This window comes from Aythya fuligula, chromosome 1, assembly GCF_009819795.1.
Source record: "Aythya fuligula isolate bAytFul2 chromosome 1, bAytFul2.pri, whole genome shotgun sequence".
Classification (NCBI taxonomy): domain Eukaryota; kingdom Metazoa; phylum Chordata; class Aves; order Anseriformes; family Anatidae; genus Aythya; species Aythya fuligula.
This window is the reverse complement of record NC_045559.1, coordinates 63311292-63424813: the sequence shown is the minus strand read 5'-3', so window position 1 is coordinate 63424813 and position 113522 is coordinate 63311292. Positions and strand designations below refer to the sequence as shown.

The 113522-nt window shown below is 39.9% G+C and overlaps 2 protein-coding genes across 5 annotated transcripts; both read right to left on the bottom strand.

Moving 5' to 3' along the window:
- Positions 1-3859: 3859 nt before the first annotated feature.
- IPO8 (importin 8) lies at positions 3860-61507 on the bottom strand. The gene is made up of 25 exons (XM_032185050.1): positions 61334-61507; positions 53536-53617; positions 51223-51379; positions 48843-49001; positions 48235-48391; positions 47506-47595; positions 46593-46687; positions 45873-45957; positions 43200-43334; positions 42284-42383; positions 40562-40638; positions 39571-39687; positions 36303-36392; positions 35530-35695; positions 34766-34926; positions 26958-27083; positions 25039-25105; positions 24310-24435; positions 23721-23818; positions 22555-22650; positions 21069-21289; positions 13373-13578; positions 11661-11894; positions 10897-11013; positions 3860-10201 (listed from the first exon to the last, which is right to left on the bottom strand). Exons 1-25 carry the CDS (start codon positions 61415-61417, stop codon positions 10104-10106), a joined length of 3144 nt encoding a protein of 1047 aa, XP_032040941.1. The 5' UTR covers positions 61418-61507; the 3' UTR covers positions 3860-10103.
- Positions 61508-69207: 7700 nt separating this feature from the next.
- CAPRIN2 (caprin family member 2) lies at positions 69208-106598 on the bottom strand. Of its 4 annotated transcripts, none has more exons than XM_032189118.1 (20): positions 106544-106596; positions 105824-106063; positions 103925-103987; positions 100232-100318; positions 98126-98364; positions 96645-96727; positions 95421-95582; positions 94900-94943; positions 92713-93549; positions 87604-87735; positions 87341-87428; positions 86645-86700; positions 85908-86009; positions 84159-84269; positions 83337-83489; positions 80279-80462; positions 77865-78050; positions 76561-76661; positions 71608-71674; positions 69208-70131 (listed from the first exon to the last, which is right to left on the bottom strand). In XM_032189118.1, exons 2-20 carry the CDS (start codon positions 105992-105994, stop codon positions 69563-69565), a joined length of 3435 nt encoding a protein of 1144 aa, XP_032045009.1. In that variant the 5' UTR covers positions 105995-106063; positions 106544-106596; the 3' UTR covers positions 69208-69562. The 4 variants fall into 4 exon arrangements, with proteins under 4 accessions (XP_032045009.1, XP_032044990.1, XP_032045001.1 ...); XM_032189099.1 differs by having other exon boundaries at positions 105824-106086; positions 106544-106595; XM_032189110.1 differs by having other exon boundaries at positions 77865-78047; positions 105824-106086; positions 106544-106595.
- Positions 106599-113522: the final 6924 nt, after the last annotated feature.

Sequence of the window (113522 nt, the reverse complement as noted above, 5' to 3'; positions counted from 1 at the left end):
CTCTTTGTATCTTTAAAGATCATATCCACAGGGGTTTGTTTTGTTTCTTCCCCTATTTGTCTTTAACCAAAAATGGAACAGTATAAAAAAAAGAGTAATTTTGCACAATACTATTTTCTTACATTGTGAAAAAGGAACCATTCAGGAAAGGATGAAATGCTTTCCAGTGCTTTCACAGGGCTTTGGAAATTCATTAAATTACAAACTGTTAGTGTCCTGTTAGGCAATCTCCTGCAGCAGAATAAATCTTGGACTCAGGCCTCCATAATACAAGTGACCTTGGATGAAAGCCACAAAAATGGCAGCAAAATAAACTAGCGTATGTCCTTTGACATTATGTTTAAGTAGCTGGTGCTTTTTTTTTTTTTTTTCCTGCAGCAGTACTGGCAAAAAGTAAAATATGGAGGTAAAAGTCAACTGCAACTCCCTTCCCGTATGCAAAATGAAATAATTATTTTTTTCTTTCTCCAAAATCAGGAGCAGAGCAAGAATATTGAGCTATAAACTACTTGGCGTTTATAAACAAAACAATTCTATTTTTCCTGCCATTGTTAAGCTAGGATCTGTTTGCCTCATGGTTTTTCTATCTTCCCCAACCTGCGATAGCTACAGAATTTCATTCAATCAGGCCCCAATTCAGTAATCAGGCACTGAAACACTTGCTCAAGATTTGCATAAAAACCCTTGACACAATAGTGTACAGAAGCACATTAGTAAGAGAATCGAGTGATTAATAATCTATGCTCTGTGGCAATAACTATTGGCAACAAATCTGCCTTCATTTCCGCAGTTCTTCCTAATTCAGTACTTCCCAGTCACACACCACAGGCACCCCTAAGAGCAGCACATGTGAGAGGGGGAAGAGGTGTGCACGTGAGAGGAGGTTGTGCATGTGAATGCATGTGAGAGGAGGGATCCAGAATCACAGCTGAGTGGGAATATTTCTTTGTTTACAAGAAGCAGAAGCTGAAGATCCAAGGCAAGATCCTCATGTCCCGGAAAACCACTGTATCCTACAGCTACACGACGGATAGAAAAGTGAGGGGGTAACAAAGTCTAGCCAGAGCAGACAGGAGATAAATACAAGCACTCTTCCCCCATCCCTCTGTAAGGGGGAGCAAGGCATGATTTGCAACCACAAGCAGACGCTGCTTCAGTTGTGCAGTGGCAGTGGTTTTTCAGTATGCGTGTTTTATTTGAAGAATATCAATCATTCAGTAATAGAAAATCCCATTAAACAATCAGATATGCCCTTGCAACAGTCAGGAGGAAGAAACCACAAAAACTGAGGCAGCCTGAGACTGCAGAACTCCTTCTGGAGAGAACAGCCTTTGGCAACCAGAAACGTCCTTTGGTTCCTCCAGCCAGGTGGCTCAAACACCCCTGGGTTCTGAAACCAGCCGTACTTAAAGAGGAGCACAGTGGCAATCTCTTTACCTTTGTCTTCCTGGACACTTACCTGTATGAAATCAGCAATCCTTTTGATCAATGAAGCTACGGATAAATATTCTGTAATTGAACGTCACAAGTAGCGACTCTTCCTTGGGGCAATTTCCATGCTTGCTTTTCCAGTGAAATCAGTGTCTGGGGGGCTTCTTGGGCATGGACTCTCTCTTGGCTAGCCTGTTTGTTTTTTCCCCTCACAATGATGAAGGCAGATCCCATCAGTCTTTCTTCAAAACAATCGTACAGATTAACCTAATCATGCTGCTTACCCTAACTGCATTGATTCTTGTTTGGCAAAATTCAGCAATCACGGTCCGTGCTGTACTGAAGAACCAGACTCCATGTAGCTGTTTAATCTCAGATTTGAGTGGTCTGCACATAGAAATGATAGCTGCTTCCGATCAGTGCACAGTCAGACACATTATGGTGCGGTTTCGTTCAACCCCCTGCGCCCTCCAGAAACACACTTACGGCAGGAGGAAAACATAAGACAGGGTTTGCCTTCTCCACACCCACAAAGCCCTTCCAGAACACAGCCACAGCTGCTACTGAGGTGCAGATGTCAGCCCCACAGCTGTGGTCAGATGCCTACGTTTACACAGCCATTTAGCCCCACTCCTGCACTCTGCACAACCTCTTGAGGCAGAGTCAGGTGCGAGGCATGTTGTACTAAAAAGGGCTGTATGGATTATTTATAATTAACTGAGCAGGGAGACTTGGAAGCTGCAGGCATCCTTATAGTTGTTGCTGCTGCATGCTCTGTTCTACAAGGTGCTGAGAGATAAAAGGCCAGGAACTTCAATAATAAAGAAAACAACCATTATTCATATACTGATATGACCTTCCCAGACTGCATTTTTTTATTCTGAATTTCATTTGTACGACTATTATAGAGGCTTTTTCTGATGTGCACACAAATCCACGTAGCTTGAACTCTTCCAGAAAAAGCATAAATTCAGTTGGAAACTGCATGGGAATGGTTAAAGTCCCATCAATTTAATCAAAAAGGTAATTAAATTGTTTAAATTATGCATTTAACATACCTGATACCAAGAGAAAGCAAACATCGATCAACTTTCATCCTTACTGGGGACTAACTAAAAGAAATTACCATTTTAAAGGATTTGGAATTAGTATTCAGCTTAAGAATTCAACTTCATCTAAAAGATCGACGCGGTCAGAGGGCAGGAGGAGGCAGGAGAGCCATGTATTTACTTCAGTGAAAAATACACTCTTTCAGAGTCTGCTAGAAGTGGCAATCACAGCCTACACCTTCACAGCTAATGCCGCGTGTTTGTTAATACCTGCAGAGAGGCCACAAGCTTCCCAACAGCCTGAGAGGTGGTATAGATGATACCACAGGTCACCTGAAGTTCTACTCCCACGTGATTAGGTTCCCCTCAAAGCCTCAAGAGGAACTGACAATCAGCATGTCATTCACCACCCAGCTGAGAACCATTTTTCTGCAGGAGAGCTCATGACACCAAGAAACCCACACAAGATAACAATGAAACAATGCCACTGCTAGACAGGTTAAAACTGCAGCTCACTCGAGCTCACTGGTACTAAGCAATTTCATAAATGAAGTATGTTCTGGCAGAGCTTCTCCGGAAGGTATTAACCGTGGTACAAACACTAAGACCTAGCAAATGCCTTGGGTGAAATCCTGCCTCCATAAGAGCCAATGGTAAAACTCCCAGGCACTTTTACAGAACCAGAATGTTTCTCTCTTGCCAGCTGCAACACACTGCTATGACTTTGGGCAAACTACACTAACTCAGCCTCTCCATGACGATTATGCACCACTAACCACTGCTCTCAGAGATACTGTGGAGGAATTGCAAAAGTGCCCTGTATAGAGAAGGGCAAGCATTACCAAACAGCACAATCTAACGAACAGGCTACTGTAGGAACTCACCGTGATGGAAATATTCCGCTGATAAAAATATCAGGCTCACAGTTTCACGCAGGATTAATCTCTTGTTCTGTGAAGTTTTGGTACAAACTGTCTGCTTTGTGAATTCCACACACAGAAGACTGGTCCAAGCTCTGGTGCCGGAACACAAGATCACTATCTTCACTGCTCTGACATTTTTGGAAATTGTATTGGGACGATCCATAATGATCTCATCTACACCAAACATCAGTTACGTTCGTTTGCACGCAAACCATTCACATGAAGAGTGGACTTTGCAAGTCTGAGATTAACAAACACAAACTGCTACACAAATGCACATTAACTCTGGATAACAAGCACATTTGTTTAAAATTAATTCTGGGGTGTTCTTGTAAATAAGTTTTATGGCTGTATGAAGAGAGGCTATAAACTGAGATTGGGCTCCTTGGTAGGTGGCATGTTACATTTTTTTAAGAAATATTATTCCTCCCATATAAATGCACAACAGATGTAACATTTGACCTAAGCAATAAGATTTATTACTATTTTTAAAGCAAATTCAGCACAGCTTACGAGAACACTGTACAGAATTCTTCAAGTTAGAAAGAGATTCTTCTCGTCATCAATGCGTGTTTTGCATTTGTCAATTCTTGCCCTCAAAGCCAACCCACAGCGTAGTATTTTAGGTTTCTTACAAAGGTAATGATCCTGCAATCCAACCTGAAAACGTTACACAGAGTGGTCTCCCTCTAGTCATTGCAGTCATGGGCTCATATCTTTGCATTTAATTATCAAAAGAAATCTGCATGGCCTCTTTGGTCTCCTTTTGATCCAAAAAAATATTTCAGGTGATTTATGTTAAGCATATTACCAGCAGCACATGCAATTCAAAGCTGTTTTCACACAAAGTTTGGCTATGACAAAAAACATTACAGCCATGATCAAAGAACAGAATCTCACTTATATTGTTTAATATTAATTTCTTTACCTCATGCACTTTTGTATAAATATTTATTGTTTCACATTTTCTCCAGAGGCCATAGTTCTTCCATTTTCTAAAAATAACCTGCTTATGTACAGTCTTGTCCTTTCAAAGCACTGTTCTTCTTCCTCTGAGGTCCATTGCCAAGATCTCTGTTCGCAGAAAATAGTGAGAGAGGGATACGTGCAGCTTTACTTACACAAACATGTTGAAAAAAATGAGGAAAATTTCTTGGAGAATCACCTTGAATAGTAAACAGTCCTGTGAAATACCGATAGGCCTCCACATCAAGCAGTAATTCTGCATTTTGAGCGAGGGCAAAAAAAATGAAACGTAACAGAACATATTAAAATCTCATTTCAAGAAAACACTAATTTTTGTTGCTCAGCAGCTTCAAGTGGTAAATCATTTGCCAGATTTTGCACTTCATGTTATATAATATAATCCAGGATGGGCCAGTAGGCAACTTCTGACCAACCCTCTCCATTTGCCTCAGGTGAACCCCAGAGCTGATAAAGTTCTGTTCACATTGGAGAAATCAATCCATCTGAAATTACACCTCCCACCCCACCACGCACACAACCAAGCAGTTAAAGCTGCGAGCCTCTGTACAGCCTGTGAAGAGAATCCTAGCATTAACTTACCACTTTCACCTCATTTTTTTTCCTGATACGAACAACTACCCATTTGTAATCAAGATTGCTTTCAGATCCTGAGTTCACAGCACTGCACCAAACCTGGGGCTGCCCAAGAAGTCAAGCGCATTCTTATCTCTAGAGAAAGGCATAGAACAAAGTTGTTGAACGCTCTTCTAGAAGATCCAGATAAAATCAGGAACAGTGCAGGATCATATCAAATGCATCAACTCCATTTAAATGGATGCTTTCCAGATTCCTACATCATCACAATTGCATATGCCTGCAGATTCTCTTTGAAGTGCTGTTCCCCAAAATTCATTAGTCAAGGAATAGTTGGTCGGTTAGCTCCCTTGACATAGTGATTTGGTAGGAGGTATGTTGATAATTTTTAAGAAAAGTTGTAATCCCACTGAGTGTCTCCCACTGGTGATTGCACATCAGCCAAGACAAGATGTTCCCAGACTTTTCAAAGGGATGCATCTTTTCTCTGCTAAAGAAAATCCCACAAAATCTTTATGTCATATTAACAGTTGTCAGATTCAGGTTACTGACGTCTGGACAGATGTTGCATATTTTAAAGTACCTCGGCGCATTCAAATTGAGTAATGTGATTAGATCTGCAGAGCAGAGAAGTTTCTACCTGTCTAGTGCACAAGCACTGCTTTAGTTCTCATTCATTTTACACTGTTGTTTTATTTTTTGTTTTATGGGATGGGGCTTTTTTTGTTTATTTGTTTACAGAAGTACCAGCAGTGGAAGAGATGTCAAAATAAAGCAGCTTGGCCTGTTCATACATCCCCTTTATGATATGGTTTTATGCTAAGACTTTCTGCTACCTGGCACAGTGTCTGGCTTCCTCTAGCAAACTCAGAATATCCATCTTTACTGTATCCCATCCGTTTGGGTTAAGATACAACAACTGAGAGAAGAAGAGTGCTATTTTCACTCACGCTGTCAAGACACTGGTAGCCATACCTGCTGTATGCTTTGCTGCGGTGAGGGAAACGTGATTCTCTGTCCAGCTGCAAAGATGCAAAGACTCAGACTTGAGTAACATCCTCACTCAGAGATGGAGATCCTTGAGGAGCTCACATATCAAAAGATTGACTATGGCATGTTTAAGAACTAGGACTGAGCACCCCAGTTATACAGTGTATTTTTGCTTACCTTTTGAGCAAATTTAAGTACAAGGTGCAGGGATTTCAAGTACTATTTTTGGATCTACCCATTTGAAGTAATAAATCACAGAAAGGTTCTTCTCAAACTGCAGACACAAGCGAAGGGGTTTTGTAGTTCTGCATCACCTGCACATGTTAAATGAGACTTTCTTCTATAGAAGAAAATGCAATGGATAGGCTCCACTGCTTCAGGAACAATGGGATTTAACAAATTCTGTTTAAGCTTTATTTTTTCAGATATTCTGAATACCCCCGAAATACCTAGTAACAGTCACTGGCAAAGGTAACGAAAGGAGGGAAGAAAAAAGACTAAGAAATATTCTAGAAGCAAAGGACAGTTAATCATTCATGTTGTCTACGATTCCTTTGGCTTACAAGTCTCAAGATAGACTCTTGCTTTACAGAAAAAAAAAAAAAAAAAAAAAGGTCACCTACTGTCCTACCTTCTTTCCTCAGTGTATGAATCCAGAGTCACATGCTGCCTGCTGGACTTCATAGCCAAATGGCATATCCTAAAGCATTTCATTTCACGTCTCCTTGACACCCTGCAGACACCCTTTCCCCTTAAAAGGAAGAATCTCACAATATCATTTTGTGTAACATTCTTTACATATTTTGAATTCAATCCCAAAGCACATCTACTTCAAACTGTGTGCGTAAAGGGTTTTGTTTTTTTTGCTTGTTTTTTTTAAGATTTTTTTCTTAGCTTGATATTCTGTTCTCTTCCAAGAGCTGGCCATATTGTTGAAATATTTTGCTTTGTTACAAAAGCAAAACAAATACTTCAATTTTGAAAGAAAGAGAGTAAAAAGAAGCAGCCAAAACATGTGCTCATCCTTATTTTCCTCTTATGAGTGACCAAACAGTATATGCGATTCAACACCCAGCATGGGTTAATTTAATCTAGAAAATAAACTTATCATTTAAGCTAACATTTGATACGATTTTAACCAACACCATGCTAATTTCATATGTAAAGCCCTCATGGTGCCCATGAGTCACCTTCACACTTTAGGAACATGGGCATGGGGTACCACAGGTCACCGGTTATCAGTCTTTGTTTTATTTTACAATACTTTCACGATTCTCTGTACTTCCAGTGGCAAATACATCGTGCTTGGACAGCCAGTGCTGGTATGTGATATCCCATGATTACCTCGGCCTCAAAGTCAGACAGTAATCCATGTTTGTGTTACTCTCCTTTTAATGCAGTACAAAGCTGGACACAACTCAGAAAGAAATCCCTAAAATCCATTACCTATTTATGATCATGTACAAACGGATATTTATCATGTTAAAAGAGAACCATATGTTAAAGTAGAGGCTAGAGCCCAATAAATCTTTTTGGATGGAATCCCTTTTCAAAAAAAAAGAAATGAAATAATTAACATTTGCTTTTGCCAGTAGAAACATTTGCTCATGAATCTCCTGGGAAGGGAAGGGCATTTAACCTTTTTACATGCCATCCCCTCAGATATCTCTGACTCCCACTGCAAAGCAGACAACAAAGATTCCCGACTCCATGCTGCTGATTAAACCCCTTGTAAGAAACATCTGGATGAAATTTTCTTGGCAGTTGACTTGAAAAGTATAGAAGCAGCAGAACCAGGGAGCAGCCACAGTTCAGCTGAGCAACACAGAAATGATGCTATGCAAAAGCAGATTTTTCCTTGAACACATTACCTCTTAAATATTAACTTGTGATTGTGCAAGCAACCTTATTAGCAGAAGAAAAATAAATCTCCCTTCTACTCTGTATGCCAGTGTACAGGAGGAAAATGAGTTTTGAGAGAAATCCCACTCAATCTTTTTTTTTTCCTTAATAAAATAATAGAAATCTTAAACATTTTACCTGACTAATACTTAACCTCAATTATCAGAGAAGTCATTCATATCCTTAAACTTCAAAAAAAAATTTATTAAATTTTTTTATTTCAAAACTTCTACAGCTTCCCAGAAACTCACCAACTAACTGGATGTAATACCTTCCTGCCATTTCAGTGAACACATCCCCAGGCCTAAATGAGCAAAAGTGACCTATGATTTTCATGGCCTCTCTGCCCTCTGCTACTCGATCTGTGAGAAAATGTCCAATGCAGTATTTTTCATTCTTGAAAATACAATCCGTGGAATTCTCCCAGTTTCCCGTATGAACAACCAGAGCTAAAAGTGGGAAATTTTCACCATTGCTACTATGTGAATCAGAGCAGTGAAAAACCTGCATGAATCAATTTGACTCTGCATCTGCTGTGGGAAAAAAAAAAGAAAAAAAAAAAAGCAGCAGCAGTGCTGGAGTGAGTCCCACACAAAGGTACAGGAACAAGAAAAATGGTGGGGAACCTTCTGCCCCATGACTGCAAGACTGAGAAAGGTCCAGGGTATGGGGCAAGGAATAGGCAGCAACACTATGGCCTCTTCCAGATGCCAAGGCACAGAGAGCTTCGGATTTATCAGACTGAATTATAATTTCTCTAACACTTTAAAAAAAAAAAAGCGTTTTAGGACACTGAAGGGGCCAGTAATTTGTAGTTATCTACAATCCTTGAAAATCTGATAGGGCATAGGAAGGGCTTTGATTTTCCAGCTGTGGCACTGCTCTGAAGAAATATATAATCCGTATGTGCTTAAAACTGCTTGGTAAATATTTTTACGTCTTAAAGAAATTAACACAGAGACAAAATCTGGACTAAATGTTTTATGTCCAATTCAAACTTCACATTCTGAAGCACCCCAACTTATTTTGGCTACATCACTGAGATCCCAAGAGATCTAGAGAAGGGGCACCTATTCAAATTAGTATTGCTATCAGTTTCTCATAACGGTAAGTCTCTCACTAAACGAGCATATGCACAAAAAAACTGTTATATATATGTTCCAATTTATGAGAAACAAGTCTTTGAAATTCAGGAAAAAAATTCTGTTGGATAACAAAATTTCAGTATGGAACAAGAACAGCCAAATGGAATGCAGACCAGAAATTCAGTCACCAAAGTGTAACAGTAAGAAGAAACAAGTTCAGAGCTGTTTTTCTTCTATCAAGATAAATAAAATATTGTGAATATTTTGTACCACTTTATTCAGTACTACCACTGGAATGGTAATGAATGAATAAAAACAGAAAAGCGGGTTATAGGAACCCAAGTAAAATCCAATATTCATCAAAAATAGTGGAAATAAAAAGCTGTCATGTAGAACATCTACATCTGAAGGCCATGCCACTTGTGCAGGCAGGAGGTAACGTCAATATAGATCTAGGATATATTCACCTGCCACATGTGCCATCGTAACTCAAGTGAGTTGATTTCATGGCTAAGAGAAATAATTTAAGACTACTACATCAAGGGAAAATCTGCAATTTTGTTAAGACACTCTGACACAACCAGTGTATGCTTTGCAACTCCAGCAGACACTTCCCTGTACACATTTGGTCTGCACCAAATAGGGAAGATGAGATAATATTCTGGATCCAGCAATATGTATGCAGCCAACAAACAATTAAACCATGTAGTAGAAAGCAGATGACAGGAAAACATGGAACCAAGGCTTACAGTGTATCAAGAAATGTCCTTACACTTAAAAAAATTATAATGCACTCCAAAATCCATTTGTTCAGGCAATCCATGTACAACAGAAGGCACTGTTATCCATATGAATCTATCAATTCTGCACAGCAAAAACCTGAGAAGTGCAACTCAATTAGATGCAGCCTGGCCGCTCCCAGTCATTCACGTTCCTTGAGGACAAACATTTCCTTTTCAGTCCATCAAACTATAAAAACACCACAAGAATTTGTACATTACAGTAGCTGGTTAGAAAAAGCATTCTGGTGGGGGAAGCACACTGCTACATTTCAGAAAACCTTCAGCAGCATTGAATTACCCTCCCCTATCACTCAGAAGTCATGATGGTTTTAAGAAAAAGTAATGATGAAACCCTTCCCATTGACCTTTGTAGCTGATCCTTCAGTTTCCACCAGGAGTACTTCCAGCAAAGTTAAATGCTGTGATCAGTCCTTTGTTGTCAAATGTGTAGCCACTTTGTTGTTCTATTGTCTTAGTCTCTAGAATTCAAAGAAGGGAAAAGATATGAAAAATAGCTTGCAGAAAACACTTCTGCCAGAGATAATACCATAACACCATTCAGCTAAGAAAGCAAAGTTGTAGAAAAAACTCTCGTTCCCTATGTGCAGCAACAGTAATAAATCACACCAGTATTTTCTTTAAACGAGTAAGCACAACACACCTCTACAACAGAATGGAGAAATTAATCCTCTACAGAACAATTGTATGCTACACTATTCCGCTCGCCTCTTGATTAAATGTGAATTTATTTTCCATGATGCCAGTGTCCTAAATGCCCAAAACCTCACACCATCTGTGAAGGCAATGTTAGCAGTCCAACACATAATGCTGTTAGACACATAATGATCTATAGTAATTTCCATCAGATGACTGGCTGACATCTAGATATTGCCTTAATTTGCTCTTCATTTCAAATGTCAGGTTGTGCAAAACCAGTTCAAAGCTTGCTCAAACAGCAGCATATGTCAGTGAGAGGGCAATTAATTATAATAACAGTAATCTGAATAACACACTTCTAGGCAAGCAATAATACAGCACAATATCCTGCTCACGCTTTTCAGGCCTCTTGTAAGACTTATGTTAATTAGCACAGAGATTTATTCCCTGTTGTTACAGATTAGATGTGGTTCCAACATCCCTGAATAAATAAAGTGGCCCCGGAGAAGTGACTTACCTGCAGCATTTCGCCGGTGTTCTGCTAATGTATAAATTTCCTGCAGCTGTTTCTTCTGATCCTCACTCAGCGGAGCTGTCAGTGAATGGTACCAGGCAGCATCTCGGCTCTGCACCGCTATCAGAACAGGAATGCATGGAAAGTGATTATCAGCTTACAATCCAAGTTAATTTTAGATAAACAAAATTAAATCCCTGGTTTGGATAAAACAAACAAACAAACAGATTTTGCACTGCAAAACAGATTCAGAATTCCTGTCAGTTTCTTGGTGCAGAATCCCCCCCTGTAACCAATCCTTTGGGAGAACTTCCTTACATCCTCTGCTTTCTGAAACAGGAAGTTAACAGCGTGGCCAATTATTCATGGACAACAATGAAGTGAATCTTTTAACAGAATATTCAGATCAAAACTAAAAGCAACAGGATTAGTCAAACAGGAAAGGGAGAAAACATTTTTTCCACTATGATTTTAACATCTAGAAAGTGACAAACATTTTTATATATAGGAGTCCCTCTAGTGACCAACTCTCACTTATTTGGGCTGTGGTTGAAAAGCTCTGAAAGAAAACATGAAGACTACTAATCTCTGGCTGTATTTGGTGCCATCTGTTTTTTGTGGTACCTGTAAGCCAGAAAATCTTAGGACTAACATTAGAAAACATTTCCAGTTTAAATAAATTATTACTCATAACAAAGAAAAAGGCTTTTCCTAATGATGACCATAACCATCTCCAAACTACTTCATAGCATTCTGTCCACACATACCTAGAAGTGCTTGTGTAAAGAACTGGTATTCATCAACACCATTTTCAAGGTCAAGAGGTGTGCTGAATCCTTCAAGAGCAGTCTCTTCCAATGCATCTTCATCCCAGTCATCATCGTCATCGTCATCCTCCTCTTCTTCTCCACCTCCACTGCCGCCGCCACCACCTCCACCGTGGTTCTCTTGCATTGCCTGGCTCACTTCATTTGTCTCCTCCTCATCACTTGGTATCTCTTCTGCAAAAGCATTATTGTGTTTTGTAAAACAAACATTTAAAAGTATTTGGAAAAAATGGCTTTCAAATTAAGAATAATGAATCAATCTAATTTCTGGTTGAAAAGATGATCCTCTGTTAACATCCTTCCCTCAAGAACTCAGAAGAACTGGGAAAATGAAGCTATTAAAATGTTTTCTACACTCAAGATCAGTTAAGTTTTTGTTTCTAAGAACACCTGGGGAACGTGAAGCTTTTTTCTTCTTTCATATACGCTATCATTGCATAATTATAGGATCCAAAAATTTTGAGCAAATTTGTCTTGCACAAAGTGTCCCATCACTATGCTTTTTAAATTATGAACAAAAAGACTGGGCACAGGCTTCTCAAATTGACACAAAACAAACAGAAAAACAGGTGTACGCCTAACGTCTGTCTGCTGTTCTTCAGAGTGTTCCTTTATTTGAAGGAAGTTAAAATATCATATTTTGCTTAGTTTTACCTTCCACTCTGTTTATGAAACAACGATTATAACCTGAATTAAATGCAATTCCAACAGGCAATTCTGAACATTGCTATTTCTCACTTAAGGAAAAATATTTTTGACTCTTAACTGAGATTTTTTTTTTTTTAATCCCCTCCAGTTCCAAACCTTCAAACCTTCAGCTCTTTCTGCGTTAGCAGGATAAAAAGAATGAAGTGACTGTATCTGTAACAAGCAGGACTGACTCACAGGACAGATATTTTAAAGTTATTGTGCTGATTCCATAGCATACTCCTATGCATTGAAGAAAATTCTCTAAATACATTACAGAACAACTGTGTGAAATTTTAATGGATTACATACTCTGCTTAGACCCCTTCTAATTTTCAGGTCTCAAACCATCTATTTCCTCTTCCCAGTCAAGGAACAGCCACACGTATCTGCCTACAACACTGTACAAAATTCACTCCCTACAGTTCCCACTGCAACGTATTCTTCAGATTTTTCTCTCTTCTGCCAGCCACAGCAATAAGAAGTCTTTCTACTCCAGGATCCTTATCTGCCTCAAATTCCACTTTGAAAATCACTGCATGCCATTTTCTATTTGGACAAAGATGACTTGCAAGGATTTCCTTTAAATTTCACTAGAATAGGTCTTTAAAATAGCTGGGTACTAGGAACAGCTTCTTTCCAGGAATCAAGAATAAAGGCAGTGGAGTCATGGAAAACACCTGCTGCTTACGGAGAAGATGGAGTACATTCACAAGGGTGGACTTGCAAGTTTTATTGTTACTTCCTCACAAAAATTACCCTTTCACAAAGTATTACCTATTATACATTGCAACACTTTGATTACATTTTGGGAGTAAAAATCAATTCCTAAGGTGATCTTTCAAGCACCCAATAAGCCTAGCTATTTTCAGAGGACTAATGAGTCTTAGAAATGAACTGCAATTTCTTACCCCCTTTAAATTAAATCCAGACAAAATCCACAATGTGAAAAGGGGAGATTTTACCATTATCTTCTGCAACGTGTTTGTCATCTTTAGCATGGTCCTCATGTTCTGTGAGTTCTCGCGAGGCGCACACTTGTTTTAAGCCCAGGAAGAGGAGGAGGATTGAAGGGACGATCTGAGCAGCCACAGCATCCACTGCAGGCGGACGGTTCTGCAATTCCATTAAGATGCTCAGTCCTATTATACACATCTTTCTGTCATGGAGTCTAAAACAACACACAATTATTAGACAGAAAAACGTATTTTCACTGCAGTAATATGTAGAGAGCATCAAAGTCCTGGTGCTTGACATGGCAGAACACGATATTTAAAGTCTATGTTCTACGATCCTAAACACGCATTTCTTTTGTTCTGAATGTGAGTTTCCCATTGGAAAGTACTTGTCCAAAACCAACTAAGTATATTTCAAGCAATGACCAAATTCCTGGAACAACTGTTTCTGATTACCAAATGCAAAGTTTGTAATGCTAAAAAAAACAGTTTAATAATTATGTAGAATGTCTTGTCTTTAATAAGCATTATCGTCATTTAATAGAGTGGAAAATTAATTTCCCTTGGCTCTAGATAGGAGTACTGTGGCAGTCACTGAAATTAGAGAAAATACTATTAGTAAAGAATAATGACAATCAGAAACACACTGAATTGCAGGGTGCTTTTATGGAGTGCCACAGGGCTAGCTGTATTTAAGCATGTTTTTTAAGAGTTCATGTTTTTTAAGAGTCCATCAGAATGGCTGTAACACACATTCCATTTCCAACACTAACTTGAGGCACATTGCTAACTCCAGTGAAAGCAGGGAAATAACTGTACATCAAGAACAGCAAGCAGTACACTTAAACAGGAAATGAGTAGACTTCCAGGAAAAACAACAAATTATACGTAATTAAGGGAAATAAAAACATGGAATTAACATCAGAAAGATTTTTGTGTGCTCCCAGCCTAGGAAACTAGGTAAGAACCTATGCTCTTATATGCACTTCCAGAAATTGAAATTATTGGCAATTGATACAGGGAAAAATCTTGAACTGCTTCTACAGAAAGTCTTTTGTCCTTCTATACTGGAAACACTAGTAGTATTCAGCTTTTCTCTAACGTTAACAATATTTTTCGATCTAGGGCTGGAGAAGAGCTCATTTTGTATGAACTATTCAATTTGACGCTGGCATTTTCTGTCCAAATTTTCTTCAGGGCAAGTAGCTCCAGCAAGAAGTTTCAGCAAGACCTACAGAAACAAAGTAAATCTCTAGAGCTGGCTACTGTGCAGGCTCTTCTCTCCCTGCGGCTGTGCATCAGGTGATCCCACACAGTCTTTTATCTATGCGGTAGCGTGGCATTACTAGCACAGCTGCAGCAGGGATACACACCAAAGCTATTCTCTTTCAGCATTTTTTAATATTTCCAACTGGGAGAAAACGTCCATCCCCCAGATTCTCAGTAGATAATTCTCTTACAGAACTGGTTTTACTTTAGAATGAAGAGGATGCAAGTTGAGCGAGAAGAAACTAACAAGATGTGCACCAGTGATTACAATAAAACATACAGGAGAACAGCCAGTTTAACCCATCACTTCAAAAATTAATATAGTAATATAATTTTAAAAATAATTACAATTTTGTTACCAAAGATCCTATATACTATGCTACTAAACCACAATATTCTTCAAGTAATACAAGTGATCACGTCTTACAGCTTCCTGAACTCTGTATGTTTAAACGAGGCCGTGGATCTGGAGGGATTTCATTATAGCTCCTACTTCGTTAGTTGTGTTAGGACTTAGCCAAGTGATTCCATTCTCAGAGTAGTTGACAAGAACAATAAATTCAAGACAGCCATGCCTAACATTATGATCACAGAAGACTGTCCAAGAAAAATGAAGTCAGCTAGCACAGCAAATGACGTGCTGGCACGTTGTGTTTGGCTGCTCCATTACACGTGTTGAAAAATGTACCAAAATGCAAGTGGGCAGAGTGTCCTTCCATCACTGCAAACTGCCACACTTCCTTTTCAGAAGGAACTGGACACAAAAGAGGGCATACAAATTAACCAAGAGTCAGTGGAACAGAGTCTGCTTTCGCCTTCATTACGTGAAAAAAAATTAAACACCCTTAATCCTACCAGTTTATCTGTCCTGAAAACAAGCCCATCACCATTTGTTCACACAGTGAAGCATAAATTCTACCTACAGATGATGCCACCTATGAATTGAGCACTGCTTTTGGAGGAAGAGTTGTTCCTGCATGAACAAAAGGAAACAACTTTACCCTGTCTATCTACCAGCACCTTCACGTAGGCTTGACCAAAGCTCTATAATCCATGCCCAATACTTCCAACCTGCATCTTGACATGGAGAAGCCATGAAATTTCTATAGGCCCATGATGTATAATGCAACAATTTCAGTGTAGGTGCAATGGGGTCATTAATGACACTTGGTACTACCTTTTATTATAGAGTTGAAAAAGCTGCTGTTATATAAGGCCAACTGCAAAATGTAACACAAAAATAATGAAAAAGTACAGCAATTAGTGGCTTTGCTTCATATTGAATTATCTTTTATGGACAGCAAATGAAAATGGAAGACCCGGGCATTGTTATCTAGAAGGAAATCGTTGTTAGGAAGTAGCCCAAATAGCCAAAAAGCACAGTATATTTGTCATGGTTCATTTTCAAGCATCTGTGAGAGAAGCCGTAAGAATGAGCACAAGCCCTTGGAATACACATGTTATCAGAAGGCCCAGCAGGACAGCAGAAATCCAGCATCAAGCTATCTTTAGCGAAGCTGGGCCAGAAGAAAGCTTGTTTCTTCCACCTGTCAGCACAAACAGCAGGACAAGCCTGAAGTTCAGCACTCAATGCCACAGCTCTACCAAACACCAACAGGACTGAACAAAGAAAACAAGAATTTTACCTCATTTACATATTTTTGTAATGGCAACAACTGGTTTCAGGACTATTCCCTTGTTATCAAAAGGCTCGTTATTTCAGCACTCTCCTGTCTGCACAAAGCTGCCTGGACACAATTCTCCTTCCTGCTTTGTCCTTCGAGATCTTTACTTATCTGCTCAGCAGCACACAATAGTCCTCCCCAGCAATCACGCACTCTGCTTGCTTCCTCAAAGGCATACAAAGTCAGTCTCACATGGCAGTGCAATGCACAACTTCTAGGCAAGGCTGTTTCTAACACGCTCTGTGTTCTTCACAATCCGCAGGACTTTTTGTAGCTAATACACTCCTTCCAACACGAGATAAAAAGTCTTAAGAATCTTTTGTATCTTAAACCAGGTTGAAAGCATTTCAAAGGAAAATGGCTAAGCCTTTCCTTTATTGGTGTGCTGTGCTCCTTTTAGGTTAGGATCAAGTTGCTTTCTATTATACTAATCCACTTCCTGGACAAACTGCAAATAATTGGCCATTTCCTTCTAGTTGCAAAGTTGAAACCAACCTAGTTTTCCCATATAAGATTAGGATTTTATATACTAGGATTTCTAACTATTTACTCTCCTATCAAATAAATCTCCTCCAAGTCTAAAAAACTCTGCCCCCACCCCACCCCCTTTTTTTTAAGCAAGATACATTTTCCTTCCACCCCAATTGCCACAGAAGAAATTTTAGCGGCAGAGTAAGAATAAGTCACACAAAGTCTCACCCAAATTTCAGGCTGTCAGAGGGAAGGTATAACGCAGCAAGGAACAAATGTCTCTACAAATACTTTTTTTTTCAGTCCCTTACCCTTATTCAGTTTGAAGTAATTGCAGAAAACATGTTTAGAAATAAATAAATACAGCATACCGTGCTGTATGGGCACACACCCACAGATGTGCAATCCACCATGACATACTGGATTTACGCAGCCTTGCAGTGAGTTCTGAGCTCTCCTTGCCTTGATTATTTTTAACGTTCCAAATTTCTAAACAGTTTTAAATAGTTTCCGTATTTTTAATAACAGGGAAGAACAGCTACTTACTGTACCCCAGCCACTTCCCCCCTCCTCCTCTCCCCTCGCAAGATGTATTATTCCCCTGGATTTCATTCCAGGAGTTCACAAGTACTGCTGAAGAAATACTGCATTCTTTTGGCAAACACTGTTGGCTCCAGCATAAGAACATACCAGCACACCACCCCCTGCCTCTCAGCCCTTCTGGCAGAGCAGGATCTCTGGGCACTAGGACTTCAGAGGAGCAGAAGGGCAGAGGGACATGAGATTTATGTGGTGGAAGTAGCTTGAACAGCCACTGTCACTAGCCCAGCACAGACCGTCTGCAGGGCTAACGAAGAAACGGCAGGAGATTCACACCTGGAGGTGGATCTCCTCCGTTCTTCTCCAGTTTCTCCGGGATCTGCGAGCACACCAACTGACTCCAATTTAGACCTAAAACTGCCTCTTGCTGGAAAGCCATCTAACTCTGAACTGAAGCAGCACTGAGCGACAGCAGGTGAGAAGAACGGCACAAATCGGGGCACCCACTGGTGTCTTTGCTGACGAAAAGAAATCTGCAGAAGTGGGCCCAAGGAAGGATAGCAAAGAAGCCAGATTTTGTTTCCAACTGTCTTTTCCTGTTCATTTAAGGCCTCTTCAGATGACGACCCTTACTAAAATGAAATGGTCTTCTTGAAGCAGTCCTGTCCTTCTGAGGAAGGAAGGAAAGGGAGGAAGTCATTTAAAACGTATCACAGTGCCTGACAAGCAGTACTACAGCAAAAGCCCTGTGCCTGGAAGCCACATACTGAGGAGACAACAGTGGAAAAAAAAAAGCAATTTTTAGATTTAAGCAACATTACAGTTATTTATTTCACTGCTCACAGCAGCACATCAAAGAGAGACGTTTTAATCTTCAGCTGCTGTTCAAGTGCATAGCCCGAGCAGAATCTAGCCTGATGATCTCTGTTTCATTTTCATAGGCTTTGTCAACTTTTGTCTCAGCTCTGAAAAAGAACTTAGTCGAGCAGTAGTTGCAGAAGCTGATGCTTTTTGAAAAGCAACACAAAAGAACTGAAAGTTAAGCTGTAGCTTACAGAAGTACTCGAGGTTGGATCCTATTCAGGTCGGCAGCATTTTTCTCCTTTGGATCTGACTAGTTTCTAACTGAATGCTCCAGGATGAACTGTTTAAGGCTATAAATCTCTTTCACTTTTTATTTCTTCTAAAAAGAATGACAAGTTTACCACCTATAGGGAATATGTTCTTTTATACTGCCTCTGCATGCTTTCAGCATTTGATATGCAATAGAAAAAAATGACAGCACAAAGAGCTGAATATCAAGAACTTTTCTTCAGCCATAAAAAATTAGTACATGGATATCCTGATACTAAAACTTTCATTCTTTTCTAAACTCTGTAGAAACTAAAATAATTTAAAAATTAACAGTAGTATTACCACAAGATGTGGGAGAGGCAAACTTCAAGGTGCCATTTTTCAGCCACTGGGACTCCAAAAGAAATGAGGGACACTGAGTACTTTATGCCTACTTTGTCACTAACTCAAGTAACCCCTCTAAATGGTAATGTGTCTATATTTATGTTAATATGTAATATAGGGTGTGCTGTAGACATTTCCTATACATATCAGGTAGAAAAGGTCAGAATGCTTGTGATTATAAACTGGATTTTGTTATAATGAAGAAGAGATTTTTTCCCCACACACACAATTATCTGTTTAATGTATTAGAACAGAACAGTTGGAAGTCCATTCAGTTGGAACATCCCTACAAAGGTCATCCAGTTTAACTCCCTGACCACTTCAGGGCTAACCAAAAGTTACAGCATATTAATGAGGGCATTGTCCAAATGCCTCTTGAAGGCTGCCAGGTATTTTTATTTTTAAATCTTTAAAGAGAGACTGCTATGGTAATAACATCAAATACAGGCAGGAATGGGAATCTGCACAGAGCCTACATATATGAAAGAAGGAAATTTCTCTTGCACCTCCACGTGGTTTTTATTTTAATAAAACAGATAGAATTAACATGCAGACCAGAAATAAGGTAGTTTGTGCTGCAAGTCTGCAAACTTGAGGGTCTTTTCCAACCTGAATGATTCTATGATTTTAAACTGATGCCCTTTCATCCTAATCCTGCTAAACTGTGTAATTAGGACAGAAGAACAGTTTTTATCACGTACATTTGGTATGGGTTTTAAAAATACTACAGAGGACATGCTGAGAGCAAACCCTACATACACTAGGTGGTCACTGATTAACTAAGTAATTATTTTATTGCAGTTATTAAAAAATTTACGCAGTGCTACAATGCACCACACAATATAAATACAGGATGAACAATAAGGCAATAATGCAGCTATACCAAGATGGCATATAATTCTGCTCAAAAAAGGTAAACTCAAACAAGAACTGCCATGAAGAAAAGCTACATGGATGATTGGGGAGTGCAGAAAGCATCTTATAAGACTAACTTTAATGACTAACTTCTTTAGAATTAGAAAAAACAAGACTGTACCAAAAAACAGGTAGAAAAAGAATGACAACCTGAAGATAAGGTATGCATCTATGGGTCAGGAGCTGCCTGCCTCGGTCCTCTGCTCATTTTTTGCATGACTCCTAGCACACTGATACTTCACTTTGTCTGTTGGCACATATTATGCACAGAGAAGATAGAATTCTATCTGTACATCTGGAGTCAGAAGTCATGCCTTCAGTGACAAAATTAATAGCAGGAAGGTGAGCAGTAGCTGTTAACTACATCTGACTGTCTGCTTTGCCCTTAAGTGGATTTGAATCTCACAGCCAGACACCACATCTCAGCTGAGAGGCAAGCACTGGCTGTTTTGCACTGAACTCCACATCCCCACAGCATCAAGTGCATACTTTGTTATGTGATGACAGGCTCTGTCCACTTTCATTTACCTTCATTTATAAACGCTCAGCTTCTGCCTTAGTGCACACTAGTGTAGTGTACATGCATGTTACAGGCAGGTCTGAATGAAGTTTAAGTTAAGGAGTACATCAGTAGCATACTGGTAAATAAGCAACACTGATCATGAACAACTGGTGGAGATTAAAATTAAAGTATGGGATTCATTGGACTGAACAATATTTTTTTAACATTAAACAGAGCAGTTAAACACTTTATAAAATATAGAACAGAAAATATGTACACGTATCTGAGGAAAAAAGTTAACACCTCCCTGAAATCCCACTGGTCAGCTCCAAGTATTACCCTCAGTGCAAACTGTTCCATCTCTTGGATAAGAAAAGAGTTTGAAATGGAAAGGAATAATTCAATTGGAAGGGACTTTCAACGATCAACTTGTCCAACTAGCCAGTCACTTCAGGGCTAACCAAAAGTTAAAGCAATTTAGCAAGAGAATTATCTAAACATCCTGAACAGACATGCACAGAGTGTCAACCAGCTTGTTAGGAAGCCTGTTACGGTGTTTGACCACCAACTGGGTAAAGATATTTTTCATAATATCTAGTCTGAATTTCTGCTAATAAATAAGATATGTATTGTACTCTTGTACTGTTGCAACACAGAAGACTCAGCATATAGCTCAGCAGACCGAGAAAAATTAAATATACATAGGACACCCTTATTAGTATCACTGCAATTAGACGTGGTGTGGATTATGGTCGTACGGAATAATTAAGGAATAAAATCACTTGCTTCAACATGACTAGGGATACAATTAGAAGTGAAAAAGCCAAAAGCAGGGACTTTTGAAAGACAAAAAGACAATACTTGCCCAAGAAAACAGTCTGTGTCATTCATCCACTGGTTTATGAACTGTGCAGTGATGGGCTCAGGATTGTGTGGAAACCTGATGTTCTCTAAGGTGTGCAGAAGTAGGTCAGGATTATAGTAGAGTGCAGCTATGGCAACCTGCAGACACATGGTACGAAGTTCACTTGTTTTAACTCCTCTTGTTAACCTCTCCAGAACAGCCTCCACAAAGAGCGGAATACACTGGGCATAGAATGAAGAAAAAAAGCAAGTATTACACATATTGCCACATTATACACAGGTTTAAAACACATTTATCAGAACTGATCTCCGGAGCTAACTGAAGTCCAGGTATATCCTAAGAATACATTAGATTAATATAAAAGCATTTTAAGCCTCTGCCTACATGCTTACAAATCTTCCCCAAAACAACTATTCTATGAGCTAAAATTTGCCAATGTTATTTTCAGCATAGAGGAGAATATTTGGAGCTATCTGGGCAGAATTTGTTTTGGTGTGAATAAAAGGTTTTGAAAAGAACTCAGGGACTTTCTTATCTTTGAATAAAGATACCCAACAACTTAACGAACAGGGATTAAAAACTGAGAGGACCTAAATCTGCAAGAAAAAAAGGTTTTGCTAATAAATGTAAAGTGATAAATTTCTGTACGAAGTTTGCAATGAGTGAGTTTATTCAGCTAAAAGTATGCACGTATTTCTACACAATGAAATAAACATCTACATATATTTCAATACCCGGGTTTATGCTTTATATTAATTTGGAAAGCATTATGAATGTTTCAGTATATTATGAGTTTCAGTTCAGAGTGCGACTATTTTAATTCCCAGAGTTGTGGTGCTCATTTCAGCCTTCCACCACACCCTTATTTCAATGTAAATGCATATAATTCACTTTAATCCCTTCCAGATTACTTTTCAAAATAAAATCTGGAAGGGAATACTTTTATCTTCAATTACTTCAGATTTACAATGGTAAAGTTATATTGTTTTTTGTGAAATTAACTGAAAATTAATCATTGAAGTCCACGAATTGCACTGCACAACACTTCAAACATGCTATGGCAAAGTAATGTAGAGGCTGGAGTATTATGTAAAATGTGAGACCAGAATTTAGCTTTTAATATGGGGGGAAAAAGAAAAAAGAGGAAAAAAAAATCACAATCTGCAGATGTGTTGTATACAATTACAGAAAATTGCAATTATGGTTTTCCTGCCAATCACAATCTAGCTACACTTAAGTTTTTCATTCACAAGTACATTGTGTAGTTCAAAAAGGACCAAGTTCATAAAAAGGACAAGGCTTCAAGAAAAAAATATGTCAATAGCTGTGTTCATGTAATTACTCTCTCAACCACAATTCTGTATTTCTCCCCATTCCTACATTTTACATCTCCCCCCAAGTTCTCCAATTCCAATTGCTTTTCTCATGAATCACAAACATAGCATTGGAAACCTGTACAAGAGAAAACCTGTTACGTGTGTATCACCTGGTCAATACCCCGTCCTTTGCACTGAAGAACAATTACTTCTAGGAGTTTGGCTGCGTGGCACTCTGCATCTTCTCCTGCATCTCCTGTTAATACCTAACAATCAAAAAGGCAATTTAATTTATCAGTATTAATCATTGTCAACAATGAAAGCAAGTGCTCTTGTACCTGCATACATCAAAACTCTACATGGCATATATATATATATAAATAAAACATATACACATTTTCATATATATATGTAAATACATTCATGCAGTATTTTCTGATGAATTAAGAAAGATAAAAAAAAATTATCTCTACAGGATATAAATCAGGATAGGTGACTAACAATGAATCTAAAAATTCAGGAGAAATTGCTATTGTTCTTTATTAATGTTAGTATCCTCTATACGTCCTTTATCACGTTCCCTTTTTCAAAGGTAATGTTACTTGCAAGAATCATTGATGTTTTCCACATCCTGTTTCCATTTTCTGACTTCAATTCTAATAAACACTGGCAGATTAACAGCCTGGCAAAGTGAGGTCCTATCTCTAGGCTAGTTTCAGATTAAAAACGAGATGTATGTAATCACTCTATGTACACGCACATATGCACGAAACTGACTGTTTCTTCTCAGTATGTTTCAACCCTACAGCTAGTGTCAATCAAACTTGACAAAGAAGTAGAATTCACAAACACATTAAATCCTTGTAAGTCTTTTAAAAATAAGCAAGTAGATAGATTCCTAATACTTAATAATGCCCCAAATCAGACAAATGCTTTATTATATGTGGGAGAACCTGTATAAAGGAAACCGGAAAATGTGGGAAGAACTTCAAATGAGTTTGCACCTTAGCTGAGAACTAAAGAACCCAATCACAAGATATACAACCCAAGGAAATAAGGCTTCATTAATTCCTCTGCTTACCAAAATAGCTGTTCATAGAAGAGAGTCAAGGCAAACAACAGCACAGCAACTTTTTCCCACACATTTGTGCACAGTTTTTTTAAAAAAAGTATGTCACTTGAAAGTGTGAAGGTGCTATGACTACTTGGAACTGAGATGATACCAAACTTCATTTCATTCTGAAATGACTGGCTACCACCTGGCATGTTCAGGTCACTTTTAATCTGATTATTAGGTACCCGTGATAAGCGTAACAGTAAGAATCAGAATACTTACCTTTTTACACATAGCATAAATGATTTCTAAATGCTTTGGATTAGACAGTAAAGTATCGGTGTCAATGGTCACATAATTATGCAAGAGAGGCATCATGTCTGCAGAAGAGAGAGAAAAAGAGAAAAAAATGCGAACTAATCCTTAGAAGTGCTAGCCAGTGAGGCTGTAGTCCTGTAATGGGATTCATTAGCACAGATTCTTGGACATGGTTAGAAATTGAAACTTTGCAAGGTCTACTTTAGCGGAATTCTTCATAAAGTGCACCATGCACAACGCATTCTCAGGAGAAGAAACAGAACAGAACAACGGTTTAATTTAGGAATTTGTAGTTTCCCATTAACTTTGTATATTTCAACTTTCTTGGAGTTCAGGACCTCCAACGGTAACTGATCATACTGACAGATTTGAACATGCCTCTCTAGCTAAATACGCTCCTGTTATACTCCCACACTAAACAGATGGTCAGGGCATGACTAAAGTACACAATCATTTTATACCAAAACACTAAATGGAAGTGACCTTTGTAAGGTGGGCTCTGGAGATGAATTCCCAAACAGTTGAAACATCAAGAGAATAGAAGTTGCGATACCTGCAAAGTATTCAAAGCAATCCTGCTGGAAAACCTCATACAGAACACCTAAAAGCTGCCACATTTGAGGTGAAATCATCTGGCATGTCAAGCTGTATGCCAGGGAAAGAATTTCTTCATAAAACTCTGGAAAGGAGAAACAAATTTGTAAAAAAAAATCTTTAAAAAAGATTGCTTGCAAATATATTGAAATCTGCATCTCAAGCCCTGAGTCATATAACACCTAGAAGACAGTAATTACTAATTATTTAAAGATGAATAAAAATAATACAAGACTCTTTTGAGCCTTAGTTTAAGCCTACAGTTGCAACAATATACATTGCTTTTTATTATATGCTTTTTATTATAAACACACACTAGAAAAATGCATTATCTGTGCATTGAAGGCATTGCTTCTAATGACTTACTACAAAATATTTTTACTTTCTCAGACTTTTTTTTTTGTTTCTTAAAAGGCCTTAGCACAAAGCTGTGTAGTTGTTTAATGCACGAAACGGATAAAGAAATAATTTAATTGCACACCAAGTCCATAAAATAGTAATTGCAGATTTTGTCCTTTAACACAGAGCTGTAACTATAAGGAAAACTGAATCCTCTGAATTTTTAAAGAAGCAAAAAAACAACAAAAGATGAAGTTCTGTCCAGGAAGACAGTATTGGTTGTAACAATTAAAGAATTTTCCATGCAAAAACCTGTAATGTTTTTCTGAAAATTAGCTCCAAGAGATACCTATAACATGTTTCTGCAAAACAAGGCCAATGATCTGTAAACAGATGCTCTCCAGCTGTTGAGTTATCTGAAATAAAAAAACAAAGTTTATTTTAAAATTTAGTAGGACAGTAATTTGATCAATGTACTTGATTAATTCAGTTTAAGTTCTTCAAAACAAAAAAGGTTTTTTATCACTTTTTAAATTCTGATTTAATGATCACAAAATTGTGAAATAGGGTCTCACTGATTTAAGTACCCAAATTTTCAATAAACAGTATTGCTTTTTAAAACATGCCACTTGCAGCATTTTTGTTTATTTTAAAAAATCTTATTCGAGAGTTATTCTGCAGATCCTATAAAAAACTGTTTCTGTCATCCTTTCTGGATATAAAGTAAATGCTAACAGGTGATGCTAACACTGTACTCCAAGTCTTTGAGGTATGGCCTCAGTCCAAAATCTCTGAAATAAAATGGGTTGAAAGAAAGGAAGAAAGAGGAGATGCTTTTGCTTAAGATCTACAAAGAGCTTCCCAAAACTGGCCCAGCAAGAGGACCACGTGTAGAATTTAGGAGGATACAACTGTGCTAAAGTCAGACAAAACCTGCTGTGTGGCTGGCTATTTATTATTGGGGTGAGCAAGTGAGAGGATAATTTATTCAGCCTTGCGATGTTGGACAGAGAGATTACATTTATTAAGGAAACCAAGCTACAAGGAGACTTATATGGCCACATTGCAAGTCTAAGTGAAACCAACAAATAAAGGCATTTCATGTTATTGCCACTGGTCATTAATTAAACTCAAAATCTTGCAGGATGTCAGGTTTCCTGGGTTTCTTCCAGCAAAGGGCTTAAGTATGTGATCACAGATTCATCCATGTACCTTCAGGCAGAACATTCAGACACATGGCTTAACAATGATCATCCCCTAAACTCTACATAGTTAATGGTGAAAAGGAAAGGAATTTCTAAGGAATTTTCAGCCTTGCATATCATTTATATATCGTTTATATCACTTCTAAAATCACATAAGATTCAGAGATGAAGAGCATTCTGCACAGTATTTTAGTTTGTGCTTCACATAACTGAAAAACAAGCTGCTAAATTTATATCCAAAATACGCCAAGCCCCAAGGGTAAAACCTGAAGATCTACTTCAGATTAGTTAAACTGAACATCAAGAGTGATAACAGATTTCATGTTAGTTTTCAAAAGATGTAAGGGGTTCTTGTAAAGGAATGAAAGATGTTTTCAAATTCAAACGAGCACAATGGTCATGTAGGAAAATACTATGAAGCTTATAATTTTAGAATACATTAATTAGAATATTAAGATTTCACTTTTGCAATGAAACCTTATCATTGTAAATCAGAAGGAAGCTATCTAGGACAAAGCATTTTTGTGCTTTATGTCAGCTCAGCTCAAAGTTACTGACAGACTTTGTCCCTTTTGTCAGTCACTGAACTCCTTCCTACCTCAGCCAGCTCAGGTGCTATGAGCGGAAAGAATTATGTTGCAGGGGAAATATGTTGCATTACAACAGAAAGACCAGTTCCTAGGAATTCTATCCAAGAAACTGCTAGGTAAACAACAAAATGAGTCACCATTACAAAAAGTCACACTTATGTAATATATTACTCCTCAAAATCTATTTTAATAGCCTGGAGTAATTGTCCAATGAAGTGATCACCAGAGTAAGGGCGAAAGATTTTACCCTCATGATATAAATACCCTACAAATTTAAGAGCTAAATTAAGAAAACATAAAAGTAAACTGGGCTTTAAATTCAGATTTGTCAGAGGTCACTTGGTACTAATTCATCATCCTGCTATAGTAAATACACATTCACGTCCATCAAGTGATGCAACACACGCATAGAACTGCTTGTCATCATGAAGGGAAGGCGTGAGGGAAAGCAGATGTATGTAAGAAAATCTCACCTCCTTGTGATCTTCCACAACTGTCAGGATAGTGTCAATTGTGTGCAAGATGCCCATGGCCATAACTGTTTTGTCCTCCACTTCCTCATATTCCTCACTCTGAAGTACTTTACCAAATATTTCAGCCTATTACAAAAAAAAAATAAAATTTCATGCAAAACCAAGATAGCTAGTGCAAAACCAGCAATGCCCTATCTGTGAGAGCCATCTTTGATGAAAAATATGCTACTTAGTTTTGAAAGTTTGGAGGTCTTTTGTCGTGGTTTAACCCAGCTGGCAGCTAAATACCACGCAGCCGTTCGCTCACCCTCCCCCCTCCCTCTCTGGGACGGGGGAGAGAAATGGAAAGTGAAGCCCGTGAGTTGAGATAAAGACAGTTTAATAAGACAGGAAAATAATAATAACAAAATAATAATAACAATAATGTTACAATGGTGATAATAGGAAAGTAATAATAATATGTACAAACAAGTGATGCCCAATGCAATTGCTCACCACCCGCTGACCGATGCCCAGCCTAACCCCGAGCAGTCCGGCCCCCTCCCCCTGGCTAGCCACCCCTATAATATGGTTTAGCCTGACGTCAGATGCTATGGAATACCCCTTTGGCTAGTTTGGGTCACCTGTCCTGGGTCTGTCCCCTCCCAGCTCTTACTGCACCCCCAGCCTGCCTGTTGGCAGGACAGAGCGAAAGGCTGAGATGTCCTTGGCTTGGTGGAAGCACTGCTCTGCAACAATTAAAGCATCGGGGTGTTATCAGCACTCTTCTCATCCTAAGCCAAAACACAGCATTCCACCAGCTACTAGGAAGAAAATTAATTCTGTTCTAACTGAAACCAGGACATCTATCCACCCCTTATTCCATACCATTTATGTCATGCTCAGGTTACACTCTTTTCCATACATTCTAATTAGTCACCTACAGTAGTCATGGTAGTGATAACATACAGTCTTATATAGTAATTAACATGATACAATTCAATTCATGGGCTATTCTCACCTAGTATTAAATCCCCTTGAGGTACACCCCGGACCTCTCCGTTCTTTTGCATCACCCACCAAGTGTATCCAGGTCCCTGAGCAAAAGCAATTCCACGAATGGGCTTGCCTTTTCCTGAGGCAGGAGTAGCCCAGACTGTTTTACCCAGCATATTTCTTACATGCACTACAGGAACTTTATCCCCATCTGCAGTACGTAACAGGTTGGATTGGGCAGGTCCAGCTCGGTTGGCAGATCCCCTAGTATTGACTAACCAGGTGGCCTTTGCCAAATGCGTATCCCAATTTTTGAATGTCCCAGCGCCCATTGCTTTCAATGTAGTCTTTCACAGTCCTTTGTATCGTTCAACTTTCCCGGAGGCTGGTGCATGATAGGGGGGATGTGATACACCCACTCAATACCATGCTCTTTGGCCCAAGTGTCTATAAGGTTGTTTCGGAAATGAGTCCCATTGTCTGACTCTATTCTTTCTGGGGTGCCATGTTGCCTTGGACTTGCTTTTCAAGGCCCAGAATAGTGTTCGGGGCGGTGGCATGAGGCACAGGATATGTTTCCAGCCATCCGGTGCTTGCTTCCACCATTGGAAGTACATGGCGCTTGCCGTTGCGAGTTTGAGGGAGTGTGATGTAATCAATCTGCTAGGCCTCTCCATATTTATATTTCAGCCATTGTCCTCCATACCAAAGAGGCTTTGACCATTTGGCTTGCTTGATTGCAGCACATGTTTCACAGTCATGAATAACCTGTGCTACAGCGTCCATGGTCAGGTCCACCCCTCGATCACGGGCCCATCTGTACGTTGCATCTCTACCTTGATGGCCTGAGGTGTCATGGGCCCATCGGGCTATAAATAATTCGCCTTTATGCTGCCAATCCAGGTCCACCTGAGCTACTTCAATCTTAGCAGCCTGATCCACCTGCTGGTTGTTTTGATGTTCTTCAGTAGCCCGATTCTTGGGCACATGAGCATCTACGTGACGTACTTTCACAGCCAGGTTCTCTACCCGAGCAGCAATATCTTGGCACAGTGCAGCAGCCCAGCTGGGTTTGCCCCTGCGCTGCCAGTTGTTTTGCTTCCATTGCTGTAACCATCCCCACAGGGCATTTGCTACCGTCCACGAATCAGTGTAGAGATAAAGAACAGGCCATTTTTCTCGTTCAGCAATGTCTAAAGCCAGCTGAATGGCCTTCACTTCTGCAAACTGACTCGATTCACCTTCTCCCTCAGCAGCTTCTGCAACTCGTTGTGTAGGACTCCATACAGCAGCCTTCCATCTCCGATGCTTCCCCACAATACGACAGGACCCATCAGTGAACAGGGCATATTTCTTTTCATTCTCTGGTAACTGGTTGTACAGTGGGGCTTCTTCAGCACGACCCACCTCCTCCTCGGATGATATCCCAAAGTATTTGCCTTCTGGCCAGTCCATAATCACTTCCAAGATTCCTGGGCGACTGGGGTTTCCTATTCGAGCCCGCTGAGTAATCAGTGCAACCCACTTGCTCCATGTAGCATCAGTTGCATGATGTGTAGAGGAGACCCTTCCTCTGAACATCCAGCCTAGTACTGGCAATCGGGGTGCTAGGAGGAGCTGCGCTTCAGTACCGACCACCTCCGAAGCAGATCAAACTCCTTCATATGCTGCCAATATCTCCTTTTCAGTTGGAGTATAGCGGGCCTCAGATCCTCTGTATCCCCGACTCCAAAACCCCAGGGGCCGACCTCGAGTTTCCCCAGGTTCTTTCTGCCAGAGGCTCCAGGTGGGGCCGTTCTCCCCGGCTGCAGTGTAGAGCACATTCTTTACATCTGGTCCTGTTCGAACCAGTCCAAGGGCTACTGCATGGACTATTTCCTGCTTGATTTGTTCAAAGGCTTGTCGTTGCTCAGGGCCCCATTCAAACTCATTCTTCTTACGGGTTACTTGGTAGAGCGGATTTACAATCAGACTGTAATTTGGGATGTGCATTCTCCAAAACCCCACAACACCTAGGAAAGTCTGTGTTTCTTTTTTGTTAGTTGGTGGAGACATAGCTGTTATTTTGTTGATCACATCCATTGGGATTTGACGACGTCCATCTTGCCATTTTATTCCTAAAAACTGGATCTCTCGTGCAGGTCCTTTGACTTTATTTTGTTTTATGGCAAAACCGGCTTTCAGAAGGATTTGGACTATTTTCTTCCCTTTCTCGAAAACTTCCTCTGCTGTGTCACCCCACACAATAATGTCATCGATGTACTGCAGGTGTTCAGGAGCTTCCCCCTGCTCTAGTGCAGACTGGATCAGCCCATGGCAAATGGTAGGGCTGTGTTTCCACCCCTGGGGCAGCCTATTCCAAGTATATTGGACTCCCCTCCAAGTGAAGGCAAATTGTGGCCTGCACTCTGCTGCTAGAGGGATGGAGAAAAATGCATTAGCGGTATCAATTGTGGCGTACCACTTGGCTGCCTTCGATTCAAGTTCGTACTGAAGTTCCAGCATGTCCGGCACTGCAGCACTCAGTGGTGGTGTCACTTCGTTCAGGCCACGATAGTCCACTGTTAGTCTCCACTCGCCATTAGACTTTCGCACTGGCCATATGGGACTATTGAAAGGTGAATGAGTCTTGCTGATCACTCCTTGGCTCTCCAATTGACGAATTAGCTTATGGATGGGAATCAGGGAGTCTCGGTTAGTGCGATATTGCCGCCGGTGCACAGTTGTGGTAGCGATTGGCACTTGCTGTTCTTCGACCCTCAGCAACCCCACAACAGAGGGGTCCTCTGAGAGACCAGGCAAGGTAGATAATTGTTTAATGCCCTCTGTCTCTAAGGCAGCTATACCAAAAGCCCACCGGAACCCTTTTGGGTCCTTGCAATACCCTCTTCTAAGATAGTCTATGCCAAGGATACATGGAGCATCCGGGCCAGTGACAATGCGGTGCTTTTCCCACTCATTCCCAGTCAGACTCACTTCAGCCTCCAATACAGTCAACTGCTGAGATCCGCCTGTCACTCCACAAATATAGATGGGCTCTGGTCCTTTATATCTCGATGGCATTATAGTACATTGTGCACCGGTGTCTACTAAAGCCTTATACTTCTGTGCGTCTGACGTGCCAGGCCATCGAATCCACACAGTCCAATAAACTCGATTGTCCCTTTCCTCCCCCTGGCTGGAGGCAGGGCTCCCCTAATCCTGGTCAGAATCTTCTTCATTTCTGTGTTTGAAGGACTGTCTGCTGGAAGTTGGAGCAGCAAACTTTTCAGAGAATCCCTTTTTCTTGATTGTTTTCTTTTGCAACTCACGTACCCGTGCCTCTAGGGTCGCAGTAGATTTTCCATCCCATTTTCTCATGTCCTCTCCATGGTCTCATAAGTAAAACCACAAGGTGGCACGGGGTGAGTACCCACCATATCGTCTTCCTTGTGTGGATGAACGCCTACCCCTGATAGCTGAGACACTGCTCTGTACAGGTACGGAGGAGAATAATCTCTCTTCAAGTTGGTGAACCTTTTCAGAAAGTTTCTCCACAGTGTTCTCTTTTGGTCGGTGGACACTGGTTGGTTCAGGTGGGGATGAAGATAGATTCTCTTTAAGTTGGTGGAACTCTTCAGAAAGTTTCTCCACAGCTGAGACGCAGGCCTGTAAGGAAGAGGAGAGACTTTCTTCGTACTGCCGGAGTTGTTTAGCCACTTCATCCACTGTGGGTTCCTCATCCTCTTTCCAGGCCATTATTGCCAATGAGCTGGCATATGATGATGGTGCACTCCGTACAAACTTCCACCACATGGGTCGTGTACACCTGACTTCATCTGGATCTTTGGATGTTTGTCTGAGGTCTGGATCCTCATAAATCACTTCCCGTACGGCTAATTCCCTCAGGTACTGGATTCCCTTCTCCATAGTGGTCCACTTGCCTGGTAGACATAAAAGTTCTTCCTTGAAGGGATACCTTTCCCTCACAGCTGAGAGGAGACGCCTCCAGAGGCTGTGAGATTGTGCTCCATCTGCAATTGCTTTGTCAATGCCTGTGTCTCTAGCAAGGGATCCCAGTCGCTTGGCTTCCCTGCCGTCTAATTCCACACAATTGGCTCCAGAGTCCCAGCATCGGAGCAGCCCGGTGACAAGCTGCTCACCTATACAGCGACCAAAATCTTTTCGCACATCTCGTAACTCACGCTCGTTTAGGCTTCGGGTAGTTACTGTTGATTTTTCGGCATCCTCATCTTCCTCCTCCTGAACCCTTGATGGCCCAGCGTCGTCGTCGTCTCCGTCGTCTCTATACCTAGATTTGGTAGAAGACTCTCTGCGTTCTAAACGACCTGAATCTCTATACCATTTTTTCACCTTCTCTACAGGGGCAGCTTGCACTGCTACTGCTCGTTTCTCTGACCTTGTTACAGGGTCTGCCACAGAGGTTGGAATACCCTCTGCAGGGTCGACTTGCACTGCTACAGCTCGTTTCTCTGACCTTGTTACAGGGTCTGCCACAGGGGTTGGAATACCCTCTGCAGGGTCAACTTGCACTGCTACAGCTCTTTTCTCTGACCCAGCCACAGGAGCTGGAGCGGCTGCAGGAGCTGGAGCAGCTGCAGGAACCGGAGCTGGAGTGGCTGCAGGAACTGGAGTTGGAGCAGTTGCAGGAGCTGGGACTGGAGTAGCAGCAGGAGCTGGGACTGGAGCGGCTGCAGGAGCTGGGACTGGAGCGGCTGCAGGAGCTGGGACTGGAGCGGCTGCAGGAGCTGGGACTGGAGCGGCTGCAGGAGCTGGGACTGGAGCGGCTGCAGGAGCTGGGGCTGGAGCGGCTGCAGGAGCTGGGGCTGGAGCGGCTGCAGGAGCTGGAGCTGGAGCAGCTTCAGGAGCTGGGACTGGAGCAGTTGCAGGAGCTGGAGCTGGAGCGGCTGCAGGAGCTGGGACTGGAGCGGCTGCAGGAGCTGGGATTGGAGCGGCTGCAGAGTCCACCGTAGGGGTCACAGTGGCCGTTGGATCTGTCACAAGGCTTGGAGTGGCCGCAGGGTCTGTCACTAAGTTGATAGCAGTATCAATGGCAGCTCGATAGGCATGAGCCAGGCCCCAGCATGTTACAATGATTTGTGTTACTTTGGAACTGCCAGAATCATGACACCTTTTTCTCAAGCATTCTGCCAGTTTTTGAGGATTTTGCAGTTGTTCAGGGGTGAATTTCCAACACACTGGGGGTGCCAACTGCTCTAGATGCCTGCCCATATCCTCCCATACTCCCTGCCACCCACAACTATACTGCCTCCGGGCAGATCTCCGGATGAGCTTCCTAAGTAGTTGTTTAACTTTAAGCAGAACCTGAAGTGCATTCAGGAGGCAGAACAACAAGACTATGCTGGTCTGAGTATCCCAAGGATATTCAATATCTTGGAGAGCTATTGTAGCAAGCACGGAGGGTAAGAGGGTGGTGAAGGAGGAAGGCATAGTGATCCAGGAGGATACAGGGGTGGTGAAGGAGAAAGGGAGAGTAATCAAGTAAGAAAAAATATCTTCCCCTTTCCCCTCCACAGATTGACTCCCTAATGGAAAAAAACAATAGGTATAATTGCTAATAGTTTCCAAGATACAGTTTCCAAAATACAGAGTCGACGATGTTACTGAGTACAAATACCAAGTTAGAGTCATGACCAGATAGCTCATCGTCTCATAAGCCATTGCTACAACACTCAGTACCATAATGATCTGAAACCAGGGCCCGGAGAGGATAAACAACATGACAGAGAGCAAATACGGAAAATAATGTACTATAATACTCAATTTGGAAAACAGGCGCAGCAGAGTTGAGATTAAAGCAATCAGCATTATGACAAGTGACTATTAAGCAGGTCTAATACTTACACCAATTTTAGTTTAACACACTCTGGTCAGATCTGCCGTTATCTCAACCTTTCGAGCCCCACGTTGGGCGCCAAAAAGACTGTCGTGGTTTAACCCGGCTGGCAGCTAAACACCACGCAGCCGTTCGCTCACCCTCCCCCCTCCCTCTCTGGGACGGGGGAGAGAAATGGAAAGTGAAGCCCGTGAGTTGAGATAAAGACAGTTTAATAAGACAGGAAAATAATAATAACAAAATAATAATAACAATAATAACAATAATGTTACAATGGTGATAATAGGAAAGTAATAATAATATGTACAAACAAGTGATGCACAATGCAATTGCTCACCACCCGCTGACCGATGCCCAGCCTAACCCCGAGCAGTCCGGCCCCCCTCCCCCGGCTAGCCACCCCTATGTATTGTTTAGCCTGACGTCAGATGCTATGGAATACCCCTTTGGCTAGTTTGGGTCACCTGTCCTGGGTCTGTCCCCTCCCAGCTCTTACTGCACCCCCAGCCTGCCTGTTGGCAGGACAGAGCGAAAGGCTGAGATGTCCTTGGCTTGGTATAAGCACTGCTCTGCAACAATTAAACCATCGGGGTGTTATCAGCACTCTTCTCATCCTAAGCCAAAACACAGCATTCCACCAGCTACTAGGAAGAAAATTAATTCTGTTCTAACTGAAACCAGGACATCTTTCTAGGCTTTTTTTTTTTTTTTGTGAAGTCTGGTTATGTTAAGACATTTGAAATGTTAAATAGTCAGAGCTTGACTCATTAACATCATGGACAAAATTCAGTATCTCAGAAAAGCTTAAAGGTTTTAAAGATGCTTCAGATGGAAAAAAATACAGTATTATGAATACTATAGATGAATTCTGTAGGGACTATTTTAAACAGTGTGCACTTCAAATAAAGTTCCTAAAATATTTAACAAACCACATATGTGCTTGTGACTGGCCTGTGATTTTAATACTGTCTCTTACCAGGTGTTGTGTCATGTCAACAGCAATGGTAGCTACTTCCTGGCTGTATTCACAGATCATCTTCTGGATTACATTAGTAAGATCATCATTTTCTGTCTCTCTAACAATGTGCAAGAGCTCTTGCATAACTGGCCTTACATATGGCTTCACATATTCCTTGGCTGAAAAAAAATAATATTGAAATTAGGTGGAATTAACTATCCTTGAACATAAAGACATAATAGCTGAAAACTACTAGTTAACTGGCTACTCTTACATGAAATATTTTTTAAAAGTTTAATTCACATATACATGCACAAAAAAACCTACCCACGACACTTTTACAGCCTGTAAGTAATAGACTAAGTAAATAAAATGTACATTCACCACCATGTCATTCATCTCAGTAAAGAAAAGCCATTTACAAAAAATACATGTATCCACTGTTTTAGGGGAATACATGCCCTCATACATGGGTGGAATTAATCCTTAAGCATACACACTATTTCTCTTCATTAAACAAAAACAAAGACAGATTATTTACTTTTTTAAATGAAAAATGTTGATACTGACTCTTGTGCAAGAAACGTTCCATAAAACTTGAAGTCAGAATCTGCAATGTATACAGTATCTAATGAGTGAGTGAAGCTGTCAAAAGGTGATAAAGTATTCTGAAATCTGTCATTAAATGGCAGAAATGTTCAGATAAATCTGTGCAAACCTCCTCATCTCTACCAATAAATAAATAAATCAGTATATACAACTGATGAATCACTGTAGCATACCTTGCTCCTGATTGCTTATTAACATCTGAAGAGCTATAGCAGCTTCTACTTTAACAGGCATTTCCTTATCATCAATCAGGCTCTTCTTTGCCAACTCTACTGCATTCCTCAAGTTCAGCTCATTGTGAAACTTCAAAGCACTGAATGAATGAAGTACCCAACAGGACTGCATGAAAAAAAAGAAAAAAAAAGCAACTTAGGGCTATTTTTTTTCTTGATTACAGTGTGTTCATGCAATAACATGTGACACAGTTTTTGCACTCAAGAGTTTTGTATTTTCCTTCCTCAAACTCCAATAAATCCAGTATGCACATAATCGGTATTCACAGTTTTGGTCCTCCTGAGGACAAAAAAAAATCAGAAAAGAATTTGAAGAAAATTAACTGTTTGTTTATGACTCATAAGGACAATTGAATTTTGTTCACACTACATTCAAAGTCTCATTACCTACTCTGTGGAAATCCTACCTATTCTTCACAGCTGTCCAACACCTCTAGTTATTGAGATCTGCTAATGAAAAATGGTCACAACCACTGTTCAGATTCTCCTGTCTGACTGAGGTAGTAAACAATAATGTAACAGATCTTTCATCAATTCATTTAAGTGACAAACCATTTTTAAAATAAAAATGCTGAAAAATTACTGTACAAGATAGTTATTACAAATTCTACTATGTATTTGCTTTATTTCTTTCATTGACACTCAGAACGAAGTTAAACTGCGAAGGAAAGAATCATGCCAAATACTGAAATTGATATAATTGGTGAACTTACTCTAGCTCTGAGGTACCCCAGGTTTGACATGAACAAAGGAAATACATGGTTCTGTAACATCAGCTCCATTTGATCCTTGAATACAGTCTTCTGTTGGTGAAAATAAAAATTAATTTTTGAGACCATTCATTTTATTTATTCCATTTTAGCTAGCAATCCATTTTAACTATCTTGAAGTCCATGGAAAAATGCAATTATTTGTCCAAGTAATACAGATATACTCTGTCTCATGAAGAGATCTGAATCTTGTGTCTGGAACTGAGCAAACCCAATGAGCGTTGCAAGCTCAAAGCCATTTTAGTAAAAAAAAAAAAAAAAAAAAAAAAAAAATCATACATATAATATTCAACTCTACCCTATTGTTTACAATATACCTGATTTTTATTTATTTATTTATGTATTTATTTATTTATTTTACCTATACCTGGTATATACCTATATAGGTATATTTACTTATACCTGGAATTTTCTTTGTTTCTAAAACACTAGGTCCAGCTGACTTGTATTCCTAAAAATTAGTTAGGATAAAGAACCGTGTACCCCCTCCACCCCCTCCTGAGTCTTCCTGCAAAGAAGTACACACATAGCCTAAGATAAATGAAAGCTTAGCATGAAATAGATTTGAGTATCAAATGACCTGTCATTACTATAAACATTAAAGCTGATTCTTTTACATGCTCACAACTCACATCATTTTATATGTTTACTAATGTTGCTAATAATGTTGTTATCAATGGAAAAAGTAAGTATTTTGTGAAAGAAATCTCTTTGGCAGGAGAGGGATATTCAATTATTCTTCAATATTCCAAATTTGACGAATCAAAAGACATTTACAGAAAGCCAGAACCACCAGCACAGACACTGGGGTCTTTCCTACGACCTATAGTCTCAGCAGATGAGAAAAGATCTATGCTGGGGACTGTGTTACGACCTAAAGGAATGGTTGAGTGGCTAAGGTGAGAAGTGAGGAAAGGGAACATACAATACAAAATATATCTTAACTGATCAGACTCCTACTTCACTAATCCATTCATCATTTTTCCCCACATAGTTTCCCAAACCTTCAGAGAGGCAGATGAAGAACTAAGGAGAGTAAAAAAACACAGAGAAGGGAAAACACAGGTGTACACAGGTCAGAGGCTTGCATGCTCTGAACTGGAGTGCCTGTGGACAGATCCATGTGGGTAAGTCAGGGTCATCGTGTCTATGAGCTACTTACAATCTATATCTCAGTCAACTCATCAGCCAGAAGACACTTACAAATCAAGTGTTTTATGCAGAAACAGTTTGTGGAATTCTTCCATCTGCTAAATGCCAAACACAAGACATTCAGAGTAGAGAGGAGACTGCAGTGTTTGGGGATTACTACTCTTTTATAAAATATGTTGTAACTTTAAGTTTCATGACTGAAAATTTCAAATACCAGCAGTATAGTGGAATAAATCCTTTATTTTCCTCAGAACAGAGATAAATGAAACCCCCTTCAATATGAAAGGTTTTCCACAGCACAGAGAATATCCTCCTCTTTCACTGTGATATTCCAACATGAGGAAGAGTGTTTATAATCCACTGTATCTACAAAAATTTTGCAAAAGTTATTGATGTTTCAGGATTTTGGATCAGACAGGTGTATGTTGGCAAAATGTTCCTTGCAACATGAATCATAGAACTACAGATTCATTTAGGTTAGAAAATACTCTTAAAGATTGTCAGGTCCAACCGTCACCTAATGCTATCAAGTCCACCACCTAACCATGTACCCAAGCACCACAGTCACACATTTCTTTAATATCTGCAGGGATGGGGATTCTACCACTTCCCTGGGCAACCTGTTCCAATGCCTAACAACCCTTTCTCTGAAGAAATTCTTCGTGATATCCAACCTAAACCTCCCAAAGCACAACTTGAGGCCATTTCCTCATATCCTATCGCTTGACACCTGAGAAAAGAGATCGACTCCCACATCCCCACAGCCTCCTTTCAGGTACTTGTAGAGAGCAACAAGGTCTCCCTTCAGCCTCCTGTTCTCCAGACTGAACAGCCTCAATTCCCTCAGCCACTCCTTGAAGCTCTGATTTTCTAGGCCCTTCACCAGCTTTGTTGCTCTCTTCTCTGAAGATGTTCCAACAACTCAATAACCTTCTTGCAATGAGGGGCCCAAAACTGAAGACAGTATTTGAGGTGCGGTCTCACTAGTGGCGAGTACAGAGGGACAGTAACTTCCCTACCCCTGCTGGCCACATTATATCAGATGCAGGCCAGGATGCCGCTGGCATTCTCAAGCACTTATTTAGCCAGTTGCTGACCAGCACCTCCAGATCCTTTTTTTTGCTGGGTAACTTTGGAGCCACTCATCTGCAAGCATCTACTGTTGCATGTGGTTGTTATGACCCAAGTGCAGCACCCAGCATTCAGCCTCATTGAATGCAAGGCTATGAATGAAGAAACATCCTGCACAGAGAGACAACTCACATAAAATAAATTTTTGCATACTCGGAAAGGAAGCCTCCAGCACAAGACCCCCATTTTCATTCTAAAAGTTGTAACTTTTTGGCAGTTAGTCTTGACATGGAGAGAGGGCAAGGAGTACTTGGACTCCAAGGTCTACCAAAATGTAAGGGAAACCGTAACTACAATATTAGCAACATTGTGGGTTAAATGTGCATTCAAATTCGGGAGAAAAACCTCAAATTGTAAAGATACTGTGTATAAAACATGGAGGAAGGATAGAAACCCTGTACTCTTTGCACTTATTTGCAAAACTCCCAACGGGCTGATGAGATGAGACTTAGAGTAATGTATTTTAGGGTCTAAAGGCTATAAAGCTAGACGAAACATTCTTACATGTTAAGTAAACATTTTTCTGGAACCAGCAGAAGCCCACAATAGTGCAAGCTGTTCGGGATTTCGATGAAGAATCATAAGCAACGTTACTGGTGGAACGTATACTTGTTTTTTTTAAAGCCCTTCCATTTTACTAGTAAAGCATGAGAGGAACAAGGGATGGTGCAGCAGCAAACAAGCAGAGCTTTGGAGAAACTTGAGAACAAAAATCAGAATAAGATGGGAACATAAAAAAAAAGGAAAGAATGTCAATATTTTTAAAGAAACAAACCCTAAGATTATCGCACAGTGCAATCTCTCCACTGACTTCATTAATGTGGTTATGAACTAACCATACTTTAATAAGCTAACATATTCCATTGGAAAAGGGAGTTCATAATAAGAATTATAAATATAAACCTATTTGACTTCCTTACCCACTTACCTTCAGTAAAATATCTGCTAGGGATCCTATAACATGCAAAGCTCCATCTTTTTTCCTTGGATCAATGTTTGGCTCTGTCAGAATCTGGTAGCAATATGCCATCATTTTTGGTAATACCTTCACAAGACAAAAAACAATCTCCTTTTGTCAGTGAGGTATATAAATCAAATTATTTCAATAGCATCGTTGAAGTTTAAAGAAGTCATGACTTTTACAAGAAGAAATCTTATCCTGACCAAAGTAACTGGAAGGTACTGTAGTACTATATGTAGCATCTTTCCATATTTAAAATTTAGAAGCTTCATGTTCCAGCTTTTCACCCAAACTTGGCAAAATAGTTTATCTGAAATGTCATATTAGTAATTGCAAATAAGGTATTTTTGTTGTTTTGACGCAAATCAAAAAAGGCAAGGAGAAAAGAGACTCAAACAGTATTTCATAGTTGTTTTAGCAAACATGCATGCTTTCCAGGGCTAGGTTGAATCCTTTTTTTTTTTTTTTTTTTTTTTTTTTTTTTGCTTATATCAGTGTTAAGTATAGAAAGAAAAGCATCCACAGAAAAGTTATGCCCTTATTTAAAGAGCAGCTGTATGAAATTAATTTCATTCTTCCTGATTTCATCGTTGTCAACAGGATTTTAAGTTGCATCAGTGAAAATTAACGAGGATCAGATTCACTTTTCCTCCTGCTACAATTTGAGAAGCTCTGAACAGCCATGACAGAGGCTTGAGAAAAGTATCACTACGTCTATTCTCTGACTCAGTTTTTATCTAGCAGGCTAATTTTACATCTACAAGAGGAAATAATTTATTTTTTATTAATACATATTTTAATTCTCCCCAAATTCATAGCACTCAGCCAGGAAAGAGTTCGATTATGTATCAGCAAGTAGATTTTTCAAGATTAGCTTCTTGTACCACCTTCAATTTTAAGTGAAAATAACATTTTAAAGAAAACTTCAAATAAAAATTAAAAAACACTAGTGCCATACCTCTTTTCTCTTCTTTGCTGCTGTATAAAGAAGATTCTGTGCTGCTGTTGTAGTGGATGCATAATCTTCAAATACATCTAACAATAAAAAGAAATAAACTCACTTTCTGAATACAATATAATTAAATTTTGATAAAGTGGCTTGAGTTTGCGGGACACAAAACTACTCATGGCTGTCTTCACTTCATGGTTAAAGAGTCAGACCCAAGCTCATGTCACCTATAAAGGCCTTTACTTCTTGCCTTCCTAGTCTACTAAGCACTCATCACTCTCTTTATTAAGAATGCATTATTTATTCATTAATTCTTTTGAGACCATGTGTTTAAGAGATGAGAAATTCTGTGCCTTTTTTTTTTTTTTTTTTTAAATTAAAACCACTATAGGAAGAACAACAATGCATTCCAGTGCCATCTGCATACCATATGTACATAATTTTGACTTGATTTTATTAAAACCTCATGGGAACTCTGAATGTAAAAAATACTTGGATCTGGGAGTAGTTTTAAATCTGCTGAAAGTTGAAGCTTTTTAACTTCTTCCATTACAAGTAAACCTCTTTTAATCATATTGAAAATATAATTTATGTATTGAAAAAAAATAATCTGTGCTGCCAAACATGTTCTAATCCAAACATCCCTACGCAGATTTAATTAAATAAAAGGTCTAGAAAAGTAATCTTAAAACGTGGTTGAAATTACACATTAACTTTCCTGAGATTTTAAAGATAAATCATGATTAAGAAATACTACCAGACTACTGGAATTCTTGTTCCAAATCCAAATGCTTCTCACAAAATTTAAAGTAAATGTACTTTCATGCTTTTATTTTCCTACCTTCCACAATACAATTCAAATCTGTATTTAACTCTCAGTCACAGATTTAAAAAGGCTTCACTGCTTACAAAGAAAGAACTGAATTTAGATACCAAAAATCAGCTACATATCTTTACCCCAGTGATCAGCGCTATATCATGATCCATTTTCTATATAATAACTTTTTTTGTGTATTTTATTTTTTAAAGTATTCTAGGATCTTTTATATTCTGTTCTTACATATGCTAACCAGAAGGCAACTAATTAAAAATTTCCAAATGATAGATGTCTCTGTGGTGCCTGGCTTACTGGAATTTTCCAGCTAAAATTGCTATATTTTTAAAGCAATGAGGTAACTCTTTTAATACGAATTATTTAGTCCAAGATTTTTCACTAAGTATTTTGAAAGAACACTTGTATCTAATTGTTTTACAATTTAGTGATAACAATTGGCAAGAGATAGGGAAAACATGAACAATTTTCAGTAAAGAAAGAGCAAGTCAGGCCTCTTCTGGTCAAAGTGTGAGCTGCAAGAACTTGCAGACAGCTGTTAACATCTCCCATTCAGGATTCTGAAACTGGCATTAAAAGGTGAGCAAGCCAATCTGTTGGGCTGCACTGAGCAAAACTGAAGTAGAAGAAGATGTGTTATGAATGTCAAGTGAATGTGTCAAATGAGTGTCAAGAACGTCAAGTGAACTAGTTTAAGAGCACCAGCCAAATGGCTAGAACTCATTTGATCTGCCTTCCTCTTAGTTACAGATTCATGAGATTTAAGAAAAAAAATCTCTTCTTCCTACTGTTCAGGACACTGGTGAAGACAAAAATATTACAGTGGCCGTGGTATATTTGGGACTATGGTGTACAATTGTGATGAAAGCAGAAAATAAATTCTAACTAAAAACAGTTACCAAATTTCATGCGGATATATTCATATGGATCCTCTTGCCAGAGCTCTTCATCCTCGTCTTTGTAGCACATTAGGGAGAATATCACCTCTTCTGTTATACTCTAATATTAGAGGAGTAAAATACACATAAGTACATAGAAAATCAAATTGTAGTATAGCTTCCCTCCATTGTGCACTAGCTTAATAGAACTATTTTTTCGAAGAGTAAAATTATCTTACTCTTTTATTTTGGTTAACAGAAATAAACTTGCAATACACATACTTTCCTTTTGCAGCAGACATAAGACAGAAGTAATTATATAATCCAGCTTTATAATAATCCAGCACCACACAAAATGTACTTCAGGACATAGTCTGTGAATAGCAGAACACTTCTACAGAAGGCTCGCACCAGTGCAACATCTAGTAAGAGACTGTGTTTCAGCATCCTTCCCATAACATTCATAAGATTAACTGACTACAGCAGTGTAGCTTACAACATGAAAAAAAGTATGAAAATCACTTTTCACTTGTTTTTACATATATTTACAAAACACGCTCTTAAAACAGAGTTCAGTTCCTCATAGCTGATGTTCTCTTTGGTGACTGTCTTTGCACTGCAATCAATTATTAATTTCCAAACTTATAGTCATTTCTCAACGTTAATAACAAATAAAAGCCAGAACATTAGGACTTCCTGGCAGAATTCAGCAAAATAAAGAACTTATGGAACAATATCTTTAATTGAGTTCACAATATCTGCAATAGAAGTTAGTCATAATACTGTGAAAAACAACCACATTAGTGTAGGATGCTGTTTTTTCATCGAGGTTGATCACTGCATGAAAGATTTATGAAACATTTAAAACTGAAAAAAAAAACATATACTTATCACCCTGACGACATGCAGTGCTTATGACTGTATTTCATGCACTGACCTGTATGTGTGGCTTCATTTGCTTCCATGTTACAGAGTGTATCACCCCTTGGTTCAGGTAGTTTAACGTCTGCTGAAGAACACGTGGTGCAACATAGTCTTTTTGTCTATATTGGTCTAAGATTCTTAAGAGAACCTAAAGAAATAACAAATTGATATTTTTAAACGAAGACAGAAAATTAGCCCTCACGCAGAGCATCTTTTCAGTGAATTCCAGCATGGACAGAATAGTTTTATATCAGAAGTTCTAGTGTTAGTAATTGCTGTAAGGCCTTTTACTCAAAAGTCAGAAATCATTTAAACGTTAAGGACCTGAGCATGCAAGCATTTATGTACATTTTGCCACTAGACTAGATCACTATACATGTATGTCATCACCTGTGATTGTAAACCAAAGACATACTTCAGTATTCACAGACTCACAGTTTACACAGGCCTCAGCAAAATTTGGAATAGATACAGTAAAGGAACAGTGAGATTTTCAAACTTTTTTGTTTGGCTTCGAATGGTGTCTGTGTTCATTTGTAACAGACAGGCCCCTGAAGAAAACATATGACTTTAGAAGAGTGATAAGAACAGAAATACTAAACCAAAAAAAAGAAAATTAGGTTAACACCTAAATCAGTTAATCGGAAGAGATGCAAAAACCTTAACTTCAATTGCCCGTTGTAACTCTCAGATAGTAATAGTATGCTACATGATACAAACTCTATTACACAATGCTTCTTTGTTATAAAGACTTGATCTACTAAGAAAAACTTACAGTACAAAGCCACTAATCTGCACTAATAGCATATGAACAACTGAATGTTAGTAAGCGTAAAGACTTGGCACATACATGAATAACAATAAAAATCAAGCAAAATGCACTACAAAATATTTGAATCATGTTTTCAGAAGGACAACTCTACTTCAGAATTCTTTACAACAACAACAACATTACAATAAATCTTATTTTGAACGCAATTCCTTCCCTTAAGGGTACTAGGTCTGACGTAGTCTTTTTTACAATAATCTCCTTGGGCAAAGATTGTCCATATTTCATACGAACTCTAGCAACAAGAACAACTAGAACAACTGATAAATAAGTAACAAAAGCTTAGTAATGTCATATTCACAATAGCATTCATACTAACTATGCAGTGAAATGTGGCAAATCAGCATTTATGGAAGAGAAATGAAAGAAATGTGCAGATCTTCTAGACCATTTATCTTCCAAGCTAGACGGTTCTCTGCTACATTTCCTAGTCTTTCATCAGACATAAGCTTTAACTATCGCAAATGACAGCTGCCCATGGAAGGCTATTTCTCCACTCAGAAATTAATCATCGCAAAGAGCTCAGAATTTATATTAGATTGCTTCCCCCACCTTTTTATTTAATATTTGCAGTCTCACCAAAGCCATCCTTTAGTTCTTATCACTCACATATTTACACAGCGTTGATACACTGATGGATAAACTGTTTGTTTATTTCGCTGGTTTTGTTTGTTCTTTTGTCAAACTGGATTGAGAGAAGTCATTTTGTTTTACAGACAATCCTTGTATTTTGAAAGCTAGTTTAAATCTGACTTGATTATCAAGCATAGTCAACATGGGTTCATAAGGGGAAAACCTTGCCTTGGTAATCTGATCTCCTTCTATGATGAAGTCAACCTTTTGGTGGATAAAAAGGTGGTGGTGGATGTAGTCTTTCTGGATTTTTGTAAGGTTTTTGATACCTCATCTTTTGGAGGTTTCTTCCAACCTTAAAGATTCTATGGTTCTATGAGCAGGAGAGTGTACTGAGTGTCCAAAAGCCTGGACACTCAAGAGATTTAGTTGAAAATTTGAAAGCCTGGGAAATACCACCCCCAGTCATACAGTATATAGCAGGGTGGATGAGAAACTGGAAGAGCTGTACCAGAAACTTCTGATCTTGTGAACCGCTATGCTCGGGCTTCCAAGCACCCAATTGCTATACCCATTCCACCAAACCAGGGAGAAGTCTGGAAGCCCACGTTCCCAGATGCCCACTATTAAGCTGGCAAAAAATTGCAAAACCTCTGACAGGAACTGCCTCTCTTCTGTGCAACTTTACCAAAACTGAACTGTCTCCAGAAAGCCACATTAAATATAAATGCTAAGCATTCCCCAACAAAACAGTTTTCTTGTGAACTGTGAATTTATGCCCTGTTTTCATAAAATATGCTTACCGTGTATAAAGTAATTTCTATTGCTATTCTCCAGACACCTTCTAATCTGATTACATCTTCCTAACATAAAATAGGACAGGCTCTAGTGTTCCTAAGATGTCTGCTGCAAAATCACTTTCTAAAGACTGATCTGAAAATACATCCCTTTGTGATGTGAAACCCATGCATCATTTCTTTTCTCTCAGTTACACAGAGAATATTTATACATGATGATAACACTGTTTTATAAGCACTCACCTTTTATGAAAGTTTTCCTGCAGGGTTTTTTCTGAATTGCTGAAAATTTGTGTTATTATACCTCAGTAAAGTATGGGACTAAGACGAGTTCTAAAGAATTTCACAATCACTACAATGAAAAATTGGCCTGATTCTGCTCAGTTTTGTTTCCCAAACTTTGTTGTGAACACACTGCTTATTGAAAAGTAATACCTTCGCATTCAGCCAGAATGATCTAATTCAGAAACAAATGAATTGTGCTTACCTGTTGTATGCCCACAGCATACGTTTTTAAAAAAAACTCTGAGAATTCAAAGTATTCTTTCGTTACATTTCCCGGACTTCCATACCTTTAAAACAAAGAGAAGACAGATATTTACATCCTGAAGAGTATTCTGTGTCAAGGAAACACAGTACTTTCTACAACACCAAGGACTCTGAGTAGCCTCCCATCCCCAACAAATCCTTTTCCACAGATACCCTACTAAGTCATTATTTCCTCACTTAATGTTTCCTCATATAATGCCTCACTTCCCTTTTCTTTTCTTAGATTCTCAGATGGTACAATATTATAGTCAAGTAAATATAGAAGCATTTTTGTCATAAGCTCTACAACTTCCATGTTTTTGGACTTCTTTTCAAATCTTTCTCTGTCTTCTTATTCAAGAATACACGCAGTTGTAGCTGAATGCAGTAAAAAACAGTATCTGTCTATCTATCTATATTATACACACACATATATATATATATGTATGTATACACTTTTTCTGGCTAGTTTCCTGCTGGCTTAGAAAGCCAAATTATCTCACTAAAACCTCAAACCATTGGATGTGTCAGTGCAAGGTGAAGAACAGCAGCAGAAACATCTCTTTGGTGAACACGTTAAATCAATTGCTAAAATCAACTCCACTGTCTTGTCTAACAGTACTATAAGCAATGTTAACAAGATTTGTAAACCCAACTGAGTTTTTAATTAGTCTGTTACCGTTCAAAAAGACGAGCTACAATATGTAATGCCCACTTCTTGCATTTCCACCACACCAACTCTGGTCTATCATCTTCATCAATTTGCAAAGTCTCCTATAAATAAATACATGTATTAGCTCTGTGTAGTGTTGAGAGAAAAATAATGTTTTACACATTCCTTACCCAGTAAGCTAATACAAAGTCACAGCATTGACTAAAGCTTTTGTTCTGTTAACAGTTATATAATATTCAGAAACTTAAAAATACCTTATTTGGCCAATATAAACTGTGTATGTGCAATAACTGTATTATACCTGTACTTCAATTTTCAAAATTACGCACGTTTAAAAAAATTAAGCTCTCATATATACTTGGATAACACAGTAGTGTGCACTTTTGCTTAAAAATTAAGCAAAATTAACACTGCTGCTCCAAATTTATATAACCTAACCATATTTTTTAATAGTTTTTGCATTGCAACGTTACACTTGTGAAATAAATATCAAAAAATTTTAGAAATGCTAGTTGTTGTACAGACACACGTGCACACACACATATTTAGTTACTTTTTTCATCTTTTCTTCATAAGATGTGGAAGACGGAAGAAAGAAAAAGAGAAACGGAAACAAATGATAGATTCGTGATGAGCTTTTTCTTCTTGAGATAAAATGGCTAAAATATTTGGAAGCTTCCAAAATATCCTAGACTGGAATTCACATATTAATACTACCTCAGACAGCAAAACTCTGATAGCTTACACGACTCTCCTGCATTTCTGTCAGAACAACACCTATTTTAAGGATAAGAATCTCAAATAGATGAGATGACATATTAAAAAAAAAGAAAAAAGACCACTGAGAAAATCTTTATGCTGACTGTTCCTCAAATGCCAACACACAAATACCAGAGGTCTTTACACTACTAAACCTTACAGGAGGCACGTTTCTATCAATGATGGTACGGAAGACCTCCATCCACTGGGTCATAGTCTGGTTATTCACCAACTGGAGTGGCAATGCGTACTAAAATAAGGAAAAAGAAAAAAACAACAACAACATGGTCATTAGATACTGTTTGTTTGTCTTTTTTCTTGAAGAAGGCAGAAGACATTTCTACAGTTGTTATACTCCCAGGAAGATGAGGTTCTAAGTAAAATTTAAATTAGGTTAGGTATCATTACTACTAAAACCTTCTTGGTATCATTGACAGAGAAACTTCTGATTGGACACTATTTGAGGAAAGTTCCTTGGCTTGAGAACTTGCTAATTCTTTTTGTTTCCTCCTGTTCTTCAAAATAGTCCAACTGAGTTTTACAGACCACAACAGAAGCTAAACAGCACAATTGAGATACTCAAATAGTTCATATCAGATTATGCACAACTTTACATAGAAATATTTCTCCAACAAGCTTACATACAGGATGCACAGAAGTACCTAGGTTCATAAAAATATGTAATCCTGGGGATCACATGACTAGTTTTTAAGTAGACAAATCTACCTAATGTGATTATAAAAATCACATTTTTATAAGAGCTATTTATTGAACATGACATTTCACATACTAATTGGTATTTTTACTCAATGACACCCATGAGTGCACCGAAGGGGATTGCTTTGCCCAGCAATGGAAAAATTGTAGTGTCCTGTACACAGATGCCAACCTGAACGAGAGCATAGAAGATTTTTAAGATTTGTTTCTGAAGAAGTACAGAGTAATGGGAGTTATCAGGCAGAAGCTGGATCATTTGCTGCTGAATCCGGGGCAAAAATATTTGCATTGCTGCTATGAGGGGATCTCGCTCCTCTGCTTTTTTGTATCTGCAAAGGAAACAAAAATGTGGGTCAAGGATCTACACAAGACCTAATGCCTTCTCCTCACCAGCAATTTAAGTACTGTGACAGAGGGTACTGTACTATGACATCAAAGTATAAAATAATTTATATTCATATTTCCAGCATTTGGGGAATCTTCAAACAAAAGAAGCTATAAGCATCTAAGTTTTTCCACAGATGGGTTAAATCAGATCAAAAGTACAAAGCCTCACAAATACAAATTATTGCTGAAATCTCTGCTTTCGATTCACTGATGATATAAAGATGATGAATAGTTTTCAATTATTTACAGCAAAGGAAGCATACGACAATTATTAATTCTCATCCTCTAGCTGAATTCCTTGTAGAACTGCCAGTGCTCTTAAGAAGGTCATTCTCAGTAATCAACTGAGAACAAAAGTACTGAGACCTTGTTTACTTCTGGATTTCAACTTACTCGTAAGTCTTCACCAGCTGATAGAGGCACAGGAGGCTCCCGAGCCAACTCCCACTGTTCTGAGACTGCAAGTAGTAGCCTATCTTGTCCACTACAGCTGTCCAGTGGCCAGGAAAGTCATGTTTAATGATAGTGCGGAGGCACATTGTCAGCTGGGCTCTATAGCAGGAGAGAAAAAGAAACACCTTAGAAAGTAAATAAGGTCATGGCACAGTCCTTAATATTACAGGACAGATCCCAAATTTTGGTTTAATGGCTACAATATGCATATTGCGTCATAACTTTCATATATATTTTGGTAACGCTGAAATAGTTCTGGAAGATGATAGAAGAAAAGCAAGAAAAAAAAACTCATAGTATTTAAGGAAAAAGCTAATTTCAGAATATTTTAACTACTTTTCTCTGCTCCTCCTCACTCTCCACAGCCATCAGACAATATTTGAAAGCAATTAACTGGTCATGAAACCAGCTAGCTTTGTGTTTTGAAAACAAGTGGTTATACTTCTAAATACTTACAAGGTTGAAAGCAACCACAAAAGAAGAAATTTGTACATTTTTATTAAACAAAACTAGTTTGTGTTCTGATACAAGCCAGAGGGACCTCATCAAATAATAATTTTCCTGGTATCTTCCCAAGCAGCACTTCACAACCTCTGAAGCATATTGCAGAGCAAATGAAGTAAAACGTTGTATCATTCCTCTCCCTCCACACAGCCTTTGAAGCCACTCACAATGGTGTGGCAAGACAGGATTGTTAGCTGACTGATGCGAGGTGTGACTAAAAAGGTTGAGCAGCACTAAACTAGAAACTGTAATTGCTCTTAGCTCTGCTAAGGAACGAAAGAAAAAGCCTGCAGTAAATATTGTTTCTTTTATATTTGGTGCTCCTTGCAGTCCAATACATAAGGAGCCACCATCACCAAGTAGTTCAATAAGGGGCTCTCAACCCTTTGATGTTTTGACCTTTGTACAAACTTACCTTCCCCCTCAAGCCCTTGGAGCTTGTCCTTGCTGCTGATTTGGTTCCTTCTCCTCCCTTACTCTCACAAGCAAACAGTGAAAAACACCAGTATCATAGCATCAGACTAGTTCCAGTTTTCTTTGACATTTTTAACCTTTGACAAATTTACAAGTTCTTAGTCAGTATTTAGAAACCCTCTGTGTTATTTGAGGTGTTTTTCTGAGGAGTTTCAACAGTCCTTTTAGATGTACGTGGCCATTGTAATGACAAGATATTTTGAATATCATGTTATGAAAAGATGCCTGAACTAGTTTCAAAAAAACAACAACAACAAAAAAAAACCTCCTCAAAGCTCCATTATTTTGTGCTCTTTTGTATAAACCTAGCCTTGCTAATTACAACACGATGAGGTGGGAAACTACATGCCCTTACTACACTATCACAGAAACAACATAAGCTTCCTTATGCTGTGGCACAACTCTAGAGAGGAGCTCTCTGAGGGGGGATTCTAATCACCTAAGTCAGAGACTTAGAAAATCTGAACTGGAAACAGTGCTTTAGTTCATTCTCTTGTATTGGTGCAGGATACAAGATACTAGGATACCTGTCAAGTGTTTGTCTAATCAGTTCATCAAGGTACCCACTGAGAGCAATGCTAGAGCAACCTAATGTATTCCAGTCTTTGTTTGTTTGTTTTAATCAAATGTTTTCCCTAACCATAATTTCAATCTATAGTCAATCACTCCTCTTCTTGGTAGGATGACTGGCCAAAAAGACATCCTTGGGTACCTAGCCAGTTGAAAGAAGGAGGAGAGGAAGAATTTCATCTGTTTTTCAAAGATGCACATCTCTATACGCTACAGCCTAACCTACTCTTACCAGATTAATTTTAATTAAAGCCATGAATCATCACAGACTCTAATAAATCTGAGAAACTTACTTATTCTTCCAGGAAAAATAGAACTTTTTTTTTTCATTCTTTTAACATCTTACAACCAAGAATAACAAATCACATTTAAATGCTGGAATGACGCACAAAAATTGAAAAAGTAACTGAGAAAAGAGGTATTAGGAAAAATGGATTTTGAGCAGTATTTCCCTCAAGAGATAATTCAGTATTACAGACAGCCCTCTGTAATATCTGCCCTGAATCAGCCATATAGACAGGCTGTCACTACAGCAAGTTTTAGAAGATGCTTTAAACTACACTGTAAGAGAATAAATCACATCAGAGTGCTCTTAGCCAGGTAAATACATTTCTGAGAAACAAGTGCACACACATATGGTAAAACTGATTATTATCACATTTTCAAAAGAAGTACTCACTTCATTTCCCAAGAAATTGAGATTCTCACACATCTGGACTGGTAGATCTGAAAACCTGAGTTACTGATATATCTCTACATAGCAGAAAAATACCTCACTAAGTCAGGAGAGCGAATTATTCCTTCCACAATGTTATCACGAATTTGCTGACGATCATTTTCATGAATGTTGAATGGAAATACTGCTTCTCCAGGAGGTGGTTCGCGGTCTGGCCAGTACTGTGTCACCATGTTCTTCAGGTAAATGGCAGCTACAAATAAGCCATGTGAAAAGAATAATTTAAATTTAATTCTGAAGTATCCCCACGTTACTCTGTGCTCAATATGTAGTACAGTTGAAAGTACAACAAAGAGCAGAAAGGACAACTGAAAACCCCCTGCATGGGTTTGTAACAATTTTAAGCACTAAGCACAGGTGAAACAGAAAACCATGTTTATATATACATATATTTTATCATAACAGACAAGACTAGGCTCAAGTGTCTGGTCCTAAGCTGAGCAGGATAGTATTTCAGGCAACTCCTGTTGGAGTACGTTCTTTACTACAACAGTCTTGCGTATGGGCATAATACGCTATCACTCTAAACAAGCAAACATCATCTTATCTTCATTTTTACTCATCTCTAAAATAACAATTCAGGCTCAGTAAGGGAAGTTTTGGAAGGCTCGTGTAAACAAATCATTGTGCATGCAGAGAGAATCCTCTGCTTGGGGAAATGCCCAGTATGAAACTGGCATATGGCCTACCTTCTATTCAGACAGAAATGTGTGTTGTGAATTCCCTAAGCTTTATCTCACTACTAGGATTTCCAATAATCCCTTAGAATTGTTCCCTTCTGTCTCACATGGAAAAACATGAAAAATAAAAGTTAATCTTCCACTGGAAATAAGCAGCATTTATGCCTCAGTATTGAAATGCCTGTAGGCATTCTTCAGAAAACACAGGAAATGTGGTGTAAGACATTAAAGTAATGTTCTTAATAGACTCTTATCCCTTTATTATTTAGGTTGATTACTGACTAGGGTTTTAAAGTATAAATAAGATATTCTTGGGTACAATTTTTTTGTCATAACAAGTTACGAAGTAGGAAAGCATGCAGTTTGTAAAGTATTTTATAGGAACAAGAGGAAAAACAATTATTTGACTGTTAAACCCCAGGATGTTCAAATATAAAGCAGGTCCAGAAAGACTAAAGACAATTTACTTTGTCCATAGATCTTAAGAGTGTACAAATTCTTGGCTTTTTACAAGATTTCAGGGAAATCAGTTGATTTAAAAACTAAATTCAAATGTTGTTCCAGAATGGAGATATAGAATAGAAAACAACAACAACAAAAAAAAACCTCTCCATACTTGTGTTTTTTGTTGTTTTGGTTTTTGTTTTTTTTCCCTGAATGATAATAAAATGAGAGATTAATTTATGAAAATGACCTTATGGTGCCTAGATTAAGCATCAAACTTCACCATAGAATGGTTTAACAATGCCATTCAAAGTTGGATTATCTTTGAAAATATACACGCCAGCATGACAAACAGCATATGTCAGCATGCCTCAACACACTCAGGGGATTAACAGGATCTGTACAAAAAAACAAAACACCACCGTGCTTAAATGGGAAATGCTGTTCCATAGGATAGAAACAGAGCAGTGAATGAAACAGTATTCATCAATTTATTGAAAAAGCTGAATAATTTATGAATAAAAAAAAAAAAAAGAAAAAAGAAAACATCGTATAGGAGTAGTTAAAATAGATTATGAGAATTTAGAAACGGATCTTACACAAATGTATACCCTGTTAACTGCATCACCGCACCCAAAATTACATATACAGTTAAGCAATCCCTGTAGACAGGCTCAGACTACAGATTTTTAACTTACCAGTAACATGACCTTCCTTCACATTTATTTTTGTGAGTGGACACCATAGATACCAAATAAGCATATGTGGCTACCTTTGACCTACAAACTGTTTTCATTTTCAGAAACTTTGACTTTTCAAGGAAAAGGGATTCAAATAGAGAAACACTACTACTCTTTTTTGTTTGAATACCTTCATGTCTTGGCTTCAATCTCTCTTCACCACCAGAAGAAAGAATATCTAAGGCTCCCCGGGTACTCAGTTTTGAGCAAAAGTCATTGATACTGAAAGAGAATATTCCAGCATTCCAGTAGGGATCACTATAAACACAGGGAAGCCAAAGTAGGACTCAACTCTATACCCATGCTTTTATCTGATCTTCACATAGGAAAAAGGTGGCAAAGACTGAAAGGTTTCCCTACTGAACCTTTCCATCTCCATGTTGAGAACAAACATGAACTTTCTTACTTTCCAGCAGCTCAATACTCTGTTGAAATAACAGACTGACTTTCTATTGAAAGAAAACGAAACAAGGATTTTATCTCACCTGCTTGACGCACCGGAAATTCAACTTGATCTGATACTATGATTTGCAGCAGACTTGGAGCAAAATTGATGATCTTATAGGACTGAAATACATATAAAACACAGTTAGCAAGTCACTATGTTTAAAGAAGAATGTATTACCAAAAGCTGAATAAGAATCAAAGCCAAGGTTTTTGTAGAAATCTTTGACTCTCCTCATGAAGTACGAAAGGTTTTAGCACATGGATTTACCCAAATCAGCGGTGTTCTACAGAATTACTTTAAAAAGCTGAGCAAATAATGGCACATGGGAGGAATAAGTAATGTGACAAGGCTCTCTAACAGAGATTAGTGATAATGAATATTTAAATCATTCTGAGAATCACTATACATCTAGTGAATTATTTAACTTAGCCTCGTAAGTCAAACAAGCCATGTATATTTTAACAGACTAGATGCATAGTGCATCATAACAGAAAAATACCAACTGGGGATAAACGGTGGAACAACCATTTTTAATTAAAATCAAGTGTAGACAGATAACATTCCAAAACCCACAGCTTTCCTGGGAACTTTTCAAACACTACATCAGCCACGCAGCTGAAAAAAATTTCAAAGAGAAAACAATGCTCACTGAACTTCTGAGCAAAGCACGTCAGATTTAAAAGATGGGAAAATCTGATAGCATTATACTGCTGTCATTCAACAGGGGTCCTCCAACGTGAAGAATCGTTGATTCAGCGTGCCGCAGTTACCGCTAAGCCTTGGCAACATCAGTAGTTACTCGTGGGTCAGATCTTTCGTCACTCAGATCCACGTTTGATGTTCAAAGAGAGATGTTTCTTGGGGGCTAGATGACAGACAATTTCTTATTTTACCTTTTATAGTATCTCTTTCCCACCAGATTATGTCTGGCAGTCCTGTGGTTATTTCCAGAGCAGTGCTTTCAGTGCAAGTATACTACGTCCTCCCAGAAACTTTGCCTCATTTGAAAGCTGTGAAGTAAGTGGTATGTTCTGCAGTGCAAGCACCCAGTTGCTTGATCTAACATTTCCATAATGAGGTAAAACTACAGTGCTTTCATGATGCTGAAGTGTGACAGCAGCAGCACAATCAACAGTTTTGCCAAATCACTTAACTTTGTGGCCCTCGTTTAACTCATTGTAATTGTAGCGTAATTCTAACCCACTCTGTGTTCAGAGCCTCACTGGATGTTTACAGAGCAATCTGAGCTCTCAGATAAAAGCAGTTATGGCAAGTCAGAAGCATACTCTCCCGTAGTTGCCTTCTCTGAAGACTTTAATTACCCACAAGCAATGCTCAAAGTAAAGCAAAAGCTGTTAGCAGGCAGCACTGGAGCTGCATTTATCTACAGGCACGCTGAAACGCCAACTTTTGAAGCCAACTGGTTGAAGCACACCAGATTCCCAAAATCACCTTTCGTATCAAGTGCACCGGAGGCCAAAGGCTGGCCTCCAGCTGCCTGCAGACAGCCCCTCGCAGCTCCGGGGCGTGGGGCCAAGGGAGGCTGCAGGGATGTGAGGAGGGCACAAGGCCTCACTCAGGCACCGAAAACCAAGAACGTGTGCGAGCCCTGAGAGGCTTTTTGCCTCTAAATAGTGCCAATATGTGGTCCTCAGAGGGAGCCTACGTGCAGCTTGTACCACTAAAAATACACTGGCTAGGAATGCAGCCTTCTGGGGGGTTGTTTTGTCGTCGTTGCTGCATTTTCTGGCAGTCGTCCCACCGGTATCACGTTTGGGATGGACGCGGCGATAGCAGCGCACATTATTTCTCTTTTCCTGCGCAAACAGCTTGTGCTGAATTTACACTGAAGTCGCAGCGACTCCGGGAAGCTTTATTGGTACCACTTGTGCTGGCACACCAGCGCTAGCCTTGAAAGGCTGCCAGGATATCCACAAATAGGGGCATTTGGCCCGCGCGGCGAGCGGCCTGCAGCGCCGGGCGTGCCACGAGGCGCGTTGGGTCTCTGAGGAGGCCCCGCTCCCGCCCGCACACCGCTGGGGGCTTCCTGCCACCCAAAATATTGACACCCCCCAGAGAGCACAGCGTCCAGTCCCCACCAAATCCTCCTGCTCCATACCGTTACCTTTATATCACCACTATTAAAAGCGCTCTGGTTTCCTCACGGCACCCCACAATTCACATTTTTACACAGCTTCATTTTCACCATCAGAGACATGGAGATGTTAGAGACGAACAGAGACTATGTGTGTCCCTTTTAGGAACAAGGCACCTGCTTGTGTTACGTCTGTGAGGCTCAAATACCACGCTGCTCACTTGGGCAGCAGCAAAGCGGTCAGGGAAACAACGCTCTGCTTGCAGTTTGGCGAACAGAGGCCTTTTGAAAAAGCCGCACGCAGCAACATTTTTCCTATACCAGCACATTCCCATTGGTTTCGTTGTCGTGCTAATTGTGATCTTGGGATTGATCCTTTCACTCCCTCGCTCTGGAAAACCATCCAGCGGCCCCTGGAAGCAGCAGGTGAAGCTGCAGGAGCTCTGTGCAGAGCCGCTGCCAGCGGGTGCTGTGCAGATGGAAGGAGGCGATGAGGAGTCCACAGGGCTGGACGGGTTCAGCAAGGCACTTGTGAAAGCAGCACATGAACTTTTACAAACTGAGTAAAGTAAAAGGAAGGTTTTCAAAAGTAAACTTTCACCAAATACAAAGAACAACGATTATTTTAAAGCTGTGTAAAACATACTGACAGCCCTTGCATTAATCACAGGTCAGGGCATCTATACTAAGAAAAAACAAACCCACCCCCATTTAATTTCCATTGGGATTAATTTCCACTGGGACACAACCGTGCAAAGCTAGCAGCTTAACCAGAAGAGGCATACAGCGAAGCACTGCTTAGGACAGAGCTGGGTAAATTTCCAACAGTGACCAACTCCTCACTCCACCTGTGCCCACTGTCTGGGGACCTGCACCTACAGCTGCACATCTGCCTGCCCCGTTTGTCCCTTCTCCTTTAGCCTAACATGCATTTCTTCCCCAGCTCAGCCTCAAACCATCACAGAAAGCATCCTTTCCTGCCTATTTCCTTGTCCCGTTGGGTAGGTGTAGAAGACAGCCAAGAGAGCCTCAGAGAAGCCACTGACAAACAGCAAGATGAACACTGTTACATTCACAGAACCAGAATACAAGGAGAGATCAGCAGGAAAAATGCATTAAAATTTCCCCAGATGGACCCTACTGAAGCAAGTACTCTTCACACCTAGCTTTCACGTGGGGTCCCAGGTTACCACGCATTACATGTAACTGAACTTACTACACTAAGCATCACCCGTATCTCGCTTGCTGTCACATTTAAAGCCCGCAGCAAGCAATTACTCCTTAGCCACATTTTTCAGCAATCTTCCTGCTGCAGTGAGAGCAGCCGGAGTGGCTGAGTGCAGAGTGGCATGGGAAGGTATTTCTTCCTCTGCAGAACAACACGGGGATGCTCTGAAACAACAGACATGGAAAAAACAAGCCTTCCCTCGGGTTCTGCACAGCAAGCCATCCTTCTCCACCAACGTCAAACAGCACATCCTTCTCAGCACCTCTGAATGCAAGTACGGCACAAAATAATTGCTTTTCATCCCTTCAGCTGAGAAATCAAGGCACTACATCTTTGTTTGCAAAGATGAACACACAGAAAAAAAATGTATCTTGAATACATATGCAATTAACTGCTTGCAAAGATTATTTTAAGGCCTCCACACATTTGATTTGAATGCTCAGTTATCTAAGCTTTATTTTTTGTCTGCTCTGTACTTAAAATGCGTTACTTAGAAACTCCATCAGTATTTGTCACACTTGGGCATATTTTTGCTGTTGCTAATAGTACTTTCTCCCTCTCTCTCTCTTTTTTTTTTTTTTTTTATGCTGGCAGTCACAGGTTGTTAAAACAAACTAGAACTTCAAAAGCCACTTTCTTCTTTCCTTGCCTACATGCAAAGCCCTCGTTTAGGGAGGGGAAAACACAGTGTTCTGCACACGAAGTGAAAATAAACGTGTACAAGAACACCTACCCGAGCTGCTTTCCTCCGCTGGTCCCGCTGCCAAATTCATCCAGGGTCAACCTCACGCCACCTTCCACAGAAAGGCTCATGCCTTCATGCAAGTCAGCTTCCTCATCAAATTGCTCCTCAATAAAAATACCTGAGATTCCTCCCTCGATAACACGGTGCTCAATGCCAACTGCCTTAAGATCCCTGCATACTTTGACAGCCAACTCACCAAAGATAGGGAAGAAATGAAAGGAAGCCTGACATTACTCTTCTGCTTTTGGGCAATCTTCTCACACTTCTCTCTCTTCTCCCTGCACTGCTTCTCAGTTCCTGTCAAAGCCAAATACTGCAACTCTTTCTCAGTATTTAAACATGCACTTGTATGCCTGCAGTTTTATTCATGTTGTCCATTTTGTCACAGGCTAAAGAAATGCATTATAGCAAGTTGAGCCAATTAAGATTACCATATAAGAATTTTCCTGGTGATCCTATATGAACAGGAATCAGTCGGAGATGATACTGCATGCTCATATAATCAGACAGTAACATCCCACAACATAGAGTCACAGAAGGGTTTGGGTTGGAAGGGACCTTACAGACCTTTTAGCTGCAACCCCCCTGCCATGGGCAGGGACACCTCCCACCAGCCCAGGCTGCCCAAAGCCCCATCCAGCCTGGCCTTGAGCGCCTCCAGGGATGGGGCAGCCACAGCTTCTCTGAGCAGCCTGTGCCAGGGCCTCACCGCCCTCAATAGGGAAGAATTTCTTCCTAATACCTAATCTAAATGTACCCTCTTTGAGTTTAAAGCCAATCCCCCTTGTCCTATCACTACACTCCCTGACCAAGAGTCCCTCCTCAGCTTTCCTGCAGGCCCCCTTTAGGTACTAGAAGGCCGCTGTACCAAGAACTGGCACATGAAAGCAGTCTTTAGTCATTTAAAAAACGTCACTGAAGTCCATTAGACAGACCTAAAAAGAACAAGAGCAAAAACAGATATAAAAAAAATCTCATTACAAACAAGAGGGTGTGTAGAAATTGAGTATCCTCCTTTGGTGTGAAAATTGACTGTTCTAATAAATACAGTGAGATTGAACAGCATGATCCTAAAGTGCAGGCCAATTATGCCATGACAGAGCTGAAGGAAAAAAAATGGGGAAAAAAAAAAAAAAAAGAGGGAGCTGGAGAGATGTGTACACTAAGAGAAATAACAGGTTAACAGGGAAGTGACAGTAGGTACGTGATAGACATGACTGACCTGGCAGGAAATTACTGCTCCAGTTTATCCAGAATCACATTTGAGACCAATCTCACACTTAGATTTGCGCTCAGGGCACCGAGACAAATGAAGTTTGTTGATGACTCAGAAGTAGCATACATCAATAGAGAAGAAAGATCAGAAAAATCCTACAAAGAACTGAATTATCTTTACAACTGCTGCAACAAAAATGCAATGGAGCAATAGGACAAAGTACACAGCCATGCACTAAGGCATAATAGGAATTTCTCCTAAAAGCTTGAGGCTTGTTAGTGAGGAATAACCATGGGATAAAAGGGCCTTGGTATATGACATGATAAGAGAGATGTTAAGTGTTGAACATTAAGATAATTGTAGCTTTAGGATGTATAAAATGAGGTATTAATGGCATCGAGCGTGAGACTTTCTGGCACGCTGCAAACACAGATGACCAGATTACACAAGAAAGATTACTTCAAAGAGAAGTACAGAGAGGAGCTGTGCTCTCTTGTTATTAGATTTCAAAAATCCAGTTTTATGATAAGACAGTGGGAATATAGCTTGTTGAGGCAAAGGAAAACAAGCTGGTAGGGATCAGCCTCTGACAGATATGTCAGAGTAGGTACCAAGAAACCTGCTCTAGTTAAGAACCAACATTGGCACAAATTGATCTTAAATGGGCCATGAATTAGTTTAGGCTGGAAACCGACATTTGTTTCCAGCTGCTGGAGGAAGAAAGCTCACAAACAGCCTTCCAGTAAAAATAATAAAGGCAAAACAAAAAAAAAAGGAACTTTTAAATGTAGCCTTGATTTCATTTCTAAATGCAATTAGAATCCAGAAGGCAGAGAGCAACTTCATTGATTTAGCTCTGTCTTTATACAGGTGCATGAACATACAGAAGAGAAAGAAGCATTTTCAGGCATTCCAGGACTTTTGACAGGTACTCAAGTTTTCATTCATTTTAACCCCATTCTGCACATAACTGAATTACAGAGCCAGGACTATTAGGAGATGGCTGCTAAAGGACTCTCTCTCAGTACAAGCAATGAAACATCTCCACTGAGACACTATTTTGGTGGAACAGTAACAAAAGGGTTTCAACTCAGGGGAAACTCCAGTCACTACCTTGATTCAAGCTCAAAAGCAAACGCACGCTGTGGACAGGGCAGCACAGAAGATGTTTTACTTCAATACCCTTTAGCGTTTATCAGGAGCAGCATCACCTTACAGCACAGAATGAAGGTGACCCCTGTTCTCTTTGGACAAACATTGTGTTACTACTTCAAGTGCTTTTTGTTGGAGGGGGGCTTTTTGGTTGGCTGGTTGGGTCGTTTCTTTGCTAGAACAAGAGAAAAGCTCGGCCAGCATCTGGATTCCCATACACGCAGGAACACAGCTACGTGTCGGCACTGTCATTATGTACGTGGAAGCCTGACACGTCGCTTTGAACTCTTGCTTCAAAAGCACTGGAAGGTTTCAAGATGCCAAAGTCAGCAGCATTCCTCAGGTGCACTTTTGTTCCACTCCTCCAAGAGTGGTATCAACCCCAGCACCGCATTGGTACGCTTTATCGGTCGCATACATCACGCTTCGCTTGGTGACAGGAAGCCTGTGCAGCAACAGGCACATCTTAATTTCAGGACTTATTGTAACAGAAGAGATGAAATGTGTCAGCTATTTTAAATAAAAAATCTGTACTTTGACCCATTCTTGATAAACCCTGGAAGTAAAACCTGGGTGTTGCATGAGAACTGTTATTTGTCACTTGTAATTGAAAGGTTTTATGGATCAAAACCTCCAAACACTTTCTAACTTTTGATGAGCTTCATGGTGTGCAATATCGACGGCAAAGGGGCAGCATTGGGAGCAGGACCCCGGCAGGCAGAGAGCTGCTCCTTTGTCCTCCCTCTGCCAGTCACGCAGAGGTTTATTCCCCTGCTTTTGATCCCCACGCAACAGGCTGCTGCCAGACATTAACTCCCCTGTCAATCCTTCCCCGTAGGGATAAAAGTAAGCGCCGAGGGATTTTTACAGCAACTCCACCAGGCGAGTAGCAGAGAAGTTTTCACAATTTTACCTAGCTGCGGGCACGAGCGCTCCCAACACCCGCTGACCAGCTAACCGAGCTGCCCGAGGGCTGCGGGGAGGGCTTGGAGCTGCCCAAACCCTCACCTCAGCCGCCCAAACCCCGGACCCAGCCGCCCCCCGTTGTCCTTCTGAGGCATCTCGCGGGGGGCACCCCTCACCCAAACCCACCCCCACCGCCTCCGGGGGGCTCCCCCTTTCCCCCCAAGCCGGGCCAGCCCCCGGGGGGCAGCGTCTGGGACGCGGGGAGCCGAGAAGAGCCCCCGGGGCTGGCCCCGGCCGCCGAGGAGGGGGCGCCCCTGACCCCCTCCCCCCCCCCCAATATCCCCTCAGCCCCCTCAGCCCCTGCCCCTGGCGGTGGGGCCGGGCGGCCCCGTGCGGAGCGGCGGCCGGGGGGCGGGCCGGGGCCGGGGCCGGGGCCGTGCCGCCCGGTACCGGGCCGAGCCGCCCGCCCCTCCCCTCCCCTCCCCTCCCTCACCTGGTTGAGCTCGTTCTCGGCCGCGATGCGCAGCTTGGGGTCTATGGTGCCCTTGAGCGCCTGGATGATCCTGTTGGGGTCCATGTTGGCCCGCCGCAAGCTCGCTCGCTCGCGTCCCCCCCCCCCGCGGCCCCTTTCTCCGCGGGCGGGAGGAGGGAGCGGGGCCGCCGCCGCCGCCGCCCCCCCCGCACCGCGACCGCGACCGCGACCGAGCTGGCGTCCCCCGCCCCCCGCCGCCGCTCACAGCCATTCACCGGTTTGCGACAGCTGGGCATCGGGAAGCGGGCGCTGCTTTACGGCCGCCGCGCCGCCTTCTGGCTTCGCGCGGGGAGGGCGCCGCCATGTTGTTGTACGGACGGGAGCCAGATGGGGCAGCCCGCAGCAGGGCACGCAGGGGGCCGCCATGTTGCGGTACGGTCCCCGCAGGGGCTGCAAAACAAAGCAGTGGTTGAAAAGAGCCAGATGCTAGGGCAACTACAAGATCCTGGCACAGCAGCACATAGTAGACAGCCTTAAGAGCACAATTTGACAGCATGTCATTTGTTCGCTGCAATTACAGCATGAAATGCCGTTTCTCATGACTGCTCCTTGATAAAGAAAGAAGTACATCCCTCAACTGGGGAAGCACTGCCTGACCCACACTAAAAAACATTCTAGACGGTGGTGAACACACAGGAGAACTGGTTTAAGTAGGGATACCAATATCTAACAATGTTTATTTTATGGTTGTCAAATCACTTTTATTGCCCCTAAATAACTTAAGTTCTGAACTAGTTACAAGGAAAATGCTGAAACATCTGATACTATAAGGATTTCAAAGGAAAAAAAAAAAAAAAAAAGTTTCTTAATATATCTGCCTAGAATCAAAGAAGAAGCTACCTGTAAGAATGAGTTACACCAAGGAAGCATTCATACAATCAGATGCTGCTCTTATGATACTCTTCACGTGAAGTGGTGTAGAACACCTGATCGGTGTTGCTCAAGAACTTTCTGTTCTCCAGTAACGCATCTAACAAGAAATTGTAGGTACTTTCATCCTTCTCATTTCTTCTTCGAAGCAGGGGAAAGTGTGATCAGTAATTATAAAATATATCACACAAAACCAATGTGATTGTAAAAAATATGTATTATTAACTATGGGAATTTTTCATCATTTTGGCATTTTGTTTAAGATAGTAAATAAGACTACTACAATGAAAACTGCCCCTTTTAAAGATTTTGAATTATTTATCACATTAAAAAACAAAATAAAACAAAACAAAAACCTAGAATGTTACAGCTCTACTTCCTTTTCCAAAATAGGCATGTTATGAATAGTTTAAAAGTAGTTCTGATTTATTCTGTTTCTATGTATTCATCCATGGTACAAAAACTTAAATGTGTAAAGGACTCCAGTCTTGTGGAGCTGGTAATGTAAAACATACCAATGAACAAAATATACTCAAACGTTATTATAACATTCTCTGAAAATATTTTTCAGATTTTTTTTACGCTTACTGCTCATAAGCTATTTAAAACTGAACACTTTACCACACAACATTCAATAGGAAAAAAAAAAAAAAAAAAAAAAAAAAAAAGACTTTACACCTAAGATTTCACCTTTTAGACACAGGTTTTGTGCCCACAGCCATCAATGAGGCAATGCCCCAAGCCTCTAAATCAAGTGACATCCAGTTCAATACTGCTTGGTTCCTTTGTAATATGTCAGCAGTGATTTAGTTGCAGATACTATTGTTGCAAACACTGTCATCTACCTGTGCACTGAATTTGATGTATGCCTGATACTTCTTTCTGCAAAACATGAACCATAAAGCAAGTGGCAGTTGTTCTAAAAAGGATGTTATTAGTTGAAATGTTCTTAGATAACATTAAGAACTTCAGAGAGCAAGTACCATCTTATATAAATCAAGAACTTAATTTCCTTTTACAATAATGTAGCCCATCAAGTTGATCAATGGAAGCCAGTAGATGTCTTTTTTATTATTATTTTAGTAGAGCTTTCAGTACTGTCTCTCACAGCATCCTTCTGGACAAAATGTCCAGCATACAGCTAACAAGTAGATAATACAATGAGTGAACAATTGACTGATGGATCGGGATCAAAGGGTTCTAGTAAATTGGGTTACATCAGGCTGGTGTCCAGTTGCTAGTGGGATTCCCCCAGGCTCCATTTTAGGACCAGTTCTCTTTAATGCTTTTATAAATGATCTGGATGCAGGACTCATATGCATACTAAGTAAGTTTACAGATGACACTAAATTGAGAGGAACTGTTGACTCCTTTCCTTGAGTGTGGAGAGGCCTTGCAGAGAGATCGTGGCAGACTGGAGGGCCAGGCAGTCACCAAGTGCATGAAATTTAAACATGAGCAAGTGCCAGGTTCTGCGCTTGGGAAGGGGCAACGCTGGCTGTATGTATGCGCTGGGGGCTGAGAGGCTGGAGAGCAGCCCTGCAGTAAGGAATCTGCCAGCAGTGTGCCCTGGCAGCCAGGAGGGCCAAACGTTCCCTGGGTGCATCAGGCTCAGCACTGGTTGAGGGAAGGGATTGTCCCGCTCTGCTCTGCGCTGGTGCGGCCTCACCTCGAGTACAGTCTGGGGCACCACAATATAAGGGCATTAAACTATTGGAGAGTGTCCAAAGGAGGGCAACAAAGATGGTGAAGGGTGTAGAGGACAAGACATATGAGGAGCAGCTGAGGTCCCTTGGTTTGCTCAGCCCAGAGCAGAGCAGGCTGAGGGGAGGCCTCATGGCACCTGCAGCTCCCTCACAAGGGGAGCAGAGGGGCAGGCGCTGAGCTCTGCTCTCTGGGGACAGCGACAGGACCTGAGGGAACGGCATGGAGCTGGGACAGGAGAGGGTCAGGCTGGGGGTTAGGGAAAGGGTCTGCACCCAGAGGGTGGTCGGGCACTGGGACAGGCTGCCCAGTGCAATGGTCACGGCACCGAGCTTCCAGAGTTCAAGAAGCATGTGGACAGCGCTCTCAGACACAGTCTGTTTTTTGGGTGGTCCTGTAGCCAGGAATTGGACACAATTTTTCTTGTGGTTCCCATCCAACACCAGATAGTCTGTGACTCTATGAACTCATGTGCCTTTTTACTATCGCAAAGAAACTGTTAATATTTTGTGTTTCATCTACTTCAAAATAATGGATCTGGAACTGGGTTACAATGATTAAAAAACATTCTAGTTTTGCTACTCTGAAAAATTTAGGAACCTGAGTTCAGATTCTGAGACTTTCTTGGCAACTACTTAACACTTGCTGAGAGAAGACCCAATGCAAAAAAGGCAAGGAATATGCAAAGAAATTAAAACCGAATAAATGAAATTCATGTTGCACCAGTATGCAAATACGGGGGGGGGGGGGTGTGAATAAAAGGCTGGTGAAGAGATAAGAGAAAGCAAATATCTTTAAAGCTCCAAAACTTTTTTAGGTGCACTGCAACAGCAGTTCCATGAAGAATTTTTATATCAAGCAATCGTATTTTGAAACTCAGTTGATGAAACCAAAGATTTTTAAAATAACACAAGTTTGATCACAGGGGAAATCAGAGTAAGTTCCAGACAGAGTAGCTAAAAAGATAACTGAAGTTCAAGAGTGTTGGGAGATGGAAAGGTAGAAAAGCCTTACATATTATCAGTTACCTAGAATTAACCCTTTGACATCTGGTTCTTACGAAATGCAGGTAGCATTTTAGGTGAATGGTATGTGTAATGGACTTTCCACTGGCATACAAGAACTGACACCTTATCAGGCTGAGCACATTCTTTAGGAAAACATCTGGTTGTAAATTGTAGTTAATAAGAGATACTCACGGAAAAGTATGAGAAAGGAGACAACAGTCCTTCATCTGATGTGCTGCAAGCGAAAAGCAACCCATTGTTCAATGCTCAATCCATTGTTCATTTACTTCATTGTAGTGAACTAACGACAAAGCAATTAGACCTGTACCTGGCATAAAGCTTTCATTCCAAATCAGCTACAGTCCTTATTCACATAAGACTAAAACCGTACAAAAAACTGTCTGAACTAGTACTCTCCAGCCAAATTAATACTTCACAACCTATTTTTTTTTTTCCAAATACAACAACACATGGAGATATTCAGTCAGCAGATACAAATTTATGAACTTTTTCATTAATAGAACTGTTTATAGTCAGGAGGCAATACATCCAAGTTGACCAGAGACCTGTGAACAAGCACGTAGTAGAGTTAATGGTCTGGTTATATACAGTACAAGACCATTTCTCCAGTTAGAATAGACTTCATACCTCACACATATAATATTTATTCTCTCAAAATACGTGTATAGATTAGATAAAGGATGATCTGCAGCAGATAAATGTATGCCAGGCCTCCAGATATAAAGCTTCGATCAGAAGTCACGTCCCAAATCAGTCTCCCCCACTGCTCTGTCAGAGCACCTATAGGTAATTTACAGCAGTCAGGGATGAAAGGTAAGTAAACTGAACCAGCACAGCAAAAACAGTGAAATTATCTGTACCACCACTGTAGCATACAGTATAGAGGGTTCCTTAGCTGCAAGGAGTTAGTCATGAAAATTCTGGGAGATCATTCATATTTCTCTCACTTCCATAACCTGGAAAAAACACACCGTCACAAGTCTGTTAGTACTTTGAAAACATTAAACAATTCTCCTATTTTACAGTAGTTTCAGTATTTTACTGAAATACCCAAAAGGAAACAGGGAAATCCACTCAGTCCAAGTTAAAGCCTAATGTTAATTCCTCATCTTGAATAGTACAGCTAATCTGCAGGAGACTACAGAAAATAACTAAACTGGATAGAATTTAGGTGGTATGAGATTTGCATAGGAAAAATGAGAATGGAAAATTGAAGAACCATGATCTCCCTTTTAACTATATAAAGATGATAATGAGGTCTAATTAAGGCACGTTACTTTCTGTAACAATTCAAGCAACTTAACAACTAAAGGAAAAATGTATTGGTATACATAGTTTTTACATGAAGTCTGTATCACACCCATATTGTGTTATCTCAAATATTTTCAAGTTACGAAGCTCACCTCTTAAACTCTTCATCCAGAAGTAGAATTTTGGATCTAGGTCTTTAGTCTGGACATACTCAGACTAAAACTGTGTCAGTTGGTAAATAATGCACTGAAACACTCTGAAGTATTTTGAGAAGTTTCAAAACAGGTACGTAACCTAGAAACATAAAGAACGATGACTGAGGTATCAGTCTACCAATGTTAATATAACATTAGGTGAAATCAGATGAAGTCACATTACTAGGTATTTTGAAGACTGGAATAGCAATTTTCTGTCAGTGATTTTCGGCTGAGACAGCTACTGGCCTGAAAAACAAGATTGCTTTGCTTGATCTTTTGCAGCTTTTTATACATGTATAGCCTTAGTACTTCACAGCTTGTCTAAACACCACTTTGTAACAGTACCATTCAATTGTAGCTCTTCTGGAACAGAAATTAGCTGGAGTTGCGTTCACTGCTGACTGGAAACAGTGAAAAGCAGTACCCACTTAGGGAGGTAGGTACTGCACGGGAGTCCTATAAGATGAAAGTAAGATGAACTTCAAGTTAATGTACGGCAAGATAATTTTGTCCAAGTAGTGTTTTTTGTGATTTTTTTTTAGGACTGATAAAGACATTATAAAGTAACTGGCATTGTAGAGATTGTGATTCAAGCTGATACAGCTTACAAAGTTATGAAGTCTTGTAAAGCCACCCATTGTGACTTATGGTCCCATTTACAACCAGGAAAGGTATAATGATTATACTCCATGTTTCATATCTTTACACTTTTTGCTGTGACTGTGTACTCCTTTAGTTAGGAATTGTAAAATGTCATATATACACAAGTGGATAACCTGTTTTGAAGTTGAGATGTTTACTTCAGATCTTAAACACGCAAGCTAGAGATAGACAAAAGCTTTGCTAGATCTATTGGTAAGAAATAAGGTTAGAGTTGAACAAAGGATCACAACATGGGCCAAAAACGCAGTTGTCAAGACTGATTAAACCAGAGCATTAGAAAGCAGTACATGTTCCATGTAGTCACAGTAACCATGTCTGAGGTTGGTAAAGGTTATTAGCAAAGCTTATAAGCACTGATAGCTTATTCTTAAAGGTAAGAAATCCATAGTATAAGCGCGTAAAGCCAACTATGATAAACTACATGCCAAATGAAGAGCTAGTGCTAAGGCACTAGTGCAGCTGTAGTGCAAGGGATATCCTGCTATAAGCACAATCGGGCTCTTTTTTTCCATTAGTCCCTAAAACAACATGGGAAGAGGACTGGGACAGTGCATAAGCTATCTAAAAATTCAGAGCTGCAACTCTGTTAAACAAGCGATGAAGTCTGACTGCAGATGCATAGCTATTGCAAGCTGAAATTTATCCTAGCACTTCAGCTTTATCTATCACGCATTCTCAGTAAGAAAGAAGGAGAATTGCCAAACTTGGAAGGGAATAAGCACTAAATATCTTCTGTACTCTTGCCACTGATCCTCCACTGAGAAAGTCCACTAAGAATGTTCTGTAAAATCAAAATACAAACTTATTATTCAACAGTTAAGTCTTTACATTTCTTACATCAGTTTTCAAAAAAGCTGGGTTCCTTACAGCTTTATCTCAAACCTCCCAGAACCTGCCATGGAAAAAGAAAACAAGACTGAGTAGAATCAGTAAAATCATCCCCTAAATAATTCTATATGGAAAAAAAAAAACAAACTTGGAATAAAATCAAGATCCTCCTGCCAGTAATTTCATGAAGTCATGTCAAACAACTTGTTTTGGCATTGTGGTAGTAGGGAAGAATGGTTTAAAGTTGGAAGTTTTGAAATCAGTCACTGAGAATCAGTGTTATACCAGGGTCTGGAGTATTTAGAAGTTGGAGTATGTAAAAGTAACTGACAGAATATAAAGCAGTTAGATGAACTGCTAAGTACTTCTAGTTCACCCTTACATGTAGGAGTCCTTTCCACTAGCTCCCTTACTAGTGAACCTTGATAAAATACTTCCTACTGCTTTAACTGAAGCTATTGAAGCTTTCAGAAGTATAAAGAGGCAGTGATCTGCAGTTTTCTTACAGGTTCCAAGTTCCACTTGAAGCATGAGAAATGCTTTATATTTGATATGCAGTTTAGATGAGAGTTAGATGAGAGCATTTTTCATAGTACTTCAGTTTTTAGACTATAAGACTGGTCATATGCCCCCCTTCAGCTCCAAGAAGGGTTTCATAAATGATTCCTAGCATTTATATTCAGGTTTGATGTAAGATAAATTTAAGATGCAGAGAGCACGCTTCAACTACAAATACCAACTTCCTCAGCAGTTGTCTGAAAGGAAAGAATCAGCTTGAAACATAAGTTAAATTCTCCTGTGAGAGAGAAGCTCCACAGTTGGGCTTCATAAGAATCAGTTTTAGCTCTAAGATATTACATCTGAATGAGCAAGCTCATCAGCAAACGTTTTGAGGTTTAAGAATTTCAGCCACCTATTTCAGTAATGAAAATTGTAGTGACAAATCAAGCTGTTTACAGAATATGACTTTAAAGCAGTCCAATAAAGCATGCAGTGTTTCATTTCTGATTTCTTGATCTTTCAGACAAGAAAGCAGGTATGTAACTAAATATGTAATCAAATCTGGAATTAATTTTCAACAGGGAAACACTTAAACTGCAAACAAGAATCAAACAGGTAATCCCATTTAAATTCTAGTTTACCTTGAATTATGAAAACTGAAAGACCTAGGTAGTATAACTGAAGCCTGAAGACCTGTATAGTATACTTGAAGACTATATAGTACAAGAACATGCAAGTAATTAGGAATTAGTTTGATAGTTGAACATTTTTAAAATAAAGACCACTAGCAAGATTAATACTAAAATGCATATTAACTTGTTTTATTGAGGCACAACAAGGCATTGTGAATAGCCCATACTTGAGGCAATCAATAGTGTAGTAAGCTGGACATTAATACAGTTTAGGGTAAGTGCAAACAATATACATTCACAGCTTTACTAGCAAGGCTACATCACAACTGATAAAGTGCCAAATTAGTGCTGATTCAGTACCCCAAATCCACGATTTCACCTTGCACAACATGACCATCATTCCCCCAATAATGGAACCACATATCTTCTATAAAGTCAATAGTAAGTGCAAAGCTAGTCCCACCCCCCCCTCCACCAAGGTGTTTGGAGCAGCTTTTGTAAACATTGCACTGGATTTTAGTCCTGATAAAGGAGGTATCCCGAAAAGGTAGAGTATTTCCAGCTACTTCCATAGATGGCTCCCCGATGCAGACGTAACCAGATCTGATCCCCCTGGAACAGCTGCAGGACTGCATGATTACTAGCAGTCTCATGATCAGGAGCCCCATCATTTGCATATGCTGACACTAGGACCTCTTCATTCTTCATGAGATTCACGTATAGGGGAACATTTACAGCCAGCTTCAGCATGTGGAAGATGAAGACGTAAGTACCATTCACTGGACAATTAAATCTACCAAGCTGGATGTCAAAAGTTTCTCCAAGGTTGTTCAGCAGCAGGTCAAACACAATTGGCTGGTCTAGAGTTCCAGGGGCCAAGTTGGATGTTCTGGCTGCAGAGAAGGCAACTCTCATCTGCTGCGGGAGGGGGTAGACGTGCACTGGTAGTATGGTGGCAGCTTGGCTTGTCACTGGCATATCGACAGGGGTGATGCTGCGGGAGTCTCCCTGCCCAGAGTCTCCACTGTTAAAGGTTTCGTTGTCTCGTTCTGGACTGCTCACCTGAGAAGAATCACTCCACCCTGCTGTTAAAGATCATTAGCAAAAATAAATAAGTATTATAACAGAGTACCCTAAAACCTGCAGGCCTATTTCTCAGCAGCAAGTGTAAGGGTTTTGCAACACTTGCCTTTTAGCAGATTGACAAAGAACACCAACAAGAACATAACTTGGAAGTTGTTTCACATTGATCACACTTGTGCTCAGCAGGATGGACCATAGGTCAACATGAACAATGACTGTTCATACGTTAAGTAGGAGAGAGCAGTAGTTTGCAATAATTACCTGTAGTATTTGCCACACATTACCTATATACTAGCTAGTATATACATATACTAGCTTCTGAGCTGATAAAAAGCAAGTTTTGGAAGAACCCAGCAGGATTAGCAAGAGCCCAACAGTCATTTAGTCACCTTCAAGACCTTAACTTACACCTCAAGTCACCTCAGTACTTTTTGAGTTGTATTCTTAATAGGTCATATCAACTTGTGATGCTAAGATATTACAAGTCTGAAAGACTACATTTGCTTTTAAGATTTCTGTATCCTGCTCCCCAGAGTAGAGACATTTGTTCAGATATCCAAGTTAGGACCTAGTTTCAGTCTAGAATGAAAAATATTGATCTGAGAAATTTAAAGCAGTTACCATCAAGCTAAGCCTTTGCTGCTTCTACAGGAAATGAACACCTTAAGATATCTGATAAGGCCAAGTAAAAGTTGTTAGTGATACCTTAACACTAACAGGTACATATGTCAACTGTTAAGTCAACACACACTTAGTTCTCCCCTCATAGAAGAGCCACTTTATCCTAAACAGTTGTTACAATACGCAAGATTTCCCTTTGTTCTTCGAAAACAGTCACTGTTACAGTCACTGTTCTCACTTTTCACTTACAGTACCAAGTCCAACTTCTCCCAGCACAAACAGTAAAATTAAATCTAGTTTACAGTTTTCTCAAAATGCATACTATGCACTACCTGTTTAAATGCAAGCATGGATCTCTTTACACCATACTTCAGTGGTAGAATATAAATTCAAGCTGTATTCCACCCAAAAAAACTTCTCCATATTAAGTTAGTTTTGTTTTTTTTTTTTTTTCTCCACATTGTACCTGGGACCTGGTAACTTACTCAGAATCATGAAAGTTTCTTGATTTGAGAAAGACTCCTACAACCAAAGGAAGATGCCAAATAGAACAGTGGTACCATTTTGCCTGTATTTCCAAGTCAACTTATGAAGAAAGTTCAGTAGGGTACTATTATAACAGAGAATTTTGACATTTGGCATAGAAAGCACCAAATTGAAAGTGGTGAAGTCAACTCTGCTGCTATGCAATGCTGACTATTCAAGAGCAGTACTTAAGCTTCCATCTAGCTCGGTGAATTTATACCAAGCTTGCTCTTCCATGACAGTGATAGTACACTTTCTCACTCTTCACGGTAACACTCCACTTTAGCAACACATACACTCACACCCCACTGGGAACCTGATGTTAGCCTTACCTCTTGAATTTGCTCGAGGACCACTAGTTATCCCACCTCGTTTATAGCACTGCTGGTAGTTAACATCCTAAAAAATACAGAAGTATTAGTAAAATGGCTATGAGTAAGTCTGAAAACAGAGAGGGCTACCAATAAAAGTGCAAGTATTTTACCTGCATTTTATGTGAGCTCTAGACTAGACAATGACAGGGTTCAGAATTGAGGTGTAGGTTAACAGCCTTATTTACTTATTTATGGAAAATTTACTTTTATAATAGCTTATATGAAGTTAAAAAGCTACTTAGATGCGAGTTCTAGCAAATTAGCTTCTGTACTGTACACAGTTCACTTCATTGTGCATAACCTTAAATCTCAGGGCTGTTATAAGTACAAGTCTATACAGAAGAACATATTTCAAAGCTGAACAGGCACGCCCTGCCCCATGATCGACCAGGGAAGTTTTAAAAACAATGCAGCCCTGACTCAAAAACTGACAGTTTAACAGCTTAAACATAAACTTCAGGTTCAGATTAAGTCACTTGTCCTAATCATATTTTGAACTACAAAAGACTAAATGTATATTGCAATACTACACAGGAAATTTACTGGAAGAGCACATTAAAATTGCACAGGCTTGAAGATGTCTATTAGAAAAATGAGTTCTCATACAGATAGTAAAGTACATCGTTGTATATAATTTATCTAATACTATTTCTCTAAGACTGCCTTTAGACTGTGCTTCAGATACCACCACCCCAAATAAGCAACTTATCCCCATCCAGACATTAGTGCAGATGGGTCATACTATGTTTCAGGTTTTCTTGAGATAGTATAGCTAGTTCCAAGCTGTTCTACTGCCCTGTACAAGTTGGGTTATTCTAGCCAATATATGCCTCTTAAAACTGAAGTCTTGTTATTAACATACATGTGGGAAGCAAGACAGATCTTGCAACTGTTTAAGAAATCTACTCATCTGGCTGCATAAGGTAAAAGACCAAGATGCCTGAAGTCAATGAAAGCTTGGATATCTTAGATACCAGGATGGCACAAAGGCAGCAACATTCTAGTACTTGAGGTAGCGGAGCTTTTATTTCGCTAAGGTGATCTTGTTTGCACCAATGGACTTCTCTGAAATACTAGTTCACATTTGACACATACGGATGTAAGCTCTTCAATGTAATAGTAGAACATTGTATTTTTCAGGTAAGAACTTTGATTTTACTATGTAAAGGGAAATAATAAACATACAGTCCCTTCAGGCATTAAGGTCTAGTACATATTCCATTGCTTACAAGCTGTCTTTAAGCAAAGGATGATCCAGTTATTATACCAAAGATTAGTAGGACTGTAACAGCAGTATTCACTGCTTGTTACTAGTCCCTTATAAGAAACAGTGGAATACTAGTAAGCATTGGAAGAGTCATTACACTTATACACAGTTTCTACCCATACAAAAGGATCAGTTCATGTTCAAAACAGTGCAGTACAAAAACATCTAGTCTGCTCTGATGAAAAGTGGAAACCACCACACTGTTTACAAGACTAAGGGCTTGGGAAGTCTATGGTTAAGCTTCAAAATACCCTACAGCCAACCAGGGCTTCTAGAAGTCCACTAGAAATCCACTGGTGTTACAACCCAAAGACTTTGGGGCCTAAAGTTAAGGCTGCATCATTATATTAGCAGTTGCTGTACCAGATGTTCCAGGTTGCCCAAAGAATCACCTCCACTGAAAGCTTGTGTAATGTATATATTACATCAAAAGGCTATCCTTAAGAAAAGCAGTTTAGATAACCAAGTTAAAGCTTGAAAGCAGTAGTCAGGAGAGCTGCACACAGTTGTGATCAAGTCTAGTACACTAAAAATTACAGTCAACTGGAGCAGTCTAAGCTAATAGGCACTTCAAAAGGTTAAGATGTAGTTCACAGATACCCTCATCTACAAGAACATTACAAGTAGAACTTATCCAACAACTTCACAAAATTATCATTAGAAATAGTTCCATTATGCTACAAATCTCATCTTAGAATAAATTAAGTCACATGAAAGTGTGCTTGTATTTTAGAGGACTTTCATTGCTGATACCAATCCTTTTGTCAAGTAGCTTGTTCATTATTAGTTATGAAAGTACTGGTTTGATAGTCCTGGTAGACCAGGACTACAAACTCTTAATTTTTCTTTTAATGTGAAGTCTCAGAAACCCACACCAGTACATGCATGTTATCACAGTTTTATGTAAAAAAACAAACACATTACTATTTGACATAAAGTGATGATTATGTTTGTCTGAAGCACTAATAGATATCACTTGCAACAGGAGTCAATAACTTGCCACTCATGTATGGTGTGATAGCAACAGTAGGACTCCGTGGGAATCTGGAAGCCCAACTAGCATCTAAAACCACCAAGATGCAGAAAAAAGATCAAGCAACTTGAAACATTTTAAAGAATGCTAATCTAAGACATGTTGGTATAACCAAAAAGACACAAGGCTGTATCTGTAGAACAGATGTCTTTGCAGGAATACACTGAGTATTTTTCCAAAATTAGATTTAACAGGGAAGGGGCTAATCGCTCATATTAGTAAGCAGTGGTTGGAATGCTAAGTTCTGCCACCTCAGAACAGCAAAATCCTATCACTTAGAGCACTAATACTTGCATGAACTTGTAGGTGCTTTAAGATCATAGAGAAAGTAGAGCCAGTTTCCTTGATGCAAAGCTATTTTTTCACTTAGCTCCCTTGGGGTACTATGGAGCCAGTTAAGTCAATCAGAACATTCCACAGGGCTAGTAAGCCATATTTATTTCTCAAGAATCAACATTACTATCTTGATTGTTTTACATCAACTCAAGTCACTAAGTAGCAGGACATTTGAAATACATGTATTTTAATATTTTAGATAGTATAGAAGGCACAGATTTCAGCTTTAATATAGCTGCTATACTTTCTCAGTACAAACTACTGAAGAAATTTCAGTCACATCTACTCCTTCTATTTCCCCCTACATCCAAGTGCTCCATACCACCCCCAAAGGAAGGCATCATACCTCCGTATTACTTGCAAAACAAACATTAAGGATTTGGTGGTTTAGCCTAAACCTACACATGGTTCATGCTAAGTTTTGATACAATCCCCTTTAATTCTCAATACTGACATGTTACAATTTAACCCATACAAAACAGCTGTAATCTAAACTCCATAGTTTTGGCTACTTTCACAGAAAGGTAAAAATCAAAAAAATCTAGTAGGAAGCATAGCAAAACTCATTTGAATGAGACACCTGAGACTTACTGAAGACCTTATGCAGAGATATAAGTCAATGAATTTCACCTTCAAAACTAATCATGCCTCAAATGACAACCTAGTGACTCCTAGAGAATAATAGTTCACACACCACCCACATCAGTAATAGTTGTCTCAATTATTTAAATGAAGTTTGTCCTACCAATTATTTCCCTATTAACAAAGCAACTCATTTACCTATTTCAACCAGCCTTCCCTCAGTTAAAACAGCAAGAGGCGGCTTTCTTCTGCAGTAAGATGCTGAGTGTCAAATTAAGACCTTACTTATCTATCTCTTCCCATTTTTGAAAGGCAAAAAAAAAACAGAAAAAAGAAAAACAGCAAGCTGACAGGTTAGATATATTTGCCTCCTCCTGATTATCTCCCCCTTACTCTTTGATTTGGTAGCTGCAAGTTCTAAGGTAGAAAGCAGGAAACACCACAGTGAGAAACTGAAGATTCTGCAGAACTCCCAGCACTGACAATGTACCTTTTCTTCACATGAGGGAAATTCCTCCTCACCTCTCACAACCCCAGAGAAAGGACAAAAAATAATGGCTTTAAAAAGAGGGGAGATTTGGATAGTCAGCAGAAGTTCTTCCTTATCAGGGTGGTGAGGTACTGGAACAGGTTGCCCAGAGAAGCTGTGGCTGCCCCATCCCTGGAGGTGCTCAAGGCCAGGCTGGAAAGGGTTTGGGCAGCCTGGGCTGGTGGGAGGTGTCCCTGCCCATGGCAGGGGGGTTGGAACAAGACCATCTTTAAGGTCCCTTCCAACCTGAGCCATTCTATGATCCTATAAAGCTTAGGGAACACTTGTCCCCCAAATGTGCTAGTTTGATACCTGAATTGTGCTTCACATGCCATGTTCTAAGACCTCCCAAAGCTATCTTAGCAAGAGTTTAGCTCGTATTTGGACCATCCACTCATTTTCAAAGAGTCAAACACTGGAAGTTAACCTGTTTAACCATTAACTGGAAATGCTTAACTTGACCCTTCATGAGATAGTGTAAAAGGGTGAATTTTGAAAAGCTTCCATTTTGCATCAGCTGGTATTTGACAGAGCATATTCAAAGTAATTAATTTCACCCTTTCCAGCTATACTACCACTACAGATAGAGGCTGCAGAACATAGTACTAGTTATTCTTTGTTGTGATCTGCTCCAAGTCTTCAAGATAAGGCAACCTTTAAGGAACCTGCCCTCATTCAAGTCAAGTTCTCTAAAGCAGGTTCCTATCAGGTTTTCTGATATGCCATAACTTCAAGAATAAGGATATCTGCACTTCTAGTTGCAATCCTAGTGTGGATGGCTAGAGCAATTCGCTAAAAACAAGTGTGAAACTGGCATGAAATTTGCCTAACCCACCTTCTATCAGTCCATACAGCAGTTTATGTACTTTACAGTAAAGGCACTTAGTACCAACTTCAAAACCCATTATAAGATGGACTCAACTGTCATTTCATTTGATATCTGGCTGCATTGCAGAGACACGATTCAGACTAAAATCAACTTGTCCCATGTGTTACCTGAGCTGTCTTCCTATTTTAACTGCTTTCTACCATTCCAAACAAGTTTGTCTAAGAAACAAAACTGACCTGTGAGTAGTTTACCTGTTAGGACAGTGAAAAGGTACAATATTAGAAGGCTTCTCTACAGTTCTCAGGAAGGCTACTGGAAACAAAGTCTATACTTACCCTCTGAGAATATTGCATTCCAGCATAATCTCTACCAGGGAACTGCAGCTGGCCATAGTTGCCATTAGTTATTGAGGGTGAACCTCTGTAAGCATCAAAACCTGTTCAAATAGAAGTTAATACTGAATATTCACTCATTTACACAAGTACAAAATACAACTAGAACCTTAGCAAGCCTTTTAGCAATTGACACATGTATTAAGTTGCATGGTTATGCTTCCATGCTTTGAATTCTGAAACAAAGCATGTATCACAACTCTTATATCAGCTACCCAGAATTATCTACTCTGCATAGATTCATGCTTATGAGTATTAACAGACCCTAGCAATTGCCTGTTTGTTACTAATGGGATTTTACAGAACAGCTGAGAAGTTTGCTCCATCCATAGACAGTTTTAACATAAAATTAAGACTTTGTTTTGCTATTACCAACATTCAGCTATTCTGTTTTACTACTATAATATTTAACCTCTTCAGCTATTAGACTAAATACCAAAGAAGACCTGCAAGCAATTGAGTACCAGGCACTACCAAATCCTTAACTGCTTATAAGTTAGAACTACATAACTCGTTTTTGGTACATGCTCTTAAAATCTAGGAATCAGTCTGAGCCCAGTAACTGAAACAACTTCTGTTTCAGACTAAGCATGCTTTGACTTCAAAGCAAACAAATTGTAGCTACCAGGAACTTTGATAAGAAGCTACTATCTGCTAAAAAGTCAGCTCAAACTTTCCAGGACACTCCAGCTAGCAGCAGAACAACTGATTTGCTGAGACCAAACAATCCTCTTAAAATCCTTCAGCTTATTATTAAGCCACAAGGGTTCTCCATTACTGCAAACTTCCCTGCAAACTTCCTTCCCTTATCCTGGTTTCTGCTGGTAATACTGAAAGCCTGTAGTGTTGAACAAATGCAGCATTTGCAGGAAACAAGACAGTAATTGATTAAGGGACATCTGAAGAGAATACTTACCCAGCACATTAGCAAATGGCAGAGGCCAAAGGAAAGAACAAAGGAGGTAAGTCCAGAAGGGTAAATGAACTAATGAAAATTACTAAGCTATCATTGAACATCTCCATTTTTATAACTGAGGCTATGAAATCACTCTGCCAGTTCACCTGACACCTAAAGCACAGGGATTATAAGTAGAACTTGCTCAAATTCCATACAGACAGTATTTTCCACACCTTGCTCTTAAAAAAAGCTATCTTACGAATTTTCACATGTAGAACCTAAATTTATACTAAAAATGGTTTAAAACAGTTATACTAACTAGGTTCTTAAGGTAGCAGTAAAGACATACCTTTATACCCACCAGGTGAACGATATGAATTGGCCAGTGACCTTCCACCTCTAGCAGATCCTCTGACAGACCCTCGACTATTAAGGTAAGGCTGAGGGGGTCTTGGTATAACATTAGTCTGTGCTGGATAAAAGGCGAGACTACCATTGCTAACAGGAACAGCTCCATCAGGTTGATAATTCACTGCTTAAAACAAAAGGCACAGTTGAATTCAGAGCTTTTATAACTGCAATAAATTACAACACCTAGAAGCAAGGGCAGCATTAAGTTCAGTCAGATTAAGCTGCTCAGTATATGCTGCTCTTGTCCTTTCATTGCTTCAAATAAGAGGGATCCTTCTTTTTCGTTCTATGGAGTGTAACACTTGTTAAAGTACATCATAGACACAGTGCAGGCTGTCAGTGTAAGCCTCTTACATATTCAAGAAGATGCAGTTGAGTATGGCATAACAAGCTTGCCAGCACCAAGAAAGTAACCAAGCTAGAAGAAAAAACTGTCAATGTTTGACTGAGAATTTTCACGTAGATTCTGTACAGTTCTACTAGCAGCAAGGCTTCAGTGGTCTATGATAAACTAGATCACACCTCAGTATTGACATCCTTCAGTGCAATGAAACAAGCTCCATCTTATCTAGATGGCAATAAGACCACTGTAGAAAGCTAATTCAACAGCTGGGTTCGGTCTCTTTGAGTTGACATTGAATCCTAAGCAACAGGTACAGATAGTATGCAAGAATGCTTTTCACTCACAGTATAGTTAAGTGGTCAGCCTTAAATATAGACCTTACAACCATGTTTCCAAATCCACATGTTATATCAACCCCAAACATCTTGGATCCAAGTAGAGTGTCAGTCTAAACTGCCTTTCTGAAGTCTGTGTAGAGCCCTCAAAGTACAGACTTAATTGAACATCATGATGTTTCATCGAAGAGCTGTAAAGAAGGCTGTTGATCACCTCCTACAGTCTGATGAGAAGGAGTACTCAAGCTAAACAAGCTTTAACTGCTGCACTTACTGTTCCTTGGAGCTCTTAACCTTGGAACATCTCACTGACTACATATAGTAGTGAGGCTGATAGTGTAATTCCTACTAAGATTTCTCTGGCAGAAAAACACTAACACTAGGTGACCTTGAGTCAGTGATTGTGTCTTTATAAACCCAGATTCCTGAATTGTCATCCTTCTCAGCCTGGAACCTGTTTCAGGCAAATTTTGTGGGCTCATTTCATTTAGAGTTTAGTGTCAACTCCATATATTATCCCGGTATCAGTATCCGAATGTAAAATAAGTCAGTTATGTTGAATAAGGCAGATCAGAACCCTACTTATCAGAAGTTGAGTATTCAGGTCAGACACTGACACCAATAAAGAGCCTTGGTAATGAGTTACATCTGTATAAACATCAGTAAAAGGAAGATCTTTTGCTGCATTGTAGGCTGTCATCTTGCATCCTGCTTGAGGTTAAGAACACATGCACAAAAAGCTCAGCCAATTCTCAGTTCCTCACTGAATTACAGAAACTTGTGACTGAGGCCTCCTAGTTAGGAAACTCTCCTAGGTAACTGACATGAACTTTGGGCAAAATTAGGAACATTGATGTCTGCTACAGAAAGCTAGAACTTCAACATGAAGGGATGAAGCTTGAATTATAACTATGCCCTTATGCAGTGTAGTGGCATGACACATCATGAAATCTAGAACGCTTTATCACTGCTATAGTAAGGTGCATGATATCCTCAAGAAAATTTTAAAAAGCACTAGTATAAATAAAAATAATTGTGTCTGGAGATAATTATACTTTAAGTTCAAATAAGAGATAATAGCAAGCCCATTCTTAAGACAAAACTAAATCCTAAGTTGTTCTCCAATGACACATTTTAGTCTTGTACCCATAGCACAAAATGGTTATCACTGAGTAATTCATCTAAGCACTGAAAGCTTATCCATGCCTTCTAATATTTACCATCTTCCAGCACTAGACATTATACTAGACATCTATTACAAGAGACCAAAATAAGGGTTCCAAGCATTTAATCACTGCTTCAATTCCAGGCATACGTTTGTTTTACTGACAAGTATCACTGCATACTTGAATCTCTCACCTATTAGGAAGTTTCATGCATCAGGCACATAGGTGATGCTGTCCATATAATAGTACAGTAGCTAGTTTAATTTGAAGCTGCCTTTCATCCTGCTAGCAGTTTTAAGATTAAGTATACATACCATATTGCCAACTGGATTGGAGCTGATGTAACCCTAATTTTAACAAGTGCTACATAAGAGCTTCAGTGGTTAAGAATTTGTGAGTTAGAAGAATCTGAATATACTCACAGCACATTAATAAATTAATACTATCTGAAGAACTTTCATATAACTTTTCCAAGACTTCTTGAAATGCAGACATGTACAATTCTTACCTGAAGACAGAGATTCTTGTGAAAGAGAGGTTTGTTCTGCAACATGAGAAGACTGCAGCTGGCATTGAGGAGGAGTCTGTGTACTTGCTGTAGAGAAACTCTGGTTATATCCCGTTGAATATGAAGACTCCTCTTTAATTTCCTGGTCTTTACGTGGAGGCAGCGGTGCATTCACCTTAAACACCTACAATATAGTTGAAGACAAATGTTTTGCACTATCAGTTAAAGTCTCTGCCTAATGCCATCACCCTGCTACAAAACCATGGTTTAAATCCAAATGCCTCGGTCAGTTTCTAGAACAGAAATTCTCTTGGAATTGAGTACATGGTGTTTGAACCTATCCTTTTCCCTCACAGTAAGCTTAATAAACTTCTGTCCTTGGCTACTGGCCAAGAGAGGTAGCTTAACTGAACATAGCTACTATATTCAATAAACAGAACAGCTGTCCTGACTTCTAGTAAGCTAGTTTGCTTCCAGGTGAAACCTGCCATTAAACTCCTTGATTTAAGCTTTTGAGCTGAAGCTCTAACAGCCTAGATTGAGATAAGATACTCATGTTTGAACACACATCTTGGAAACTCATGCAATTCTACCATCTACTCAGATAAATACTGTACTAGCTTTCAGCCCTTTTGTAAACTGAACCTCCACTTTCCTACTCTCATTTCCTCTGTTAGCGTATGTTAAACTTCACAGCTTGACAACTAATCATTCTCAGAAGCTTCCATAATTAGAACGGGGAATAAACACTTTTTCCCCTGTCAAGGAACCAAGTACTAGCTCTGGTAGTGAACCAGCACAGAAAACACATAATACTAAAATGCTGAGTATAGCTTTAGCCATTACAAAATATCACAAATTCTGGGTTTTTACATCAGATGAAGTAATCAAAGTGATTCCAAGCCTAATGGATACTTACAATTATTTTTGAACCTATTCAAGTAGAGTATCCAATATTCTGTCAAGAAACTGAATTTCAGCTAAGTTTCAGCTATGCATTACATTAAATATATTCAAAAGAAAAAAGGAATATCAATGAGATAAGCAGGTAGATGCCCTTTATCTTAAAGCCTCCTTAGATGCTTTGGGTAATTAGGGCAGAGATTTCAAGCTTTGCAAGACCATTTAAAATGAAATACATAATCAGAAATTGTTCTAGGTTCTTCCAGATACTTCCTTGGGCCTTCAGCAGACACTTGATATTTAAGAAGGGAAATCCTGCACATTGGCAATCCTACCGAAAAAATATAGCTTAGCAGGATGAAGTTTTAGTGGTGATCAAGAGATCTATGCAAGAAGGTATTATATCTTACTGAAAGAAATGGATTGATGGCAAGGAAGACTGTAATATGGCCTTACAATTAAATGTTACCATAATAGAATCTTCAGATGTGCATTGCACTCTGGTACACAAGCAGAAAAGCAGTGTAGACAACATTTGTGATCTATTTCCCTTTCCAGTTGAACTCCAAGTCATTTTTCTAGCCATGCTAAAAGGCTAAACAATGAAGTACTATTAAATCCAATCAATAATTTCAATTGCCTTAGAGCATATCCACTTATTACCAGCACTTCTGCTGCTGCAGCAGTCTTCTTAAAAGAAAATTGAGGATGCTGTCAACACCCACATCCTAGTCTACTTTTTCCTACGAGTCACAGGTGGAATACTAATGAAGCTGGGCTATAGGTACTGTCTGCCTTTAGGCTTGCACAAGCAATGGCAGCAATAGGGTGAGGACACCTGAGGACATCTCTCACTACTGCAGTATCACTGTTTGGCAGGGAAGCATCTGACTTTTGGCTACCCAATGAAATGCAAGTCCTGTTGTCTTCTGGGCTATGAATCTAAGCAACAGCAAGAAGAAAACCCTGTGTTGCCAAGTTCAAGATTACCACCACTACAAGACAAACAGAGGTCACAGCAACTGAGTGACAGGTATCTGCCAGTTTGACTCAAAATCAGAAGTTTTTGATATTTAATATATATATCTGATATATGTATTTGATATTTAATGTATCTAGAAGCACCACAGAATTCATTCAAGTGATCTTTCAGTGGTACCATTTTGATAATGAGCACTCTGAACGCAGATCCTAAGCTCAGATAAAATTAAAATAACAGACCATGACTCTTTATTAATGTCATGATAGATGTTTACCTTACAGACCAGGTCCCCAAACAGTCTCTGGTTCCTTGATCACAGCATGCTACTATTTTCACTTTCATGAAAGTCACCACCTAGCAACTTGGCATAATTTCCAATAGAACCAGGTTATAACAATCCCCCACTTGCACTTGCCTTACTTATGATTACATCAAAATTCTGTACCTCAGGAAAGTTCTACTGCAATCACTTCCACAAATTCATACAGCTACAGAAGAAACATCACAGTAGTGATTTACTGAAGAGCATACCAAAGTGTCTGATGTTTAACTACACCTAGAGTTCCTGTGTTTTGAAATACTACTGGCTATTTTCTTCTCCCCACCAGCCCTACTATATCAGTCCAAGTTATAGAACTGCACCAGTACTTTTTTTTGAAATGGAGAACATGCCTTTGGAGAATCTCAGGTGACTTCTTCCACAGCTTACTTTTAAGTAAGAATGTTAAAGCCCAAATACAGAGAAGGGGACATTACCAGCTAAATGGAGACCCTTCCTCTAGACTCTTCTAGGAAGGGCTTGCACCCCAAATTGACAAATAGTAGCAGTGTTAGTAATATTTGTGAACATTAGTAATGATGTACAACCTGAAAAAAAAGACACTACACTCTTTATCAGTGCACAAGAACTATTTAAGCACAGTCTGTCACCTCTACCTTGGGGAATAGGTAGAAGTCAATTGTCTTAATGCCTAACTTCTCCCTGTTAGCTCCTTGAGGCTACCAAAATATCCCAGACATTGGAGAAGCAGAGCTCTAACCTACTTTATCAACACCAAAGCCTCAAAGTGTCCTATCAAGTTCTGTATCATATCAGGGAGCCAGCTTCCCCAGTACTAGGACTAAGCTACAAGCATGCTGCTCAGTAATTATGTGGCCTCAAGTGGCACTTACAGTCTGCATAGCCTGAAAGGGAGCTGCTGTTATTGTGACAGAACTGCTACTTGCTGGAGGAGACTGAAAGCTTTGCGCTTGTGGCACTGGTGTCACAGAGGTGCTCGAAGTTGGCAACGGTGACTGTGGCTCACTTGGGAGGGGAACAGTTGCCTGAGGGAAGAATGAAAACATGAGAGGTCACTCGATAGTTATCAGGCAGTAACAGAAGCAGTTAAATTGTTCTAAAGCCCAGACTGACAGAAGTCAGCAGTTTCTACAGGATGACATTTGGACATAGTAGTGCTACAAAATAGCTTTTGCTTACAATTTCAAATCTTGCTGTGCATCCTCAGCAATCAGTACTTCTATTGCAGTCTCTGCTGATTAAGTGAAATGTGCCTATGAGCTACTATACATACCACTCATTGTATGAATTTCACAACAAACTGGCATTAAGTGTTTTGGTCCACCACTAAGGAAGCACGGGATGCTTCCTGTTCAGATTATTCAAAGATTTGAATTAATAACTTCTTTCCAAACAAACTTGGTAGTTGTTTTTTTTTGGAGGAAGTACATAGCTTACTTTGAATCATAATTGATTAAGTTGGGGGTAGATTAGAAACAATGCTGAGTTGTCCAGACAAAGCATTAACCAGCATTGACTCATCTGTGCAGAGTGGCAAAATGAAGTGTTTTATTTAGGATACCAATACAGTACATGAATTAGAAGTCAAAAGGAACAGTGAGGATCATGTAACACACTATATTTTCCTGATCCCACAATTTCCTGATGTCTATCCCATGTAATTATTAATACCTGAACTATTTGTGATAGCTTACCTGGGCAATTTCAATCTTTTTAGGTATCAGTGGCTCAGAAACGCGTGAACTTGTCTGATACAATGGCTGGGAAGCATATTTCTCAGTCTCTTGAGGAAGTGATGCTGATGCCTGGAAGAAGCCATACGTGTACCCAGTATTACAAGAAGCATAGCAAAACCTTGTGTTTTCTGCAAAAGCTATGCACTGGTTGAAACAGTTAATTTTTGAGAGATCAAGAAAAAATATTTTAAGTCCAAAGCAAGCATACTATAAATACCTAGTTGAAGCTTTTGCCTAAGGTAATTAGGTTTAGGGATTCAAACAATATTTTTTAAAAAGTCGTACATCTAGCCCTGCAAAGTCAGGTAATCCCAAGAACCTTTAGATTGCTTCAAGCAGTTATTTACAAAGTAACACACACCTGTCTCATTGAATTAGGTGCAAACATCTCACAGTAAGCTTCCAGTAATTTTTGCCTAACAAGGCTTCAAGCTTTCATAGGCAGCCTTTGCAAAACCTGGATGCCTCTATGGTTAACTCAGACCTCTAAAACCGGGTTGAAGAGTTGCTTATCCTTTTGCTGTATATTTAAGTATAAACACTACCAAGTCTCATGTATGTCACAGGTGACAACAGAACTTCATTTCCATTTCAGAAGAATTCACTGCCACTGTGGAGTGTGTTCCCTGGTTGTGCTGAAGCCAAATGCATCTTGCCTACTGCTTTCTAGTACTCCTGCTTCTCATTTAGATGAAGGCCATCACACTTCAGAGCTAAGGGACAAAAGACATGCTGGGTGCAAGCAAACCTAATGGCAAACATCATGTCCGCAGAAACTCAGAACCTTCACTTAATTCTATGTTCAGCACAGCACAAATCTTCAGCATTCAAATTAAGCAGCAAAATTAATGTCTGTCAGCACAAGAGGTTTAATTGCATTGTAAAAGATAACATTAAGAACTAGGCTAAAACCACTGATTCAAGAGGTAGAAGACGATAATAAAACAGTCTTCATTAGGATGTTAAGCTATGCAGTATATCAAGGAATAGAATAAAGGCTATGTATTCAGTATCCTGACAGCACATACATTAGCATAAAGATGAACATTCCTCCATTATGATTTACATACACAGTATTAAGTACCCAATGGAAAGACCAACTGCATTTCCAAACACAGCAACACTTACAGATCTAAGACATAAGCCACCATAAATTGCAACTGTTTTTTAGCTCCTAATATTTAGTAAATGCTAGTTTAAGATTTAACTGCATATAACATACATGTAAGAAAGCAAAGCTTAAGCTCCTGGCTCAGCATCAGGAAGTCAGATGCCTAGCATTTTTCATTTACTGCATGAGAACACATCTCAGTTTTCAGCTTAGTCTGCTATTTCACCACAATATCCACTCCAATTTATGCATTGTCTATGTTACCAATAGAAGTTATTTTGCACTAACCAAAGCAAGCTTATGTTGCTCATGTTTCCACAAGAATATGCACCACACTTTTTAGCTTGTTTTCTACCCTGCATTTTTTATCCCCACACCCTTCCTGTTTCAAGGGAGAGACTGCTCACTTTGCATTTATGTAATATTAGGAAGACTTCCAACAAAGTATTCCAGGATGTAGTATTCACTGTTGCTGCCACCTGCACTCCATTCCCATACATTATTCAAGTATGGTTATTCAGGAGAGGTCCTACCACAGCTTTCTGCTAAGGCTGGTTCTCAGACCTCTGAATGCAAGTGAGCCCCAGGAATATTACCTGTGGTGTCACCAAGTCTTCGGTTTCAGAGCCGGAAAGGGTCTGATCAGCAGATGCTAGGGAAGTATTAGAACCATGCAGGGTCATGGATGAAGCAGTAGCCTTGCAAGAAGAGAAAACAAAGATAAGATTTTGGAAAATTGTCTTGAATATTTGGTTGTCACCAGAACTCACACTTAACACGTAAATCTCAGAATTAGGCAGGACCTGAAGTACTTTGACCTGCAAGCTTAAGTTCACGTTCTTTTAAAATTATGACTTCTTCTCAGTTGCAAGGAAACCTATTTAAAAGTCAAAGTAAAGGCATGAAAGCACAGTAAGTGAACTGAAGGTTCAAACCATGGCTATGAAATTAGAGACCTTGCACCTTCAAGATAAGTAAGGATCTTAAGAGATGAATACATGCACTGTCTAGGAAAGAGGCATATCCTCCTGTGTACCATTACCTATGAATTGGACACAAATTACTTGAACACATCTTCAAGATACTATTTTACTTCCAAAAGTTTCTAGCTTCTAGCATTTGTTTCTGGATTTGTTTTGTAATAAGCATAACAGCAGTCAACATTGCCAGATTATACTTTCAAGTTACTAAACTGAAGTTATATGATGTTGGTTACTGTTAACATTGTTAACAAAGCCACTGTTAATATTGAAATAAAGCCTGTTCTAGTGAATAGCTACTTTCTCGGGTACTCCTTTGCCTCTTCAAGGCGGTCCTAGCATCACCAACTTACCTGAAGGGGTTGTTGAAGAAAATCACTTTGACTTGGCAGTTTCTGCTCTTTTGAAACTGTAAAAGAACATGAGTTATGTAACAGTTTTTAAATTCAGAATATTTTCTATATAAGATGCATGGCATTTTTAGAGCATGCACCACAAATGTTTAGACTTGCATCACTAAATCACACCTACATGAAAAATTTGCTTTTTTTTTTTTTTTTGGAAAAAAAGGCAGTTATCCAGTGAGAATATTTCTACTAAGGTAGGGATGACCACTTTCCAGATAAAAACAGAAGAATTAAATACTTGAACCGGGTAATTGTTTTATAGCTTAAGAGCCTCCCAAATGATTTACCATGGCCCATTACATAAAATATAACTAACTGCTCTTCATCCTGAGCTCATTCATGGCTTGTATCTATAGGCCACAAATTCAGAACAGACACAGCATGCCTGTCCTGCAGCTGGGTTTGGGTGCACCTGCCAGTCTGATTATATAAGCACTCCATTTCTAGGCAAGCACATCAGCTTAAGGCACCTCCAACAACACTTAAAAGTAACTGGCTCAAGCTGCTCTGACAGATACCTGACAGATACTTTTTAATTAGACAAGCTGTCTTCCCCACTACACCTCTTGATCCACAGCCAAGCAAGCCCTGCTGGTGTTTGCAAAATCTCACATACAGGTAGTGTTTACTGTTATCACCTACCTACAGGACTACTTGCTGGAGTAACTGAAGGTGGTTGAGATGAACCAATGGCACTTGGTGAAGCTTTATCAAAATCCAGAATGGACTCCTTTTAAAAAAAAGAAAAAACTTGAATTCTACATACCAGCAAAATATTTATTTGGACAAGCCGCTGTTAACTAAATAGAGCTAGGTCCATTCAGTGCAATCGTGCACCATCAGCACTGCATTTTTCCTAACCTAGTAGGAATTAGATCTGCTACAACAGCAGAGGAAAAACATACTTGCATGAAGTTATAAGTCCCTTGTATCTGAGTCATCAGATCTTGAAGTTTTTCCCTTCTCAGTACTGGATCTTTTGGAAGAGTTGAAGTAGAGCAAAATTCTGCAGCTGGCTGATGTACAGGTTTAGGCACCTACAAAGGAAAAGGTTAAATCTAACACTGGAAACAAGACAAGCTACCTTACTCAATATAATTCCAGAGCAAATTATAGGTATTGAACTCCATAGGCCAGTAAACTGTTATTCAGTTTTCCTGAATCAAGTTCTCACTTCAGTAAAAATCAGCTTACAGTTGCCACAATTAGTTAAACCATGGAATTGATTTGGTTTCTTACAGCCAAATACGTAAGATAAGAGTTTACCTGCATTTAGTTCAATGTTAAATACACCTCCATCTACGGAAAACCATATATTTAAGTTCAAGGCCAGAACAAACTTAAAAACCAAAACTGCACTTACTACTCAAGCTTTAACACATACTTCCTCCTCCCAGTAAGTACAGATCTTTTACTGGGATGGCATTTTCAGACATTCTGAAGAAATAGCACCTAAAAGATGCACCGCAAGCAGGTTACTCAGAATTAGTGTTTGCACTTTAGAGCCAGATACTCTGAACGCATCAACTCCTGCAGGAAGTATTACATTATGCTTCACAGCTTGGCATGAAAGATACACTAGATACACTAGTGATCCCATGCAGTAGCCTAACTTTTTGTAGCTAAACAGTGACTTCTATAGGGCCTTCTATTCCTTAATTGTTTCAGATAGTCCCCTCAACAGTTTGTCCCAATTGGTTCTCACTTGCTTTAAAAAAAAGATGGGAATGTTTAATCAGAAAACTAGGGAGTCTAACTTACCAGAAAAACCTGGAATGTTAGTAAACTCCTTAAGCTGCATAAATCCTGTTATTGAAAGTGACACACAACTGTCTAGATAGTCTGAACATTTTGAAAGCAGCTTGGGGAAAGTAGTAAGCTTGCTGTAAGTATTTTTAAAACCACAACTGTAAGTGATGCTTTGCAGCTTTTGTTTGCCTGTACAAATCTAAATAGAATTAATGCATTATTTCAACTAAACCAAATGTTTAAACACAGGAATATGTGTGAAAGCCTTTACTTTCCTATAGTGCCAACATTGATCTTTCTGGTAGGTTATTATTTCAGTGTACTGTATAGTGGCATAACTGAGTATTTGCATTAAGTCACTAGAAAAATATATAGCAGAAAATACATGTCAGAACATTTACTTGTTACACTGGGTTCAAAACAGATTCATTAAGTGTCCTTGTCCAGTTTTAGGACAATCCCAGAAACATTCTTGTACTTCTCTTAACCGTTACCTGCAGCTAGTCACTGCATGTGCAGAAGTTCCAGTAACATGCACAGAAGCCTGCAGGGTTTAACAAGCTTCACGAAGCACAATCCATGTACATGCAGCAGTGCACTAAAGCCAGAAGAATGCATTTCTAGTATCTATGTGGACCACATAATGCTACTCATTCAGCTGTGGGAAGTTCTACTTTTAGCTAAGAGAGCTACTTTCACACTACCCCAAAGTAAGTTCTGAAGCATAAGCAAGAGCTTTCATTATTACCTGTATTCAAGTTATTGCTGTAGCTTCCAATAGTAAAGAACTAAAAAAGTATTAAGGATCTGAGCACTGGACAAAAGCTACAGATTAATAAAATTAAATGTTGGCAAGTTATCAGTTAAGTTACTAAGAAGTCTGAATCTCCTTGTCCATTACCAGTCATCCCTTTATAAGGGAGTTCATCTTAAAACATCTGCTGTCAAGTCAAACTTCCTGATTAATGCTTCCCTACACTCTCTCCTCTTTAAAATTTACTAAGACAACTGCACTACCAAACTTTTCCTATACATCTGCAAACAGGCACCAGGTTTTTCCACTTTCAGCCACCTAAACAGGTGAAGTCTGACAGCATTTGTAGGTAACGATCAATTGTTAGACTTGCACAATAAGCAAGTAGAAAGCAACTCAAGAGCATGGAAGCAAAGAGACTGCAGTGCTTCAGTTGTGGTTGTCAAAGATGATACAATCTTCTGCATGCTTTTGCAATTTGTTAGTCTTATCTCCTTCACCTGATAGTGTGAGGCCACACTCTGGGCAGTATGCTGGCAGCATCATGTGCTTCAACTAGAAGAGCATCTATAGAGGGCTAGATATGATACCAGGGCCTTAACCCTGAAATGAAAACAGACATTTCGCTAGTGCCTGCAAATACTCAAATCCACCAGCCAGAGGTAACTGTAGGTCAAGTTACCTTATGTGAATTTGCTGTTCTGCTGGTACTTTAATGTAGATGTTCAAAACTAGAATGTTTTCTTTGCATGTGCATGCATGAAAACGCATCAGAAGTTGATTTCCAGTTCTGTGCCTTTATGAAAGATGCTTTGAAAAGCAGGTACTTGACATTCTTGATGTTTTATATTGATTTTATTATCCTACAATTGGGTGGTGTCTTTACAAGCTGATAGCAGCTTCTCAGTTCAGTAGCCTGTTAGTCCAGCTCATAAATTTATGCTTACCAAGATCAATTTAATACCAGCGCAGCAAGAAACATTCAGCTGGAATTTTAGACAGCACTGATAACTTCAGGTTTCAGAAGCATTGTTATAAATTAGACCCAAGCTTTGACACTGCTCACATTCAAACTCAACACCTATGTCTCCAGACGGTTGATTGGAAATAAAGGTGAAATGCCTAGAATTTGGTTTAGGACCCATGCAATTATTGCAAATTGAATGTAAAACACTGACTGCTTTGGAATTTTACTAACAGGAATGCCAATATATTGGGTATTTCTGCTTAAGTTTGATTTTTAGACACTGAAGATCTTTTTGTACTTATCAGTACTATAACATACTATCTCACACTAGTAAAACTCCATTATATGATAGATGTGTGACCTCAGTGCCTCATTACATTTGTTATCTGTGGAATACAGAAACAGCTAGAATGGTAATAGCTAAGCCATAATCACTAGCGATCGCCAACTGTGCCATGTAAATAGAGTCAGTATTCACTTTCTACTCCAAACAGCAGTCTCAGTACCAATCAAGTTGTACTGGATGATACACAAGCCAAACCATTCTGCTTTCAAATAGGAGGCAACAAATTCAGCTTACAAAGCTTCCTTGTCCACACATTGCACAAGCATTTGTGTAGAAATCACAATTGACAGACGTCCACATCAACGCACTGTTTTAGGCTCAGCTTCGTAAGTGTTACAACTTGCAGTACATTAAGTTAAATACGCACATTTTAAAATCCTCAAACCTAGCAATTTATTAAAATTGTCTCATACATTTCAGGGAGTAAGAAAAAATTAGATGTCAGCTCCAGAGAACAGCATAAGTAACACAAACCTTTTATCTACCATGTGTTGGTCCCTGCACATTACCATTTTATAGGTTCTCTCAGGGAAAGAAGTGGATCCAGCACTGCATTACCACCTCTTGCTCATAAGACGTTTTAATATTTTAAGCTTTTCAGTTAGTAATTATATTTTTCCATATGCAGCTTAAGTCAAACTAAGAATTTTTTAAATGATCATAAAAGCTAGCTAGGATGATGGTAAGCTATTGTTTGATCATTCAATATACTTGAAATAAAAAACAACTTATTAATAGCAACTAAGCAAAAAAAAAAAAAAAGCCAACTGATGTAATCTGCTATATAAACCAAAAGTTTTGGAGTACTTAAATGGGCTTCATTTACCAATTCAGCAAGCCAATGTAAGCAATCTTACAGTCAAACAACTGATTTAATTTGGCCAATTTGCACATCTGCACATTACCATTAAGACTCCTAGGCAGTTTGCATTCCCCTAACTGACCAGAGTTCCTTTTTCTTCACTGCATCAGAGTTCTGGCTACCTTTTAAGCCATCCATCTTCCCATCCTACCCTAAGTCAGATGCCCAGATCTCATTACAAATCACCTTGCTTTTTGCAAACACCAGAAATTCCAAAGCATTTTAAAGTGCTTAGAACTACTCCAATAGTTCAGATAATCTCAGTTACATTAAGTCTACACATAGTTGTGTGCACACCTGTTTGTGCTCAGAGTTAGTGAGAAAGCACCAAGTCTTGCACGTATTCCACCACCACCAGACATAAGGCTACTCAGCTTGAGAGTAAAGATCCAGCTGAAACACCTCACACCCATTTGGTTCCCCAGTGCTGCATGTTACCTACTCTTTTAATTTCATGTTCAACCTTCTGCTTGCGCTCCCGCCTCTAGGAACAAGAATACCCATTTTTCAGTTTTGTCAGGTTTACTGACAGGTCTTTAATCATTTGCTATGAGCAATAAGTATAAGTAATACATTTTTTTTTCCTGCAGAAAGAAGGTAAACATGCTAATAGCATTTTGTATGAGAATTACTAAATTCTTCATATTTTCTTCCTGAAGTCTAACTCAATGACATAACTGCACTCCTTGCTTTGGCTACCATCTTACCTGTCTTCAAGGTAAGAGGATTGTTGCTACCTGAGCACAGGTGAGACAAGATAGTTTAACATGCAGCTGGTAGCCTGCTCAGCTGCAAGCCCTGCAGTAGTTTTCATTTCACAGTTCTAAAACAGACTGCAGTTAGATTTTCCAGGATGGCAGTATAGCTTATGCATTCATCTGGAAATATGTATTTAAGCCCCTGTACAGTTAGTATTGCTTGATCTAGATGTTACGTATCTCCTGAATCAGCAGCTATTTTAATCAAAAGTTACTGAAGTGCTATTTGTATGCAGTCAGACAAAGTATTTGATCCCTGGATGAGTCATACCTGCTTTGTACTGATAAGAGTAGACAGCCAATAGCTGGGGATGAGCTAAGTTAATTCTTCTTACACATAAGGCAGTTATTCAAGGCTCAAACACAGCAACACTGTGTTGATATAAAAAGCCCAGCAGACCATTTGCTATTCAAATGCAAGCCTTAGCAGAATGGAGTTTACTTCCCCCAAGAAAGAATGAAATGGGAGTCTACACATAGACCTACAAAACACAGCTTGTAAAGCCTCTCTATGTGGCTTTAGTCCAACACACGAGTGTCAAAAGCTTAGACAGGTAATACTACATATGCCAACTCACTTCTTTGGGTTCCATATCAAACTTCTTTGGCCCCATCTGCTCCTTTGGCCCAACACTTGCAGCTCCCCAGGACTTCGGAGGATTCTGTAACTGCTGTGATGACACTTGCTGCTGTCTCTCAGCTGTTTCCCAAGCCTCTCGAGTTTCCTGCTTCTTTTGCTCTGGTTCCTCCCTAACATGTGCAGCAGCCCAAGCCTTCACAGGCTCCTGCTTCTTTTGCTCAGGCTCTTCCCTAACATGCATTTCCCATGACTTCACAGGCTCTGTCTTCTTTTGTTCTGGTTCCTCCCTAGTTTGGGTCACCCAAGGTTTTGGAGGTTCCTGCTTTTGTTCTGTTTCTTCCTTAGCTTTGGTCACCCAAGCTTTTGGTGACTCTTGTTTTTTCTGTTCCTGGTCTTCCCTAACTTTTGCTACCCACGGCTTAGGTGACTCCTGTTTCTTCTGTTCCTGCTCTTCCCTAACCTTTGCTACCCAAGGTTTTGGGGACTCCTGTTCCTCTCGAACATGTGCTACCCAGGCTTTTGGAGCTTCTTGCTTCTTTTGTTCTTCAACACGGGTCTCCCAGGGCTTTGTAGGCTCACGCTTCTGTTCTTCTTCTTTAACACGAGCTTCCCAAGGCTTTGGTGAATCTGGTCTTTTTGTTTCCTGCTGCCTAACACGAGATTCCCAAGGCTTTAAGGTCTCTTGTTTCTGTTTCTGCTCTTCAATATCAACAAGCATTTCCCAGGACTTTGGCGGTTCTTGTTTTCTAGCACTCTCAGCTTCCCAAGACTTGGGCTCTTCTGGCTTCTTCTTGACAGAGTACTCTGCTTCAGGCAAATAACGCCTGTTGAGAAACTATATAGACCAAAGAAACTTAATGGCTCCAAGAAAACATTTTGCTACTACAGTTCAGGTCAGTTAAGTTAGGTCACCCAGCTACTGGAAGTTTGACTAAAAGCATAGCCTAGACAGTTTAAACACTAGCTATAGAAGTCACGTGGCCAGCCATGGATTTATCCTACAACACTGCAGACTAGTTTTTGTTGGCATGCCACAGAAGCACGAAAACAGTCCTGAAGAATTTAAGTGCCACAAAGTTGAGTGAATCTACGAACCTCATCCTCAATGCTAACTGATGTTCCTAGGCAGTGACAATATCAAGTTCAGTGTGACTTTTGTAAAGGTAGCTCTCAACCTTCTCTAATCTTTGGTATCTATCAGTCATTCTTTTGATAAGAGCAGGAGCACCATCAACCACAAAATGGGCAATGCTGGTAGTCCAGTAACATGTGTAACTGATTCTTAACTGGAGTTTAAATACTAAGATCACCAGTTTTTTAAATTCAGTACAATTGGACTTCAACTTCATGCTGTGTTTTATCAAACAGTCTGGGAGTTCAACTAAGATATACCTAAAGTTTTCCAGAGTTAGGAACAGGAAGCCAATATCTGAAGGACTATAAGTTGTATTGGCTATAGTTTTTCTGACAGTTCTGGCAAATCACCAGCAAAAAAGGTTTAGAGATCAGTAATAACATTACCAGTATGTTACAAAAAATTGTTCTAGACTACTCCCTCTAGTGAGGCATCAGGGAAACAGGCTTTCAGTATTTTAAGAACCAGTATTTCCACAAGGACAATCCTCCTCTCCTTTTGAACTAAGACTAATAGCTTTTATGCTACTGCCAGCTGAAGCTTGAGTACCTAGAACTTCAGAGTCTGAAAGGATGTTGATGTAAGCCCACACATGCTCTTGTATGCAACAAGCCTGTCTTGGGATCCTTACTTTCCTAACACAGAGCAAGATCTATATCATTCTCAATCCATCAATGTAAGTCCTCTGCAATAAGCTCAGCTTTTAAAGACAGCTTTAGTAGATAAGTATTTTCTATATATTGTAGTACAAAAAAAAAATAAAAGTTTCACTCTAAAGGCTGATGCTTTCATTTATTCAGAAAAGTGCCAAAGCATTAAAGTGCTATATTGCTTCACAATCTCTCCCCATTTACCCCAAATACCTCAGAAAAGCCACAGATGTAAGGTTAGAAAGGGAAATGCAACAAGGTCTGTAATGCTTCTTATGTAAGGCAACATCTAAGCTATTGTTCAGACTCCCTTTTGAAGTTTAAAGGGCTGCAGAAGTGCAGTTATATTTCTGATAAGTCACGATGCTAAAGGAAAGCAATTAGCAGTGGAGTATCTTACCTCCTGTGGCTGTATTTCAGACTTCATAAGCTCCATAAGGGATTCTAGAGAAAGGATGTTAATTTGTTTCAACTGATCAAATGCAGAGAGGCAAGCTAAACAATAGCAAGTCTTTAACTATTTAAATAGTAATACCAATCACTAAGCTTGCTACTCTGAAAGCTCAGCTTGTCATCCAGCATGAGTCATACAGACAATCTGTCACTTTTCAATTAAGTTATATATTTGCATAGGTTTACCAAATCCACAATTTGTTTTTTTGTCTGGTGTAAGGAATGTTACATTACATTTTCCACATGGAGGTTCGCTCAAAAGGTAAAAACATCCTATTATCAATTAGATTTTCTTCTACAACATTGGTTAGAACAGGGCTGCAAGCCCTTCCAGTTCAGTTTTAGTTACTGTATTGAAAGCAAGCTATAGCAGAGGATTAGGTTTAGCATCAAGCTATGCAAAGTCAGTGCTCAGTTCAAGCTTATCCCAACATCATGACACAGAAATTGAACCCTGAAATATTCCACCTGTTTCCTTGACAGACTCTCCTTTTGAGATTTGTCTTGTCCTCTCAGGTTTTCTATTTACTTCTTCCAATTCTTTTACCGGCACAGTGGTGCGAGGAGCAGGAATACTTTCAAAGTAACCAGAGTCTAGAAGCTTGGATAACAGGTCCTTCATATGTTTATCTGAAGATTAAAAAGTGAAATTCCATGAAAAAATATTGAAATTCAGAACTGAGTATTTAGATTATAGATGAGTCTACTTCCTCTTCATATAAAATTGCAGCTTCTTCAAGCTCTTGCACATCTCACCAAGTTAGACAAGTATTTTAAAGCAAAGGTATTTGTTACTGATCTACATATTGTAGCTGAAAACATCTTTGCATTCTAGAGGTAAGAGTGAAGCTTATATTTAAATGCATATAAAATATTAGCAGCAGTTGGTTGCATTATCTCCCACATGCTTAGGAAAGGATTTAGTCTCTACAAACTGAAGTGATGATACTAACAGCACATTGTGCAGACTTCAGCATAGATTAGACCTATACAAAGTCACTATGAAACTGCCCTGCAGGCCCTCCTCCCAGTGTTAATGTTTTGGGAGGAAAAACTGAACTGCAAACAGGAGCAGGGGAAAAGCAAGCAATTGCTTCAGAGCTTTTGAAACTGTATGTTCTTCCATCTGTCCATTTAGAGTCCTCCAGACTCTGGTGTGTTTGGTAAGAGGACATTTTCAATAGGTCATAATGGAAACTGTACTGTGGATTATCAGAGATCCCAGCAAGTTTCACTAATGATTATCCTTCCTCAGTGTGGTACACCACACTATATTCAGACAACATAGCAGTATATTCAACTAACCATTGCATGGCTGAGAAACTTTCCAGTCTTTACGCACTTACACATAACTACTCAAAGAGCTCCTCATCACTGGTTCTATAAGGTATTCATGCATGAGCTTTTGAATTACTACATAGTACTTCCCCAGAAGAATCTAGACATGTGCTGTATATTCTGGGACACCTACAGAAGACAAGAGTTTTATTTCCCCAGGGAAAGATTACTACTTCATTGTTACTGACATGTACTCACAAGCAAAATCTAAACAGTAATTCTTCCTTGGAAAGAAGAATTACACACAACACTTGAACGTATATGGAAGGCTACTAAGTACTTTATGTTGTTTTAAGATATTAAAATAGAACACAAACTTCAGATGCAAGTTATTTCTCTAGATCACATACTCACATGTTGTTCCAACAACAGGCTTCTCACTGCCTTCTAGAAGGTCCCAGAAATAAAGAGATGATTGTTCCATCTGATCTTCAACACTAGAAGAATCAACAATTTTACCAGGTGGAGTTGTACCCCAAAATCAAGTCTTACAGTATCCCCATTATCCTTAGTTTTAAGGATAGTGAATGATGTTTAGCCTTCTGAAATATGGCATTAAACAGTGAATCCTAAAAACCCATTATCCACTATGGAAAACATTTGATCTATATTTTTTTAATCTGTGCATGATTTAGCCTAGCAAATTTAAGTTCTGCTGTTTGCAATTGCAACAAATTAGCCTAGCACTATTCCACAGTGCTAGGCTACTAGCCTAGCACTCATCACAGGAATGAGTGGCTGGACATCATCAACACAGGGATGTATGGCTGGACTTCCTTCCAAGGCAATCCCAAACTCCCAGACAGGGAAACAATTGCTGTTTAATCAGCTGATCACCTTGTTTGTTTATTGGACACACGCAGGGGCAGCCATCAACAGCTCTAGCCCTTCTGCTTTGGCATAGGCCCACAAGCCACCCCCCCCCACACACTATTGATTTTAAAGTACAACAATACAAAACTTAGCATCAAAGTGTTATGCCTTTTGTGGAAATGTAGCATACAACAAGAATTAAGCTAGAAGTTAGCTCTCCACCAACATGAGACATTCCTATTATGCATTCTAAGTAACTGTCCTTTAAAAGTTCACTTCTTAGAGCAAGGATAAGGATAGTTTAGCACATGACGAGTAGTTAAGAATTCCAAACCTATGTTTGAATAGGGAAATAATTACTCTTTTCCATAAAATATTTCAACTTCCCACCTAATAAGAGCTTTTCCTATGTTTACATAGAATTCACTGCACTATCCTGACACAGTCAAACTAAATATTAAAAGCACTCATCGCACAAGCATGATGCCAAATTAGTACTCCACACCACAGCCAGTTACCTTGCAGTGAATGACATACAGTGCTAGGATGTGACAAGTTTTAAAAGCTTGACCGAAGCCTAAGATAATAGGAAGAGAGCCTCAGGACTACCTTAGATTCCTTTATTCAAAAGCAGCATCTCAGTCACCACATGAATGCAACAGGGAACACAGATGTCCCGTATTTACTACACTTCTTCATTACACAAACAGCAAGACCTGAGGGAAGCACCACACCACCAGCTTTCCTGCTTATGGTATTACTGGAATGCCTCCCCAGGGCCCCACAGCAAGACAAAACATAGCAGGGTTTGTATGTAGTTTGCACAACTGGGAAAGTATGCAGCAGCTTTCTTTTAAGGCTGAGTAAAATATTTTTGCCATATTCCTCGTCTCAGACTAGAGCAAATATACTGAATATAACTAATTAGCATCCAAAAACATATTTCAAGACACGGCAGTGTTAAACAGAGGACATTTACTGCAGTAAATGAAGCATGCTAATTAGACAAATCTTCAGCTTACCTCAAGTTCTCATTTCTTTCTGGACATGTCAGTTTTGCAAATCTTATGAGGTAGTCTAGTTCTTTAGAAGGCAAGTATATTGCACCATTCACACCACCTTTGAAATCTTTCTGAACATGCTCTTGAGTGAAGTTCTGCAGCACATACTGGACTTGAAGTATTGTACGCAGTTTTTTCTTCTCTGCTTCAAGCTTCAATAGACTCTCTCTTCTTTGAGCCTTTCTCTGTGCTTTCAGCAGCTATTTCAACACAGGAATTCAACAGTTAAACACAATGGTTGAATAACAGAGTTCTATAATATAATGCACCAAGTTCTAGTATTGGTCATCCTACTTTGACAAAAAAAACTAACCTTGGATAGATGGCAAGCTCCTAATTCTTTCTTCAAATACCCAACCAAGACCTTCCAAGTCCCTCCTCTGGCAAAGCTCCCTATTTCTCCATTAATTCTCTATAGATTTTCATTACTAAAATCTATAGCTATTGCTATAGATTTTCTTACTAAAAATCAAATTTAGTAGAGTATCTGAAATTTCTTTGCAAGATGTGAAAGCATGCAGCTTTTTAGAACACACTAAGGGACATAAGGACACTGTTGCCAGAATACCCCCTAGCATTCCAGTAATGGGTGTTTGCTGTAGAATCCACATTGGCCAAGGAAAAAAAAAATATTAACCTTTGAATATAGGATAAGCTCAAGAATAAGTTTAAGCTAGCAGAAGCTAATGGTAGATTTTTGATTACTAAAAACACCTGCAGGTCACACCATGTCACAAACCTTTGTTACTGATATTTTATGGACACCTACAAGCAATATGGGACAGTCCATATTTTGATGTTCAGCACAGTAGTTTGTGTTCAATGTACAGTAATTGAGTGAATCCAAAGCAGCACTGTCACAGAAAAGGCTTAAACCTCTCCTCACACAATGCAGTAAGCCTCTCAAGACACTACCTGGAATTTGGAATTACTACATATACAAGAAAAGAAGCCTCCAGGAGGACCTGCATGGGTCGCAGTCACAGAAGCCATTTTACCAGTCTTTCAGCATTATAGAAGAAGCAAACAAAGCCAGAACAGTGACTAATTATATTTAGCAACCCTTAGATCATCTTCTTCATAAGGATAGCATTTGCCTGCGAGCCAAGAGACTAGTTTCTCTAGCAGTCAAAGAAAGCACTTGGTTACACAAAAAATACTGCCTTAACCCCTGAATAAAGTCCTAAATAAAACACTAGATCTGACTTGCCATAGTTAGAGATGACTACAGCAGAGTAAGCAGCAGAGTCCTCAGTCTTCAGTGAAGTTTTACAAAGAGCTGTACTCACTGAAGCCAAAGCAATTTAACCCCAGCACTTCCCCCCACACTGGGAACTCTCCATTTAGCCCAGCCTCCAGAACACAGAAGGATGACAATCTGAATCAGATCACTTAGATGCTTGGTGCAGTCAGGTCTTGAAAATATCTGATACCTATCAGCTTCTCTAGACCTATTCTAGTGCTCAATGACAAATTCTAGTTCTCAGAGTGACAGTTCCCTTCCATCTAGTTAGAATCTACTATTTTATCCTGTTTTCTTCTTACCGCATACCTCGGTACAAATCCTAGCTCCATCCTTTCAATTATCTTTTTTGGGTTTTGATGGCTAATGTTACATCTCCTACCAAGTGTTCACTTCTCCATGCTTAATAAGCCCAGCTCTTCCAGGTTCTCATCACAGGGCTCATGCTTCAGTCCCCAGTAGTTCACCCCTATGCAAGGGATGAACACAGCCCAGGCACAAGCTATCAGCAAAATGGCTCATGGTTTCAAATCCAAATGAACTGGAGTCACCTCAAACACAGCCAAGCAACAACACGTCAATTTGCCTAAGTCTTTATAGTGGTACCCAGTGAATAACTACATTGTTGAGGTCAATGGTGTCCAAAGTTATCAACATTTACTGATCCGCTCAGCTACTCCAGACAGTACAAGCAGATTGCTCCCCTGAGGTCTGAAACAGACGCTTCCTATAGTCTGTGTAGGGGCATATAAATGTAGCCATTAGAAGAGCAGCACAAAGTGTGCAGTCACCTCCTGATATCATGACAAACATTTCATACTTACGTCTTGGCTAAGACCTGAAAAAGTCTTCTGAAGCTCCTTGGCAAATTCTAAGTTGTGTACTACTTCATCGTATTTCTCTACTGCCTCCTAAAAAGGAAGAGATAATACATTTTTAATGTTTAAGACCACTCATTGCACATCAAATACATTCTATTTAAAATCTCATTGAGAACTACTCCCTTAGTGGGTACTTCTCTGAACTGTAGCTTTAAAGATACTGTCTGTAATTGGTGCTTAAATTCAGTTGTATCATTCATCCATAACAACCTGAGATTCAGTACAAGGCCAGCTCCCACCACACCATTTCATCTGTATGACGTTTCAGGCAAAATCCTGTTCAATGCTTGGTATACCAATGCCAAACAGAAAAGCTTTAACACCACTGTCACTTCATTTTTCATCTTCTTTTTTGCTCCTTTAGGTCTCAATCAAAAACATCTGCTTAACATCAGATACTAACATGAAAGCTTGAAAGGAACACAGAGGACAGACAAGTTCAGTGCAGAACCTCTACTCTGATGCTTAGCTGAATGCCTCTGCAGATAACTCAAAAGCTTTAGTAAGCTAATGATACAGAAGGCAAGTCATACTTTCAGAAAGTCCTGCAAATTTGATTTCTACAAATCAAGCAGTGTTCTTGTCTTCATTAGTGGCTTTAATGCACTTTTTACTCTCTAGTCTTCAAAAAAGAAGAAAGATTCTTAATTGCATTCTGATATACCCTAGGTTTGAGTTTTCCTTTCCCCACTGTCAGTTAATTTTACAGGCCTTCTTAACAGCTTTAAAGACAACAAAATGCTGTAGCTCAGACATGCTGTACATAGCTCCATTTAGCATAAGGCATGCCTGGGAAGTAACACAGTAAATTTAAACTTCAGTTCACATGTGCTTTACACTCAGATTGGTTTATGCTCATAGCAAGACATCAGAAGTTGTACTAGCACTGGTTTGTCAGTCTACCAAAGTTCTTTCAGTGGGTATTAACGTTGACACAAGTGTTTCATCATTGCAGTGAAAAATGTTTTGTCTGTCGAAGATTTGGGATATGCAAATCAGTGTGTCTAAGCAACTAGAAAGCAAATTACAGGTCGATTTGTTCCATCAGGTTGGTTTTTCAGTCACTTGTATTCACTTACTTGTAATATACAGAGTACTCTAAGTGATGCTTAACACAAGGAAGCTCATGAGTTACTGTTATGTACTCAACTAGTATTTTAAGTCTGTCATCAATTTATCAAGCACCTTCTGAGAACTAATTAGCAGGTTCACAACTGCTCAGAAGAATTTGACCTTTAAGATCCCAGTGCCCACAGATTTGATGCATAAGGAAGACTCAGACTACCAACTTACTAGGCAGATTGAAGTGACTGCTTTTAACCTTGTAAACTCTGAAGTAGTACTCCTTACCCTGAAATATCAAGAACTGGTTGTCACTGCGAAGACAAACCATAACATTGTGGAAAAGAAAATGCTTTTTGTCACATCCCTGTTATTAACATTCATTACAAGAAACAATGTTGGAGCAACAGTAAGGGAGAAAATCTGCTGAGCATGCAAAATAGTACAACATTGCCAGTGAGAGCATTAAACTTGCTGGAAGCTCCTCATTTTTGAAATGTTTGTTTCCTAAAGTACAGCTAGCACACAAACTCTGGCAGGCATGCACCATGACCAATTAGTTTAATTCAAGTTGTCTGCAAAAACTAGCTCATCACTAGATGTACCCTGCTCCCTGTGTAGAAAAAACAATGAAAAATATAAACAAAAAATCAAGCTGCATTAGAGCTCCACTATACTATGGGCAGAAAAGCTTTATTTAGGCAAATGCCTGAACTATTAACCTGTGCTCTAGTTTCAAACTACCAGGTCTCAGTATTTGTATATGCATTGGAAATTTGCATATGAAAGGTATGCATAAAAGTAGCACTCCTGTATCTGAGCCACTGAAATCAGGACCTTGACTAGATTAAATACTGAGTTGATACATCCTTTCACAACAGTTATCTGAACAGTTTGGATACCAAGTCACTTCACTAGCAAGGTTGACCCTCATTTTCCATTGCAGAAGCCTGAGACGTCCTAGAAACTGCAATGAAAATACTTGATACTTAAACGTTAAGCTCAGTTGGGAATAGTGAAAGCCAGTAACCACATTCACATTCTAAAGTCAATGCTGCTGAATGCATCTGCAGACAAAAACATTTACAGAATCCTTTGCCTCATTAGTCCCCTACATCTTAATTTCACTTTCATCTGTTGACTTATGATAGCCCAGAGTATAGACTAAACAAAGTCACATTTCAGAGTAGCTTTAAAACACATAGCTTGGATTAGCCTTGAACAAGAGAATACTATTCAGTAGTCTTATCAACAGAAGGCAACTAACATTTGGATCTGAACACAACAGCAGGCTCTTCTAAAACTAAACCTGGAGTCAGGTTGAACTTAGTTCTAAGAGATAATCGTCTCACTCCAAACGATCAGATTTAATTTAGCACTCTTGCACTTAAAGGGCAAGAGAACACATCAGATCCCATAATTTAACACTTAACTATCATGTACTCTAACAGGCCTATTCTACCTTTAAGCAGCACGTTATTTCTGCTCTTATCCCCACTATTGCAAGTTATTATTTACAAATGACTTCAAGTAAGGATATTTATGCTCTGAGACTGCTGTATTACAATAAAGTTAAGCCACTGAATTATTTTTCCAGCTGGCCAGTTTGCAGGATCTAGTACTGGAACTCCAGTGACAATGCCCTTTTTCACAGGACTCTTCTTAAACATGTCTGTGAAGTACTTCTGAAATGACCAGGGCAATAAATCTTGTGGATTGTGTAGCATCCTGGTACCAGACACACTTAAACAGCAATAACTTCCATGTTGCAGAAAGTTGCTTTCTGCTCTAGCATCCATTCAAGTCCAAGAGAAATAGCCAGAACCACTATTTTAACACCAGGCAAGTTTAAACTCACTTCGTGAATGCACCACATTTATTGATTAGTGATCTTGCATCTTGGCATTCCAAACTCTAGCAGTCTCGGGTACAAAACAGACATTATTCTAACAGCATTTGAGTGCAGCAGTAACTCCCAGCCATCTAATGGCAGCACCAGGACAAGGTAGTTTTCCCAATTAGGTCACAGAATCATCTAGGTTGGAAGAGACCTCCAAGATCATCTAGTCCAACCTCTGACCTAACACTAACAAGTCCTCCACTAAACCAGTAATTCATAGCTAGATGATGGCATTTAAGCCTTTCAGTCCCATGCAGATTACACTGAAGTCTTCCTTTTACCAACAAGGCCTTTATCAATTATACTTCAACAACTACTGATAGCCAACAGCTGTGTAACCATCATGCAATTTCAAGAAACACCTATTAATGAGGCCTTGAGGTCTGTTCTAACACAGCAATGCCATGTAGGTAAGCTGCATATGAACATCTCAAAGAGGTATAGGAGCATGAAGCTGAAAAATGAAGCTGAAAGCCTACACAGCAAAGATAACTCACCACTCAACTAAGTTATCAATAGCTGACCCCATTTAGTTTTGTGACAAATACCATTTAAAAAGTCCACATGCACTGCTTCTGTAAAACTGTACTACCACCTTTTTTGGCAAGCTAATTGTTCTGGGATGTTTGTTTGAAGGTTTTAAGTCCATCCACTGCCACATAAAGCAAGCTCACCAACTGGTCTTGATTGAGAGCTTCTCCCTTCTTCAGTCGATCTTTGTAGTCTTCTAGCTTAAGCTGTAAAAAAAAAAAACAAAGTCCATTTTTATATTGATTTCTAATGTCAAGAATTGGTTATGAGTGAAGTTGAATATTTTATTTCAAGAAATCTGCATACTGCAGCAAAGTAGGAACTTTTCTACTGCTCATTTTCAGGAGGAAGGAACACAAATTTTGCAGTCTCAGTCTCCAGAGCTACCTACTTTCCCCCCTTCAGTCTTGCATTTTTACTTTTGTTTCATTTAAGAAATAACACATTGACTCTAGACCTTTAAGAGGCTCCAAGTACATCCCATGTCCTTATTTGAGAGTACTGGGCATTTAGTTTTTTGCTGCAATTTAGTTATCTTACACTGGATAGAACAGTTTTACTTCATTTCCTGCTGTGTGTCTTCCAAAATCTGAGATTGTTTATATCAAAAAAATTATTGCACTGTTTCCTAAGAAAATGGACAACTCAACTAGAAAACAAGTTTTATTTCTAATATACTGAAGCAGTCTGTAACAGCCAAAATAAAGTATGCAATACTAATCTTCATTAAACAGAAGAAAAACAGGGAGTTGATTACCACAAAGTTAAACATCGTTATTTAATTTGTGTATCTGCCTAGACAGGCTTTAGTGACACAGTATCTAGGGCTAGGAATACTTTCTATCATTCTAGCAAGTCACACTTATTTGCTGGTGAGGCCATATTGTCTACACTCACATGAGCCAATCAAAAATACTGGAGAATTTCACAGCAGTACGCTTCCTTGGATGAGTTAGAATACAGCAAAGTTGCTTAATCACAAAAGAAACATGCTTATCTGAGATTATTCAGAATTGCAGCATGATGCATGACAAAAGACAGCAGTAATACTGCATGCCCTGCAGGAGGATCAAGTCCTATAACCGTATAGCCTGAAATCTGATCTAGATCCCTCTTCATCTACCCAAAACCATAACATATAATCCTTTTCAAACACTTACAGAATCTCAACATCCATACAATTCTATTACTTATAATCCTGACCCAATACTGAAAGCAACAGCACCATCATTCTTTCAATCTTATAGAAAAGTGCATCTTCCCAATTAAAAATTTGGCACGTGCATAGCTTTCGGTCACCTACCAGTCAACTGAAAAGTCCTAGAATACAAAAGCCTGAAGAGCTACAGTGACAATATTTTAGATGTATAATTACCTCAGTACTTATTAACACCATTCCCTTAAAGAAGGAACAGTTCAAAGTCAGGAGAGCAGGTTTGGGGGCTTTCTGTATAGAAGTCTTATAGTTAATAACATTTGTCTATAGATATAAGATAGAGAAGTCGAAGAAGTCGATCTATGCAAAGTATATGGCAATACATATTTAATAAAATTTGACATTGCTATTAGCCAAAGGAAACACTGCTGCTCATTTGCAATTTTACATATATCTCTACATCCTAATATTAGATGCATGTAATCAATAGAAATATTAAGACTTTTCTAAGACTGTAAGCTAACTCAGATTGGTTCTAAGTCATTTCTGAACTGAAGCCTGCCAGAGAAGCATCCCCAATGTCAACCAATATTCAATTACCTTTGAATTACCAGAGAGCAGGTTCGTAGTTAACAGCTACTCTGCTGCTTCACTGAAACAATGCTCTGCTCACACAATGTCAAATAGCCCATTTCAGAACAAGGAGAATAAAGAACACCATTTTCTATTACACAGAGGTTCAAAGTGATAAAAAAATAAATCTATGCTCAGGTCATTTCATGGGTTATTTAAAAAATCCTTTATTCCTATGCATGCCTTGGTCCGGCTTCTGTACACATGAAATTTTAACTGCTTAAAAGCATGCCATAGCAAAGGAAAGAGTTACCTTCTTTTTCTCAATGTTCCTGATCTTGTGTTTGAGGCAGATAAGCCCATTATCAATGTAAGTCTCGTACGCCTGGGAAGGAGAGGCCGCCGAGTTGAGCGCAGTCTGCAGGGGGCTGGGGGAAGGCTGGCTCTCCCCCGACGCGTTCACCTGCTGCTTGGCCGCCTTCATGCCCTTCTCCTCCCCGTCCTCTGACCGGCCTGAAGGTGACGATGGGCGGCGGAAAGGGGCTTGGGAAAGCTGCACCATTGAAATGGATGGAGCTGCAAAGAAACTCCGTTGGCAGGGCACTCCCTTCCCCAGTCCCATCCTTTCGCAGCAGGACCCCCACCTTTCCCTCCCCCCTTCCCCTATACCCACCTTTAGGCTCCCCTATCCTATATAGCGGGGATTTTGGCAGCCACAGACCCCCAGCAGGGATTTTAAAGCAGGGCAAAGCGGGTGCCTCGCCCGAGCCTCCCCACCCAGCCCTCCCCCCGAGGGGATGCTTCCAGAAGCCCGGCCGCTCCCCGCACGGCTACCCCCATCCCCTACCCCCCCCCGCCCCTTAAACCAGCTTCGTGACCTTCGCAGCCACCACCTAAAGCGGCGAGAATTCAGATAAAAAAAGGGAAAATGGTTAAAAAAAATGGGGAAAAAGCGGTGCTGAGGGATGGAGGCTGCCTCCCCCCCCCCCCCAGCATCGCCCCGCTGCCCCCTCAGGGAGGGGCCGGCTTTCACCTTGAGCCGCGGGGCGATGACACCACACTTCCCTCGCCCGCCGCACCGGGGAGCGGAGAAAAAAATAAAATTAAATTAAATTTAAAAAAATAAATTTAAATTAAACAAAATGAATAAAATACAACCCGCAGCCCGCGGGAGGAGCCGCTGCAAGGCCTGGCCCTGAGGGTGGGGGGGGGGGGAGGAGGCACCGGCTCCCTCCTCACGCCTGGGTGCCGCTGAGGCGCCGGTGCCGGTCCCCCGGTACCCCCCCCCCACCACTCCGGTGCCGCTGCCCCTGTCCCGGCCCCGCCGCCGCTCACCTCGGTGCCGCACACGCTCAGGCCCGCCCCGCCGCCCGCCCCCCGCTTTATATAGCGGCCGCGCACCGCCGGCCACGGGGCAAGGCGGGACCGAGCCGCCGGGGCGGGCGGGGCCGGGCCGGGCCCTGCGCTGCGCTGCGCTCACGCCCCCCCCCCCCCAGGGTCGTGTGGTGGGGCCGGGGCCGGCAGGGGGCGCGGGGCGGGGAGGGGCCGGGAGGGGAAGGGGGTGTGCCAGGATGGACGGTTTTGTAGGATCATAAAGATGGAAAACACCTCCAGCATCATCTATCTGGTCCAACCGTCCCCCTACCACCAGTGTCACCCACTGACCATGTCCCCAAGCACCACGTCCAGCCTCTCCTTGAGCGCCCCCAGGGACGGTGACTCCACCGCCTCCCTGCCCTGGGCAACCCGTCCCAGTGCCTGGCTGCTCTTCCTGAGGAGAAATGTCTCCTCATTGCCAGCCTGAACCTCCCCTGGCGCAACTTGAGGCCATTCCCTCCAGTCCTGTCACTAGTTATCTGCAAGAAGAGGCCAACCCCAGCTCCGCACACCTTCCTTTCAGGGAGCTGTAGAGATCCATAATGTCTCCCCTGAGCCTCCTCTTCCCCAGACCAAACACCCCCAGCTCCCTCAGCCGCTCCTCACAGGACTTGTGCTCCAGGCCCTTCACCAGCTCCATGGCCCTTCTCTGGACACGCTCCAGGGCCTCAATGTCCTTGTATTGAGGGGCCCAAAGCTGAACACAGCACTCGAGGTGCAGCCTCACCAGAGCCGAACACAGGGGGACGATCACCTTCTGGTCCTGCTGGTCACACTATTCCCGATCCAAGCCAGGATGCCATTGCCCTTCTTGGCCACCTGGGCACACTGCCAGCTCATGTTCAGTTCCTTGGTGCCCTGAGGAGCAGTTTCTGGGTGAGTGCAGCCCGACACCGATTTCATGGAAAAGGGGAAAGAGGTGTGACGCTGTCATGCCTACCGTTGTTCATGAGGGAGAGGTGCCCACAGGCGCCCTGTCCCTGAGCACATGTCACAGCAGTTTCCCTGAACAGCAGCCCCAGGACAGGCTGACTTGTCTCTCCAGCAGAGGATTGTCACCTTAGTGCAGAGCCCGGGCTCCACCCACACAAAAGCCCAGCTGCACCTTTTGATGGCAAATTTTGGGTGGCCACAGGAAAATACAAAATACTGATCTGTGCCTGTTTAAACTGGGAGGTGTCTTTCAGGCCACTGCAGGGCTCTTTGAGGAGACTTACAGGTCTGGTCGTTTTATGTAAATAAAGATGTGTGTCCTCTGTAAATGAAAACCAATCACTGAAACACTTAATAGCTAGCAAAGCCCTTAAATCCAATGAATATAGACACTGAAGCAAAGCAAACTTTTGTTAATCTCTAACGATGACATCAGTGCCACACAAGGTATAAAAGGAGCAAACACACCTTTCAGAAAAACCCAGAGGATTAAGCCGGAATTGTTTTCTGTGTTTCTCTTTTTGTGTCCCTTAGCACAAAAGCAATAAATAATAAAGCAAATTCAGAGGGAAAGTGATGAAAATAGAGATATACATCAGTAAGGAAGGATTGTAAAGAGAGGCTTTACAGAAAGGTGCTCACATAGTACACCGGATAGATGACAGAAATGGAGAAGTAGGGATCATATAAAAGAAAGATTGCATTTAAAAGAAAAAAAAATAAATGCAAATGATAAATGGTTCAGATGTTGAAGGAGACTTCACAGAATAACCCAGAATCTGATTCAGTAACACCCAGAATGGGTTGTAGCATCCGCAGTCTTGCCACTTCTGGTTTAATCGCCAGTGCAAAAAAACAAAAACAAAAACAAACAAACAAACAAACAAAAACTTTATTTTTCTTCAAGTCCTAACTCCTAGAAAAAGGTCATTGTAAGTCTAGTTTGCGTGACTGTGAAGAATGCCAGTGACTAAGACAAAGCTTGTAAAAAGATCTCAAAATATACATAACTTCACTATTCAGGAGGATGCTAACTCAAGCATTTTGAAAGTCAACCTTCTTCTGGTGCAATGCCAGCAGCAGATGTTACCAAATATTTTTGTTCTTACAGAAGTTTGCACGCCTGCTTGACTTTGTGCCATTGACTTGAACGGGAGCAGTCAGAGTACCTGACAAGGCGAGGCTCGCTTGCTTTCCCAGGATCAACAACGTCCAGTGAAAGTCCTTCAGATATATTTCTGTTCTTTGTGTGGTTCTGTTCAAAGCTAGCACTGATGGGCTAGATCCTTGCAAAGTAATTATAAAATGAATGACCAATTAATGCATGTATTAATAACAAGTTGTAATTAATGTGCAGGCACCTGGGACTATTCTATAAATCATAATTACAGCTGGCAAACTGCTGTATAGTGCATTTTTACAATTTGGAAATTCTATAAAATAGGGAAAAAATGAAAGGAGTATTCATACAGTCAAATTCATTTTTAAAAGCAAAGGATATTTGAACTTCATTTTAAAACAAATACAAAACAACTACTTGAAGCTGATGCTATTTGTACATGTACAGTATACATATGTAATCTCCAGAATGCCCTAAAGAGAGTTATTAATGGTCCAAGGTCAAGAACATCAAAGCTAGGAAATGCCAGGATTAAGAGCAGCCTACATTAATGAAACTCCGTTTTGCAGAGCCATTCTGAGATCATGTCTAAGTAGACGATCATATAGTATCACAGTCTAGCCACATACAGATCAAATAGATCTCACTGTCCTAGGCTTCCAGTATTCCCAACTCTGGGATTTGTGTGTTTTGCTCCAGCATCTGAAGGGGATTGCTCTTTAGTGGCTGAAAAAAAAAACCACCACAGTTTGATCTTTTTTATGTTCAACTGATTCTGCTCATCCCCTCCAACCAGGGCTGCCCTATTTTTCTCCAAGTCCCAGTGGTTTATCCCACTTGCATTTTTCTTGCCTTCCTATTTCCACTCGTGTACCCCAGGCTCAGTCTTTCTGCCCAGGTCTGCATGTTGCCCACATAAAAGGCTCCTGTGTGAAGCAGTATGTCCTTCACACACACAGAATCAGAAAATACAGAGTTGAAAGGGACCCACAAGGATCATTGAATCCAACTTCTGGCTCCACACAGCACTACCTAAAAATTAAACAATATGATTCCAACCATTTGCCCAACCACCACCAGTTTTCCTTAGCTGCCACAACCCTTCCTGCTCCCCATGTGTCCTGGCTTCCAGACCCAATCTGCCTCTCTCCAGAGCCAGTGAGCCAGCACCCATATGGCCATGGTGGAGACTGAGACCAGGCTCCCAATTTCATTCACTACCATCCTTTTTATTAGTGTATTGTGAGGCCCCAGAAAGTAAACGGTTATGTAGAATAGGATCAGCTGCTGGCTAACTTTAGGAAAGCCATACAGTAAATATGTTGCAAAGATTACACTGCAATGGACTAGAGAAACCTGTTTCAGTCTCAAAATGTCCCTCTGAAAGGTAGACCAACGGATTTTAGAACCAACAAGAGATAAATCAGTAGGATCTGACAAAGAGCAATATGAGTCAGAATTACACCCCATTTATTGGAAGAACCTGGAGGATCTTAGGAAATGTGTTGCTGCAAGTCTATGCCATGCTGCAAGCGGTTTTTCAATGCACACCTTGTGGCTACCTGTCTGCTTTTCAGAAGTCAAAGCCAAGGAGCATGGTGAAAGGATGCTTCACTTGGTGTCCAGTGTTGCATCACATGAGCTGCTGCACTCCCCAGTGATTTCAAACTAACTTTTGCAAATGTTTCCTAAAGACACAGTTCTGTCTTTTCTCAGCCTGATCCTCCCTTCACACCCTTCACACTCCAGCTCCTCGTCTCCTTGTCTTTTCTTCACAGGATCCTAGGTTCAGGTTCCTTGGGTAAAGCCTTTTTCTCCTTCCTTTTTTACCTCTGTGTTCAGTCCTGCCTAGCAAACCGATTCACATCCCTGCTGTTCTTGTGCAGCCGGTGCCAGGGCACCCTTTCCAATTCCCAGCCAGTTTTAACATCACTCAGTCCTAACCTCGCCAGAATTCTTGATTTTGTTGACTCTTTTGCATTCCCTTCATTATTTTTTTCTTCCGTTTTCTGCATTTTCATCAGACATTTCATTCTTCCGTAATGTTTAAAGGAAAGAGGAAAAGGAGCTCTGAAAGCAAGCAGAAATCATTCTCCTGCCTGGGAGCAGCCATTACAAGCTTAATCAAATTCTCCCTCCATAGCTCCAGGACAAACAGGGTATGGTTAATTAAAACCCATGTTAACATGTATAAGATCTGTAAGGCGGCAGAGGTATGCTCACTGGCAGAAGCATCTTTGGAGAATTTACAAGCTCAGCTGAATAAACTCTCTGTGGAATATGTGCCTGCGTGTAAGCATATTGCACAAAAGCCACTCCTTGAAAACCAAGCTGAAATTCCTGTTCCCGGGCCGCAGGTTTCTGGAATTTCAGTGAAAGTGCAGAAAGGCCCCTGTGAACTCTGCTGTTTCTGTCTCCTTCCTGAGAACAGCCAACCCCAGGGGTCTCAGCTCAGTTTGAGGCAAACACCTAGACTGGAACATTTCATTTTGAACTGAAAAAAAAGCTGCTAAAGTTAAAACAAATTCAAAAAATAATAATAATAAAATGGGAAGTTCTGGACAACCTTGGTAACAGGAGGGGCTAGCTGAGGAGAAGGAGGTTGTGGTTCACGTGGTGCAAACAGCAGTGCCTGTTCCTGATAGTTTGGCAGTCTCAACTCAAATTTGAAGTCTTGACTCAAGACTTCATCAAGCCTCAGCTGCAAAAGAGCAGGCACTCGTACTGCATTTCTTTGTGGGTGTATATATAAAAATTTCAAAGAAAAATTGTTATTTCCAAGGATCAGATTAAAGGAAACATCTGCCCATAAATGCTTAGCAATAGGGACTGGCAAATGGAAGTGGACTTGCCACTTGTGTCAGCAGCATTGTTTTCGTTGACCTGATGAAAAACTTTTGCCTACTCATAAGCCTTGCAGGCTGCAGCTCACACCTGTGCTTGTTAGTTTTCCACCTAAACCCTCTCCAGAGGTCATGTGCAGGAACCATGCAGACTGTAAAGCTTTGAAAGGCTGCTGCACTCTGTGGTGAGGACCACTTTCATTTTCAGGACAGGAACCTTACGCCTGTGTTTTCTGTGTTTCTGCCAATGGGCACATGGGCAAGAAGATGCTTAACCCAGGTGCACAGGAGATAAAAGGGAGGAAGATAATATATGGGATAGAAAAGTAGTTTGAGGGCTAGACTGTTGGGGGAACCTTGTACATTTGAAATTAAAATATCAGCGAGGATGTAAAATTAGGGGAAAAGTGTAGAATCCTTAAGATTTATCAAAAAATAAAATAAATAATTAATAATCATAATAATAAAACACAAACATTTATAGTGTTATTTTGTGCATGAAACCCATCCCTTCCTTCTATTTTGTTTTGCACCTGGCATGGATGTGGCCTTACAACAAAACCGATTGTGCATTAAAATGGTTGCTGAGTGCAGGACTTGTGCCTAATTTTTGCCGAATTTAGGAGACTTACAGTGAATAAACAAGATAATTGCAGGAAAAGATGGCTTTATGGATATTGCAACTGAATTTAGGCTACATTTATTCCCATTTCTACTACAGACCTTTGGAGAACTTTACATGGACATGATCCCCATTTTGTAGCTGGCTTAGGGTCTGGCTGCAAGATGAGCATCAGTGGCTGCAACTAAGATAAGCAGGGGAGATGCTTTGGGCAGAATATGGTCCTTTGTGTTCTGGAGAATGAGACATTAAGTGTTTCCAACTACACACTCCAAGCTTTGACGATTTTTACCTGTAGAAAAGGGGAATTACCCCACCTCCGCCTTTCACAGGTATGCTGATAAAAACAAAGATAACTTCGGTGAAGTAAATGTGGGATGTTGTGGAGCAAACAGCGTGTGGAAGAATGACTGCCTTTGGGATTCAGAGCAGAGCTGGAACTGTATGCTCTAAATAACGAAGAGGGTCACGTGGTGGAGAGTAAATATGAAAATAATTAATAGCCCCTCAGTGAGCGCTGCCCAGCCCATGCATTGCAGAAGTCCTGTGGAAATGCAGCATGGTAGTAACATCAGCATTGGACTTTATCATTTCTACACAATGACACATTTAGGAATTGGATTTAAAAAGCAGACATATTCCTGGCATTGCCTAATTTCAGAGTGCCTCCTTTGGCAGTCATACCATTCCAGGAAAATAGGCACTAGATGTTGAAAGGAGGGGTGAACTGCTATGTTTATTTTCTCATGGAAAACAAACCAAACCAAACCAACCAACCAACCAACCAAACTCAATTTGTTTCCAAAACAGACCTTTATTATCTAGTTTTGGTAGCCTGTGGAAAATGTTTTCTTGTTCCTAATGGTAAAGGAGAGCTCTGTGACTGGAAGAGATTGTTATGAACAGGAACTCTAACACTGCACATGCTCAGACAAAACTGAGGAACCTGAGAATAAGAGGTGAAAAGCATGCCCTGTTTGTGCTGTTTTCCTATCTTTTAGTCCTTTGTAACAGCATAAGACCTATGCTGCTAATGCTCTGCTCCTTCCATTGCTCCTCCACTGACTGAGGGAAGCCCCTTGGGTCAGTCACCTTTTTCTCTAGAATTTCTCCCTTG

Coding starts and splice junctions, on each gene's coding strand:
- IPO8 (XM_032185050.1), bottom strand. CDS start 61,417: ATGGACCCCAACAGGATCATCCAGGCGCTCAAGGGCACCATAGACCCC. Junction 49,002..51,222: donor CGCTCTCCTGACTTAGTGAG/GTATTTTTCTGC, acceptor CTCCTGCTATAG/AGCCCAGCTGACAATGTGCC. Junction 36,393..39,570: donor TAGCAGATATTTTACTGAAG/GTAAGTGGGTAA, acceptor TTTCACCAACAG/AAGACTGTATTCAAGGATCA.
- CAPRIN2 (XM_032189099.1), bottom strand. CDS start 106,072: ATGGTGCAGCTTTCCCAAGCCCCTTTCCGCCGCCCATCGTCACCTTCA. Junction 95,583..96,644: donor GCCTGTTGTTGGAACAACAT/GTGAGTATGTGA, acceptor TTTAATCTTCAG/ATAAACATATGAAGGACCTG. Junction 78,051..80,278: donor ACAAGAATCTCTGTCTTCAG/GTAAGAATTGTA, acceptor TTTTGTTTTAAG/CAGTGAATTATCAACCTGAT.